This window comes from Catharus ustulatus, chromosome 11 (genome assembly GCF_009819885.2).
Source record: "Catharus ustulatus isolate bCatUst1 chromosome 11, bCatUst1.pri.v2, whole genome shotgun sequence".
NCBI lineage: Eukaryota > Metazoa > Chordata > Aves > Passeriformes > Turdidae > Catharus > Catharus ustulatus.
The window spans coordinates 20390890-20507280 of NC_046231.1; the positions used below are offsets into that span (position 1 = coordinate 20390890).

A 116391-nucleotide genomic window follows, 5' to 3' on the forward strand; every position below is an offset into this window, starting at 1 on the left:
TGCCTCCCCTGGCTCCCCAAGTGCCCTGGTGCCCAGGGAATTGTGTTCCTCAGAGTAAACTGGGCACCCTGAAGTGGCTGTTCAGGAAATGAGAGCTGGAATTGTCCTTCCAAGGGGAAGGGGAGCTGAGCTGACCAAGCCCCTCCAGCCAGAGGTTGGTGCAAAGTAAAGAAAATGCTCCCTGGAAAACAATTCCAAGCTTTTGGGGGATTATGGACAGCACAGCCTTGCTCCACTGAGAGCTGGGGCTGCAGGGAAACACTCCCAAGGGTCATGAACAGCTTCAGCCACTGCAAGAACAGCTCTCAGACAGTTTAGGAAACGTAAAAATACGTCAATATTTATTTTACCCGTGAGTCCAGTCCCTGCTGGGCCAGGGACACAATCCCTGATGTTGTCAGGCTTGTGGAAGTTTTGGCACACGAGGATTTAGCTGTGACCAAACTGAAGTGTGCTGGAGGAAGCATCTCCAACCCCCATCACCCATCACACACCTGAGGCCACTGCAACACCTCCTGTGGCCTCACCTGCACCAAACCCCCACCAGAACACCCCAGCAGGGGGAAAGCAGCAGCACAGGGACTGGGATGTGCAGGAGTGGTGCTGAACAGAAGGTGCCTGTGGTCTCCAGGGAAGGAAAACAGATTCATCCACCCCAGCACCATCCTGATTTAAGGACACAGCAGGCACTTCTCAACAAGCACAGCCCTGGTGTGAGAGCAGCTTGTTCTGTGTGTGACAGCACAGAGCATCCACCCCTCCTGAGGTCAGACACAGCAGGATTTGTCCCTTACAGAAATAATTGCTTTTTGTTCTTTGGGAATTTTTTAGCAGGTTCCTTGGAGCCCAGGGAATGCTGGTGCCCTGTCAGAGCTCTCCTGCCTCAGCAGCAATGTCATCACTTTGGTCTCCTAAAAACCACAGCTTCAGTGAAGCTGCAACTTGGTCTCCAGCCCCCCCAAAAATCAGCCTGTTCCTTCCCAAAAGGATGAACTCCAAAAGGGATCATTACACTCCACACAGTGCTTGGGAAATTTAGGACTGAAGAGAATCTGGCCATGCTCAAAACCCGTGTTTAACCCCTTCCCACCCCCTGTGACATCCAGAGTCACGGAATAAAGCCCCAGATTTGTTCCCAGTGCTCCCTCCTCCCTGCTCCTCCTCAGTCATACTGCAGCAGGGAGTGCAAAGGGATGGAACTGAGTTTTTCTGACCCTTTCAGGGATTTCAGCTCTATGACCACCAGGCACTCCAGGATTTCAGCCTTCAGCCTCTTGAGCAGCTCGCAGGCAGCACACATGGTACCTGTGGAGGGGAGCAGAAACAGCCTCACTGCAGGGGCAGCTCCCAGCCCCACAGCCACCCTGCTGCTGCCAACAGGGTCTGGATACCCCTGGATGTGCCCAAAGCCAGGCTGGATGGGGCTCAGAGCAGCCTGGGAGGTGGGGGTGGCACTGGATGGGATTTATCCCAGCCATTCCATGAACACAGGTGTACACGTGTCACACGTGCTCCCCTCACCTCCAGTTGCCAGCAAGTCATCCACAATCACCACTTTCTGTCCTGGCTCCACAGCATCGCTCTGGATTTCCAGTTCAGCCTGCAGGGAGCAAAGAGCAGCTTTGTTTTAGTGTGGCCTTGGAGAGAAACTCCTCACGAGCTGCTGGTTCATGCTGGAACACAGACAAGTCCTCAGTGACATCAGCCTAAACACTCAGCACCTAAAGTCCCCAAAATCCCAGCTCCAGCTACAGGGGAGCGCCACAGAAACACAGAGCAGGGAGGGGATTGCTGGGCCAAACCTCTGGCACGCCAAGATCCTGAACTTTGATCAGGAATTTTATCCCAGAGCAGCTCTCCAGTGAGGAACATCTCCAGTCACTCACTGGGAGCTCTGCCTAGAGCCAGACATAAACTGGCACGTGTTTGCACGTGTCACACGAGCCTGTCCCACGCTAGGCTTGGCCCAAACAATCCTCACAGCTTAGGCCTGGCTTTGGGGGGTCTGCTGCCGTTAGTTCCTAGTGGGAGTAGCACAGACTGAGGCTCAGTGCTCGGAGCAGCTCAGGGTTAGGGGGTGGGATGGTGGAAGCCATGCAGGAGGCTCTGACTTACAGCACTTACTGCCAGAGTGGGGAACACTCTCCGTGGTCATGCCCCTGAATTCAAGCCAAAGAAAGCCATTTAGCACCAAGTGTGAGCACCAAGCCCTCAGAAGAGTCGTGGCACAGCACCAAACATCACCCACGGGCACAAACTCAGGCCGTGGCTCGGTGCCACTCCCGGGGCTGTGCTGTGCCAGATTATCCAGGGCATCAGAACCCAGCCTGGGACCCCCTCCCCAAAGGATTTTAGCACCCCTGGCCCCCCAGGCCGAGCCCCTGCTCCTGCCAGGCTCACCTTGCCATATTCCAGGCTGTAGGAGATGGACTGGGTGGCACCAGGGAGTTTCCCCTTCTTGCGCACGGGCACGAAGCCGATCCCCAACCTCTGAGCCAGGGGGGGCCCGATGAGGAACCCACGGGAGTCCAGGCCTGGGGACAGAGCAGCAATCAGGGAGCTCTTGGAAACCTTGGAAAAGGCCTCCAAGACCAGCAGGTCCAACCATTCCCCAGGTGCCACATCCGTGTGTTTTTGGGAATGGTGACTGCAGTGCTGCCATGGCAGCCTGCTGTGACACCTGATCACCCTCTCAGTGAATTAATTTTCCCTCATGTCCAACCTAACCCCCCCCAGGTGTAAGCTGAGGCCTTTTCCTCTTGTCCCATCCCTCAGATCGGAGCAATTTCACTGGGGAGGGTCTTGGCACGACCCCCCTGCTTCATCCTCCCATTCAGGGGGCTCTAAAAGCAATTTGCTCTTCAGGTCACTTCTGAGGACAGAGAACACCAGCACAGATGTGCTGCTGCAGGGCCCCAAGAACCCATTTCCTCCCCCTCTGACCTTTTTCCTCAGAGATAAAGCCCAGTATCAGCCAGGCCACACCAGCAGCACCTCTGCACCCCTGGGCAGGCTCCCCTTATCACAGCACACCTGGGCCAGGTTTGCTCTGTGCTCCCTGAACCCTGGGCTGGGGCCCAGCCCAAGAACTTTGCCAGGTGAGCTCAGAGGTGTTGTGGCCACCAAGGTGTTTGTGCTGGCCTGGAAAGGCTCCCTGAGGAAAACAAGCTGGGACACTTTGTGTGCTTTTTTAACAATGAATTATGCAAATGGGACCCGAGTGTCAGAGGGACCTGCCACATCCCAAACCAGTATTTCAGGAACTCACAGGAGGAGGTGAAGGGGATGAACTGTCCTGGTGTAACCACATGACAGAAACCAACGTTCAGGTGATTTTTGTGTCCAAGGGCTACAACATTCCCAGGGGCCATCCCACACTTCCCACCTGGGACACAGCACTCTGCCCTGGCCTCGGGGATGTTCAACCAACACTCACCCACAATGAAGTCGATTTTAGGGAAAGATGCCTTCACATGATCCTCCAGAAGATCAATCAAAGTCTTGAACGCCACAGGATCCTTCAGCAAGGGGCTGATATCTCTGTAATGAAGGAGGGCAGGAGTGAGAGACCTGCAGGGGCTGCTCTGAGCTCCTGAGCCCAGGGGAGGCTCAGCTCCAGCCTGGTGCTGCCAGGGGCAGGGATGGGAAATGGCAGAGTCCCTGGTGGGGCTCCAGCCCTGCTGCCATTCCTAGTTCCATTCCCAGTTCCAGTTTCCAGCCCTGGTGCCATTCCCAGTTCCATACTCAGTTCCAGGCTCCAGCCCTGGTGCCATTCCCAGTTCCATTCCCAGTTCCATGCTCCAGCCCTGGTGCCATTCCCTGTTCCAGCCCCAGTTCCATTCCCAGTTCCATGCTCCAGCCCTGGTGCCATTCCCTGTTCCAGCCCCAGTTCCATTCCCAGTTCCATGCTCCAGCCCTGGTGCCATTCCCTGTTCCAGCCCCAGTTCCATTCCCAGTTCCAGGCTCCAGCCCTGGTGCCATCCCCAGTTCCAGTTTCCAGCCCTGGTGCCATTCCCAGTGCCATTCCCAGTTCCAGGCTCCAACCTTGGTGCCATTCCCACTTCCATTCCCAGTTCCAGGCTCCAGCCCTGGTGCCATTCCCAGTTCCAGGCTCCAGCCCTGGTGCCATTCCCAGTTCCATTCCCAGCTCCATGTTTCAGCCCTGGTGCCATTCCCAGCGCTATTCCCATTCCCATTTCCATTCCCATTCCCTGTTCTCCTTCCCACCCCATTTCCGGCTCCAGTTTCACTCCTGTTTCCCCCCCGGTTCCGGTCCATCCCGTTCCCGTTCCCGTTCCCGTTCCCAGCCCGGTGCCCTCCCGGCCGCACCGGAACAGCACGCCGGGCTCGGGGAAGTCCGGGAAGGCGCGGACGCGCTCCCGCAGCAGCCGCAGCCCCGGCTCGCTCATGGCGGCCCCACCGTGCGCAGCTCCGGCAGCTCCGGCAGCACCGAGCGGGCGGCACCGAGCGGCGGCTCCGCCCCGGGGCGGCTCCGAGCGGCGGGGCCGGGCCGGGCAGCGGCGGGGACCGGGGGGTGTGGGGGTCTGGTTCTTCGGGGCATGGAGCGGCAGTGCCCCCCGTGCATGGAGCTCCGGTACCCCGCGATTTGGAGCTCTGGGTACCCTGGAGTGTGTTCCGGTACCCCAGGATTTGGAGCTCTGGTATCCCGGTATTTGGAGCTCCGGTATCCTGGAATGTGGAGTTCCGGCACCCTGGTATTTGGAGCTCTGGGTACCCCGGTATTTGGAGCTCTGGGTACCCAGGATTTGGAGCTCCGGTATCCCGGTATTTGGAGCTCTGGGTACGCAGGATTCGGAGCTCCGGTACACTGGTATTTGGAGCTCTGGGTACCCTGGTATCTGGAGCTCCGGTATCCCAGAGCACTGAGCATCACTCCCCCCAGTGCATGGAACTCCGGTTTATCCCGGTATTTGGAGCTCTGGGTACCCCGGTATTTGGAGTTCTGGTACCCCGGTATTTGGAGCTCTGGTACCCCGGTATTTGGAGTTCCAGTACCCCAGGATTTGGAGCTCCGGTATCCTGGAGCATTGAGCATCACTCCCCCCGGTGCATGGAACTCCGCTTTATCCCGGTATTTGGAGTTCCGGTACCCCAGGATTTGGAGCTCTGGTATCCCGGTATTTGGGGCTCTGGGTACCCTGGTATTTGGAGTTCCAGTATCCCAGGATTTGGAGCTCTGGTATCCCGGTATTTGGAGTTCCAGTGCCCCAATATTTGGAGCTCTGGGTAGCCCGGTATCTGGAGCTCCGGTATCCCGGAGCATTGAGCATCACTCCCCCCAGTGAATGGAACTCTGGTTTATCCCGGTATTTGGAGCTCTGGTACCCCAATATTTGGAGCTCCGGTACCCCAGGATTTGGAGCTCTGGGTACCCTGGAGTGTGGAGTTCCTGTACCCCTGGTATTTGGAGCTCTGGTATCCCAATACTTGGGGCTCTGGTATCCCGGAGCATTGAGCATCACTCCCCCCAGTGAATGGAACTCTGGTTTATCCCGGTATTTGGAGCTCTGGTACCCCGGTATTTGGACCTCCGGTACCCCAATATTTGGAGCTCCGGTATCCCAGGATTTGGAGCTCTGGTATCCTGGAGAGTGGAGTTCCGGTACCCCGGTATTTGGAGCTCTGGGTACCCCGGTATTTGGAGCTCTGGTATCCTAGAGCACTGAGCATCACTCCCCCCAGTGCATGGAACTCTGGTTCATCCCGGTATTTGGAGCTCCAGTACTCTGGAGACTTGAGCGTCAGTGCCCCCAGAGCATGGAGCTCTGGTACCCTGGAACATTGGAGCCCCAGTTCCCCCACTATTTGGAGGTCCAGTGTGCTGGAGCATGGAGCATCAGTCCCCCAGGCACACAGAGCTGTGGTATCCCCATGCACAGAGCCCCAAATTCCCAGTGCATGGAGGTGTGACACTCCAGACATGGAGGTATCCCAGAGCAGGAAGGTCTGGTACCCCAGGACATGAGGCATCGATTCCCCCGGTGTGTGGAGCTCTGACACTTCATGCACAGAGCCCAAATTCCCCCCTGGATGGAGCTCTGATAACCTGGCACATGGAGCTCTGATAACCTGGCACATGGAGCTGCAATTCCAGGTGCATGGAGCTCTGATAACCTGGCACATGGAGCTGCAATTCCAGGTGCATGGAGCTCTGATAACCTGGCACATGGAGCTGCAATTCCAGGTGCATGGAGCCCTGGCAGAGCAAGGGATGGAGCCCCAGGCTCCCCTCTGAAGAGTTCCCAAGTGCCTGCTCCGTGTGGAGCTGGATTTCCCTGCTTGGCCCAGTCTCAGAAAGGAGCTCCCTGCCTGGGGGCTCCATTTCCACCCCCTCACCCTGCCCAGCCTTCCACACACAGCAAGCTCCTCAGGATTTTACAATTTCCTGCTTTTCCATCCCCTCATCACCTCGTGTGAACTCCTGGAGTCATTCTGTGTTTGTTAAACCTGTTGGTTGGGATGTCCCCATGAGGGACAATAACACAGCCCAGGTCCTGGACCAACACCTCCTGGTGTCACTGGGTCCTGGGCAGCTCAGGGAGCTCCCACAGCTCCCATCTCCCAGTGGTGAATGTTGTTTGGCTGTGCAAAATCCACCAGATGAGCAGAACTGTTCTTCCATTAGCAAATCCACCTTGGATCTGCTCCAGACCCGTCCGGGCAGGGCTCGCTGTGGAAAGCAGAAGCAGTTTGAGCCTGCAACGGCCCTGGCTGAGCTCAGTGTTTGCTGCTGGGAGCTGCGACCAGGAAAACTTCACCCACACCCTCTGGAGAGCCCCTGCTGTGGGCAGGGACAGCTTCCACTATTCCAGGGTGCTCCAACCTGGCCTTGGACACTTCCAGGGATCCAGGGGAGCCACAGCTGCTCTGGGCACCCTCACAGCCAGGAATTCCTTCCCAATATCCAATCTGACCCTGCCCTCTGGGGAAGCCATTCCCCCTGACCCTGGCCCTTTTCCAAATCCCTCTCCAGCTCTCTCAGAACCCCTTCAGGCACTGGGAAGAGCCCCAAGGTCCTCCTGGAGCCTCCTCTTCCCCAGGCTGAACAATCCCAACTCTCTCTAGCGCCAGAGACAGCCCCTGCTCCCTCCTCAACCATTCCCTCACAAACTAAGATTTTCCCTGAGCTCAGATTATCTCTTTGGCACCAGAAGAATCCCCTGGGCAGCTGTTCCAGGGAAGCAAACCTGGAGGAAGGAGAGTGGAAGCAGGGCTGTGCAGCACTCACCCTCCCTGGGATGAGCTGGATGGGTTTTTCTGTGACCTTACAAGCACAGCACTGGACAATGAGCTGTTCCAGCAACTCCTCTTCTTCCTGGCAGATGGAATTGCTGATGGAATTTATCTGCCTACTCGTGGAAATAAATAAGCAGGAGCTTATTTCCTGGGAAAAAAAGGATCTTTTCAGCCTGCCAGGCAGCTCTGCTTCTGCCTCTCACTAACAGAGGGGCTGGAATGGGGGGTCTGTGTCACCCCTGTCCTGTTTGTGAGCCCCCCACGATCCCACCCTCCCTGCAGGACACTCCACCACCTTTTCCTGGAGGCTGAGTGAGGTTCCCAGGCTCCTCATCCCAACCATCCCTGGCAAACCTTCACCAGGATGAGCTGCTGGGTGCCCCCCCTGCTCCACCCCACAGCCAGGGGTGGGATGTGAGATCAGTGTCCCCATCACTTCTGCCAGGAGGGGCACAAAGGTTACACCAAACTGGACTTGCAGTGACCCAGCTGCCAGAAATCGTGGTGAAAAGCCAACATTCCTGAGATTCCTGTCTGAACTCTGATTTATCCCCCATCTCCAAGGATTCCAACTGCACCCATCAGCACAGCCCAGGACTGCAACACCCCAAGGAAATCAGTTTTTCCTGTGATTGTTCCACCTTTCAAACAGCACTGCTGACTCCTACTGCAATTTCCATCTGCAAAGAACTTTCCTAGGACCCCTTTCCAAATGTGATGTCAAAGGGCTCTGGAATATCACCCTGGAGGTGACTCCACATCCGCTCGTGGCTCTCAGAGCTCCAGGGCTGATCCTTGCCTGGCAGAGGAATCAGCACCTGGAATCTGGATTTGTCTCTTTTCTGGACACTGAGGCCATCAGGGATTTAAAAGTGCTGTGAGATGCTGATAGGAGAGGTGTTACTATTATTATTATTATTATTATTATTATTATTATTATTATTATTATTGTTGTTGTTGTTGTTGTTAACCAGGGAGCACAGAAACTGGCTGAACTAACTTAAATCAGCTTAACCAGGCAATTAAAGAGCTGTGCTGAGCCTGGAAGTTTCTGTTCCGTTCAGGATTTTAACACTTCAGTGTGAAGTGGAACAAAATGCCCTGAATTTCGACATCTCCCTTCCACGAGGGAAAAGGAGCACAAAAATTTCCCTGCAAATCCACTGGAATGTTTCGTTTCAATCTCAGCTGAGGAAACTCATGCACTTTAAACCCTTTAAAAAAAAAACAACCAACAAAAATACCCCAACAAATTTGAAATATCTCATTTCAACACCAGAAGAATGCAGTTCCCCAGCCAGATCCCTGGGCTCGGGATAGGAGCCTCAGAGCTGGTTTTGTCCCCCTAAAAGAGGGAAAATTGTGGTGATGCAGCTGTGCCTCCCTCAGAGCCCAAGGCAGCACCTCCTGCCTGCTGCAGCAGGTTGGATCAGACCCCTGGAGAAGACACAAAACTCCTCTCTCTCCCCTGGCCAGCCTGGATTTTGTGTCTGATCCAGAACTAATGGATTTGGCTCACATTCCTCTCTGCTGGCTTTTATCTGCTCTCCCTTTCAGCTGGGAATTGTGCTACCAAGCTCCTGTCACCCAGAGGGTGTTAAGTGACTCCAAGAGGGACAAAGGCCCTGAGAGCTGCCAGATTGCCTCTCTCCAGAAGCTGGAAGGCAGAGGCTTTTTCTCCCTCCTAAAAGACCACAAGCTCCTGGCTATGGATCCACCTTTATTTAGGATTTATATAATCCCAACTCCACTTCGAGCAACAACAAAACTTTAAACGGTGGAAGGGGATATAAAGAAAACAGGCAAATGTGTTTAAAATAGCCATTTTGCAAAGGAAGAAAGAACCCAGAAATGGGATTTCAGTTCTTCCCTTGCAGCTGTTCTTAAAACCTGACAGTTTAATTCAAGGGGCACCACAGTGTCGCCTCCTGATAACACAGAAAAACATCCAGTGCTACCAGAAAACAAAAGGAAAAGTCGATTTCCAAGTATTCTAACTGCTAGGAGAGATGGAAAACAGGCCATTCTAACTGCAGAGCAGTTATTTGGAAGCTGAACAAGCAAAGGAACTCTTGAGAGAATAAAAGTGTGTTTAGTTTGTAAAGTTTCCCAGTGCTGAGGACAAGGGCAGGGTCCCTGGGGAGGAATTTCTGCTGGCTGTGCTCCAGAGGCTGCTGGGGACTCTGCAGCCAAAATCACCTCCCAGCACCCCAAACCTTCCTCCCCCACAAACTCCACTCAGTTCTCACCTTCCACAGGTCCTTCTTCAGCTGCTGGAATTCTTTCATGGGGTTATTTCAGTGCTGTTGTCACTGGGGAAAATCAGAGTGTCCACATTGAGAAGATCCTGAATGTGAAATCAGGAATTTTGGGGATGCTGTCTGTGCTGTTTGGGGAAGGCTGCAGGTGACAGGTATGGCAACTGCCACTTTACTGTCCCAAGTCCCACAGCCTCCTTCTTGGAGACAGCAGTTCCACTTCTTTGAGTCAAACCCCACAGAAAGAGCCCCCAGGCTTTACCTTTCCCTCATTCCAAACTTGCCCATTTTCCCTGTGACACATTCCTGAGGCTCCCCCCGGACAGGCACAGCCGAGTTTTCCTTCCCTGCTGCACTCAGGGCATTAACCTTGGCTCTAAGTGAGGGCATTGATCTGCTGCTTCCCAGTTCCAGCCTTCAGCTCCCCAAATTGCTGGTCCCCAGGGACCAATTTGCCACTGAAATAATCCATTTGTCGCTGCAGGATTTGAAATCAAGGCTCCGCTTTTGCAGGCAGAGCCTGGAAATGCAGCAGGAGTTTTTGCACCATTATTAGTTCCATCCATTTCGGAAGCTTCTCTGCACGGAGGGTGGGATGATAACAGAGCCTCAGGGACAGAGCTGGGAGGCTTGAGAGGCTCAGCTAATTGGAAATTAAAGGCAAGAAAGAAATTCTTTGGGCTCTTAGGCCAGGAAGATATTAAGCTTTTAGCGTTCAGCATAATAAACTTAAAGAAAGGAACATCACAGCCCCAAACTGCAGCGTTCCTTTGGCATTTCTGTCTCCCAGCCTGAGAGCAGAAGGCACCACCAGAGCAGTGTGGCTGCTGCAGGTCCCTGGGTGGGCAGGAAATCCCTCCAGCCCCACTCCAGCCCCAGTTCCCAAGCTGGGATGGTTTTTAAGGGCAGATGTGGGGGCTGCAGGCACCATCCCCAGCCCTGGGCTGGTTCCCCCCAGCCTCTGAACTGCACTTGTGGGCTGGGACATTGATCCATGGTAAAAATAATTCCAGGAAAACAAAACAAGTTATTTTTAACCCCAGTCAGGCCCATGATCCAGGAGGTGAATCTGGGAGAGTGCCCCAAAGCAAGGGGTTACTCCTCTGGCTCACAGGTGAAATCACAGACTGCATTGCTGATAAATTAAATTTATTTTTCCTCATTAGTTCTTCACCTCACAACTTTTAAATCTGTACATTTTTAGGAAAGGCATTCATTTTAAATTCCTCCTATAATCCAGCTGTAAAACAACTATTCCTATCTAAATTTAAAGCAGAAGCTTTGTCACATTAAACCCTGATTATTTATTATCTGCTTCATGTCCTGTTATTCTAAACAGACACTCCATGGCTTCACTTACTTGCTTTCAAGTGCAAAATTTCCCTCCAGGATGTGTCTCCTGAGATCATTCCAGGGAGGAATGAGGGTTTGCTGTGCTGGGACAGGGGGACAAACCCCGTGGCTGCTCAGAGCAAGTTCCAGGGGCAAAGCAGGATCTTCAAAGTGCAGCTGTGGGAGAGAAAAGGAGGAAGCAGCAGGCAGGGGACAGGGAGGAGGGGTCCAGAGCAAATTCTGGGGACAGAGCAGTGTGGCCAGGCCAGGGCCCAGCTCTGATCCTGGGGGAACTCTTCCTAAGCAGCACAAAATCCCACAGAATGTTGTTTCCTCCCAAGGCTGTCAGGGCTGCCAGCATTGCCAGGGATTTGCAGCCATGGACTCCCTCCTCTGGTGGGAGCTTTGTAGTGAATGCAGGGCTGGGTGACAGAGCTGTGCAATCAGAGTCACTGAGGCTGGAGGAGACCTTGGAGATCACTGAGAACAACCCTGAGCCCAGAGCAGCACCAAGCTCACCTCAGTGCCACATCCACGTGGTTTCCAGCACTTCAGGGATGGGGATTCCCCACTGCCCTGTGCCAATGCTTTTCCCATGAATAAAATTCCCTGATATTCAACCTAACCCTCCCCTGGCACAACTCTGCTCCTGTTCCCTGGGGGCAGAGCCTGTCCCCTCCTGTCAGGGAGTTGTGCAGAGCCAGAAATCCCCCCTGAGCCTCCTTTTCTCCAGCTGGACCCCCTTCCCAGCTCCCTCAGGATTCCCAGCCCCTTCCCAGCTCCCTCAGGAATTCTCCAGCCCCTTCCCAGCTCCCTCAGGATTCTCCAGCCCCTTCCCAGCTCCCTCAGGGATTCTCCAGCCCCTTCCCAGCCCCTTCCCAGCTCCCTCAGGATTCTCCAGCCCCTTCCCAGCTCCATTCCCTTCCCTGGACATGGAGAAATCCTAAAGCAGAGGTGGGGCAGCCCCAGGAAAAGGGGAGTTCTGGTTTTATCTGTTTTTTTCTGGTGTCCTGTGCTGGCAGAGCCACAACTGCTCCCAGCCCTCACCTCACCTCTGAGGAGCTGCTGGCCAGATCTCCCAAGCCTTGAGCTGTGTCTAAACAAGGAGGAATGTTCTGGAAGAGCTGGAAATGCCATGATACACTTGAATGACAATTAGGAACACCCTGAGCAGTGTGGGCTATAAACAAATGTCACTTGCAGATGTGCAGGGATCCCTGAAATGCTGGCTGGGATTTCTGAGAGGTGGAACAGCAAGAGCTGACTCAAATGCTGTTCTTGTTCCAGTTTGATGGGATTGTCCAGCTTCATGGGACACACACCAGGAATTGCCATGGAGGGGATTTCAGGTACAGAAACCATGGGGATGGGAGTGTTTGGGATTGCAGGAGGGCAGGAACAAGCAGGGAGAGAGCCCAGAGCCAGCAGAGCACAGCAGTTGGCACAGAAGCAGAGCTCTCAAGCAGCTCCAAGTTTATCTTGGGAAGGAGTTTGAGCTGTTTCCAGGTACAGAGCACCTGGATTTTCCTAAGGCAGCACAACATCACCCAGAGAGTGTACTGTGTACATGTTCTGTGGGAATGACTGCAGGGGTGGAAGGAGAGCTGTTGGTGGGACACATGGAGAATCATGGAATGGTTTGGGTGGGAAGGGATTAAAAGCTCATCCTGTTCCACCCCTGCCATGGCAGGGACACCTTCCACTAGCCCAGGGTGCTCCAAGCACCTCTGCACCCTCACAGGGAACAATTCCTTCCTTACATCCAATCCAAATTTCCCCTCTCAGTCTGAACCCAAACATGCTCAGGGCTCCCTCCAGCTGATTTTTTCAGAGGAGCTGATTTTACTCCAGACAGGTTTACTGGAGACAGGGGAGGGTGTGGAACAGGCTCCAAGGCAGAGCAGGGATCTGCCCTGTGGAATTGAGAAAGGCTCTGTGTTCCCCAGGAACTCTGGCTAAAGCAGAGCTACACCCAGCCTGGGGAAAGTTTGCACAAGAATTCCTCAGAGTGTGCTGGAAATGGGGTCAGGAGTTAAGGGCTGAGGCAAAGGGACATTTCTGAGCCTGCACTTGCTGGGCCCAGAGCACCAGATGGGAAATGTGGCTTGGATCAGCTTTAGACCCAGATTTGTGGAAATGAAGGAAAGCCCTGAAATGAGCACCCCAGCTCCCCACAAATGTCCTGCACCAGCAATTAGGCAACAGAATCCTGGAATGGTCTGAGTTGGAAAATATCTGAAAATTCACCCAGTGCAACCCCACTCCCACCAGCCCAGGGTGCTCCCAGCCCTGTCCAGCCTGGCCTGGGACACTTCCAGGATCCAGGGGCAGCCACAGCTGAGCCAGGGCCTCAGTACCCTCCCAGGGAACAATTCCTTCCCAATATCCCACCCAACCCTGCCCTCTGGCAGTGGGAGCCATTCTCTGTGTCCTGGCACTCCAGGCCCTTTTCCAAAGTGTCTCTCCAGCTCTCCTGGAGCTCCCTCAGGCACTGGCAGGGGCTGGAACCCCAATCCAACACTTACCTGAACACACTCCTCACCTTCCCTCACACCATAACCCAGGGAACATCTGCAGCTACACAAGGAAGGAATTCAGAGCATTCCAACCCCCTCAGCTGTGAACAGGAGGGATCCCTTGTTTGCACCCAGAACTCACAAATTTCAGGAGAAAGGAAAAACAAGTTGATGTCCAGAGTTCACAATGGAAATCAAATGTTAAAACAACAAGTTACAGGCAAACAGAACATGGGCAGTGTGGGCAGGGCTCTCTGGCAGCTCTGAGTTTCCTGACCTGTCCCATGGCTCCTGCTGGGAGGGAGCAAGGTGGGCTGGAAGCAGCAGGAGTGATCCTTGGCATTTTGGAGTGATGGCAGAGTCGTGGCTGTCCAGAGAGCTTTTACAGCTGAAGCAATCCTCACTGGAGTTACCATTTAGGGAAAGAACTGGGAGAAGAGAGGAGTAGAGGCTAAACCCTGAGCATGAGGAATATAAACACTGGCCCCTTTGGAAGAGCAAGTGATGATATCATGCACACATCACACCCTTCCTGTGTAAACAGGAGTGCCAACAGGAGCAGGCACTGCACACTGCATGTCCAGCTGGGTACTCTGGGGGGCTGCAGCCATCAGTGAGGCCAAGAGCACTTCTTAGGATCAGACTCTGGTGCTTTCAGGCACTTCCCAAGCTTCTCACAGCCTGGAGGGGACCAATTCTGTTAAAAACAAACAGAAAGAGACAGAGAGATGATTCACACCGAGTATCTGCTAGGCTCTCACCCCAAACAGCTCTTTATGATCCTCACAGAGACACTTTTATGTGCTGCTTGAAAAATGAAACTCCTCTTGCAGCCCAAGCCTCTGGGCTCATAAACTTCCTCACTCCAAACAGTGCTCAAATAAAAGCTGGGAAAGGCTACAAATCCTGGGCAGGAGATGATTCCCTCCTCTGGGACACCCCAGTCCTTCCTGGCCTCTCCCAGTCCAGTTTGCTGGGATGCTGGTGACCCTCCTGCCCCTCCTGCAGCAGCCAGAGCAAGCAGAGCAGGAGGTTTTGGTGCCACCCCCACTTTTCCTGGGATTCCAGGGGAGCTCCCATCCTCAGCACTGCAATATCCAGGCACTTTCCTGAGGAAGCAAAAGGCAGCAGAAGGCCAAGGGTGTGAGAGAGATAAGAATGTTGGTATTTTAACGAGCATGCTGATGATGAATCCATGGGCAGATGGAGCAGGAAGCATTCCTGAGACACCTCTTCTACTCCACACCAAAACTATTTGTTTTCCTTGTTTCCACGTTTCTTGAGCTACCTGAATGTGTAGAACAGAAAAAGGAGCCCAGCAAGGAGATCCACTGCCAACCTCAGCTTCCAGAGGGAGTAATGGAGGAAGGAATTTGGGTTAATCAACATTTGTAATTTCATTGGGGTTTTGCCATTTAAAATTTGGGGTTGTGGTCATGGGAAGGGCAGATAACAATTCCCATTCTGCCTTCAGGAATGCTCTGTGCTCATTGTCTGTCCCTGCCTCTCTCAGGTCTGTCCATCCATGGGACATTCCTGCTGTCCCCTATTAAAGGCCAGTTCAACACTGACCTCTTGCCTTTCATTTTGTTGATTTTCACCCTGCAAGTATTTCTGTTTTCTTGGAATTAAATTCCTATAGAAAAGAAATGCTCAACCCCAGGGAAATAAAACCACTGGAGCAGGTTTTTAATCCATGGAGCTGACAACAGATGGCAGTGAGACACCAGCTATTCCTGCAGAGGAGCAGACACAGAAGGAGCTGTGCTGGAGGCACCTCTGCACCGAGGGCTCAGCAGGCTTTCACAACAATTAATGCCATTTTCTAAATCTGTTCCTCTGCTTTCAAATGTGCAGCCACGGCTGGAAAATTCAGAGCTCTGCAGAAGGAACTGAGAGCCAAAGGAACACACAAAATGAAATGTCTGTTCTTTTGCAAAAGCAGAACAATAAATGGTCTGTGCTGCACTCCTGCAGCCCCAGTCCCATTGCTGCTCTGTGCTGGGAGCCCTGGGGACACCATGTGTGCAGTGAGCCAGGCCAGCCTGGGCTGCAGGAACAGCCTCTCCCACACTTCCAGAGCAGGAAAACCCAGCAGAGCCAGCTCTGGGGGAGCTCCCTGGACACTGCTGCTGGGATCCAGCACAGATGGGCTGCAAACACCTCCCCTGCCCTGCTCCCATCAACCCTGGGCTGCAGGAGCTGCACAATGATCCATCTGCTGTCCTGCAATCCTGCAATGGGCGGGTGGGAAGGGACCTTAAAGCTCCTGGGCAGGGACACCTTCCATCATCCCAGGCTGTTCCAAACCCATCCAGCCTGGCCTTGGGCACTGCCAGGGATCCAGGAGCACCTGTGCCAGCCCCTCACCACCCTCCCAGGAACAATTCCTGCCCAGTATCCCAGCCAGCCCTGCCCTCTGGCAGTGGGAGCCATTCCCTGTGTCCTGTCCCTCTGTGGCCTTGGGCACTTCCTCAAACACTTGCACACACTCTGTTTATGTGTAAGCAAAGACAATTCTTCTCCTCTCTCCCAAATACACCAAACACCCTTATCAAATAAACAGGTGTCAGGAGATAGTGGCAGTAAGTGATCTTCATGCCCCAGCATCACCCAAATACAGATTTAGGCTGGAATCCACCCCAGCCACACTCCCTAAAGATTTGCTTATCTTCATTTCTGTGCTGGATATTTTGGTGGAGTGACCATGGAGTTATCCTGTGAGGAGTGCACACAGATTGAACACTGCTCATGTTTCCTGCTGGGATTGAAACATTTCTCCTGAGATCAGCATCCCCCAGCTCACTTTCTGCCTCTGGTGGCCTTCAATTTGTGAAGCAGTTTTGGAAGAAATTCTTTAGCAGTGCAGGGCTCTGGCAGCAGCCAGGCCCTGGGGACAGTGCCTGAATCCAGAAGGTCCCAGAGGAGCAGAGAACAGTGTTCACTAAGGGAAAAGTTGAATAAGGAAAGAAAACAACACAGAAACAATGGGCCCTCAAATCTTTTTCCTATTTAGCATCCAAAAATAAAGAGATGGGACAAAGCTAAGGGAGATCTCTGCCTGGTTACTGAGGGGACACAGCTCCACGTTTTGTTCTTTGCTGGTGACAGACCAGAGGCAGCAGGTTCTGACTGATTCAGATTATTTCTGTTACTATTTTGTAACAGCCCATTTCAAGATTTTGTCTGTAAGAAGATTTTGCCTGTTACTATTTTGTCTGTCAGCCCACAGACACATTCCCTCAGAAGACACAACCTCCTGTCGAGTGACAACCTCCCCCAGATAATCCAGTTCCTTTCCCAGGTTCTCAACAAACCAAGCAGTGTTTGACAGGGAAGCCAAACTGTAACTTTCCAACAGGAGACTGGAAAGAGAAAACAGAACTGAAAATGCTCCTGAAAATCTCAATGAAGACTTTGGAAAATTCAGGCATGGAGGAGACAGAGCAAGACCAGAGATACATCACTGAAAATGAGGCACATGAAGACTCAAAGAGTGAGATGGGATATTGGGGAAAAATTCCTCCCTGTGAGGGTGGGGATGTCCTGGCACAGGTGCCCAGGGAAGCTGTGGCTGCTCCTGGATCCCTGGAAATGTCCCAGGCCAGGTTGGATGGGGCTGGGAGCAGCCTGGCATGGTGGGGGCTGTCCCTGCCCACAGCAGGGGTGGGACTGGATGAGCTCTAAGATCCCTTCCCACCCAAACCATTGCAGGATTCCATGATTTCAGGACTCTGAGGTTTGCAGAAGGGGATTAGAAAGGAAAAGAAGGATCTGCCCTGTCTCTAATCAAGGAAGCCACCAACACATGACCATGCATTTCTTCTCCCAACATCCCTTCCCAACACTGGCATTTTATGAAATGTATTTTAATCCAAAGATTCCCCAGTGCATCTGTGCTTTGGGCACTCACCATAACAGCCTGGTCACACACATTCAGCTGGGGCTGGCCTGGCACCAGGGAGGCCTTGTGCTGCTGGACCAGCCCTGAGATGTGCTCCACAGCCCGCTGGTATTCATCACTGGCAAAGCTGCAAGGGAAAAGCACAGGGGTCACTGCTGGCCTCACTCTGCTGTCCTCATCACCAGGCTGGCCCACAAGCTTTTCCCTGGGCCTCAAGGAGGAGGAGATGTGGGAACACCCTGCCAGCTGCCCATGGGTGTGCAGGGAATGAAATCCAGGCTGTGCTTAGGGCAGGGTGGCAGTGCCTTGTCCTCCCCAGGAATCATCTCCAGACCAGCTCAGCTTTCCAAACTGCTGGTCCAGGGCCCTGGATGTTCCCTGCTCATGCAGATCTCATGTAGATTCCCAAGGGAATTGTCTTAGCAAATAAAAAGGCATTTCTGAGTTGTCCTTGAGCTGTCCCTTAAATGATGATCAAGGGAGACTTCCCAGACACAGGACAAACACTGTCCCAGACAGCTTAGGACAGAAATTTCCCAAGGCAACCCTTGCAGCATGTTCCACCTGAGGTCAGCAGCTCTCCACACTCATCCCCCTCCTCCAGGAGCTCTCCTGGAACACCTGCCCCGGGTGGAGGCGTTTGTTGAAGGGAATGTCAATATTTTGTTTTACAAGAGTGCTCTCAGGAAGGCTTTCAAACACAACCCCGGGCCAGTTAAACACCACAGCCACCAAGGAAATGAACTCAAATTATGCAAACAGAGAGGAGAAGAATAGAAGGGCCTTGTCCAAGATGAGAATACCTCCCCCATTCCACAACATGCTGAGGTTCTGCCCCATCCACATTCTTCCATTACAGCTTGATTATTGCAAGCTGGGACCCATCTGCCCTGCCCCAAACGTGGTCAGAAATGTCCAGATCCTGACCCATGGATTCCTCCAGCAGGTATTTGCTGGAGTGGCTCAGGGTGCACTTCACTAATATCTCAAGTATTTCTAACAAGCAGGATTCCTAACAATGATCTCTCTTTGTCCATCACCTTAAGAGTCACTTAAAAAAAAAAACCACCAAAAACCCCCCAGAGAGCTGCAAATTCCTTCTGAAGATAAAAGAAACAATGCAGCTGGGTCCTGACCTCGGGCTCCCTCTGCTCCCAGGCCAAGCTGGCCACCAGCCCCACACTCCAGCTAATTTCCTTCTTTGCAAAACAATCACATTTGGAAGGCCAGGGATGTGCCAAGCTTTTCCAGTAAACCCTATAAATATCCCAGCTCGGCAGGCAGCCAGGGAGAGGCTGATTGTGGGGCTGGGCTGAGCTGTGCTGATAGAGAGCCGGAAGGGAACGTGGGATGAGGAGCTGGAGCTGCTGCTCTCACACCCAGCTGGATGGATCCTGCACAGAGCTGAAGGACCACCCTGAAATCCAGAGGATCCTGAGAAGCTCCTGAATTTCCTAGAATCTGACAATCCTGGAATGGTTTGTGTTGGGAGGGATTTAAAGCTCATCTCATCCCACCCCTGTCATGGGCAGGGACACCTTCCACCATCCCAGGCTGTTCCAAAATCCTTCCAGCCTGGCCTGGGACACTTCAGGGATCCAGGGGCAGCCACAGCTGTGCCAGGGCCTTCCCAATATCCCATCCAACCCTGCTCCATGGAGATTGGTTTTCTTTTCTTCACCCCATTCCATAGGGGTTGATTTTTCTGCCTTGGCTCCATGGCTCAGTTTTTCCTCAGATATTTCTGCTCAGCTCCACAACATGCCCCAAAATCCCACAAATCCATGGATTTGTGAAGTACTTACTGACTGCACAGGAGTTAAAATTGCCTCCAGCCCTAAGCAAGTGCATATTGAGACAAAATCTGCAAAAGTGCCTGGAATTTGCATGTAAGATGGGGATAATTACCTCATGGTAATCAGTGTGAGCTGTTCAGGGAGCTGGGAACCTCTCCTACCTGGAGTCCCATCCTTTCCTGGAATGCATATGCAGGCTGGGCTGCAGGGCCAGGTTTGCTGCATTCCCAGCTCCAAAAAGAGGTGGAATTATCAGCCCAGGTGTCTGGGCACCATTGTGTGTGAGGATGCTGCCTCTGGGGCCAGCTGCATTTCGTATTCCAGCTCAGCAATCCCGGCAAGGAGAGCTGGGAATAGCAGTGCAAGAATGAGAGGGTGAGCAGGTGGTGTTGTGAGGAGTTTGCTAAAAGAGATCCCCCAGCGTCCATGAAATTATTCCAGGCTCAGAAGGAGGGAGCAGAGTGGACAAAGTCCAGGGTCATTACACTAATTGACACTTTACCTCCGGGAAGTCCCTGGAGATGCAATCAGGGCTGGATTGGAGCTCGGGGTCCCAGGCACAGGTGTGGGCTGTGCTTCCTTCATTTACTGTAATTGTGCCTTGGCAATCTGCTCCCATCCTCCCCCCACAGCTCCTGGAACCTGCTCTGCTGCTTAACCCCAGCGTGCCCTCGCAGCAAATGCAGCTCTGCAGGGAGGAGGGTTTGTCTCACACACAGCCACAGCTCTGCTTTCATCCTCTGCTTTCAGCTCTGGCCATCGTTCTGTGCCACCATGAAATGCACCCTCCAATGGATCAGCACCCAAACAAATGCAGGAGCATTTTCTGCAGGATTTCAGGAGGTTTTACACCTCATCCTGCTGATTCTGTCCTGGGAGTGAAGGGGCTGTGGTGTAACTGAGAGGACTGCAACAAAATATTATTAAAAAATCCCATAAATTCACAGAAACCTGACAAAGGGCTCTAGACCAAGTTAGACAGGACTTGGAGCAGCCTGGTTTAGTGAAAGGTGATGAGCTTTAAACAGGATGAGCTTTAAAGGCCCCTTCCAATCCAAACCATTCCAGGATTCCATGATTCTAGGAACAGCAGCTCTCAGATTGATATGAAGTTATGGGAAGAGCATAAAATGTGGCTAATGATACTTTACTTCCTTCTCCCCTGGAATTATTTTAATTAAAACCATTATTTTTAATTGTGAAATACACCCAGATTCTGATAATTTGATTTTATCTGTTATCAGTGCTTTGAGGCTTTGCAGCACCATGGCATCCAAGTCTTATTACTCAGTCTTCCTCAGTTCCTCTCCTCTATTATCAAGTTTATTTGCAATTTAAGGTCTGCACAATGCAGGAGGCAGAGACAGGTTTGGGGCTCTGCTGCTGGAACCACTGGGGAGACTGTGAGGAGCCAAAGGAAAATAAAAGAGGAATCAAAGGGTGAAGGTGGCTCTCACCCCAAGTCACCTCTGGTCCAGCAGCATCCCTGGAGGCATGAGGGGCATGTGGCCACTGAGCCATGGGAAACCTTGGAATTCCAGAATCACTCAGGCTGGAAAAGGCCTCCAGGATCTGAGAGTCCAAGCTGTGATGATCAGCACACCCCTTGCAGCCAGGAGATGCCATGTGCTGCTCACCTATTTCCATGGAACTTTCCCTGCCCAGCTCCCAGTCCTGCCCTTTCTGCTGGATTTCACTGCCAGGAGCCCCAGCACTGAAATGGCAAAGGGGATGAGGTGCAGGGAGCAGCAAAGCCTTCATCTGGGTGTGCACAGGAAATAACAGCTCTCACTGATCCTCCTGCTGGCTGCTGCTCTGCTCCTCCTGAAGTTTCCTTTTCAGTGCCATCCCTAAATCACAATTTATGTACTGTGTTCTTGTGGCTGCAGCACTGCCTGCTCCTGTCTCTGAGGAAGATGATGAAGATGATGACATCCATGTCAAACTGCATTTTGCATTTTTTTCCAGCTGGTTTGTGCAGCTATTTTCTCTCAATACTCCTTCTCATGTGCATCACTCCACCCAGAACACCTGAGGGCTGAGTTCAGCTTGGTCCCAGAGGCTGGGAAAGGGCAGCCACAGACCCAGAGGTGTTTTTGTTCATTCCCAGTCTCCAGGCTGATGATTCTCATCCCCAGGTGGATTTTATTTCCTCCTCTCCCCTCTGAGCTGGCTCTGTACAGTCCCACCAGGCTCACCTGCTTCTGCACCATGGTTGGTGCTCCCTGGTTTTTATTGCCACCTCTGAGGCTCCTCAGCCCCAATTTCCACACTTTCAGTGTCACCTCTCCTGTGGCAGCTGCCAGTTCAGCCCTGCAATGCAGCTGGTGCCATTTCCCTTTTCCAAGATGAGGAGTCAGCATCTCCCCTGGGCACCATCCTTGCTCTTTGTTATCATTCACATTTCCCCCCTGTTTTGCACCTTCTCACAGCCAGGTTTGTGCCCTGAGCACTAAGGTGAGACTGGCACCTTTTCTATCAGATCCTTTCCCCTTTAGCTTCCCTTCAGGAGCTCCTTCCCTTTTTTTCTGGCTCCATAACCACTGCAATTACCTCTCTGATGATTTCCTGAATTTTCCATCTGCTCGAAATAGGCACTTGTGAGCTCTCTTCTTAATTAATGTGTTCTAAAATCATTATGTTCATCAACCAAGCCTTATCACTTCCATTTTCTTCCATAATAGTAAAATCCATTGCCCTAAGTAAAACACAGGAATTTTGATGTTCATAATTCAATAAACTCATTGCTCAGAGCAGAAGCTGCTGCAAACCTGGAGTAAGAACAAGGTGTGAGAGGCTCCACTCACCCTGTCCTCACTTGTTATTAAGCTTTGCACCTCTGGCTCAAACTGGCAGCATTTCAAAGATTTCTGTTATAAATTCTTTGGCTTCAAAATACTTTTTTTCTACTTCAGGCTGCATCAGGTGTTTTACTAACTGTATTTTTTAGCTGTGCCAGCTTTGCTTTTTAGATGTATATATAAATATATGTAAAATCTTTGTGTTCTTCTTGACTGGTAATACAGTATTTCAGTAAATGTCTGTATAAACAATAATCTCAGATAATTAAACTGACAACTGCTTGTGGAGATGGTACTATGAGATAATTTTACTGAATTTGTCACATTGGAGAAAGAAGTTCCCTCTGTGGTACTCAGCACACACACACCACAGCCCAAAGATAACAGAATCTGGCCAAGGAAAAAAACCTATCAGATCTTTTAGTTCTGCATTTGGATAAATTTGGTAACAAGGGCAGTTATTGCATCCAGGCAGGAAACAAAGCCCAGACTCAGGGAAATGCTTCTGCTTTCTGTGCTGCCCAACTCACATTCTTAGCTAAAGTTGAGAGCTATAAAAAAGGAGAGATTTTCTGTCCCTCAGCTGACAAAAAGGCACAGAGGGTTTAATTCTCAGCACCAAGGATGAGGTAACTCCTACACAAGAGTCTAAAGGGGCTCCAGGAGAGCTGGAGAGGGATTTTGGACAAGGATTAATGGGATATGGGGAAGGAATTCCTGGCACTGGTGTCCAGAGCAGCTGGGGGCAGGGATGCAGCACAGGAAGGGAACCCTGCACCCTGCCAGGACCTGCCAGGACCTGCCTGAGCAGTTCTGCACTGCATGGACAGAGCTCCTGTGGGAGCTCCCTGTGCTGGCAGTGTTTGCAGAGAGCAGGGGGAGGAAGAGGAAGGACTTGTCCTGCCTCACCAAGAGTCCCAGGGAGCTGAACATGTGCCCTGCTGGGTCTTCAGGGATCCCTTCAGCAGCCACAAAGACTGAAAAGCTTTGTTTGGTTTTTGGAAAAATAGGTTATTTCTATCCACTCATCTTCCTAATATAGAATAACAATCATGGAATGGTTTGGGTGGGAATAAACTTTTAAATTCATCTTGTTCCAGCCCCCATGTGCTGACCCAAACAGTGGTGGGCTTGGCAGGGCCAGGTGATGGTCCTAGGGGTCCAATCTAAATATTTATTATTAAATATCAAATAGTATTTATTAATAATATTAAACATTCCCTGAATCCATAAAATTGCAGCCTTGAAGAACTGTCCCTGTGTGCCCTGCAGTGTCACCACCCTGCAAATCAGGGGTGCTACTGCTGGGATTCCTGAAATCCCAAATATAGAAGCAGCAAATCCCTCTGGAGGTGCCTGTGGTGCCAGGCCCTCCTGAGCAGCAGTGACACCCACTGCTGCTGGCCCTGCACGTGACCCCACTCCAACTCATTGTAAATCAAGAGAGGTGACAGATTATTAAAATCTTTTCAAGGGAGAAGAAAAGGCTGCACTAAATAAGGAATAAATGCAATAAAAAGTGAGCAGAAGCAGGCAGGGAGAGCAGAGGCAGCACACAGGGACAGACAGATGCAGGCTGGGAGCAGGATGCTGGATTCCCTTTGGAGAAACATTAGTGTGGGGACTCCCAGCAGGCTCCCTGCCAAGGGGGATAATTAAGCTAAATAAAAATACACACCAGGAACAGCTCCACAAATGAGGATAATTTAATTACCACACTCGATAGAGGAGACCCACTTCCCATGAGTTTTCCATTGTGACCAGAGAGGAGACAATGGCAGCAGAATGTGCTGGAGAAAGGAAGAGTGGTTTGCTAAAAAGAGGGTTTCTATTAGGGGCTGCATAACAAACACCAGCACAGCTCTCCAGAATCCTGCCATAAAATTCAATCAAGGCAGCAGCTTGTGAATATCCAAAAAATCAATGCAAGCATATGAGAAATGATTGCAGTTGGAACCCTGGAATTTATTTCAGTGCTCACACCATGGTGGTGGGGAGGAACAGAGGAATCACAGGTGCTGCAAACACCTCTGAGGGGAGAGCTCCTCTGCCTCAAATCCAGAGGAATCCCAAAATCCCAGAGTATTTAGGGTTGGGAGCTCTAGAGATCACCCAGTGCAATCCCCTGGCAAGGCAGGGTGACCTGGAGCAGGTGACAAAGGTGACACACACAGCAGCTCAGTTACTGCTATTCATTTTTCTGATTTTTGGAAAAAGAGAATATTTCTATAGACTCATTTCCTAAAACAGAATCACAGAATCCTGGAATGGATGGGTTTGAAGGGACTCAAAGCCCACCCAGTGCCACCCCTGCCATGGCAGGGACACCTTCCACTGTCCCAGGGTGCTCCAAGCCCTGTCCAGCCTGGCCTGGGACACTGCCAGGGACACTGGGCACCTGTGCCAGGGCCTGCCCACATCACAGGGAGGAATTTCTCCCCAGTATCCCACCTGTCCCTGCCCTCTGGCAGTGGGAAGCCACTCCCTGTGTCCTGGCACTCCAGGCCCTTGGGATATAAAACAATTGTTCAACAGCCTGGCTCTCACCTGGAACCCCAGCCCACTCCAGTTTCAGTGAGCTGATCCCAGCCCTGGAGCTGCAGCTGTGCTTTGTTCATTAGTGCTGGAATGCAGAGGGAGCAGAGCTCCCAAAGAGCTTCACCCACTGCTGATGCACCTCCAAAGCACTCTGTTAAACGACAGAGAAGGGAAATGTTCCCCCTCCCCTCCTCTCCCCAGTGCAAACACTCAGTGGACAGCACAGGCTCAGCCCCTCTGGAAGGAATGGGCTGAGTGTGTCCACTCAATTATTCAAAGCAGTTGAGTAATTGCAGCCCTGTCAGCTCAGGAAACATCTCTGCCTCTGCAGGCTGCTGCACAAAGCCAGCTGTGGGCAGGCAGCACCAGCAGCACTCCTTCCTCCTGATTTATTCCCACACTCCCTGTCAGAGCCACTGCTGAGGGATGGGGCTGTGTCCCTGGGTTTGCTGCAGGGAAGGAGGGAGGTGGGGACACCTTGGCAGTGTTTTTTGGAGGTGACAGGGCTCTTTGTGGGCTCTGCTGGCTGCTGACTGCATAAATCCTTCAGGGAATCTCTCAGGGCATGGTGTGTGCCAGAGATAAATATTACAATAGCAGGCTTAGAGGAAAATGGATTCAGACAGGAGAGCCTGAGGAAGGAGCAGGACTGGGCACAAAGTCCTCTTGCTAAAGAGCTCAGGAGGAGCTCCCTGAGCTGGGCTAGGAGACTGAAGGTCAGCAGCCTGCCCTGCAGAGATGCCAGCACCACTCAGCACTGCCTTTTCTTCCCTGGCCCCAGCACTCCCAGCTCCAGGCACAGCTCCCCAGCAGCTCTGTTTGAAGGGGCTGCACTCAGCCCTGTCCTGTCCAGAATTGGTGTTTTCCTCCTCCCCAAGGGGCTGCAGGACACAGAACCAGGCTGTTCATGTGCACACCCATCTCACCTGGCCACCAAAACAAGGTTTGGTCCCTTCCTTCTGAGCAATAAAGCCATTATTTCCCAGCATGGCTTTCTGGGACAGTTTTTAAGAACCAGCTAAAAAGCAAATAAATTTGAACACTGACACTGCTGAGTTTTCATGAAACCCCCTGAAGTTGCTCACCTTAAAGGGTATTTCTCCCCAGGGTCCCTGCCCAGGTGGAAGAGCAGGGGCAGGTAAGTGTGCTCCTCCTGGGTGTGTGTTGTCACTCCAGCCACACTCTGGCCAGGACAGAAATCAATGCCCTGCAGGAAAAAGGAGAGAGGTCATCAAAGGTGATGCAGCAAAACTTGATTTGATGCCACTTTTTCCAGCCAAACACCTGCAAACCTCAGGATTATTTTAAATCACCACTTCAATCTCCACATTCTGAGCTGGTGGGGTAAAATAAGGTGAGTGGTGTTGCACTGACATGAGAGCTGAAGTAAGGCCGTGCATTCTTGTCTTATAAAAATATAATCCAAATAAAACATTCATTCAAATGAAATGGCAGAACAAAAAACAAAGAGGTGGAAGCATTTAATAAAAACAATTAATGTGGAAGGGATTTTCTGGCTTTGGAAGGTCCCAGGAAGATGGGATCACTTGGCACTTCTGATCAAAACCAAAACCAAAGGTGACACATCCAGACACCCTGAGAGGCAGCAGGCACCTGAAAACTCCTCTGCCAGCACCTGAAGGATCATTGTCTCTGAGAAATGAAGCAAATCTGGTTAATTTTATAAAAACTGGTGTGTTTGAATTTGATTCATGGCAGGCTGGGCATGACAGTGGGGATGGAAGCACTGCAGGAAATGGAGACATTCCCACATTGCTGCCTCTGACCAGCTTGGGGGGGCACAGGGTGGGATTTTCCCTGGATTTGATGGGCACAGCTCCTGGGAATGTCCCAGGGAGGCAGCTGGGAGCAGCAAGGGGTTAAGTGCTCACTGGGCACCAGAGCTGCCAGCTCCATCTGCCCCAGCCCTGCTGTGCCAGCTGGGAGCTCCCTAATTCCCTAATCCCTGCCCTGCAGCCTCCAGGGCCACCAGAGCCCATTTAAAGCCTGGCAAGAGCCAAAAATGCAAAGCTCATTTCCCTGGGCAGGCAATAAAGCAGGGCCCCCATTCCAGCCCAGCCCAGCCCAGCCCAGCCAGGCCTGGCCCCAGTTGGATTTTTAAAGCTGGGTTTTACAATTCCAGCTCCCACGCTGCTCCTCACAATCCCAAAGTGCCTGAGACAGGGAGAGCAGCTCAATGGGAATGTTTCAATGGAAAAGCAGCTGTAGCATTTGCTTAGAAAACAAACTGAAAAAGCTCTCTACAGATGTTGGTAGGATTTGATTGGCAAACAATTTTCTAAAAATACCCCGGGTTTTTAATGGACAGCTGGTCAGTGGAGCAGTTAATATTCTGCTTTTCAATAAAGCAAGAAGTTTAGAAGCCCATGAAATCCCATTTATCTGCACAGGGCTATAGATTCCTGAATCACTGACTGGAAAAATAAGGGAGTTGCTTGATAGGTTGGAGTGGCCCTACCAATAATGGACTTTAAATGGATACAAAACTGATTGACCTTCCCACCCTGTGATGCCACAGGCCTCTGAAACACACAGGGAAAAGAGATTTTTGTGGGCTTTTTTTCCCACAAAAGGACCAGTTAATGAAAAGGTATCAAAGCCTCCATAACATCCAAATTATAATTTGGATGCAAATCAAACAAGCAATTTAATTAAGAGCCTGCTAATTGGTACAATGCTCCTCGGCTGCAAATGCTTCAGAGTGAAAGATTTTCCTCTCTTGGGTGTTTGTTTAGACATTGCTCTGGTTCTGTTTTATCTTGTGTTTCCTAGGAAATCCTTGTAGCCCACACTCCACAACACAATCCCAAAGATTCCCAGGAAAGAAAGTGCTGGGACAATTTGCCTAAAGCCACCAGCCCAAAGCTGTCACTCTAATTTAAGCGCCCTCTTGAAAAGCAGTCTAGTGGAGGAAAGTCAAATAAGTAAATAAATAGGTAAATAAATAAAACCCCCAAGAATATATTTTTAGGATATTTCTAAGGTATTTCAACGTTATCCCTGCAAATAAAATGAAATATTGCTATTTTTATGTGCTTTGCAGAGAGAGTTTCAAGGATTTTCTATTCATCAGCAAATGAGTAAAAAAAAAATATATAAATACATATTATTTATTTTGTATAGATAGGTTTGGTGATGTCTGGAGCTGGAAAAGAGCCAAGCCTGTGCTACCCACCAGGATAACCCACTGTGCTGTTATCCCTGGAAGCTCTTTACTGTCACACTGCTCACAGCAATATGCAGGGATCAATCCTTTCCCAATTTCTGTCCCTGCTCCCTGTCCCAGGCAATGGCTGGAGCCCCCATCCCTGGGGGGGCTCAGGGAAGGACTGGATGTCTCAGCTTGCACTCCATGACCCTGCAGGGCTTTCCCAAGCTCCAGGATTCTGGGATTTGCAGGGCTCACTGATCAAACAGCACAAAGATGTTCCAGCAAACTCTTGGAGTTTTTCTGCTCCATCACAAAGCCTGAAATCCAAACCAGAAGCTCTTCCCTTCTAGGGGAGCCCATACCCAGCACCAAGAGCAGCCCAGCTCCTGCCCAGCTCTTACAGGGCTTTCACACCACAGAAACCTGTTTGCTGCAGGACAGATTCCAACAATCCTTCCTTCCAATTATTCTGATGAAACCACAACATTCCCTGCCCACCAGGTGAGCTTTCCAGCGAGCACCAGCCCTGATCTTCTCAGCAATCACACAGCCTGCCTTGTTTTTCCATCCCTGGGATGCAGCAGCTTTAATTTCCAGAGCAAATGGCCCACAGATGCTGTGTCAATATAGACATGAGACAAACACAGCCGGTTGCCAGTTTGGGCTCGTGGCCAAGAGATGGAATCACCACTTGTGTTAACGGGAGCCCTCTGGCAATTCCTCAGCCTGGCTCCAGCCCAGCAGCTCTGGCTGGCAGGAGCCACCCCAGCCCAGCTCTGCCTCCTCCCTGCTGCTCCAGCACCAGCCAGGGCACCACCAGCAGCTTCAGTCTGCAAAGAAAAAAAACCCAGGGCACCACCAGCAGCTTCAGTCTGCACAGAAAAAAACCCAGGGTACCAAAAGCAGCTTCAGTCTGCAAGGAGCAAACCCAGGGCACCAAAAGCAGCTTCAGACTGCACAGAAAAAACCCAGGGCACAAAAAGCAGGTTCACACTGCAAAGAACAAAATCCCAGGGCACCAAAAGCAGGCTCAGTCTGCACAGAAAAAAACTCAGGACACCAAAAGCAGGTTCACACTGCAAGGAGCAAACCCAGGGCACCAAAAGCAGGTTCACACTGCAAAGAAAAAAAACCCAGGGCACCACCAGCAGCTTCACACTGCGAGGAGCAAAGCAGAGCTGGTTATTAAAGCCTGCAATGTGGTTTTTGGGTTTTTTTTTGCACAGGTAATAAACGGTGTCCTTGCCCTCCTGGCCATTCTGGTGAAATCCTCCTTGGGATGAGCAGTCAGCTGCAGGTGTGGGTGCCCAGCCTCAAGCCCCCAAAATCTCCTGTAATGTGTTAAGAGGCTGGAAGAGCCCCCGGGGATGAGCAGCCCCCGGGGATGGGAGCACAGCCAGCTCAGATCGATGCCTGCTTCACACGCTCAGAGAACCACAATGAAATGTCATTATTTGTGAGGTTCTACTTGACTTCACATGCCCGGCTCAGAAAAGGCTTTATCGATCCCTTCACGTGCAGGAGAAGGGCAATCGCCCAGCCTGACTGCAGTAACCCCTCTGGCATTTGCACTGAAACAAAAGCGCTGCTGGCAGGCACAGCTGAGGAATCCCAGCGCAGCTCCCGAGGAGCTGACAGCACAAAGGTTGATGTTATCAGCCCCTCTCCCACAACCAAAGGGCGTTTTCCACCTTTTTTCTTTCATTATTTTCCCCCCTTCTAGCATCACTGCTCTTGGGAGGTGCAAGGGCTGCTCTGTGCTGGATGCTCTTGGTGGCAGGCGGAGAAAAAAGAAATTTCCTTTCTCCTCCTACCTCCCATTCGTGCCTCCTCTAAACTAAATTAGGAAATTCCTGAGGATTTGCTGCCTACTCTGGTAAATTTATAGAAAACACTTATTTTTCCCCCTTTTAGACACCTACTTTCATAAAACCCCTAACATTTTACAGGTGACTGCCAGTAAAAGTTCTGTGTGTTTTCCCTGTCCAAGAGGGATCTCCCCAGTTTATCCTCAGTTCTCCCTTTGCTCCTGCACACGTGGCTATTTTTATCACTGTTGATTTTTGCTACAAGGGGAAAAAAAAAAATAAAAAAAGGTGAACAACAATGGAAAAGCTTGATATCCACCAGTCCTGGAGCACCAGGGACTCAGCCTGGTGTGCAGGAGGGAGATTTTTCTGCCTCTATCAAACTGTTTAAAAATACAAACACATTTTTCAAGTCAGGCTTCCTTTCATCTCTCTCTGTCCCATTTATCACCTCTTGAATGTCAGAGATGTCAAATTATGTAAACATGAGCCACCTAGATAGATGGAAGGCAGGTAAGCAGCTCCAAATAAGCATCCTGTGCAATCCTCAGGGAAAATGTCCCACAAAATGCTTACTCCCACTTGATTCTGTGGAGTGAGCCTTCCCTTTATGCTTTCAAGAGACCACCCCCTCAAGAATCAAGAAACCCAGTGAATCCAGCAGAAAAGGCAGCATCAAGGTATCCTCCAGCACTGAGACAGACTACAAGACTTCCTGACAGGAGGCAGACTAGAAAAATAAAATTGCTTGGGGGTTAAAAAATAAACAAACAAAAGCTGGGAAGAACAGAAGAGCACAATTCATCTGTGTGACAGATGACAAGCTCCTAGTCCCAGGCCATAAGGCAGAGGATGCAGACCAGTAAGGGCATGTTGCTGTCATGGGACTGCAGGATGGCTGCAAACCTGCATGGGATGTTTCCAGAGCAAATATTCCGAGTGCCAGATGGAGAGGAGCCTTCAGAGCCCTGGTGTGCTTTGCTAGGCTGTGCTTTCTGCAGCCTGTGTCTCCCTGGTACATTTTTATTTGTGTGTACATCCTGTATTACTGAACCAGCTCACACCCCAGTCAAACACAGCTTTGCAGGTGAGGAGCCACATCCTCCCTCTCCATCCTGCTCACCCCAAACAGGGCCAGCACAGGCAGCACTCCCCAGAATCAGCATGAAAATGGGGTTCTGAAACTCAAATAAAAATGTGGATTAAACCCAGGGCAAGTTTTCTGTACCAGTGATTTTCCACACAGTCAATTAGCAAGGGAATTCTGAAAGTGAAAGGGGAGCTGGCTAAACCCTGTCTGTAAAAATCATGAAATATTCACCTACCCATAAAACAAACCTCTTCAAAATGTACAGGCAGCTGTTCTGCCACATCTGGCCAGCTCCAGCTCTCTTTCCAATGGATGACAGGAAAACCACAGATCCCAGGTCTGAGTGGGGACCTTCACACAGAGAGTTTCATAGCTGCAAGTCTCACTGGATTCACAATGAGGAAAGACCTCTAAAGACCATACAATTAACAAACCCTCATTAGCTGGAGTTCTACTGGGATGGCAAATCAACCTTATTGAACAAACAGGCCAACAGTCAGAATTCCAAATGCCACAGATGTGCATGGATTTATAGTTGTTTTTCAAATGAAATTAGCAAACAAAGTGGCCTTTTTGATTCCAGAGTCCAATATCAACACAGCTGGGAAGCCCAGCCACTGAAAGAGGGAACTGTGTTGTAAGGTGAGCTTAGGAGCTCCTCCAGCAGGGCTGGGAGCTGTGGAACTGCTCTGCATTCTGATTTATTTCTATTTTTAAACGTGCGAGGTTGGTAATTAATGGCTGGAGGACATGAGGAGAATTGGAACAAATCTCAGCCTCAGCTTCCTCTGCGTGTTGTTAATGGCTGCTCTGGCCACTAATGTGCTCCAATTTTCCCCACATCAAGCTCATGTGATCCAAGCTGCAGGAAAGAGAGTGGATTTGTAATCGTCTCTCTGATGTACAGGATAATTGCTGACTTTTATCAGACAGCACTTAAACAAAGACTTGGAAAGAAATAAATATTCCTTAATTGCAGCACTGCCACTGCTCTCAGTGGGAGAGGCTCTGGAAGGAGTAGCTGGTCCCCATTATCACTGTTACACACTCAGGGATGCAGGAACGAGTTGAGTTCTGGGCAGGGATTTATTTATTCCCCACTGAAGTGTGGGTTTGTGCTTTTATCACCACGGAGAGCAGAATTCCTGTGGGAAGAGCAGGAGGCCACCCCTCCACCCAAACACACAGAGCAGCTCCCAGTTCCTCCCAGCCAGGGAAAGCCCTCCATGGGTGATAAACAGGTTTTACTCACACACAAGACAAATAAATGATCTCATTTTATCTGTGTGGAATCAGCACTGAGACACAGCATAAAACACATTTCTAGAGCCAACTTTCCTTTCCTCCTTGCTCCCTGCAAAACAAGCTTTGACTCCTGAAGCACTGCAGTGTGAAAAAAAGACAAACACACACATTTACAGCCCTGAATGGAAATGACTCCCTTGGAGCTGAAGCTTCCTTCTACCCCCAGGACATCCCAATGAAAGAACCCCTGCACTTTTATATCCACAAATGTCACCAGCACTTAGTTCTGCACCTGTGATGCCTTGAGGACCTTCCATAAGTTAAAAAAAAATAATAAAAAAGCCCATAAAAAACTAAATCATGCAAAGAATCCCTCCCCAAGCCCAGGCTGCTGTCAGGACTGCTGAGAGCTCTGGGTTCCTGTCTGGAGGGATCTCAGCAAGGCACACGTGTGAAGCTGCCACTCAGCAAATGCCCCAGAGTTCAGAGCCAAGAAAGACACAAAAAGAAAAGGAAATAATAGAGCTTAACATCTGTGATCAGCCAGGAAATAAATAAAATAAATGAAATGTTACACACAGTGTGATGTGGGCTCAGGGAAGTGCTGATAACAGATTAAACACTTTTATTTTACTGTTTTCAACCACTGCTGTATTTTCCACTGTGCCTTTCCTACACCTTTCCTTTTAAACCATCACAAACCCAACAAGTTCCAGTTCAATAGTTCACAGGTGCATTGTCCCTGGAATTGTGAGGCTCATGGTCAGTATGGCACCAGGCTGAGACTTTGCCAGAATCACAGAATATCCCAAGCTGGAAGGGAACTCAAAAGGAGTCCAAGCACAGGTGAACATCTGAAAGCTCAGAATTCAGCAGGGAAGGTTTAATATTGAGGGGAATTAAGTGCTGATTAAGGGGAGCATCCCTCAGAACAATTGGAATTTGCTCATTTACCTCTCTTTGTCCCTGATTTCAGGAGAGGGGGGTTCAGGTTGGAATATCCTCCAAGATCCTCGAGTCCAACTGTCCAAGGCCACCACTGACCCATGTCCCCAAGTGCCACATCCAGGTGTCTGTCCCCAGGCTCCCAGTGACTGCAGGACAGGTCCCTGTGCCATTACCTTGTTGTGCTCCTCCCAGGAGTTGCTCCAGGTCCAGTAGTGAGCTTTGTAAAGCCCAGCTCTCACTGCCATCAGCTCGTTGCCACGATAATAGAAAATGGGCCTGGAAGGAGAGCAGAGCTGCATGAGGAACACCAAGAGCCCAGGCCAGGCTCCTGATAAGGGCCACAAACCCCTTAATGGCATCCCACTTCCCATGTGGATATCAGGCAGGAACAGGCTGCCTCCTAATAGTCTCCTCTGCAAGGTTTTCAATTAACATTTCTTAAAGTGTTCATCAAGTTGAGAGCTCACACGGTGCAAGAATGAAACATTATCCAGCTTGGCTGCCAGTGATTGTTAATCCTTGAACTCTCAGCCCCTGGGATTTCCTCTGGAGCGTGGCAGTTTCAACGTCAGACAGCTCTCAAGTGCCTGCCTGGGAGGGAAAAGTGGATTCAGGGATGCTCAGGCTCCTGCTCCCAGCTCTGCCATGGAGCTGCCAGTGTCATACAGGCAGGGTGGCCACCAGGACACCAGATGCTGGATGACATCTCTGAGAAACTCCACATGGAAAAAGCTGGCAGCCAGACCTGCTGTGTTGTTAATTCCTCTCCATTTTCCCCCCCAAACCTCACTCTGCAGCATGTAAACATGCTGCTAAAGCTGCATTTGTTCCCAGAGGTTTCCCTAATTAATAATTCAGCCAGGAAATGCATCTCACTCACTGCATCTGTTCCCTGGGCATCCCAGCAAAGTTCCTGTTGGTTTTCCCAATAAAACAATCCTGTTTTTTTTTGAGGGAACAGCACAAAATTTTATTGGAAGGGACTATCTGCAGAAGAGGGGGTTGATTTGTTGGTGCAGCTCTTTTGGGCTGCTGACAGGACACGAGGGTGGAGCTGTTTGTCACTGTCAGGGGGAACCTTTGTCTTTGCCACTCCAAAAACGACTCACTCTGGTGATGCCACCTGGAAAAATCTGCCCCTAAATGCGAGGTGAAATTTTAATATCCCTGTCTGAATGACAGGGGTGGGCTCAGAGTTCTTCCAGCCTCACAGGAACAATGAGCCTCCCTCCTTTGTCACCAGGAACAAAGGGAGAACAGCTTGGTCCCCAGCAAGAAGGGGAAGCTGCTCCCAGAAAATCCCATTCCTGAATCCTTAACACACCTGGAAGTGCAATAAAGGCAGCAAGAGGGACCTGCCAAAGTGCAGCACCTGTTCTAAACCAGTGCCATCAACAAAACCTCCCAAAAATACTCCACAGAGCACTCCAGTCTCCTCCTCCTTGCCATCAACAGCCAATATTTGACCAGTTATTATGTGCTCCCCTGACTGAAGGTTTTAGGGTTTTCCTTTTAAGAATATAAATTTTCTGTTTTGAAGGAGGATTCCAGCTTGTACTCAATATACTGATGTAAATTATTTCTTTTCCCCCCTCATTCACTTTTTCCTTTTTAAGCTTAAAAAATACAACTGCATCTCCTGGAAAAGTTCTGGGGGCTTTGTCCTGGTCATGTCTGGGGAGAAAAAATAAGGAAAAAATCCACCACATGCTTTGAGTGACTGTTACTGTAACACAAACAAGGGGCTGGTGACTGCAATGAAATTCTCTTTTAAAACAACAAAGAAACTTTCCAAACTTGCAGCAGATGGCCAGGCTGTGTCTGAGGAACCTGCAAGGCTCCTGTCAGGTAACACTCAGGTGTGCTCCTTGCTCAACAGGCACAAAAGGAATTTCACAGCACAAAAGCTCTCACCCAACAAGGAAAAGAGCTCCAAAAATATTTTCCATGCTTAAGTTCCTTTGCTAGCTCCCAAAGAATGTGGCTGTAGTCAGATTTCCCAGGCTGCCAAATCCCTCACCAAAATCCCAACCCCAGGACCTCTCCTGACCTCTGACACTTCAATAAAATCTCTGTTGGCAGGATTTGCTGTCAGATCTTGGTGCCTGTGCCCAAGAGCTGACACTACATTAAATTTTGGGTCTTTCACCCAAATGTATCCCTGCAGAAGCATTCCCTGATCCAGGACCATGGGAAGAGGATTTTCCTGGTGTTTCCAGATCCTCTGCAGCAGCAGGACAAGGCCCCAGCACACTCTGGGCAGCTTTTGCAGTGATAAATAATGGATTTTCCCCTAGCCAGGCTCCAGTTCTCAGGCTTTTATCTCCTCTCCTGCCATATGTTGTTCCAGGGATCCCTGCTAACCCTGTGACATTTTCATCTGTCCCCAGACTCCACTGTATGGCAACATGCCACATGTCAGGAATTCCCACCTCAGCTTGTTCCAGCGCAGCAGCAGCTCAGTGGGAAGCTCTGCTGCTGCATCCATTCACTTTACATTAAATACTTGTGAGCTGGTGTTTAAAAAAAAACAAAAACCAGCTCCAAATTTGGCATCCCTTCAGGCAGGAGCAGCTCTGGGATAATCACTGACCTGTCAGTGAGCTTGCCCTGCAGCATGACAGGTAAAAGGTCGATGCCATCAATCTGTCTGTCACTGGGAGGCTGCAGACCTGCCAGGGAGAGGCTGGTGCTGAACAGATCCATCACACTGCCCAGCTGATGGCTGACCTGCAACACAACAATCAACACAAACACATTTGCAAAGAGCCCTTCAGGAAAATCTATATGGAGACAGGTTCCCTCCAAAGCTCCCTGAAAACCTCTCCCTTCACACTGCTGCAGCCACCCTCTGAAAACAATGAAGCAAAGGAAACAATCCCTGTTTCTCCACTTCCAGGGAGAATTTGCATTTTGATTCTTTTTTTTTTCCCATTTTCCTCCCTCTCTCCTCACTCCTGTGTGTCCCTTTTCCAGGCGTGTGTTGTCGCAGGGCTCAACTTAATTTAGCAAATTCTCATTTGTGGATTGAAAAATCAGCACTTACACCAAGGGAAAAAAAAAGTCCTTGATTTGTTCCCTTCTCCAGGTCATCTCTGGAGTCCAGAATACCCTGAGAGAGTTCCCAGAAAGCACAGGGATAGATGGATAATAACAAAAAGAGCCTGATGACTTCATCTGCAAACCATTTCCAACAATTCAAGAACTGTAAAGTTGTGGTATTTTTAGTCCATATTTTAATAAGGGAGAAAAACATCTGGGTTTGGCTTCAATGGAGATGTGCAAGGGTTTTTTTCCCTCCTTTTTCCTTACTTGGAAGCCATACTCATCTCTATGCTGTTAATTATTTATATTTGAAAACCCTACAAAGTCTGTTCTGCCTGATTCTTTCTGAGCCTTTGCTCCCTCTCTGATTGGGAGCTGTTGCTGGGTGTTTAATTAGTGACACACTCAATTAAAGCAGACACTGCCAGCTCAGGAGCACCAGGATGCACCAGCACAAGGAAAAGAGCATTTTTAGCCACAGCACTTGTTGGGGAACAAGAAACCATTGGATACAACTCCACAGCTGTGAGTACCAAAGCACTTTCTGCCTAAAATCCAAGTCTAATCCCAACAGAATGAATTTGGGACTGTAAAAAGATTTTTTGCCTCTGATCCTTCTACTCACAAACAGACCCTCAGCCTCTAAGCTGATACAAATTATTTAAATGCAACAAATGATGACATGATAAAGGAATTTTTGTGAGATGCTGGCTCAAAAATAAAGGGAAATAAAGGATATTAAACCTTGTATTAAGAGGCTGGGCTGAACAAAGTGAACACAAAGGAAGAATTAAGAAATTTGAAAAAAAAAAAGAACTGGAGAAAGCAACATGCAGGGGCCTAATTACAAGTTTAACATTACAATATCACATTACTTGATTACAGTCATTTCAATTTTTAATGGCTTTCATTCATCAGGAGGTGTTGGCAGGAACACATCTTATTAAAGCTGCATGCAAGAATCCTGCCACAGCTCCTCGGGAGGAAACAAAGTGCAAAGCTGGAAGCACAGAGGAAAGCTGGCTGTGGAAATCCTTGGGAAAGCAGCAGGATCAGCTGAGCCAGCCCAACAGGTGCTGAGTTCAGGATTTATCCCTGGCCACTGCCTGGGAAAGGTTCAGGATTTATCCATGGCCACTGCCTGGGAAAGGTTCAGGATTTATCCCTGGCCAGTCCCTGGGAAAGGTTCAGGATTTATCCCTGGTCACTCCTTGGGAAAGGTTCAGGATTTATCCCTGGCCACTGCCTGGGAAAGGTTCAGGATTTATCCCTGGCCACTGCCTGGGAAAGGTTCAGGATTTATCCCTGGCCACTGCCTGGGAAAGGTTCAGGATTTATCCCTGGCCACTGCCTGGGAAAGGTTCAGGATTTATCCCTGGCCACTGCCTGGGAAAGGTTCAGGATTTATCCCTGGCCACTGCCTGGGAAAGGTCCTGCTCAGCCTGGCAAAGGGAGATGTGGCTGCCCCAGCTCTGCAAGTGCTCAAGGCCAGCTTGGATGGGGTTTGGAGAACATTTATTCCTTATTTCAGTGCTGCCTTTTCCTCTCCTTCAGATGATTTGAATCATCCAGTCCCACCTCCCTGCTCCAGCAGGGCCATCCCAGAGCCCAGAGCTCAGCAGGGTGTCCAGGCAGGTCTGGGATGGCTCCTGAGGGAGCTCCACACCCCCTGGGCACAGAGAAAGGGGGAAATCCCTGGGATCAGCTCCTGCCCATCCCTCCTGTGCCAGGGCTGGGGGCTGGAGCAGAGGCTGGCCCTGCTGGGTCCTGTCCCTGCAGCAGGACATGGCTGAGGTCCCTGTGAGCACAAGGACATGGCTGAGGTCCCTGTGAGCCCTGTCCCTGTGAGCCCTGTCCCTGCACAAGGACATGGCTGAGGTCCCTGTGAGCCCTGTCCCTGTGAGCCCTGTCCCTGTGAGCACAAGGACATGGCTGAGGTCCCTGTGAGCCCTGTCCCTGTACAAGGACACGCCTGAGGTCCCTGTGAGCACAAGGACATGGCTGAGGTCCCTGTGACCCCTGTCCCTACACAAGGACATGCCTGAGGTCCTTTTTGCCCCAGGCTGGGCAGCCCCAGCTCCCCAGGGCTGAAGTTCAGGCCATGAGCAGCTCCCAGCCCCTCGTGGGCTCCTCCCTGGGCTCATTCCCTCCCCAGAGCTCCAGCAGGAGCAGCTCCCACCCCTCTGCTCCCCGCACAGCCCCTGGCTGAGCCCTTTGGTAATCAGAGCTCTGACAATTCCCACATCTCATCCAAAGTCACTTTTCCTGGGGTGGCTCTGTCCCTGCGCCTCAATCTTTTGATAAGAGGCAATCACTGACCCCGGGCTCGTGCCTTTAATGTCACCTCATTTATCCAGGGCATGGGGACACTCCTGGGGGGCCACCAGGCTCCCCTTGTCCTGGCCCTTATTAACCAGCCCCAGATGTAGATGACTCTCTTTAATCATCCAATTACGTTCCTGCTCTCAGACAACATTTTTGCCGTGAAGCAGAGAAAACTTCTTAAGGAAATTAAATGCCCATGCCACAGCCACTTGGATTTATCTGTGCTCTGCAGCACCACACTGAAGAAGGAAAAAAGGAAAAAAAAAAAAAAAGGTTAATATTTCTATAAAACTTTGAAGTATTTTCAGAGAAAAAATAAAAAAATTACCATTTTTCTCCTGTCAACAGGGCTCTTTCATTCTAGTTGCCTTTCCCTTTTATTTATTTCATTTTTTTTTTTCCAAGAAAAGAAAAAGAAAAATCCAGAGAGGGCAACAGCCCAGAGAAAATAAATAATATATAAACGGAGGGAGATCAGATATTGCTGTATCAGTGAGGAACAGCCGGTATTACGCACGTAAGGACGGATTTTTTCCCCCCTCCTTCCCCCCCTTCTTTTTAATAAACTCTCAGTATCCACACAACGTCTTTAAGAAAATGAAATCCTTTTGCTGTGGGCCATGGTGCTGGAAGAAATAGTCCCCAGTGCTGTTATCAGTGCTTTCAAGCTTTAACTCTGAATCAAAGGCGACAATTAATAAAGTCGCCCCCGCCAGGAATGGAAAGGAGGAAAGCTAAATATTTGAAACTGGGTGAACAAATGTCAGGGTGTTTTTAAATAAAATCCTTTTACAGTTATCACAGCGAGCAGACCTGATATCCCTGTCTAATTCAATTTCAATTTGCGCCCCATGGGAGATAGGGAAGAAAAGGTTGCAATGCTGTCTTTGGGTTGATATGTTCTTTTCTCCTTCAGGAAGCAGGCATGAGAGAGGAAGGGGAGGAGGGTGAGGGGAGAGAGGAGGAGGATTCAAATACCAGTAGAATAGGATTTTTTTTTTTTTTTCCAGCTGGATCCTTCCAGAAGGCAGATGTGATGTGGGGAATGTTGAAACGCTGATTTGTTGTGAATTCACCTGGAAAACGGAGCTGAGGAGGGAAGTGCAGCGAGGCTGTTTGTGTGGGAATAAATATTCCTGCTGGGGGAGCAGAACTCACTGAGTGTTGATGCCAAGAGCAACACACACTCCTGAGGCATCTTTTCCCCTCCAAAAACCTGCAAACCAGCCAACTGCACCAATTATCTGAGCTCCACAGAGAGCCTGGCAGGTGCTCCCACCCTGTCCCCTCACTGCCTGTGTTTAGATGGAGGTGCTCCTTTATTCCAGCACATCAGTGTGCTCTTCAACTAAAAAAACCCCAAAACAACAGCCTTATGTATTAACAGAATTATTAACAAACTGCCAGGCAGAATCATGGAATGGTTTGGGTTGGAAGGGACCTGAAAGCTGATCTAGTTCTACCCCTGCCATGGCAGGGACACCTTTCCCTGTCCCAGGTTGTTCCAAGCCCTGTCCAGCCTGGCCTTGGACACTTCCAGGGATCCAGGGGCAGCCACAGCTTCTCTGGGCACCTTCCCCACCCCCCCAGGGAAGAATTCCTTCCCACTATCCCATCTAACCCTGGCACTGGGAGGCCATTCCCCTTGTCCTGACTCTCTGTCCATATAAAAAGTCCCTTTCCCTCCTCTTCCCAAGGCACTGGAAAGCTGCAGTGAGCTCTCCCTGGAGCATTCCCATCAGCAGAAGGAGCTTTCCACCCAATAACTGCATTTCACTGGCCAGAACACAAACTCTCCTTTCCTGGCTCCACCTGAAACAGCTCCTGGCCCATCCCTTGCTCCTCAAACTGACAGAAACAACCCTGGGAGCAAACCCAGCCCAGGGAGGACTTCACCTCCCAAACCTTTGTTTCCTCCAAGTCTTGAAAAGAGACTTTGAAGCAGCTTCCCCACATTTTACAGCTACTTGGAGAGCACAGGAGTGGGGCTGAGCACTCAAAACTCCTCCAGAGGGTGAAGCCACAGCAAGGTACAGAAAAAAAAGCCCAGAGTGTAGTGGTGGACACAAGTCTCTCACCTGTGGTCAGGGCTGCTGAGGGAGCAGTGCTGGAGCCTCGAAGGCAAGAACACAAGCAGAAAACACAGGTGAGTTTCTGTCACAGTTACTGAGCAGCAGATAAAAAGGATTTGAAGTTCAGCACGTGCTTAGGGGTGATCCTGGCAGCTGGAGGAAGAATTTGGGTGCATCCCAAAATCTGGGAGCTCCAGGCACAGCTCAGCTGCCCAGCCCACCCTGCACACACAGCAATGCCTCTTCCCAGGAATTCAAGCAGCAGCTCCCAAAAACTACCTGGGAGAGGGGTCCCAGCCAGGCAGAAAAGAAGCAGGCACAAGGATTTCTCTCTCCTCCTGTTCTTAATTATCCTCAGAGTTACTACAATGGAAAGAATTTTTAAATTTGGGCATTTTCTCGTCCCCATTTATAATGCATGTTTACTTTTAGCACATTATTTAGTTTGGACCCAGCAAACAAAACACTCAGCTGCAGTTTCATGTTCTCCTTTGCTAGCCCAGGGCTGTTGTACTTGGCTTGCAAAGGCTTTATGGAAATGTTTAAATTTAAACAAAAAGACTGTTTTCATTTCAAATTAGAAAAATAATAAACCATCCTTGGTAGGTTTGGTGAACTCTCGAAAAATAATGAAACCAAACCACCCTCCTGCCCTCAGCTGCAGATCTGAGCTGCCTCATGGTCCCTCCTAAATGTAAATGATAAATTATCATTAGCCTGCCTCAATTAAAGCACCCCAATGGAATGCAACTTCCACAAATGTTTTATTTATGACCAGTTTGCAGGCTGGAGCACGGTGCCCAGTTAATGAAGGATCACTTTCTGCAGGGCTCAGGGATGCTCACAGGGGGAGGGGGCTGTGCTGGCCCTGTGATCCTGCAGCAGGATTGATTGCATCCTTCTGTAATGAGAGCTGGGACAAGGGGGGCTGCCAGTGCCACCGGGGGGTTATTTTGAAGTGATCATATCTGCATTTGTGTACAGGCAGCACAGAGCAATAATGTGGTGTCTGAACCTCTCTGAGTGGAACTTTCATCAAGCACCAAAGTGAGAGATGAGAGGGTCAAACCACTCAGCACCTCAGGGCATGGAGCGTGTGGGGAACAAATTCCTGCTCTTTACACTCCAATTTATTCAGACACACGAGGTCCAAAAGAGTGAAAGGTTTAAAAAGAGCAGGAAGGCAAGAGCAGACCCAAGAGCTCACAAAGTTGAGCACAGCCCCTCAAAATGTAAATTTGCATTAAAATGGCACCGACTCCTGAGGCAGCAGCAGCTCCTTATTCACACAAATACCTGATTTGGGGCACAAACAGCTTGGATTTGGTCAGAGTGTGAAGCCAAGCCCGCAGGGAGCTCTGCACTCCCCGGAGTGCTCACTCACCCCTCCTGCAGGGATGTGGCCCGGCCACCAGGCGATCGCCGGCTCCCTCATGCCACCCTCGAAGGTGGTTTGTTTGCCACACAGGAAAGGCCCATTGCTTCCTCCTGGGGACAGAAAAGAATCCTTAAACCCCACGAAACAGCAGCATTTCAAAAGGACACTGTCACCCAGGCTGGTTTGAAATGAATTCTCGTTTCTGCATGGATGCTTCTTCAAACAACACGGCCAGAGTTGGGTTTTTTGTCATTGTTTCCTTGTTTGTTGTGTTATGGTTTTGTTTGGTTGGTTTGTTTTTTTTTTCAATATCTATCTGTGATGAAATTTTAGGAGCACAGGGAGAAAGTGACAGTTAAACACACCTTGCTATCAACAGCCAAATTAAAAACAAACCCCAAACAAACAGGAAATACCTCAGTGGTGTTTTCCTTCCCTCCAAGGCTGTAAACTGCTGTCTGTAACCAAAGGAAATCTGACACTTTCAGGCAGAAATAATATTTTTTATAATGATTTTCAATTTTATAGTACCAGAACAAGGTATAAGAGTGAGAAAAATAACCCTGCATTCCCTGAATGGCCACTCTCAGAAATGGCCAGGGCTTTGCAGGAATAGCTGGAGTTTGAACCCAACCCTGGAGCTCAGCTGGCCAAGGAACAACCAGGGAGGTCTCATAACTGATTCCAGGTCACACAAAGTCAAAGCCAGTGGCTGAGCTGAAATCAGAACTCAGGTTACTCCCTGCTCTGTGGTTCAATAACCACAAACCAAGCCTGGCTCCAAAGAGAAGAGAGCAGGTTCTAAAATCAATTTGCAGTGATTTATTTCAGAGAAACCGTCACTTAAACAAAAGAAAATTTGTTAGGTAATAAAAAACGTTTCTCTTCTCGATATTTTTCATGAGAGCTAAAGAATGAGGGACTCTTGAACTCAGTCTGATTGCTCAGAAGGCTGAAATATGCATTTGGCAGATGGAGAGTAAACACCCTGCTAAGCTACTGAGCCTGGTTCTCAACAAATGACAGAATATTCCCTCCCTGACAGAGCAAATACACACAGGTAACAGCAACACTGGAGCAGGAAAAATTCCATCTGGCCAAGGACACCTCCTCCAACAGTGACCAGAAGCACTGAACATAAATAATTCCAAACATAAACACTCTGTCATTTGAGGCTTCTCCTAACTCCTAACACAGACCCCACACACAGGAGTTTTTTTTTCACCTCAGACAGAGAGATTTAAGCCTTGATTTCCCAAGGTTTGTTCAGCTGAGCCTCACCTTGTTTGGGAGCTGAAATGAGAGCAGCCCCATTATCAGAGGTGAAAAACACAAAGGTGTTCTCACTGATCCCCAGCTGCTGGAGGTGCTTCAGGATTTTGCCAATGCTGTCATCGATCTCCCTCACAGCATCCCCATACCTGAGGCAAAAGGAGATGCAAAACACCCAAAGCAGCAAAAAAAAAAGGGTCAGCACAATGTGTTCAGTGGATTTAATTTGTACCTGTGCTGCAGAAATCCTTCTCATGCATCAGGTTTTCTGCTGGCACTGCAAACTTTTGTATCTGTGGCCTGCAGAGAACAGCCCCTCTGGGGTACTGAGGGTCAGGCTGAGCCACTCTTGGACAGAGAAATTCAGCCATAAAATCCCCAAAGAGAGGCAAACCCACCTTGCCACAGACTGGGAGGTAATAACATTGCTTTCCTCATGGTTAGAAACCCTCTGAAGCAACACTCCCAGTGTCTACAGGGCTCTTTGCTTTCTCCAAACTGCATTTTTAGGAGTGCTTTTCTATTTGCTGGTCTGATTTATAGGCTTTTAAAACAGGCACTAATCATACAAAAGCCTTCTAAAAAATCATCTGTGCCACAGCCAGCATTTCATTCCTCACAGGACTGGCAAAGGAGCTTAGAGCCCCCCTCCTCCCCCTGGGGTCACGTGGGCTTCAGCTCAGATTAAAGCCAAATTATAAAAGAACAATCCAAGCAAATAATGCATTTCAGCATTGAGGAGTGATCCATCCCCTTGGATCTCCCAAGCACTGCTCAGGTTGGCTGTTCCAATAGGTATGAATTAAAACAAGCCCAAAAACCATCCCAGCAGCAGAACTTACAGCCCTCTCTGACTGGTGCCCAGGAACTGCTTGGAGGCATAAACAGGAGCATGGGTAGCATCAATTGCCCAGTACAAAAAGAATGGTTGCTGGCTGGCCTGCTGCTTGCTAATAAAATCCAGAGCTTCCTGTAAACAATAAAAATGAATTTATCCTCTGCCATCGAGATTTCTCCAAAAAAAATAAAAAAACATGAAGTCACCTTGGCTTAGAAGCCAGTACTAAAATAGTACCTGCAGGTAGAGCTGAGTCAAGTTGGCTTCACCTGTCTTCAGATCAATTTTGAAATCTTCATAGTATCTTAAGATAAAAGGAATCAGAGAGGGAAAAATCAATCCTATGGAATAAACATCACAAAAAGGAGTTTTTCCCCTTTTATGGTGTAAGGAGGTGACAAGTCACAGTTAACACTCAGCAAACTCTCTTCAGATATTAAAAATAAATCACCACAATTGTTCTTATGGGAGAAAGTGGTGACACAGCTTGGTCCAAATTAATGACTTGAAGTTTTGGACAAACCTGAGGGACTGGCCTTTTGCTGGAAGGGGCAAAATGCTTAAAAATGCCATGGTGATTCATAAAGAGCTGCTTGAAATGTGAATAAAACTTCAGAACACAACTTTCAGTGAGACAGAGAAATGCTGGAAGCTGAACTTGAGCTGCTTTGGAAACATTATTTTAGAGGGATCTTCAAGGGCCTGGGGAAGTGCTCAGGGGAGCAGCAGCAGTGAAATGAGACAACAGCAGAGTGGAAAATGAATGGACAAGAAGGGCCCAGACTGCAGCCTGGGAGCAGGGAATGCAGTTATGCAAACACACACAATGTTATTCCAAACAGGAAGAGAAGGAACAAAGAGGTCTTTCAGTCCAGAATGGCAGCAGCTTCCAAGAGTGGAAGCCTTGAGGATGCCAGGGATGAGCAAACAGCTCTGGGAGGGCAGCTCCACATCCTGACACCATCCAAGGGACACTGCAGCTTGCTCATGGCCTTGGGGGTTGATTGAGCCCACAATCATGGAATCCCAGAGTGGGCTGGGTTGGAAGGAGCCTGAAGGGAGAGGCAGGAGTGGCAGGGCAGGCAGGGAGCTGGGTTACCTGCCAACCATGTCCCAGTCCCTGTACACGGGGATGTTGGGGCGCTCTCTGCTGTCGTAGGGCCCAAAGTGACAATTTGGGGACCCAAACCACTCATCAAAGCCGTGCCTCAGGGGGTGGAACTGGGGCCGGTGCCCCAAGTGCCTGGGAACAAAAGCAACAGGTCAGAGGTACAATTGTACTGCAAAGAAACCAACCCTCAGCTCATCAGAGCAGCATGCAAGAACACAGCCTCTGCCTAGGAAACCAAAACTCAAAGCACTTCAGTCACATCAATGACTCCAGAGCAATGTCCTGAGCTCTCTCACACTTGTTGCAAGCACAGCCATGCAGACTCACCCCAGTCCTCACTTATATTCCATTTTATTTACTCTCCAATCAGTTTTCCATTTTTTCCTTCCACTGGTGTCTTCTCCCATGCTGTCTGATGATCAGCACTGCTGGACTACACTGCCCCAAACCACTGCAGAGATGCACATCATGTTTTACTTAAGGATTCTGATCTATGACAAGTCCTTTTATCCCACTGAGCTGTAAAAACACAAGGCAGAGCTCATGAAATGCACCATTCCATCCTCATCCCCTTTATGGAGCACTCATGCTGCCAAAATGGTACAGAGAGACCTGAATGGAAATGAAATGAGGTTTTTGTGTGCACATGTGGACATAAAACACATTTAGCTGCTGCTGCTGACAGCTCCTCTCTGCTGTGCAGCTTGAAAATCCTCCATCCTTAACTTCCAGATGAAGCTCTTCTCTAATCTCCAGGTTGTGGACTGCAAATTTTACATTTCCTGCATTTATAGAACTTTGAAGACAGAGAATTCCTACCCTCTCTGTCTCCAAAGGGGATCCTGGTAGCTCAGTGTTTATTTAATCATTCCATCTTCCCCTCATGAGCCTGGATCTGCCCCCTGCCCACTCTGTGCCATCCCCCTCTGAACATCAAGGGCACAAAATGCATTCCCTGGAGTCAGAGGATCCTTGGAGTTACTCTGAGCTGCTCCAAAGTGAGTTGTTACAGAAATAATCCTCATTTCAGCTGTGATTACAGCCTGATGGTGGAACTGCCCCTGCAGCTCTGACCTGCAGGATTCCACCCTTTCCCCACTGCACACGTGGGAACACCAGGTTATTCCTGGCTTTTTACAACAGGGGAGATGCAAAAACATCTCACTCTAAGAAAGCTCTAAAAGAACTGACAGAGACATTCAGCAGTGACAGATCCAGATCAGTCTCTGCATCTTACAGCACAAAAAACTGAGATTTAATGAAACACAACAAATTCCATGCTGGTCATGGAAAATACTTGATTTGCAAACTTTTAATTAAACCATAAGAATTTACTGTCACAGGACACCCTGAAAAGTTTTTAGAAGGGATGATGAAACAGAAAGAAGAATTTCTGCTGGAAAACCTCTGAGAGGCCAGGATGAGACTCCAGATTTGCCATTTCTTTACCCATTTCCAGGAGCAGGTATCCCCCCAGCCCTGGCCAGCAGAAGTTTCTGGATGCACAATAACACCCTGCACATTCCCCCTTTGTCCTGTTCCTGCTGACAGCTGCAGGTCCTCCCAGATTTGCCTCTTTTCCCAAAGAACTGGCACCAATCTGCATTTGCCTTGTTTATTCCTTTTCCTGGGTGTATGAATTTCCATTTATCAGCACTGAACTGCAGCTGATTGCACCCAGCCCACTGAGCTGATCCTTCAGGGCCACTCTCCTGCTTGGATTTGTGCTGATAAATAATTCACTGTCTTTGGGTGCTCTGCTTCCTTCCCAATTCCAGCAGGTGAATCCAACCACAATTCAAACTCACCCTTCTCTAACTTATTCATGAAACTAAAATTCCTGAATTTCCACAGGAATTCAGTTTATTAATAAAAACCCAACATATAACAGAGTCAAAGATAAAACCATGTAGGCAAATTCCAACAGAATATCCTGGTGCTTTCTGATTAAGTAAGTGGTGTGAGGTGTGGATAAAAGCACAGAGTTGAGGAGTTTCTAAATACAAATACACACATAAAACCCCATCAGCTCTTTGTGTGAAGTATTTGTAATGGGAACACTCAGGAATTGATCCCAACAGGGGGAAGATCCATCACACTTTCCAAAGTTGGACATTTGAGCTTCAAAATTGTTTTTTGTCCCTGTAATTCTGTTTGTTTTTTTTATTTTTCTGCTGCTCCTTCCCAACCCACACAGAGTAAAATCTCAAAGCAAGAGATCTCCAGATAAATTTACCATTTGCCAATGATCTTATTGGTGTAGCCAGCTTTCTTCAGGAGCTCTGGAAGCAGTAATTCAGAATCTGGGATTCCTCCTACTATATCCTGTGGTGTGTATGCTGTGGAAAACAAATCAAAAACACCTCCTGACTCTTCAAAATATCACAGCAAACAGCTCATGTACTGGATCAGAAATAGGAATTAGTCTGGAGTCCCAGCAATGGCATTCCTTGGAAATCTCCCATGGGATGGAGAGAATAAATTGATCCAGGGAGACCAAAGGGAGATTTCTACCCCTGTGCATGAGGGTAGAATAATAAATAATAAATAATAAATAATAAAGGGAGCTGCCAGCCCAGGGTAGAGTTGAGAAACTTGAAAGGGAGATGTCACAGAAAATCAGGTGCTTTAGGGGAGGTCTTTATGTTGTGAATTTGTTTTGTTGTTTTCTAAAATGAAGGCAGCTTTTCCTAACCCAAATAACCAATAAAGGTGCTCAGACTGCAAGAGCTTGGACTCGATAATCCCAAAGGTGTTTTCCAACCTAATTCATTCTGTGATTCTGAAAGAAATGAGGAGTCTCTCCCAGGTGTGACTCTGCTCTGGGAATCAACCCCTGGCTGCTGATTGCTGCCCAGCCATGTCCCAGCACGTGGCATTTGTCACTGGGCCCCAAATCCACCCAGGGATCTTCCCTGGAAGCACAAGGAAAAGTGCTCTGAAGGTGGGCAGCAATCTGCCAGCTGGATAACCCTGTGAGCAGCCAGTTCTTCCCTCTGGGATGAACCTCCCCACGTGATTTTCCTCCCCCACACCCCAACTCCCCTGCCCAGAGGGAACATTTTTCAGCCAGCAGAAACAAATCCACCAAGCAGCCTGGTTTATCCTCTTAATTTGAGGAGGAAGCAACAAAATTCACACTTAGGAGCAGCACTTAACAGGGGTTGGTGGCACTTTGGAACATCCATGGGGAAGAGAAACTTCCTCCAAGGCACAGGGGGAAATCAGGGCAGGAAGGGAGATGAGGAATGAGGCTCCTAGCACAGAGGGAAATCAGGGCAGGAAGGGAGATGAGGAATGAGGCTCCTAGCACAGAGGGAAATCAGGGCAGGAAGGGAGATGAGGAATGAGGCTCCTACCGTTCCTGGCGTGTCCATTTGTGGTGTAGAAGCCGTTCCTGACCGGGAGCCTGCCCGTCAGCAGGGCTGCCCTTGCTGAAACAACACAAACATTGATTCACATCCATCCCCTGCTCAATATTCAGATTATTGCAGGAGGATGAGGCCAGCACACTGACTGCAGTGTCCTCCTCAATCACTCACACTCTGCCATGGAGAGAATCGGTTCTGAGGCATCATTTGGGTTATTGCAGCTGAAATTTGGCCCCTTTATTAAATCAGCCACACTGAAGAGTCATTCCTTTAACAGTCAGTGGAGCAAGCCTTACATCTCACTTCTACAGATATTTATTATGTGTTTAAGAGGAAATCCTAGCACAAACTGATTAGGTGCTCAAGGCTAAGCTTTCGAGCCTGACTGAACAAAAATCATGAAATACAAAGAAAGAGCTGTCCAGCTTTGACAATAAAAGTCAGTCCTGACTGCAGGGAATATTTAAACAGATGTTTAACTTCAAGCATATGCAGTGCCACCACTGGATTAGCAGGATTTCAGCAGATTTTAAATTCCTTTTCTGAGCAAGGACATCATCAACACACTGGCAAGTGCTCTCCCAAATGAGAGCCCAAATAAAAAAACTCTGCTCTTTATTTTTGCTTCAGTTCTTGGCAGCTAATCAGGTTTGAGGGGGAAAAAAAAGCAAAAAAAGCAAAAAAAAAGACACAGAAAAAACAACAAGGAGAAAAATATCTGCTTCTCCCAGACCCAAACGTTCCTTTTATCTCTTGTCCCTGTCCCAAGAGTCTTGTAAGACACCAGGGTCAAAAGCAGGACACAAACTGCTGCCTTTCCTTGCATGGAAGTCTCACCAGAGCCAAGAGAATCAGACCAAATACACCCAGCAACAGCCCAGATCCTGCTTTGTTTAACCCAGAATGGGAAAGATGAAAAAAATGCAAAGTCTGGGGCTGGGTACTGAACTGAAATGGTATAAAAATCCTTTAACTGGACTGATCACTGAACCAGTGCTTTGTACAAACTGAAAACTGTCAGATTTCCAATCCAAACACAAATAAAAAGGGAGCAAAATGCAAGATCAAAGCAGCAAATGCAATCTCTGGCCTGGGGGCAGTCACTGCTTTGGTTGTTGGTCCATGCCAGAGGCTGGCAAACACCCCAAACTCCTCAGAGGGAGATGTTTCTCATGCTAACATGGTTCAAACTGCAAAGTTACTTACAGGGAGAGCAGAGGGGGCTGGCAGTATAAAAATCCAGGAACAGCATCCCTTCTGCAGCCATCTGGTCTAGGTTAGGGGTTTCCTTGGAAGGCTCTCCGAAAACTCCCAGATCCCCCCAGCCCATCTGGAAAAGGAACACACCAGAACATGTCACAGTCCCTTCCCACAACCACACTTTTGGGCCCACATAACACTTCTTCTCTATCTCTTAATTTATCCTTTTTTACAGTGCTCATCTCCCTACTCAGCACTTCCCAAATGTGACAGGAATGATCTGTGCCAGCCCTGTGGAGCAGGGACTGTTACACCTTCCCCTGCTGGGTGGGAAATTGAGGCACATCCAGGATTAAATGATTTATGAACAGGTATTAAAGCACTCAGAAGAAGCTCAGTGGCTTCACTCTTCCTCAGAGGGCTGAGGCACACCCAGAGCAAGGAGGAAGAGGAAGTTACACGTGGTTTACTCGGGGTTGTGCAGCTGCCACGTCTGAGCCCTCAGTCCCTGCCCTGCTGTCTGTGCTGGATTTTCCCCCTCAGCCCCTGCACTGATCCCCCTGCAGCACTGGGAACACAGGGAAAAGCCCTGAACTCCAGAGCAGCCCTGCAGGAACAGCAAGGAGGTGTTTTACAGCCAGAGGGATCACAGTTCACTGTGCTCATCGGCAGGATTGTGGTTTCACCCTGTTCCTCCTGATCCCAAGGGGTCACACACCAGAACAATCCATTCCCATCAGGGTGCCTGTGCTCACTGCTGGAAACCATTCCTGGCCAAAGCACAGCTTCAGGCAGAAGGGAGCAGCTTCATGGGGCACCACAGGTGCTGGGGATTCTGCTGTGCTTTGGGAAAGGCAAGAGGCTGCTCTGCTCCAGGGGTGTGGCAGGTGAGCCAGGGGTGCATCCAGATCCTCGGGGAACCATCTGGAGCCATCAGTTTGGAAAAGGAAATAACTGCAGAGATGGTTTCTGAGTTAAATAGCAATGAAATGGTTCCTCCTGACACTGAAATGGATTCACCCCCAACTTGTTGATTTTTCTTTATCATCAAGGAAGAAAGACAAAAAGAATCTCACACTGCTTGAACTCCAGAGTCACAGAGGATCAAGGGGGAAAACCCAGGGAGATGGATTTTTAATGAACATATTAAATAAATCAATAGTTCACAGAAGCTGCAGACAGGAGCCTCGTGCTGTACCAACACTTCCAGAGTGGGAAAATCCCTGTTCCATCTCTGTTCTAGAGCTTTCCTTTGGAAAATCACAAATGCCAGCTCAGGAGGGGGAAATGTTCCTGAATGGGAAACTGAGATCACAGGATCACTGAGGCTGGGAAATACTCCAAGTCCAAGCTGTGCCCTGTCCCCACCTTGTCCCCAGCCCAGAGCACTGAGTGCCACATCCAGTCCCTCCTTGGACACCTCCAGGGATGGGGACTCCAAACCTCCCTGGGCAGCCCCTGCCAGAGGCTCAGGTGGATTGGGGACTGTCAGGCAGGATAAACTGGCAAACTGGGGAGGGTCTGCCCACCCTCGTGAGCTCCCTGAGTAGCTTCACACAGCAACAAACACATTTCCACCACAAACACAGCTGGAAGGTGACAGGAAATTATCAGCAGAGAAGCAAACTGGGTAGATGGCAGCAACCTGAATGTGTTGGAAATAAATGTAATTCCTTATCCACGTGGAAAAATTGAAAAGATTTTGAGTTAGAGATAAATCTGTGATTATTTCTGCTCTTTAATCATTCATGGTCTTTTTTTTTTTTTCTTTCCCAGTTCAGAGGGCCAAAATGAGCAGAATCACTTTTCTTCTTGCTTAGTTTTTCAGGAGGCCACCAACCCCCTCCTTGTGACCAACAATCTTTAGCATTGGAAGGGATTTCTGGGGATCATCCAGTCCAAGGCAGGGAGCCCTGGAGGAGGTGACACAGGAACACACCCAGGTGTGTCTGGGACGTTTCTAGGCAGGGAGAATCCCTGGGCAGCTGTGCCAGGCTCTGCCACCCTCCATGCACTGAGGCTCTCAGTGTTGAGAGGAACTTCTCGTGGTTTGGTTTATGGCCACTGCTCCTCTTCCTGTCGCTGGTCAGAAAACGAGCCAGTGAAACTGGCTGAAGCCATTGGACCACTGAAAAGAGTCTGGCACGGTGCTGTGACACCCCATGGAGACATTTGTATGGGATCCCCTCTCCGCATTCCCTTCTCCCATTCCCGTGCCCCTCTCCCTGAGCGGGCCAGCGCTCCGGACCCTCACAGCCCCTCCCTCCGTGTCACCCCCGGCGGGGCGACACCACCCCCGCCCCCGCGGTGCCGCACTCACATCGTCCATGAGGAGGAGGAGGATGTTGGGGGTGGCGGCAGCGGCGGGGCCCAGGGCCCAGCACAGGCACAGCGGCCCCAGCGCCGCGCTCGCCATGGCAACGGGGCCCGCCACACGTGACCGCACCACGTGACACCGGTACACCCCCCACGTGACACCGACGTACCCTCCCCACGTGACACCGGCATTCCCGCCCCACGTGACCCGGCGGGAGGGGCGGGGCCAAGATGGCGGTGTGCATCGCCGTGATCGCCAAGGAGGTGCGGGGACACGGCCGGGCCGCGGGGACACGGCCGGGCCTTGGGGACAGCCTGCGGGGGGTGAGGGGGACAGCGGCATGCGGCCTGAGTGGGGCAGTGAGGGCTGAGCAGGGAATGGAGGCCTCAGGTTGTGGGGTTGAGGGGAGCGGGATCAGTGGGGTGTGGGGTTCTGGTTTTAGGGTGTGAGCAGGGCTGGGCCTGTGGGGCCGGGTGAGGGTGTGGGTATGGGAGAGGGGAATGGGCAGGATTTCAGGTTGTGGTGGAGGGGAACAGGGGGTCAGGGGAGTCTGGGGAAGCGTGAGGGGCTCTGGTTTTAGGGTCAGAGCGGGACTGGGACTGTGGGGTAGGGGAGAGGGGAATGGAGGGAAGGGTTTTCCTTGGGAGAGACAGACACAGGCTCTGCCAGGACAGGAGAGCAGAGATACCTGAGCCTTGTGCAGAGCCTGGTTCTCCTGCCATGGGGCCAGCTGTGCTCCGGAGGTGCTGCAGTGTGGGGAGCTGTGCTGGGAACATAAATGGTTAAACAGCTCTGCCAGCAGCAGGTCCAGGCAGTGGGATTTGTTCTGCCCCCAGAATTACCCCCTGTACATCCGGAGTGTCCCCACGGAGAACGAGCTGAAGTTCCACTACACCGTGCACACCTCGCTGGACGTGGTGGATGAGAAGATCTCGGCCATGGGCAAAGCCCTGGTGGACCAGAGGGAGCTGTACCTGGGGCTCCTCTACCCCACTGAGGACTACAAGGTGTATCTTTGTCACATCTTTGTGGGTTTAGTTTAATCACAGAATATTCTGAGCTGGAAGAGATCATCCAGGCCAGCCCCAGCCCCAACAATCCCACCCTGAGCATCCCTGGCAGGGTTTTCCAAACCTTCCTGGAGCTCTGGCAGCCTCAGGGCTGTGCCCATTCCCTGGGCAGCATTCTCTGGGGGAAGAAGCTTTCCCTAAAATCCAACCTAAACCAACTCCAGCCATTCCCTGGCTCCTTTTCCTTCCATGGGGCAGTTCCCTCATGTTTGCTCTCAGTTTGTCCCTTGGGGCACACTCCAGCCTGGTTTAGTTGGCCCTGCTCTGTGAGCAGCACATCCTTAACCCCTGCCCAGCTACGGCTACGTGACCAACTCCAAGGTGAAGTTTGTCATGGTGGTGGATTCCTCCAACACAGCCCTGAGGGACAACGAGATCCGCAGTGTGAGTGCAGCAGAGCAGTGGGGCTGCTCCCCCCAGCTCCCCTGGAAGTGCTGGGAAACAAAAAAAGAATGAACTCACCTCCCCTCCCCTCCCTTTGCAGATGTTCCGAAAGCTGCACAACTCCTACACTGACATCATGTGTAACCCTTTCTACAACCCTGGGGACAGGATCCAGTCCAGGTGAGTGGATCTGTCTCTTTGACATCTTTCTGGAATTTTCAGGGCACCTCTGGTGGCCAGTTCAGGTGCCCTAATGAGAACAGTGATGTTGGTTTTGGGTCTTCCCTACTCACAAAACACTAATGGTGTCATAGAAAGTTGTACTGAGCTCTCACTCCTATCTCAGAACTGGAGTTACAAACATTAAGTCAAGAAAATGTATTTTTTGGGGAGAAAAAATGGCCTGAAACTAGTGCTAAGCAATAGTTGGACTTGATGGTCTTAGAGGTCTTTTGCAAATGTAATAATTGTGAATATTAAAATGCAGTAAAACAGCTTAAAGAGTGAACAAGTGCCCTTGTGCAGGGACAAACATTCAGCACATGGAATTCCTCATCTGTGAGGGTCAGTGTCCCCCATTCCCACTGTAACCCCACAGGGAATTTCAATAAATTGGGAGTTTCCATGGCAAGAAGAACTTTGCAGAGACAGGGCAGCAGCCAGGATAAGACCTGTGCTTACCTCAGCTTTAATTAAAGTCATGAATCCCCCAAGAGCCTGTGCTGTAAAGAGTAAAACCCCATGTCCAGCTTAGGGAAAGCCAGGCAGAGGCAGGGTGAGAAAGTGCTTTTGTTCCAAAAGCTGTGCAGAATGAGCTGCTGCCTTTAATAATAATTTATTTCCCTCTCCAGGGCTTTTGATACTATGGTGAACTCCATGATGATGCAGGTGTGCTGAACCCCTTCCCACCCCCCTGGGGAACATTCCCTGTGTGCAGGAGCATGCCTGCAGTGCTGTAAATATTCCATTCTGTGTAATAATTTAAATTTACCCTGTGTAAAATAAACCTGACACCTGCAAGGTTTGCCTGGATTTGTTCTGGAGCAAACAGCAACCACTGCTGACAGAATCCTGGCATGGTGTGGGTGGGCAGGGACATTAAAGCCATCTCATTCCATGGGCAGGGACATCTGCCACTGGCCCAGGCTGCTGCAAGGTCCCTTCCAACCCAAACCTTCCCTGCCTGGGCTCATTTCTGGGCCTCTCAGTTTTGCTGTTACCACTTTGCACCTCATCCAGACACACTCCACAGATCCCCAGCCCAGGTAGAGCAGCTGGAATAAATCCACCCAATCCACAGATGAATCCATCAGGGTTTGCACAGCTGCCTGCCTCATCCCAAATTAATCTCCATTAGCATCTCCTCCCCTGCAGCTCCCTGCTGTTCTAATTACACACTCCCAAATCAGAAGCAGGTATTTCCATGGAATAAAGCACAAACTGCACTGGAAGAGCATCCCAGCTCCAGCACTCCTGGTTCAGCAGAGGAGATGCAGGCAGGAGCAGCCACACAAACCTCTGCTCCAAGCACCTCATCAGTTAAAACCCACAGAAACCAGCTAAAAATAACAGCTCTGCCCAGCCCCAGGGGATCCCAGAGGCTGCAGAAAGCCAGAACTGCACATGAAGTTCACACAGCAGGATCATTTATTTTAAAAATAAGTAACAGTTACAGATACTTTCTCAAACAGAACTTAAGTACATTTTATCAGCAACCACCTGGAATATCATGGGAGGTTGAAGCCTCTCCCACCATCTCCACAAGGCACAGCTGTGTACTGCTCTCACAAACATTTCCATCTAAAAAACTGTTTTCACTCACAGAGATGGCACCTCAGTGTTGCCTCTTCCACAAGAGTCCAAACACCCCAAAGTAGTTTTTTTTTTATTAAAAAATAAACTTAAAAATGTATAATCCTATCAAACAGAAGCCCTAGAAAAAGCTGGTTTATAGTCTAAGCCTAAGGGTAGCTCAAATCAAGGTCAGTCCCAGCAGCTCTGAGGACAATATCAACACAACATGAAGAGTTAAGGCCCCAAGCTTTAAAAAAAATTCTAAAGATCTTAAAGAGAAAAAAAATCAGTGGGATTTTTAGCCTGGCAATGCCCCTGAGCTGTGAAAAGCTGCTTTAGGAGTCGGTTGCATCTGTTGCATCTGGGTTAGAGGAATCCTAACCAAGGATCCCAAAAGATTAGTGAGAGAATTACATAATTAAACCCATTTCCATGCAGAACTTCCCCCAGGAATGCTGGGGTTCCCAGCCTGCCTCCTCCAACACAAAGTTTTTCCTTTAAAAACACCTGGCTTCAGAGCTCATCAACACAAAATCAGCAGGAAAGGGAAGAGCCAGGAACCTTCCTCCCTGGTACCCAGCTCCAGCAGGGCTCACACCATCCCAAAGGTGACTCCAGAGCAGGAATGGTGATGGCAATAAAGAGGGAGACCAGGCCAAAGTGCACCAGTGAAGGTGATTTTGTAATGCTGCTACTGCAAGAAATAAATAAAATGAGGAGTTGCCAGCACCCTTTGACTCCCAGTGCTTGGAATAAAAGCAGGAGGGAGGGAAGAGGGGTTTGCTGACATCCAAAATAAAAAAGAGGAAGGGCTTTGTGACACCCAGGTCTTGTTTAACTACCAGAGATACAGAGGCTTCCAGAGAAACAAGGGATGTACAGAAATAGCAAGCTAAAAACCAGACCCAAACCACATGGGGATTCCCAAGAGGAAGGTCACATCCATGGGGCTGATGAAGGAAAAGCTCCCCAGCAATCAGATCTGGAGCTGCAACCCAAAACCTTCTCCATTGATTTAGGAAAGACTTTAGGCTCTTGGAAGAAGAGGAGGCAGCATGCAGCTGCTGCAGGAAGAGCTGAGGGAGGTTCATGGCCCAGCAGTGCCATGGAGGACAAACCAAACCAAACCCTGCAGCACAGCCCCTTCCCATGGGATAAAGAGACTTGGTCTGGGAGAGCTCTTGCCTTCCCTGTTCTCTGTGCAGACACCATCCCCAGGGCAGAGCTGAGGTGGGCTGAGCTCTCCTGGGATGCTGGCAGGGTGGAGCAGATCCCATCTTCCCTCCTGCAGCCCAGCACAGGGCTCACCAGTAATCCTCACGGCCAGGCAGATGGCATTTTAAAAATTAATCTGGTTTTCGGCTTGGGTAGGCATCTTTTTAAATCTCTGCAATCCAATCTCCTTGTTCCAGTCCCATTGGCATCACCAGGCAGTCCAGTCTTTTCTAGTATGGAAAATACCAAGGCTGCAGCCTCGCCCGACCCCTGCAGAGGAACAAAACCAACATCCTGAAGCACAGGGGCATCACTCCCTGTTCCCCCACCCTTCCAAGGGCTGGGATCCCCCCTCTTGCACAGCTGTACCCCCAAAACCAGGCTAACCCAAAGCCAGGCACAGCTCTGGGACTGCTCAGGCTGGGAGTGCAATGCCCACCCCACCACTCCCCAAATTCCTGCAGGGACAGGAGAACAACTCCAAATTTCCAACCATTCCTTCCTGCCAGATCCCTTCTCCATCCTCCCAGCCATGCCAGGGCAGCCTGCTCCACACCTGAGGAACCTCCCACACCCAGACACTCACCTGTAGGTCCTCCCTCTCACCCTGGGGTGCCCATAGAAGCCTCCCCAGCGGCCCAGCCCTCCCCGGGCGTGGAAGTAACCCCGGTAGCCCCCGCGGTCAGTGCTGCTGATGCCAGGCATGTTGGTCCTCTTGGGCAGCACCTGGAGGGTGGAGAGGGGCTGTTAGAGCTGGGATTTGGCACAGCCCCAAGCAGCCAGGGCTGGGAATGGGAGGAGCAGCTCCCACCTTGATGACACGGCCCCTGAACACGCTCTCGTCCAGCTCCACCGCAGCCTTCACTGAGCTCTGCTCCTCGAACTCGATGTAGGCATAGCTGTGAGGGAATGGTGTGAGCAGAGCCCCAGGGACACCCTGCACACCCCCAGCCCTTCCTGCACACAGCACTGACCCTTTGGGGTGGCCTGAGAACTTGTCACAGAGGATGGTGACGCGGTTGATCTGCCCGCAGCTGTTGAAGTGAGACTCCAGCTCTTCTGCTGTGCCCCCGTAATCCACCTGCAATGACAGCCCCAGGACTGTCCTGGTGGGTGTGGGATCCACACCTGGCCCCACTCACAGCTCCCCACACAGCCCAGCCTCTGCTGAGGGTCAGGGAACACAAACCCAAGAGACCACCTGCCCTGCTGTGAAGGAACAAACACCAGAGAACCCACAGCTTCCAGGGGGCTGCAAGGGGCACATCATGAGCCACAGCCCAGGCTGGGCTGGGAGGGGAGAAACACCTGGGATGGGAACAGGCAGGCTTTGGTGGGAGTGATGGACCCCATGGCAGGGATTTGGGACACCCAGCTGGGCAGAGCAGAGGGAGGGGCTCCCACTTACATTGCCCACATAGATGGAACGCTGGTCAGCCTCCATCTTCTCCTTGGTTGTCAGTGGGAAGAGAGCTGTGGAGAGGAGGGATTTGTCATGGCCAGAGGGATATCTGTCTGTCTGCAGCACAGCCACCCCTGAGCTGACACCCTGCAAAGCTCCTCACATCCCTGCTCACATCCAGGTGTATCCAAATCCTCCCACTGCTGCCTCCTCCTCCAGCCCTTTGCCCCTTTTACTTTTACAGTGACTCCTCTACTGGTGCTGTTGGTACTAAACTCGATTACTTGATCGAATTAAATGCAATTAAATTAATTTACTACATCTGGGCCCACACAGGTAGGGGGCAAGAGCTGACAGACCCTGCAGTAGCACCACACCAGGCCTGGGACCCCCCTCACCCACCTCATGTGTCCAGGTGCCCAAAGAGGCAGAGCCAAATACTCTGGCTCCAATTGTCACCCTGTACCCCAGAGGTGACAATGAGGAGGGACAACAACACCCAGGGACAACCCATACCTGCTTCTGGGCTCATGAACAGGTGGTTGTCAGCTTCCAGCTGCAACTCCTTCAACCTCTCATCCTCCTTCTCTATTTCCCGCAGTTTTGCTTTGATGGCCTCCAGCTCCTGAATCCCAAACCAAAAACTGCATGAGCAGCACAAGGAGCAGGGACACCCCAGGCACAAAAAGTTCCCCATTTCCTTTGGGCACCAGGGAAAACTGGTTCCCCATCCAGGCAGGGACTCACCGGGTCCTGAACATCCTGCTCCTCCTCCGTGCTGTTCCCCTCCTGGGGGCTCGGATCTGAGCCCTCATCTGCTGCCTTACACACAGCTGCCACCTCTGCCACGTCCCAGGACGCTGCGTCCGCCTGCAGGGACGGTGGGTCCTGCCACCAGATCTCTGAAGTGTCCAGGAAGAGAGAACTGGGCGGGACAAGGGGCAGAAGAGCATTGAACCAACAGCCATTTAACGTATGAGCTAAAGCACAGCCTCAGCCAGGCAAAGGCTTGCGGGGCGTTTCCAGCAGAAGGATGAAGAGGTGACGTTAATTAACCACCAGAGCTGGCTCTCTGTGCAGCAAAACCCCAGAAATGCAAAGTGCATGCAAAAAGTCTCCAGCTCATAGGGGCTGCAGAGGCCGGGAAAAAACCCCGGGGGCACACGGCCGATGGGTAGAGAAAGCGAAGAGGCGGCAGCACACGCCTACCACCGCCAGGCTGCCCTGAGCCAGCAGCCGGGAGCTCTGCCTCCCGCAGCAAAGGCAAAGCCGCACCCTCCCCACCCCCGGGGGGCTCACGGAGGGACACGCCCTCCCACCCAGCAGAACGAGCTCGCCCACCCGGCAGCGGGAAGCCGGCTCCGCTGCAGCCAGGGGATCGGCGGCAGCAGCGGGCGAGCGGTGGCCGAGCCGAGCCGTGCCCGTCCGGAGGCCCCGCGGGCCCCGAGCCCCGCACGCACCTGGCCCGGCCCCCGAACATTGCTGCGCGCGGCCCGCGCCAGCGGCGACCACGTGCGGCTCTCCCGCCACCACGAGCGCGCCTCGCGCCCGCGCGCCACTTTCACACATCAGCGGCCAATCAGGGCCGCGCGCGCGCCGGGCCCCGCCCACCCGGGGGGAGTGTGGGGGGGAGTGGCGGAGGCGGCTCCGGGGCCGCGGGTTCGAGACCCGGTAACGACGTTCAGCTGCGGCTGGTGGGTGTGGGCAGGGTCCGCTCCGCCCCTCCCGCTGCACCGGCCCCAGCAGCAGGTGGGACCCCCACCATGGACACCCCTCCTTTGCAGAGAGCGGCCCCAGGGCTGTAATGAGACCGCCAATGTAATGAACCCCCCCAATGTAACGAACCCCCCAATATAATGAACCCCCCAAGCCAGGGTTGGGGACACATTGCCAGGAGTGCGGGACACCCAGCACAAGCCCAAGCTACGGAGCCTCTGGTTGATATTAAATTGTCTTTATTACACAGATACAGAGTTAAGAACAGACATAACCTGAATCATAAAGTTTACATCTTTCACAGGTCAAACATACAGTACACTTAGAGAAAGCGGGGAACAGCAAGGGGGGACAGCATGCCGAAGGAAAGTCCTACCACGTCATCTCTCTGGGCTGGCCCCACGCCCCACGCCTGGCCCCGGCGGGGGGCTCTCTGGTTTCCAGCCCCTCAGGGCCCCCCGTGTCCCAGTGTCCCCATGCCAGGGCTGGCAGGGCAGCAGGAGCAGGGCTCAGCCCCGCGAGGAATGGGGGAAGCGATCCCCGGGAGGGAGGGGGGACACTGGCACGACCTCCCCCTCCCGGGGCCGTGGCGCTCGGTGACATCGGAGGAGCCCCCAGGGGAGACACCCCATCACAGTGCCTGGCACCTGGGGACACAGTGGCATCTTGTCCCCAGCCTCGGACACACTGGGGTGCAGAGAGGCACCCCGAGGAGAAGGGGGGGACCTCAGCAGCCACCGGAGGAGGAGGAGGAGGACGAGGAGGGGATGCTGCAGGGGGAGCTCGGGGGGCTCTGGCAGGGATGGAGCAGGAGCCAGGCAGGTGCGGGACCCCCTCCAGCCCCGCCGGGACGCGGCGCTTTGGTTTCAGCTGGGATTTTGGGCTGGGAACGTGAGGAAAGGGCTGCAGAGGGGACCACGGTGCCGCGGCTGGCACCAGAGCCACGTCCCTGCTGTCACCTCCCCAGCCCGGTGACACAGCCACACCCGGGACCCCGGGCTCTGCCTACCCACGGGCACCGCTGTCCCCGTGTCCCCAACACCGTCCCCTGCCCCAGCCGTGATGGGAGCAGGGACCCGGGAGCTGTGAGCACCCCGTGCGCTGTGCCAGCTCATCCACCGCCACCTCCAAGGTGCCACAAAGCCACCAAAGGGGCACAGCACGTGGCACGCGTGCCTTGGTCCCCCCACACCCCAAAAACACCATTCCGGAGGAAGCCCCCACAGCACAGCATCACTGCAGCCCCGCGGCCGCTCCGTCCTCCCCGCAGCACACATTTTTTTTTTGGGAATTCTCACATTTAAAGCTGTCGTTCTGGTTCGGCCACCCGTGAGGCTGTGCCGGCCGTCACCGCCGTCCCCTCCCTCCCCTCCCTCGGCTTTTGGTTTCAATGCAAGGTTCTGTAGGGTAGTTTTATTTTTATCAAAAAAAAGAAAAAAAAATTAAAAAAAAAAAAAAGGAAGAAAATCATAATAATTCCAAAAAAGCAAACCAGCAGGGAGTGGAGTGGAAAGGAGAGCAGTCCCTGTGGAAGTGCTCTCGCCCGCGGTTTCCCGGCGAGGTGGAGGTAGAGAGGCAGAGCCCCGGCAGGAGCGGGGACAGGCGGGGACAGGAGGGGACAGGAGGGGACAGGCGGGAGGGCAGGGACAGGCCGGACACCCGGGCGAGCAGGGGCAGCTGCAATACTCTTATATATTACCTCTTCTCAGGAAACGTAAGAAAAATAGACAATATTACATATGTCACACCATAAATAAAGTGAACAGTCACGGGAGGGGCACCCGGCAAAGCTCCCAGGGGTGGGGGGCACAGAAACCACCCAGGGGGGGCACCGAGGTCTTGGGGGGCACAGAAACATCCCCGGGGTTGGGTCAAGACCTTGGGGTGCACAGGAACCCCCTGGGGGGATGCACCAGGACCTTGGGGTGCACAGAACCTTCCCAGGAGGATGCACCAGGACCTTGGGGTGCACAGGAACCCCCTGGGGGGATGCACCAGGACCTTGGGGTGCACAGGAACCCCCTGGGGGGATGCACCAGGACCTTGGGGTGCACAGGAACCCCCTGGGGGGATGCACCAAGACCTTGGGGTGCACAGAACCTTCCCAGGAGGATGCACCAGGACCTTGGGGTGCACAGAACCTTCCCAGGAGGATGCACCAGGACCTTGGGGTGCACAGAACCTTCCCAGGAGGATGCAGCAAGGTCTCGGGGTGCACAGAAACCTCCTGGGGGGATGCACTGAGAGCTCAGAAAAAAGAACCCTGGGAGGATTCAGAGAGATCTTGGGGTGCACAGAAACCCCCCAGGGAGAAGCATCAAGGTCTCAGATTGCACAGAATTCACCCAGGGTGATGCACCAAGATTTTGGGGTGCACAGAATTCACCCAAGGTGATGCACCAAGATTTTGGGGTGCACAGAACCCCCGGCAGGGCAGGGTGCTGGCACAGGGCTGTGACATCACCCTCGGCGTGTCCCAAGCTCTGCTGTGGCCCAGCCCAGCCCTGTGACCACCAGCACAACCCCTCCCACAGGCCCGGAGCCCTTCCCTCCTCTTCCTCCCCTACGGAAAACACACAGGATGGGTTTTGCAGATGCAGAAAATCTCCAGCTCCTCTCGATGCCAGGCCTCGCTCCGGCCAGCGCCACAGCTCCACGCTTCCTCCTCATCCTTTATTTGGCAAACGTCTCTTATTATTATCACGAGCATTATTATTATTATTCATTTTTGGACCTCTGCAGACACTATTTACATTCACATTAGCGCACAGCACTGCTGCCTCCGCTCGGAGCTCGGACTTTCCGTATTGCACTTCCGTCCTCCGCGCCGCTCCAGCGAGGCAAGAATCCCAAATAATCCACATTGTCCTGGCCAGGAAGGAGGCAGCGTTCCTTTTCCTTTCCTTTTCCTTTTCCTCTTAAAAATCCTTGTGAAACAAATCCAGCGTGGGGTGTGGGAGCAGCCTGGCAGTGAAGGGATGGGGGGGTCCCCCGACAGCTTCGGGGAGGGACAAACCCAAAATCCGTCTTTTAATTTCCTTTTTTTTATTCTTTTTTATTATTCTCTTTTTTTTTTTTTCCAAAATCTCCTTTTGTTCTCCTTTTCCAGGGCGGTGGCGGGCAGAGGTAGAGATGTGCCAGCTCTGGCTGCAGTTCTCAGCCCCATCTCCCCCTCCCACACCTTGGGGATTGAGGTTTCAGTAAAAAAAAACCTTTTTTTTTTTTTTTTTTTTTTTGCTTTATTTTAATAGAAATTCTTTAAAGCCCCAGGGGCGTGTCCATCCATCCTTGTGGGGAGGGGAAGGAAGCGACAACAGAACGAAACGAACTTTGGCAGTGGAGAGACGTTTGGATCTTCCTTGGTTTTGGATTTCCTTTGGAGCAGAGGTGAGTCTGGTCTGTTCTTGGCTAGCTAGCAAGGTAGTTACAGGTGAGCGTCCGTCACGCGTCGTCTGGTTTTTGGATTTTTCTTTTTTATTTTTTTTCTTTTTTTTTTCCTTTTTTACAATTTCTTACTTAAAGCCAAAGAGTCCGACGTTTTCTTTTTTATTTTCTTTATTTTTTTTACAAAAAAAAAAAAAAAAGAAGGTAAAAAGAAAAAAATATAGGAAGAGAGAAGTGAAGAAAAGAAGGTTCTTTCCTCCTCCAAGTGCTGTCTGGGAATGGGATCAGGTTGGTCTCTCCCCACAGCACTGCATGGTGAAGCTGGAGCCAAATCCCTCATCCAAAGAGCAAAAAAGGAAAAAAAAAAAAAACAACCAGCCAAAAAACCCAAAAAATCCCAAACCGCAATCCCCCAACCGACAGAAAACCAACCGAAAAAAAGCCAAAACAAAGACTGAAGAAAGAACAGAGACCGGTATTTGCCTTAACTCCACTTAAAGCCCAGTTTGAGGATCCGTGAGGATTAGTTGTGAGAGCTAGCGAGGTCGTTTCGGAGGTCACACGAGTCAGGTAGCTGAGGAAACGGCACCGGGTGCAGTCCTGGCTCCGGCAGCGGGGCCGGCTCAGCGGGACGCGCTGTCCAGCGGCGCCGGCGTGGCCGGAGTGCCGGCGCGGGACGCGGCCACCGAGCCCGCCTCGCTGGGGCTGCTGGCCACGGCGGGCACCGCGTCGGGCTGGCCCGGCCCGGGGGCGGCGGGGCCCGGCAGCCCCTGCAGAGTCTGCCCGCAGACGTGGTGGTGCTTCTCCCAATCCTTGTGCTGGCAGAAGGAGCCGCAGTAGCGCGCGGTGTTGCAGCCGCTGCACGTCTCGCTCGCCTTGCGCCCGCAGTTCCAGCAGCTCTGCGGGAATGGGGAACACAACGGGCTCAGCGCTGGAGTGTGCACCCCTGGGTGGGGTGGGCACCCTCACCTGGGACTGGGCACTCCATCATCCAGACTGTGCACATCCATCCCTGACTGTGCACATCCAACCCAGACTGTGCACATCCATCCCAATCTCTGTACACCCATCCCAGATTGTACACACCCATCCCAATCTCTGCACATCCATCCCAGACTGTGCACATCCATCCCACACTGTGCACATCCATCCAAATCTCTGCACATCCATCCCAGCATATGCACATCTATCCCAATCTCTGCACATCCATCCCAGACTGTGCACATCCATCCCAATCTCTGCACATCCAACCCAGACTGTGCACATCCATCCAGACTCTGCACATCCATCCCAATCTCTGCACATCCATCCCAATCTCTGCACATCCATCCAGACTCTGCACATCCATCCCAATCTCTGCACATCCATCCCAGCCTGTGCATTTCCATATTGGACCAGGCACACCCATTCTGGACTGTGCTCCCCTATCCTGAACCAGGTCCCCCTAATCCCAGACCATACAACCCTACCCTGGAGCATGCACAGCATCCAGGACTGCATCCACATCCAGGACCGTGCACCCATCACTGCCCCCACCCCACATCCCCATCACTGCCCCCACCCCACATCCCCATCTCAGTGCAAGAATTCCTCTCCTCCCATCCCACCCTCACACACAGATGCTGCAACCTCAACTGCACGAGGAGCAGGTCCCACACACCCGTGCCCAGGGTCCCCACCTCGCTGGAGTCCTCCTGCTGGTTGATGACGGTGAGGGCATCCTCGGACGCCTGGCGCTTGGCCTCGGCCAGGGCCCGCTCCATCTTGGCGCGCTCGGTCGTGATCAGCTCGTGGGCTTTCCTCTCGGCGTCCGACACGGCCTTCTGCAGCTCGGACATGGCCTGGCGCTTCACCTCGTTCACGGCTTCTTCTGGAAGGCAGCAGCCGAGCGTGTGGGGTGTGCAGGTGCCCAGCATTCCCCTTTCCCGCAAAACCACCCCAAATCCCTCTTGTGCAGCAGTGAGCGGAGCTGGGGCAGAGCCCTGCCGGCTCAGCGCCGTGCCAGGGCTTGGTGCCCACCCCACTCACCAGCTTTCCTCCAGATCTCCTCGGGCATGTACCCGGAGAGCGGCCGCGGTGCGAAGTCCCGGTGAGCGTCTGTGAAGGAGAGAGGGGACGCCCTTAGGAGACGCCGTCCCTTGGAACGCAGCCGCCGGCAGCGCCAGACCCCCGGGAGAACGGAACAGCGCGGGCACCCCGAGAGGGGCAGTACCTAACTGGGGAGCCTCGGTGGAGGAGGAGGAGGAGGAGGAGTTGTGGGGCCGGGCAGAGGGGGGGCTGCCTTTCTTCATGTCCTCGGCGTCGCTGTAGCGCCGGATCCAGTGGTTGAGCTCCTCGCGATCGGCCTCCTGGCACCGCCGCAGCACCGTCAGCGACCGCCGCGTCTTCTCCACCATGTCCATGATGCAGTTCAGCAGCTGTGGGGGAACAGCAGCGATGGGGAGGGGGCTCTGCTGCAGGCAGCTGGGGGGTTGTGGTACCCAGTGCTGGGCAGAGGGGTTTGGGCTGTGCCAGGCTGTGCCAGCTCCAGCTGTGGAAGCTGAGGATGCTCAGGAGAAAAACTCTGTGAGGGACACGGTGGGGATGGAGTGACACACACAGGATAGGGCAGGGACACACACAGGATAGGGCAGGGACACACACAGGATAGGGCAGGGACACCACGTACATTATTGAGGTGTTTCCACTCCTCCGCCCACTCCCGGTCCGTGAGCCGGTGGTCGATCACCTCCTCCTGCCGCGTCCCGTGCACAGCTGCAAGGCAAGAGCGGAGCAGGCTCAGCCCCTGCAGGACCCCTCTCCTTTCAGGGGGTCCCAGCCCCGTTCCCCCCGTGCTCAGGGACATCCAGGGCTCACCGGCGGGGCGCTGGCGCTCGCGCAGCTCCCGGGGGTCGGGGTGCCGGTAGGTGTCCCGGTAGTGGTGTGCCATGGCCATGTCCTCCAGGCGGTAGTGCTGGGGCAGGGGGGGCCCAGCAGGGTGCCCCAGCCCGTTCGGGGGGTGGCTCAGCCCGTTGCTGGGGCTGTAGCGCTGCGCTGGGCTCATGGTGCACGGCCGCTTGCTGAGGTGCTCGGGGTGCAGGGGGTCTCGGTCCAAACCGTTCTCTTTGGTCCTGGATGGATGAGAGGAGGTTGGTCCTCCCCCAGAACAACCTCCCCTTTTCAGGGATGCATCCCTGAAAAACCCCACACACCCTTCCCTGGCTGGCACCTGTCTGGCGTCCTCCTCTTGCCACTCTCGCCCACCTCCAGGAGCAGCTCGGAGGAGTCGATGGGAGAGGAGGCGTTGGCGTCCAGCAGCAGCTGCTCGTGCTGGGCCAGGTACTGGGCCGGGGTCTGCTTGGCCATGCGGGCGCAGTGCAGCAGCTCCCGCTGCAGCAGCGGCAGGTTGGCCTGCAGGGGGTCACAGTCCAGTGCACAGCCCACCCAGAGCAGCCTGGTTGTGCCCCCAGCTTGCCTGGCTGTGCCTTCCCTTTGGGGTCCTGCTCCCTTTGCCCAGGGGATGCCAGCAGCATGCCCAGGGGCCAGGTAGGCTTTTGGGCAATGTGTGGCACCCCACAGGGTTCAGACACAACTTCAACAGAGCCCTCCTGCATCCTGGCAGAGCTGCAGAGCATCATCCCCTGGGCCAGGTCAGCCACCTCGGCCACCCTGTCCCCATGACTGCACCTGTGGCACCCACAGCCCGTGTGGCACCCACAGCTGCAAGGATCAGCTGTAACTCCCACCCACCGTGTCCCCCATGGCGCTGCAGCCCCAGGAGCAGCAGGAATTAAGCAGCAGAACCCCCTTTTGCCCGGCACTCTGGCTGCCAGCCCTGCATTTTGCCTTAGGCAGCCGAGCCGTGGCCAAATCCCATCTGTGGGACACGTTAGCGCCCGAGCCGGCGCTGCAGTTGCGGTGAGCAGGGCCGGACCCTCCCTCCCCTTCCCTTCCCTGGCTGGGGGGAGCAATCCCACAAAAACAGCGAGTCCCCAGTCTGGGAAGCACGCCGAGCCCGGCTGGTTGCAGTTAGGATAATGAGAAACATCTGGAGCGGGCGGTGGGAACAGCTGGGAGCGGGGTGCCAGGGCGGCCGGCGCGGCCGCTGCGCTCTTGGCACCGGGACAGCGGGGATGGATCCCAGCCTGCCTGGAGCCACGGGGCCACAGTGCCTGCCGGGGCCTGGCCTTCACCTTTCCCTGCTCCATGCATCCCAAAAATGCTGCAAACGGGACGGGAGGGGAGGGGGCTCTGCTGTGAGCAAACCACTCCAGCAGATTGCTGTGATGAGTGTGGACCTCCACTCATGGATCCCTGCTCTGAGGGGTGGGATGCAGAGGTGGAAAAGGGGCAGTTTTTGCCCTTTTTAATTATTCCTTTGCTAACAAGGGATAGAGGACACTAGGCTCAAACATCTGCTGGCAGTGCCAGCGTTGCCAGCACCGGGCAAATCCCTCTGGAGTGGGGTGACTGCAGAGTCAGCATGAAATTAAAAGGCAAATTTTAAAAAAAAAGAGGGAATTTTTAATGAATTTCAAATGGCAACCAGCTGGGCCGACCCCTTGTTTTATTGCAACCAGCCCTGGCCCTGTGTGACTCCACATGTGTGGGGGGACACGTGTGCCTGGGGGAACATGGGCAGACCCACATGCAGCTGCCAGCCCCAAAGCCACCCCCAAATCCCCTGAAATGCTGCCATGGATCCCACCGTGCCCAGGCTGGAGACCCACCTTGAGGAAGGGGATGACGAAGGGTCGCAGCGGGAAGTTGGTGGCCTCTTGGAGCTTGGCGTGGAACTCCTCGATGGTGAGGGTGGAGTTCTGTGGGGACAGCCTGGGCTCAGCACCCCTGGCACAGCCCCCTGCACCCCTGGGGGACACTTGGCTGTTCCTCCCCCTTTCCTGCTGCTCTGCCAGGCTCACAGGAAAACCACACCCAAGGGAAAACCATGCTCAAGGCTTCACTGGTGATGCCAGCAGACAGAACCAACCCTGCCCTGGCTGTGCAGGAGATGGGAAAACAACCCCCTTGTCTCCAGGATTTAGCTCAACCATGGCCCCTCTTTCCCTTTCAGCAGCATCTCCATCCCCAAATGAAAACACAGGACCCTCAGGGGTCCCCATGGCTGACCCCACGGACGTACCACGAGCCCCAGGACGAGGGTGCGCACCCGCTCCCCGATCTCGGGGGAGATGTCGTTCCCAAACTGCTGCAGGGTGGTGAGGAAGCGCTTGAGCTTGGAGAGCTGGCGGGCACCACAGGCTGGAGGGAGCTGGTGGGTGGACAGGGAGGCGCTGGAGGAGGTGGCCGGGCCGTTGCTGAAGCCGTTGGGGGTGGACGGAGCCCCGTTGATGGCGGTGGGTGAGTGGCTGCTCCCGTTCATCACTGGGGGGACAGGAACGGGAGGTCAGAGCGGGGTGGCTGTGCCCAGGCACCATGGGGATGGTAGGACTGCAGTGTCCTGCTGGGTAATGCGGGGCTGGCACCCCCTGGAAGGCTTCAGGATGCTGGTGAATCCCTGGGGCTGCATCCTGGGCTGGTGCCAGTCCTGTGGGGGCTGTGGGGAAGGAGGGGATGCAGAGAATCCCCCAGCACAGCGAGGGCCTGACCCAGCTCCTCAACAGCCAAGGGAAGGGACTCCATCCTGCCCATCCTGCCCATCTGGGAGCTGCTCAGCCCTCCCAGAGAGAACCCAGGAGCCATTTGGCATGGAGCCCAGCCTGGATTGCAGAGCACTGCCACCTCTGTCCCCACTGCTGGTCAGGAAGGACAGGAGCTGCCTGAACACCGCACACCAGGAGATCCAGGGGGGAAATTTTGGGGTACCAACCATCAGTGACAGACCCCTCTCTCCTGCACCAGCCCATGAGCACAGGGACCTTTTACTGACCAGCATGAGTGACAATACGCATCACCTATGTCCCAACAGCACGGGTGACAACACACATCGCTCATGTACTAACCATGCAGGTGACAGCATGCATCACCCATGTCCTGACCATGATGAGGGTGACAACACAGATCACCATGTCCCAACAGCACAGGTGACAACACACATTGTCCATGTCCTGACCATGATGAGGATGACAATACATATCACCATGTCCCAACACACGTCACCATGTCCAAGCACACATCACCATGTCCCCACAGCACAGGTGACAACACACATCACCATGTCCCAATACACATCACCATGTCCCAGCACGTCACCATGTCCCAATGATGAGGGTGACAACAGACATCACCCATGTCCCAACAGCACAGGTGACAACACACATTACCCATGTCCTGATCATGACGAGGGTGACAACACACATCACCCATGTCCCAGCACATGTCACCATGTCCCAACACGTCACCACATCCCCACGGCGCATCGCCCTGCGGTCCCTGTCACCCTGCTCTGTCCCTGTCACACCCGCTCTGTCCCTGTCACCCCGCTCTGTCCCCGCTGGGCTCACCCTGCCCTGGGGGTGCTGTGCTGCCCTGCCAGCCCTGCCTGCTCTGGGGCTCCCGCTCGCTCTCCAGCCAGACTCGCTGAGGAGGTGCCGAAAATAACCCGGAAAATAACCCGGCAGCCACAACTGCTTCTATTGCCGTGACAGGTGCGTGCCCAAGTTGGACAGCACACGTGTCCCTGGCCGGGATGGGGCTGGGGCTCACATCCCCGGGGCAGGGATGGGGCTGGCCCTGGGGAGCACCCGGGGGCTGCGGCTGCGCTCGGCTCTCTCATGAGAGCGGGTGTTTCATTTTACTTACAAAGACAGACCATCGACCATTTCAAGCAACCATGAAAACGGCCGCGAGGCAGAAACGTCGGAGGGCCAGCGTCTCGATCTGCAAGCAAAATAAAACACGCTATGATGAGAGAGCAGAGGGGGCAGCTCTCAGCCCAGGGCCCTGCATGAGATCTCCTCAGCACTTTTGTCATGGGCGAAGCTGCCAGACCCACCAGGGACCCGGGTCCCTGCGTCCCACGGCAGCCACAGGGAGGGCTCAGGGGATGGATGCTCGGCTGCCTGATAAAGTCCTGACATTTCAGGGACCAAGTGAGGTCCCCCAAGGCCGAGAACAACTGAAACGCCGCGGTGTCCGTGCCAAGCCGCTCTGTGCCCCCAGCCTTGTGTCCCAAACCTCTCTCTGTGCTCAGTGTGGTGCAGAGGCGCCTGCACCCCTGGTCCTTCTTCCCAGACCCAGCCACACCCGGGCTGCCACATCAGCCCCAGGGCTGGGACTGACACCCAAACCCCCTCCAAGCACAGCTGATTGCTGGAGTCTGTCCAGAAGTGCTGCTGGGGGACTGCAGGTGTCAGGGCATGGATCTCAGGGGATGTTTTGGGGATTTTTCTTCCCCACTGGGGTTTTTCCAAGCAAGAAACAGCCACAAGCAAAACCTTTGCACATGCACGAGCCCAGGAAAAATCTCAGCAGAACTGGAGCAGCCACTGGCAGTGGCCAACCACTCCTGCCAGGGGCCAGCCTTTGTCCCCTGCCTGTCTGGACCCTGCACTGCATGTGCCTTGTCCATCAGCGCACCAGGCCAGTGACACTGGCACAGTGACAGATCCCTGGTGCAGATCCTGCGGGTGTGCCATGAGCCCACGTGCCTCTGGTGCAGCCACCACATCGGGTGGCTGTCCCCAGTCCAATCCAGAGACTGAAACTCCCGCCTGGAGTCCCCTGATGCCACCACACCATAGCCTGGGCAGGCCAAGGAGGTGCCAGCCACTGTGGCTGGCCATGACACTGCCCTGCCACCACTGGGTGCCACATGCAGAGGGACAGATGTGTCCCCACATGCATGGCACCCATCACAGGGCCACCTCCGACGCACAGGGACTCCTCCAACCACGCACCTACATTTGGTGACATAAGAGCAGGATGTCCCTGTCCCCAGGGACCTCACAGGGCACTGCTGGCCATGGAAGGAAGAACATGCTCAGAATGTGCACCCATGGAGAGCCTCCAGCCTGAGCACAGGTAATGTCACCCTGTGTCCCAGCCACATAATGTCACCCTGTATCCCAGCCAGCTAATGTCACCCCATGTCCCAGCCAGGCAATGTCACCCCGTGTCCCAGCCAGGTAATGTCACCCTGTATCCCAGCCACATAATGTCACCCTGTATCCCAGCCAGGCAATGTCACCCCATGTCCCAGCCAGGTAACGTCACCCTGTGTCCAGCCAGGTAATGTCACCCCATGTCCCAGCCACGTAATGTCACCCTGTGTCCCAGCCACATAATGTCACCGCGTGTCCCAGCCAGGCAATGTCACCCCATGTCCCAGCCAGGCAATGTCACCCCGTGTCCCAACCAGGTAATGTCACCCCATGTCCCAGCCAGGCAATGTCACCCCGTGTCCCAACCAGGCAATGTCACCCTGTGTCCCAGCCAGGCAATGTCACCCCGTGTCCCAACCAGGTAACGTCACCCCGTGTCCCAGCCATGTAATGTCACCCCGTGTCCCAGCCAGCGCCGTGCCAGGCTCTGAGGACACCGCTGTCCCCGGGCGCTGTGTGAGGCGCTGAGGGGAGCTGGCAGCCCCTGCTGTACTCACTGGTGCTGGGGGTGAAGGAGGGGTGGCGCGTGGCTCCCTGGGTGACAGCGGGCGGTGGCGGGGGCATGCTGGGCGGCGTGGAGCGAGCCTGCGTCTTCACATCGGCCGGAGAGTCGGGCATGGCGGCAGCCGCGGTCTCCGCGTTATCTGTGGGAAGAGGGCACGGTGTGCTGAGCAGGGTGTGCCAGGCAGGGCCACCATTCACCGGCAAACAGGGGGCAGAGGGGACACTTGGGGACCTCGGGCATCTCCGTCCCCGCTGTAGAACTCGGGTAACAGGGACAGTGGCTGGTGTCCCGTGTGCCACAGGAGCTGCTCGTCATCTGCACAGCGCTGGGGACAGTGCCCTGTGCCACCCCTGCCCCAGCCTGTGTCACATCACTGCTGTCACAGCACAGCACCCTCCTGGCACATGGGGAATGCCCGCTGAGCCCTCAGCATGCCCAGCAGCACCACCCAGGGCTGGCAGAGATGGTGGCACCAATACACCAGTGTTTAGTGGCAGTGACAATAGCAGCATCCACACATCCACCAGTGACTGTCCCCCACGGATTCGAGCGGCCCTGCAGAGCCAGATCTGCAATCCAGGGATCGTGGAGCTCCCGGCCATCACCACCAGCCCAGCGGGCATTGCCGCCTCCCTCCCACCCCCAAATATCGCCTGGCAGGGCACTCCAGGGTGCCAGCACCACCCCTCCAGCCACACACAGCCCCAGAGCAGGGCCTGGGCCCCGTGGCTGCCACACCAGGGGTGATGGGTGGCCACAAGTGGTAGCAGCTGTGGGGATCTGTCACCGTGCCCGCGCTGCCGCCGGCTCCGGCCAAAGATGGAAGTGACCACCAGGGCCACCCCGGCCATGGGGGCTCCCCTGTGCCCCAGCACGGCTGATAATCCAATATTCATCCTTAATCCAGGGCAACTGTGGGGGGATTAATTGAACCCGGGCACATTGACTGGGTTAAGTAAAGCAGGGCCTCATCCCCACGGAGATGCTGCCGGGGCTGTGCCGCAGCCGGCCGTGCATGGAGCACCAGACATGGTGGTAGGAGCCAAAATCTCTGCTGGTCACCCACAGCATCGTTCTGGATGGCTGCAGCACCGTGGATATCCCTCTCTGGATATCTCAGGATATCCCTCTCTGACCACAGCACACTGGAATGCTGCACACACCTGGAGGTGCACGCTCCAGTTCCCCGCTCCTCGCTCCCTTCTCCCTCCCCAGCCACAGGAGAAATCTGCACAGCTTCCCTCCCCCCAAAACCTCAGTTTCCTCACAGGGCCTGCCAGAATAAACGGTTTGTTTCAAAGAGCACCTTTTATTTTCTTTTTACATGGAAATGTCCATCTCTGGGCAGAGCTTTGCCAGCCTTCCAGGCTTCCCCCATCACTCAGCAGAGCAGGACCCAGCTCTGACAGCAGGGGAAGAGCCCTGAGTGTGCAGGGTGTGACCTGTGAGGGGTCACAGCTGCACCTCGATCCCACCCAATCCTTGCCTGCATCCTGCAATGGTCCCTGCCTGCATCCCCATCCCAGCTCCTTGCTCCATGCACATTCCCACCCCAAAGGGAAAACACGGATACATTCATCCTGGCACTGACACGGCTTTTCCACAGCTTCCCATCAGCAGGAAAGTTTCCATGAAGCTGAGCAAGCACTCAGGGAAATGGGGCCTGGTTCTGGTTTTTCTTGTGTTTTCTTTTTTTTTTTCCTTTAAGTTTTAAATTTTTCCCCGAGGTGTTTGCAACCCAAACACAGCCAGGCAGGCACAGGAATGGTCCCAAATCCAATGGGATAAAGAGCTTGGAATGCCCAGAGGACCCAGCCCAAGTCCTTTGGAGGAGGGGATGAGCTCCAGGAGGGGAAAGGAGATTTTGGGGAGCAAAGTGCAGCCTCCCCTCAGCACCTTCAAACAGCGATTCCCCAGCACAACTCCAACTCCACCGGAATTATTTTCCCTCTGTTTTTTTCCCTCTTTGGGGTAATTTGTCCCAGCCGCTCGGGGCCGTGTCTGTTTTCCTCCATCTGGTTTCCATTAGGCCTGTGCAGCCCAGATGAATAAGTAATAATATAAAAATAAAAGGATTAGTATTTTCTCCTGGGCTGGCAGGAACGGCTGCTCCCCACCCTGCCCCCCACGGGCCAGCGGATGCCGGACCCCCACACCCCCTGTGTGACCCTGAACCCCCCATTTGTCACACGGCAGGGTCTAAGCAGGGTCCCTGCTGGGGTGACACTGTCACACAGCCAAGATTCCAGTGGGCACACGGCATGCTGGAGCCGCAGGGACAGCGGCAGTGCCACAGGGATGGGGCTGGCAGCCATCCCAGCCTGGCCTTTGTGTTTCCCACAGCCCCAGGGAGCCCATCCAGCCACCACAGGCCCGGGGCTCTGCCTCCTCCCTGGGCAACAAGTGGGATGTGCCAGGGGATGAGTGTGGAGCTCCCTGGCCGGCTGCTCTGCTCTCCATCCCCCAGGGATGCGGGTGGAGCAGGCACCGAGCTGCCCTGGATGTGGCACTGGAAAGCTCCTGCTCCCTGCAGGCAAAGCTTCCCGGGCAAGGAAGGGGTTAAAGAGAATTCAGCGCCCAGCATCTTTCATGCTCTCCAAATGGCCACAAATGAAATCCAGATGCTGGAGGCGATGTCTCCCCAAGCCAGGCTGCCTGCGAAACAAAGGCAGGGAAGCATTCCTGCTCCTCAGCTGCCGCAGCCAGCAGGGCCAACAACAACTCCCCGATGAGATGGCAGGGCCGGAGCTGTCCCAGCTGGAGCAGCTTTGGGAGCGTGCAGTGCCTGGGGCCGGGCAGCAGCGCCAGCCACGTGCACCAGCCCTGCAGAGCTGGTGGGACCTCAGGGCACCATCAGCTCCCTCCTGCCCTGCACCCATCCTGATCCCCCCTCTGGGATCAGCTCCCTCCTGCCCTGCACCCATCCTGATCCCTGCTTTGGGATCAGCTCCCTCCTGTTCTGAACCCATCCTGATCCTTCTTTGGGATCAGCTCCCTCCTGCCCTGAACCCATCCTGATCCATCTTTGGGATCAGCTCCCTCCTGCCCTGAACCCATCCTGATCCCCCCTCTGGGATCAGCTACCTCCTGTTCTGAACCCATCCTGATCCATCTTTGGGATCAGCTCCCTCCTGCCCTGCTCCCATCCTGATCCATCTTTGGGATCAGCTCCCTCCTGCCCTGCTCCCATCCTGATCCATCTTTGGGATCAGCTCCCTCCTGCCCTGCTCCCATCCTGATCCCCACTTTGGGATCAGCTCCCTCCTGCCCTGCTCCCATCCTGATCCATCTTTGGGATCAGCTCCCTCCTGCCCTGCTCCCATCCTGATCCTGCTTTGGGATCAGCTCCCTCCTGCCCTGCTCCCATCCTGGTCCCCCCTTTGGGGACAAAGGTGACAAGAGGCAGCTTGGAGTTCATCCCCAGTTGCACTTGAAGCAGGAGAAAGCAGAGTGCAGGGTTTAGATGGGATATTGGGCAGGAATTGTTCCCTGTGAGGGTGGGCAGGCCCTGGCACAGGTGCCCAGAGAAGCTGTGGATCCCTGGCAGTGTCCAAGGCCAGGCTGGACAGAGCCTGGAGCACCCTGGGCAGGTGGAAGGTGTCCCTGCCAGGTGATCTTCAAGGCCCCTCTCAATCCAAACCATTCCACAGCTCCATGATGATGCTGGAGGGGCGCTGCCCAACCATCACAGGGTGTCCCAGATGCTCATTTTGAGGAGCCAGCCTAGCAGGGAGTGATCCACACCCAGCACTCACCAGCACAAACAGAGCCCTTTTAAAGTAAATCCAATCAATCAAACTCTGCACAATTTGTAAAGTAGCCCAGACTCCAGGCCTGGAGAGACCCTGCAGGTCATCCCCACCTTTCCCACCCCAGACTGGTCCTGTGCCACTGGCCCAGCTGGGACAGCTCCCACCAGCACAATTCCAGGCTAAGGCAGATTTCCCCATGCCCAGGAACATCCCAATTGCCTTTTCTTTCTGAGCATCCCCATCCTGAATGCCAGAGCCCCACGGGCAGTGCCCTCCCTCCCTCAGCAAGTCCCAAACCCCAGTCCCCTTCAGCCTCCCGTGGTGTGGCAGGGACAGCAGAGACAGCAGGGACAGCAGGGACAGCAGGGACAGCAGGGACAGCAGGGACAGCAGCCAGGCTCTCCACACATCCCAAGCCCCCAGTCCCAGTTTCCAAACCCAAACCCTTCACCCAGGGACCCAAAGCAGCTGGCTCGGTGCCACCAAGGCAGTGCCAGCAGCTCCCGCTCGCCCCAAGCTGGTGTGGCCGGAGGTGGGGGGATGGGGATGGGTTTGATTTTTCCTCGAAACAACAACAAAAAAGCCAAAAAAAAAAAAAAAAAAAAAAAAAGGCGCCCTTTCTGTTTTACAAGCCTTCATTTGCTATTGTTTATGTAAACAGGTAAATTGTTTCGTATCTCAATTAAAAACATCTGCCACATAAATGAATACCAATTAACTCATCCTGTTTTTAATTACTCTGTTAATTACACACAGGCAGCAAAAAGGATGGCAGGGGAATAGGGAAAGCATGCTTACACCCCCCCTTCCCACCTTGCTCTTGGCAAGGATCCGAAATGTGCCCAGATAATGATGGATTAAGGTGAAAACCGTGGCTCCCGGCCAGCTCCGGCGTGGTGCCTCCCTCCTGGGGTGTCTCTCAGAGGGATTTCCCAGGACCCTCTGGAGAGGTTTTGGGAACCCCAAGTCCCACGGGATGCCCTAAAGTCACCTCATTCCTCGCGCCGGGCGGCACAGCCCTGCTGGTGCCACTCGTGCTCCTCCAAACGGAGACAGCGAAACTTTGGGATGGTCAAAGGAGCGAGGAGGAAACATCCTCATGGACTGAGAGCATCCCCGCATCCCTCCCGGCCCCGAGGGCTCGCCCCCCGTGCGGGGTCGGTGCCATCCCCATCCCTGGCGAGGGACCCCGGGCGCCGCCGCCCCCCCGGCTGCGGGAAGCTTTCCAAGCGAGCAGATGGGGCAGGGAGCGGCGGCAGGAGGAGGAGGAGGAGAGCAGAAAAGGCTATTTTCTCACGCTACATATTTTACAAGTCGAACATTTTGTGCATTTCAGCCCTGCCTGTAAAAGCATCTCGGCCTCAGCCCCGGGACTCGACGGCGGAGCCTGTGAGTCAACAGCGGCTGGCGACGACGTGGCTGCTGGCGGGGGGACGGGCTGGGAGGAGGGTCCCCCACGAACGGGGACAGTTTGGGGGGTCCCCCTGACCTACTGGCCAGGGCAGAATATCAGCTGCAGTGTCGTGCCCGCCGCCACCGTCGGATTCATCCCACCGGGGTGGTACAGGTAGGTGGGCACACACACACACCCTGCTGCTCCCCAGCTGCCTTACACTCCTGGAAATTAAATATCCTGGCCAAACACCAGGAGTAAACAGTGCCGCGGGCAGCCCGGAACACCTGGAGAGGAGCAGGGCTGGGGCTGACCCAGACGGAGCTTCCCCCCAGCCAGGAAACACCCACGGCTGGGCTGCACCCCAAAACCAGCCCGAAACGCTGCACCCCAAAACCAGCCCGAGGTGCTGCACCCCAAAACCAGCCCGAGGTGCTACCCCCAAAACCAGCCCGAAGCGCTGCACCCCAAAACCAGCCCGAAGCGCTGCACCCCAAAACCAGCCCGAGGTGCTACCCCCAAAACCAGCCCGAGGTGCTGCCCCCAAACCAGCCCGAGGTGCTGTCCCCAAACCAGCCCGAGGTGCTGCCAAAGGGACACCCCAAAACCAGCCCGAGGTGCTGTCCCCAAACCAGCCCGAGGTGCTGCCAAAGGGACACCCCAAAACCAGCCCGAGGTGCTGCACCTCAAAACCAGCCCGAGGTGCTGCCAAAGGGACACCCCAAAACCAGCCCGAGGTGCTGTCCCCAAACCAGCCCGAGGCGCTGTCCCCAAACCAGTCCGAGGTGCTGTCCCCAAAACCAGCCCGAGGCGCTGTCCCCAAACCAGTCCGAGGTGCTGTCCCCAAAACCAGCCCGAGGCGCTGTCCCCAAACCAGCCCGAGGTGCTGTCCCCAAAACCAGCCCGAGGTGCTGCACCCCAAACCAGCCCGAGGCACTGTCCCCAAACCAGCCCGAGGCGCTGTCCCCAAACCAGCCCGAGGTGCTGTCCCCAAACCAGCCCCAAGCGCTGTCCCCAAACCAGCCCCAAGCGCTGTCCCCAAACCAGCCCCGAGCGCTGTCCCCAAACCAGCCCCGCGCCCCGAGCGGGGATTTCCGAGCCCTGCGCACGGGGATGCTCCGCACAAAGGTGGCCCTGATGGCCGGAGCGGGAGGTTCGGGGCATCCTGGAGGCAGAGAGTGGCCGGAGAAGGGAAAGCTCCCCCTGCACAGCCCAGCTCCGGCGGGGAGCTCCCGGAGATGTCCCCGCAGCGTGGGAACGCCGAGGCGCCGGCGGCTCCCCAGGGACCCCGCAGACCCTGCCCCACGGGCGCCGGGCTGGTACCGGCTCCGAGGGGGTGCCGGATCCGGCCGTGCTCTCCCACAGCCTCCAGGCTGCTGCCTCACCGGCTCTTTGTCTATTTTTGAACCACGGGCTCCATTTCGAGGCGATTTTGCCCATGTGAAATTGAATCAAAGAACACAGAGGGGAAAAAAAAATATTAATGGGAATTTTGCAAAATAAACAGGAAATCCCTGGGATGTTTTCTGGTCAGCATCTTCCGAAGGAAAGCTGGGGGTTTGTCAAGGTGGGGTTCCCCCTGGGGAGCCTGAGCACAGTGGGAGGGACAGCAGAAAACAGCTTCAGGAAATCTAAAAATAAGCCCGAAGCAGGCAGTGGCACTAAGGCCAGGGCAGCCGGGCAGGGGGTGTCCTCTGTGCCACCAGCCTGTTCTTGCTGACAAGGACTGATCCCAGCCTGGGGACTCCTGGGCAGCAAAATCCATCTCCCACATGAGATCCAGCCTGCACAGCACAGGTCAGGCTGCAGCATCCCACCTGCAGCACCGACAGCATCCCCCGGCCCCAGCAGCAGCGATTAAGCCCAGCTTAACGCTTGGGCTGTCCCTGGTCCCTCCCAGCCCCGTTCACAGCACCCGGCCCTGATCTGCCCCAGACCTTGACCGTGCTGCTCTGCCTGGGGGCTGGAGAGGGTCAGTGCTGCTGTGGGGGGATTTGTGTGTCCCTGCAGCTCCTGCCCCACTGCCAGCACTCCCTGGCAGCCCTGCACTTCCTGCTTGACTGGCTGCCAGTCCACTGACTCCTGCTGAGAGGTATAATAACAAATATTTATGGGGTGCCTCTCCTCCCCGAGGGTCCCACAGCACTCAGACACCTCCCGAGGTGGCTGCAGGACCCTGCAGAGCCCGAGTGCCCCCAGACTCCAGCAGGGATTTACAGTGGCTGCTGTCAGGAGCAGAGCCCAGACCCCATTTCCACAGCACAGCCAGACACCCCCAGGATCCACAACGCCTGGACCCTGCCGGGGCTTTTCCACACGTGCAAACATCCATGGCTCAGAAACAGAATTCCAGGAGCGTTGGCAGAGACCTGCCAGCCCCAGTCCCCCTTGGGACCTGCCAGAGCCCCCTCCTGCCTGCAGCAGCTCAGCCCTGAAGTGGGGCTGAGCACCAGAATATTTTTCCATCCTGCAGCCTGGAAGTTCCCGATGTAGGAGGCAAATCCCGCACCCACACGAGGCCTCCCCACTGCCCAAAGCTGGCAGCCACCCCAGCCAGCACCCAGAGGCACGGGAGAACAGCCTCTGAAAAAGAACAGCCTCAAAAGCCACTCTCTGGCTTTTCCCCGCTACAAACCAACATCTGCACTCACATTTTCCGAACAAAACACAGCCAACATCTGTCTGCTCGCGGGTAAAACCTTACCTGCCAGCACAGGAGGCAGTCAGCACAGAAAACCCCCTTGGCACAGCCAAGCTCGCCTCCCCAACCACGGAATTTCTCCCTGCGTGGAAACTCTCAGCACAGGGACCTGCCTCACAAACCTCCGAGGATCCGAGAGCCCACCCCAGGCGGGAGCTCAGCTCCGTGGGGCTCCTCACCCGAGCACCGTGGCTGTCAGCATCCTCCCCGGCTGCTGCTCCGTGTTTGCCGTGGCATTTCGGGATGGTTCCCCCATTTCTCCATGCCCTGTACCACAGCAGAGCTCACCCCACGGCGGTGCCGAGCGGACGGATGTTTGCAGAGTGTCTTCAAGTCGCTCGACAAAGGAGCAGGGAATTAATATTCCTTTTAATTAAAGGCAGAAAAATCTCTTTGTTCCTGAACAGAGAGAAAACAACAGAGGGAAGAGCTCAGAAGCTCTTCCTAAGCTGGAGACGAGACCATCGCTTGGAATCAAAGACACTGTCAACGCACACGTGACCTCGAATTAAAAAAACAAAATGAAACGCAGCAGCGGCAGTGGCTCCTCTCCGACAGCGAAGGAAAGTTGCAAAGTTTTTCTTGGCTAATAGAGGAAAAAAAAAAAAAAGAATTCCAAGAAAAGGTGTGTTTAGCTAGAGAAACGCTCTGCGGTATCCGAAGGCACCATCCAGCGGCGAGGGAATGACGGGATGAGCCGGTTGTGCTCCGGTGTCGCGGAGGAGGCACCGAGGAGCGCGGGGCCAGCCTCGCTCCATCGCTCCGCCGGCAGCATTCCCTCGGCAGAGCCGGGCTGCCCAGCTCAGCGTAATTCCAGAGGGAAAGCGAGAGCAGGCGGTGATGAACGGCAGCGCTGCAGACTCCCGAGCCAGCCTTCCTTCCCAAATCCACATCCAAACAAACGTCCAGAGAACGACTCTGCGAGCGTTCCCACCACAGCCCCGCGTCCCCACCACGGCCCCGCGTCCGCGCACACAATCACAGAACGAAGGGAGCTGGAACTTCCCAGAGCAGCCCTGGGATTCCTCCCGCAAACTCTCCCAAGTGGGTCAGCTCCTGCTGGCCACCAAACACGGCTCCGGCTCCAGCTCCAAGCCCGCGGCAGCCGGAGCGGGGTGCGGAGCCGGCGGCACAGAGGAGGGATGCAGGGATGACAAAGAGTTGGAATGCTGGGCAGGAGTCGGGAGCCACAACCGGGGGTGGTCTGCTGGGGGGTGGGCACAAACTCTCCCGGCTTCCCGGGGACGCTTGGGAAACGGTGCTGGGGAAATGGAGGGGAGAGCAGGAAGCGCAGGGAAGAGGGGTCCGCACCCCGCGGTGCGTGCGAGCGGGGCCCAGGGGCGCGGCGATCCCGATCCCGATCCCGATCCCGATCCCGCTCTGCCTCCGCCGCGGAGCCGCTCCGGGCGCTGCCCCCGCTCGCCCCGGCTGTGCCTCCGCTCGCCCCGGCTGTGCCTCCGCTCGCCCCGGCTGTGCCCCCGCTCGCCCCGGCTGTGCCCCCGCTCGCCCTGGCTGTGCCCCCTCTCGCCCTGCCCCGCTCTGCCGCCGTGCCGGGGACTGCACTGGCTCGGGCACACGGAGCATCCCCGTCCCCTGCGCACCGGCACTGCCCCGACACCGGGAGCATCCTCCGGGAACCGGGAGCCTCCGACTCCCCTGCGCACCGGGAGCGTTCCCCGGGCACCGGAGCTTTCCCGACACCGGGTACCGAGAGCATCTCGGACTCCTCACAACAGGAGCGTCCCCGGGCACCGGGAGCGTCCCCGGCTCCGCGCCGGGAGCATCCCCCGAGCATCAGGAGCATTCCCAGCCCCTTTTCCGCGGGAGCCTCCCCGGGCACCGGGAGCCTCCGATTCCCCTGTGCACCGAGAGCATCCCCCGAACACCGGGAGAATTCCCAGCGCCGCTTTCACGGGAGCCTCTGCAGGCACCCGCAGCCTCCCCGTCCCCGTCCCCGCTGGCGGACGGCACTTACCGTCCTGAGGTGTGGCGGAGGCGTGAGGTAAGTGCCAAGGCAGGGGCCGGCGGGGCCGGCAGGAGCGGGCAGAGCCGGCAGCGGCCCCCGGCGGCGGCGGCCCCGGCCCGCTCAAGGCCGGCGCTGGCGGAGCGCGGCCCCGCGGCGGCGGCTGCCCCCGGCACCTGCCCGCCGCCGCTCGCCGCGCCCGGGGCCGCCGCTCGCCGCCAGCTCCGGGGGTCGGGGCGCTTCCCCTCCCCCCGGAGGGGGGGCACCGGAGAAGCGGGGGAGGGCGGAGAAGCCGCGGTAAATCCGCGGGGCCGCTTCACCCCCTGCGCTCCGCCCGGCGGCGCATCCTCCCGGAGCCGCGCCGCGGCCGTGGGGCCCCCGCGGCAGCGCTCCGTGCCCGGCCGGGCCCCCGCAGCGCCGCCGCTGCCGCCGCTGCCGCCCGCCCGGCCCGGAGTGAGCGGGGCCCGCCCGCGCCGCTGCCTTAGACCCGGGAGCACCGGGGCCGCCAGGGGGCGCCCTGCCGCCGCCGCCGCCGCCGCCAGAGCGGGACCCCCGGGATGGGAACGGGATGATGGGATGGGATGGGATAACGGGATGGGATGGAATGGGATAACGGGATGGGATAACGGGATGGGATAACGGGATGGGATGGGATGGGATAACGGGATGGGATGGGATGGGATAACGGGATGGGATGGGATAACGGGATGGGATAACGGGATGGGATAACGGGATGGGATAACGGGATGGGATGGGATGGGATAACGGGATGGGATGGGATGGGATAACGGGATGGGATGGGATAACGGGATGGGATGGGATGGGATGGGATGGGATGGGATGGGATGGGATGGGATGGGATGGGATGGGATGGGATGGGGTGGGATGGGATAACGGGATGGGATAACGGGATGGGATAACGGGATGGGATAACGGGATGGGATAATGGGATGGGATAACGGGATGGGATACGGGGCTGTGTGGCACCAGGGAGTCTGCACAGAACCGGGACACGGAGTGGGACACGGGGCTGTGTGACACCGGCACTCTGCACGAGGACATGGCGCTGCCCAGGGCTTTAGGGGGTGCACTGTGGGGACCTGGTGACACTGTGGGGACTGGAAGGCCGTGCATGACAGTGTTCAGGGCTTGGGGGCTGCAGGGATTTGGGTTTGCAAAATGGTCTGAGTTGAGGGTGCTAAAAATCGAGGTTGCAAAGCTGAGAGTGGGGGGCTGCATGGGGGCAGGGTAACGAGCTTTGGGGAGCTGCAATGAATAGAAGTTGTTTTGGGGAATGTGGAAGGACTGCAAGGGAACGGGCCAGGACTTGTCTGGGGCCATGGGAAGAGTCCAGGGGTTGGAGCAGGGTGGGGGTGTCTGCAGGGGACTGTGGGGGGATGGAGCTGTGCTTGCTCAGCTTCCCTCTCCCAAGGGCTGGGGTTGCACTGGAGCAGCCACAAGACCACAGGCACAGCCCTCAGAGTCCCCCGTGCCCATCCCAGCCTGGCCTTGGAGTGTCCCCTCCACCCTGCTGGGCCTCGGTGGGGCTCCAGGGGCAGCTGTGTGCGGGGCAGCAGTGCACATCTGGCTGCCTGGCACACCCGTGCCAGCTGGGGGACAGCGTTCAAATATTCCCTCCCCAAGTCCTACTACAGCGCTGCTGCCTGCCCGTGCACCGGCAGCACAATCCCCGTGAATCTCCCTGCGAGCCCCAGCCCTGCTCTGGGTGTAATTACTGTGCCTGGCAGCTGCTTCCCTCTGCCACTGCCCGGGTGTGTTCCTCTGTTCCTCATCCCCGCCGCTTCCCAGGGACTGGGGGAGCTGCGGCTCTGCCAGGCAGAGTCACCCGGCACGACCGGGCTTGGGTAGCACAGAGAGCTGCGTGGCCACTGGGCAGCCAGAGAGTGGCCCTGGAGTGGCTGAGGCACGGACACCGTGTGGGCACTGCGAGGGCACTGCACAGCCCTGGCACGGCCACTGCACGAGTGCTGCATGGCCTCTGTGTGACCACTGCATGGCCAACAAATGGCTATTGCATGGCCCCTGTGTGGCCACTGCATGGCCAGTAAATGGACATTCTGTGGCCAATACCTGACTTTTGCATGGCCTCTGTGTGACCACTGCATGGCCATCAAATGGCTATTGCATGGCCTCTGTGTCACCACTGCATGGCCAGTAAATGGCTATTGCATGGCCTCTGTGTGGCCACTGCATGGCCAGTAAATGGCTATTGCATGGCCTCTGTGTCACCACTGCATGGCCAGTAAATGGTCATCACATGGCTATTGTATGACCATTGCATGGCCAGTAAATGGACATCACATGGCTATTGTATGACCATGGCATGGCCAGTAAATGGACATTCTGTGGCCAGTACCTGACTTTTGCATGGCCTCTGTGTGACCACTGCATGGGCAGTAAATGCCAATCATGTTGGCCACTGAGTGACCTTTCCATAGGTACGAGATGATCATCACAAGGACACTAAGTGACCACTCCATGGCCACTAAATGGCCACCACATGGTCCCCAAGTGACCACAGCATGGTCACTGCACAGCCCAGCTCCCCCTGCTGATGGGGTCACTGCAGGTGGTGCTGCAGAATCCTGACCCAGCCCTTGCACCTCAGCTCCAGTTTTCCATCCCTTGCTCCCAGAGGGTTCCCAGAGGGCTCCCAGAGGGTCTGTGGTTCTCCAGGCTCATTCCCATGGGGACCTTGTCCCAGGAGCCTCGTGCAGGTGCTCCCCACAGCAGCCCTGAGGAAAATCCACCGCACACAGCTGCACTCCCAGCTCTCCTCACCCTGGCTTTGCATGGGTGGCACCGGCTGGCACATGCAAATGCCAGCACCACGTGTGCTTGGGGACACACATGGATGTGCACTTGGACTCGTGGTTCCCAGCTCAAGGTGGACCCCCAGCATCAGCGAGGCAGCCCGAGAGTGTTCCCAGAGTTCTGGGCTCCTTTGGGGTCAGGCCACTCACTGGGAGCTGCCCATGGGGGTGGCCCCGCTCAGCCCAGCCACCCACCCAAGTGCAAACCCCACACACGTGACAAAACCCTCCTGTGAATGCCCAGCAGTGACCAAACCCATCCCCTGTGACCTGCCAGCCCCCTGCCATGAGCATGTCACAGCGACCTGCCAGGACCTGTCACCACCTCTCCTTAATTTGGGGTGCAGCTCAAGGACACCAAACACCCCCTGCCCTGGCACCTCGTGCCCCAGGAGCCTCTCAAGCCCTGTCAGGATGGGCAGGTGGCACTGTCACCCTGCACGACAGGGTGGGGACAGAGCCACCGCGTCCCTCCCGGCAGCGTTTGGGTGGCAGGGGCTGCTGCGTTCCCATTCCACGCACGCAGCCTGTAATTTTGGTCTATTGAAGTCATAATTCACTACTGTGAAAATAAACATTTGTGTTAGCTGGCTTTATTCGGCAGGGTTCGGCTGAATGTTAATAATTCCCCGCCGGCGGCTTTGCACGTGGCCCGGGATGCTGGGACAAAGCCCGGGCACCCGCGGCTGTGGCCATGGCCACTCCTGGCAGGCTTTGGGCGAGTTCTCACCCTCCTTTGTGCCCTGGGATCCCCCGGATCCCGAAGGAGATGGGCAAAGAAGAGCCACTTTGTACTAATCCAGGGATAATGAAGATAAATGTAATTTTTAGACAATGTTTGGAGTCCAGCACCGACTCAGACTCCTCCCTACCCATCCTTGTCGCTGGGTTTGTATCTTTGGTGGGTGCTCCACATGAGGGACACCCCATCATCCACCCCGTGCCATCACCATGCAGGAGCACGCCTGGGCCCCCCCAGCCCCGGCTGTCCCCAGGGCTGTCCCCAGAGCTGTCCCCAGAGCTGTCCCTGCTGGGTGCAGGGGCTGGTGCTTCCCCTCGGCATTTGCATCTTCCCAGCCTTTATCTTTCTCCCGGTCTCTGTATTGCTGCAATTACAGACACTTTAAAACACAATGATCTGGCTGTTAGCGTGATGGATGACAGAACCTTTCTGTCTGGTTTAAATCATTGCTGAGAGTGAGCAAACTTCCCCGGGTTAACCCTTTCCTGCCCCAAACCCGCTCCCAGCCCGGCGCTGCTGTGCGCTCCACGGCCACCCATCCACCCACCGCACTGCCGGGTACATGGATGGGATAAAGGAGGGTCTGCAATTCCTACGGAAAACATTCCCCCATCCCTCATGTCCCTGGGGTCGGGGCTGTTGGGGCTCCCCGGGTTCGTGGGGCAGCGATGGGAGCAGCCCCGCCCCGGCAGAGCCGGTGGCCCCGCTGGGCTGCGGTGGGAAATTAACGGCTGGAGCGGAGATAAGCGCCTGCCAGAGCCCGATAGCCGGCTGGATCCATCCCAGCCCCGGGCTGGCAATCCTTCCCCCGGCAAATCTGGAACCGGGGCAGGATGGGGCCCCAGCGCCTTCCCACCCGTGGGAGAGGCTGGAAACTCCTGTCCTGCCTCGGTGTCGGTCACGCTGGCGGGTGATTGATGGCGTGGTGAGCCCGGGGCGGGGATGAACCACACACATCGTGCTGATCTGAGCTCCCTTTGTTGTGGGGAGGGGGCATCTCCCACTGCCGTGCATCCTGCCCAGTGCCCGTCCGTGCCTGCCCACCCCACAGGTGTGCCACGGGAGGGTGTCACCCTCAGCCATCACTTGTGCCTGGTTCATGTCCTGCATCCCTGCTGGGTGTGCACACGCAGAGGCTGCATGCAGTGGTTTGGAGGGTGCCAAGGACCTGCCCCAGGGGAAGGGACACCCCAAGGCACAGCCTGGGGGAGAAGGGGAGCACTGAGGCCTTGGCATGGTGCATGCCAGGAGATAAGAGGGGATCTGAGGGCAGATGAAGGCAACTGGTACCAAAACCTCAGAGGAAATGGTCCCCAGCACGTGGGGCCATGCAGGCCCCGTATCTGCCCCTGCACATGACCCCGTCCCTGTATCGGGGCCGTGCACGTGGGCGGGACAGAGCGGTGGGTGCTGGACTCACAGGCACCCTTAGATGCCCCCTCTTGCCTCTGAGCCACCGTGGTGTTGGGGACGCTTTTCACACCGTGTGGGTGCCCAGCCATCAGTGGTGACCCGCTGCTGTCCCCGTGCTCCCGCTGCTGATGCTCTGTCTCCTCCTCCGGAGCCTCAGCTCAGCCCCGCGCTCCCCAGCGTGCCGGGATGAGCTGATTGCTATTCCAGCTGCATCCCTTCTCCACAAGCCTCAGGCTTTTTGAAGAAGCCCACAGCGCTGTTTTGTCACACCTTGCCCCTCGCCAGGCTGGTGGCTCAGCCCTGTCCCTGCCGTGCCGGGTCCTGTCTCCGCCCGCTCCCCCGGGACGGTGTCTGCAGGGAGGGCACCGAGCCGTGCCAGCGCTCAGCCCGGCGTGCCACAGGCTTCCTGTGTCTGTCCGTCTGGCTTTCTCAATCTCCACCCGCTCCCTCTCGGGGAGCAGAGCATCCCTGGGTGCCTCTCTGAGTCCTGGAGGGATGTGGCACTGCCCTACAAGCAGAGCTTGGTGACAACGAGTGACAGAGCTCATGACCTGCAGTGATGCAAAGCCCTGCATGGCTCTGGGCTCTCCAGTCCCCGTTTGCTTGGAGCATCCCTGCAAGGACAGGGAGCTGCTGGGCTGGGAAGGGTCGGTGTGACCACGGATGGTCCCTGGCTGTGAGCACAGATGTGGTGGCACAAATCTCTGCCTAAATCCATCCCGGTGCAAGCACCGAGCGCCAGGAGACCCCGGCGCTCTTCCCTTGGCGCTTCACTTGCAGCAGGAGCCCTGGCGCTGGATTTTCCTGCACGTTAATCCATCGGGGAATGCAGCAGGGAGATAAGGGGCTGGTGGGGAGCCAGCGGCCGGGGAAGACGCTCGCCTGCCCGCTGGCTATCGCCCGCCGCAGCTGCATCCGCCCGGGGACATCTGCTGGGCAGGAAGCGCCGTGCGCCAGCCTTTCCCAGGAAAGGGGCTTCGGTTGTGCCTGGCTTCCCTCCCTGACCATTCCTTGGGGTCCCCGGACTCGGGCTGACCCGCCCTGCAGCCACCAGGCTGGAAGGAGCAGCCCCTCGGGCTGTGGAAGCACATCCAGTGGCTTCGTGGCTTTCCCGCAACTTCCACGTAGAAAAGGAAAGAAGTGCATCTCCCATTTAAAGAAAAAAAATAAATAAAACCAAAACCAAAATCCTGTTTTCCCTGCTGACAGATTCGTTCCTGCTTCGTGGCATTCAAAGGAAAACCACCCCCTACTGCTTATCATCCCTCTCACCCTGCACTGCCAGCTCTGGAAAATCACCGACTTGCCTGAAAAATGGGAGACTTTGGGATACAGCACCGTTCCTCTGGGTGCCTCATGGTTTTAGGGCTGCCAAAGGCCAAGTTTCCAGCTTTTCTTTGCCATGGAGAGCCTGGGAGGTGTTTTAATTGCAAAGCAAAGATGTCCACGTGCTGCCTTGACTCCAGGAGTTGTTTTGGGGTGCAAGGAGATGCTGCTGGCACCTCCATGTGAGCAGCACCCAGTGGCAAAGTCCTGCCAGCCTCATCCTTGGCCAGCAGGAATTCACTGGGAGATGCTGAACCTTGGGTTCACAACAGGTTCACATTCTCCTTCTCCCCCCTAACCTTGGGGGACCAGCTCCTTCCTGGCCTCCCCATCCCACAGGCTGCACTGCCTGCATGCTCCCAATAACGACGGCAATTTAATTAGCAGGCACTGCACTTGCAACACCTCACATCCCTGCAAAAATCAATGGGAGCTAGCAGGAGCTGCTGGGAGCCTGCCTTCACTCCAGCAGGCAGCTTGGATGGAGATCCAAGCTCTGGAGCTGCTTCAGAACCTTCCCAGGGCCAAAATGCTCCATCCTGGGGCTCTGGCTGTGTGGAGGGTGGTGCTGATCTGTGCCATGCCAGGCCATGCCCGGGGAGCCTCGGCCTCGTGCTGGGTGAGGTCTGGGGTTTGGAACGAGGTGCAGATGCTCCACGGCAGCAGAGGACGTTGTGGCTGTCTCTGGCCACCTGCATCGTTTCCAAGTTCCCAGGCTAAAAGCAGGGCTTGTTATCAAGAGCAAAAAATGTGCCACCTCTGTTGTATTTCATTTCCCTTTCTCCACCTCTTCCCTGCCCGCTGTGCATCAGAGATAACAACTCTCGGTGCCGGAGCTGGAGAGCGGGGCCGGCAACGGCCTCGCCAGCCCTATCGCTGCCGAGCCGGCCGCAAGGAAATCAGGAAGTTTGCAGAGATATTTGGCCAACAAAATAAACATTTCTCCTGCCAAAAGCCTAACGGGCAGCCCGGCCAGCCCGCAGCAATCTGCACGGCTCCCTGGCTGCAGCCTTCCGGAGCGCGGTGCCCGCCGAGCCCCGCGGCCGTGCCGCCTTATCGGAGCCTGCCCGTGCCCGGCATGTGCCAGCTCTGGGCACAGGGACCCCAGCACGGCTCCCCCACCCCCGGTGAGCCAGCATGACAGGTGCAGCACCCCCAGTGCACCAAACCCTGCCCCTGTGCCGTGCCAGCCGTGTCCCTGAGCCTGGGCAGTGCCAGCGGTGGGCAGGGGGCTGCGGGCGGAGCGCGGTGCCGGGGGAGCGGGGTGGGGAGTGAGGGGAAGCGAGGCACGGGGCCAGCATTGTTCACACCGGTGACTCAGCCGGCTCCACTTTCCTGCCTGCCCCGGGCACAGCCCCAGCAGAGCCCCCGAGCCCCCCGGAGCTGCCACAGCCCCTCAGTGCCCGGGGATGCTCCGGCACTGGGGTTTGGGATGCTCCATCCCCGCGGAGCCTCTGTACTGCAAACCACCAGCCTGGGGTCGGATGTGAGCTGCTGATCCCAGAATGAGCACAAACACCCAGCAAACCCAGGGGTGAAGTGCTGGAAATAAAACATCCTCGGGGCTGGTAATTCATTAGGGAAAGGTTTAATTGCAGAGCGGGCTCAAGTGGGTCCCCATGACAGCGAGCCCACGGAGCCCCATGGTGCCTTTGCCACGGGCTTGGCCATGTCCCAGCTCCCCATTCCCGCTGGCTGCTCCCCAAAGGATGCCCTGACTGGTGCCAGCCACGCGCCACCCTCGGGGAGCACCTGCCTGCCCGAGGCTGCGTTTGGCACCGGGCTGAGTCACCCGTGCCACGGCACATGGCACTGCCACAGCCGCCACCTCCTTCCTCCCGCCGCTGCCTCACCTTGGCTGCTCCTGCGTGCTGCCCTGGCCCGAGACGGGTCCCCGTCCGCTCTGAGGGGTCCCGAGGGGATGGTGGCAGCGCCCCAAGTCTGCGAGCCCCGCCGAGTGTGGTGGCACCAGCCTTGTCCCCTGCGTGGGCAGGAGCTGCGCCGGGGCCGGGGATGCTGAGCTCCGGAGGGGCGCGGGGTGTCCTGCCCACTCGGCTCCTGCCCACTCGGCGCCTGCCCGGCCGCCAGGGCCACTCATGTGACGGCCGGGGCCGCGGTGGCAGCGGAGCCGTGTCCCATGGCGAGGGGAAGGTGAACAGCTGCCGGGCAGTGATAATGCGGCGGGTGGGGGTGGCCGGGCAGCTGCGCCCGTGTCCTTCCCCAACAGGAACCATCTGTGACCAAGCCCAGCTCTGCCTTCCCTATCAGCCATTCCGGTCTGACTTTCCAACAACTTCCCCTTCGCGCCGGCCTCACTTCCTCACGGCGCGGGGCTGGCGCGGTGCAGCGTGGCACGGCAGGGCTGGCACGGCACGGCACGGCACGGCACAGCCTGGCTGTCCTGGTGCACCTTGGCATGGCACAACCAGCACGGCAAGGTGTGCTGTGGCTGTGCATTTACAGCCTGGCACAAACACGGGGCTCGCCCCCCTCGCTGCACCCCAGGATCATCCACGGGATGAGGTTTTCTCGTGGCTGCTGCTGATCTGCAGCTGCAGCATCACCCCAACTCCCTCAGCACTTGGGGTGACCCCTCTGTGCACCCCATCCCTGCACCCCCAGCCAGGCCCCTCTCAGTGTGGCGTTTGGGCTCCCCAAGAGCCGTCAGCGAGAGAGAAACAACTTGTTAGAAACCCGAAAGGCGGCTCTGGGCTGCAGGTGGGAGGGAGGAAACGTGTCCTAAAAATACAGCAGCGCCTGCACGGTCCCCGAAGGTGGCTGAGCAGATGGCGTGTCTCGGCGGCCACCTGGGCTCCTGCAGATGGCACCCGGGGCTCCCCGCTCCGTGCCCCAGCCCGGGGCTCGGGGGGGCCAGCAAGGGCCGGCTGTAGGTGGGGAGGAAGGTACCTGAGTGTGGGGGTGTGGGGTGCTGTGCTCTGGGGGCAAAGTGGGGTGTCACAGCAAGGTCTCTGCCCTCTGTGTGCAGCCCCGAGCCCCAGGGGACATCGAGCACGCTCTGGGTGCTGCAGGGAGATGAGGGGAAGCCCCAGCACGGGGCTGATGTGCTGGGGAAAGGGCCACGAGCTACAAACCACAGACGGACCCTCCCAGGTCTGTGTGTTTGGGGGAAGGTGGCACAGCTGTCCCCAGCACAGTTCCACCCCAGCCCCACATCCTGCATCCCAGCAATGCTGGGACACCCCAGCTCCACTCTGCCCACCCTGGAGACGCCCCAGCAGCACAGGCACAGCAGCCTGAGCGTGGACTGAAGGCTGGCAGAGCTTTGGCAGGGTTTCCAGCTGTGTGTCAGGCTCTGGCTTCATCCCCTTTTCTTTCTGGCCGGCCCAGGTGTGCTCTGTGTCATCACTCGGGGTTTTGCCAAGCTGCCCCTTGGTCAGGGCCAGGCTCACCACGGGACACAGAGAGGGGACACTTCTGGGGAGTGTCCCAGGGCAGCGAGTCAAAACAAGAGGGTTTCAGAGCCGGCCAGGAAAATCCCACCCAGCTGCGGCCCCGTGTCCCCGTGTCACCCCCGGGAGGGTTTTCTCAGCCAGGAAACACAGAGCACCTGCCCGGGCAGCTGCAGGGGCTGGGCTGCCAGGGAATGCCCCGGTGTGGGGGAGACCCCTGAGCTCTGCCCCAGAGCGCAAGGAGCCCCTGGGGACCCGGGGTCTGTCTCGGCCCAGGGGGAACCCCTGGGATCAGAGCTCTGACTCACTGAGGAAGGGGAACCCCCGGGATCCCGGGGTCTGGCTCGGTGAGGGGAAACATCTGAGGTCTCCTAACACGGAGAGGAACTGCTGGGGGTGGGGGGCCCACCCTGGCATGGGGGAACCCCTGGTTGTGGGGTCTGCCCCGTCACAGGTGACCCGTCCCGCCCACGCTCCGGGAGCCGCCGGTGCTCCCGGCCGGTTTCTGTCTGAGTCAGAGCTGCCCTTGCTGCCGAGCAGAACTTCCTCTGATAAAAGAGAAGCAGGACGGGCTCCCACCGCCCCCACAATCACAGCGAGGTGGGGGAAGCAGGGCAGAAAGCCCTGAGGGGCGGTCGGGGTCTTGCCACCTTCACACGGACCGGGCTGTGCTTGGCGGGACACACCATGGCACGGGATGGCACAGCATGGCATGGCACGGTATGGCACGCTTCCCCAGCGCTGGAAATGCCCCGTGCTCATGTGCCACACTGCCTGCAGTGCCCCACTGCCTTCCCCTTTCCATCTGAAGGCGATGGGTGGGGGAACAAGGGGGAAAAGGAAGCGGCAGCAGCAACCGGTGAGCAAAACATCCCCGGCAGCTGCTGGAACCAAACCGAGAGTGTCACCTCCCAAAGGGGCTGGGATGGGGGCACCGCCCCAGCCTGGGGTGGGAATGGGGGTTTTGTACATCGGTGCCTAAATCTGCCTCTTCCAGCCCGGAAAAATGGGGATGCAGGAGCAAAGGCAGGAGTTGGGAATGGGAAGGAGAGCGATGGCCAAGCCAGGGAGATGGGAGTTCACAGGGAACACAAAGACAAATTCTTTAAGGAAAAAAAAAAAAAGGAAAAGGAAAAAAAAAAAGAAATCAAAGGGATGTGGAGAGGGAGATAAGAGGGAAGACAGAGCAGGGAGACGGAGGGAGAGGAGAGGACGCGGGCAGAGGGAGGCAGGCGGCGCGGGGAGGCGAAGCGGGAGCCGGGGGAGCTGTCTGGCGCATCCCTATCGCCTCTCTCCATCACGGGAGCCCAACCTCAAGTAGTTTTTCACTGAGATTGGAGTGATCAGGTAGGGCTGCCCTCGGCGGCAGCTGCGGGGCTGTGAATAAGCACCTGCTTATCTCTGCCCAGCGGCTGTGCGCCGCTGCAGATTGCGGGGGGACGGGAGCTGCCTGTCGGCTGCGATTTCCATATCAGCGCCCTGCAGCCGCCTGCGCCAAATAAACACAACAGCCCCACGGACAAAAGGTTAATTATCAATTTTCAGAAAGGGAGAGAGAGGGGAGGGGGAGAGGGGAGAGCAGCGGCCGCCGGCAGCCGCGGGGATGCGCGGCCGGGCCCTGACGGGAGCTGGGCTCTGAACCCCGGGCACCGCGACCCTGAGCATCCCCGGGGCTCTGCGGGCACCCCGGGGCTCTGCGGGCATCCCCGGGGCTCTGCGGGCACCCCGGGACTCTGCGGACACCCTGGGGCTCTGCGGATACCCCGGGGCTCTGCGGGCATCCCGGGGCTCTGCGGATACCCCGGGGTTTGGGGAGGGGCGGGGATGGGATGGGGATGGGGATGGAGATGGGACAGAGATAAGAATGAGGACAGATATGGGGATGGAGGCAGTGGCAGGGATAGAGATGGAGATGGGGACAGGGATAAGGATGGAGGTATGGATGGGGACAGAGGCCTGACTTGTAGAAGGCGCATCCTCCTCCTCCCCAGGGCATGCAGGGCTGGGCTGGCTCCACTCACGCAGCCACATTTCTGTATTCAACAGCTTTCTCCTTTTATCGAGGAGATTGTGAGCTCCCAGCTCGGCTGGAACTCGGGGAGGGAGGGAGGGGAGAGGTGCCCTGATGGCCCCAGCCCCGGGGGAAGGAAGGGCTTGGTGGTGCCATCACCCTGCCAAGTGAAGCCATCAGGATCCTCACAGGATCACCGTGCCTGGGGTCAGGGCTTGTCCCTCTATCCTGGCGCTGAGGAGCTGTTAAATATCGCAGAGGGTGCTGATGTTTCCCTGGTATCCCCCACCCTGTCCCCCACATTCACTCGGGGTTACAAAACCGCGCTGCTGCTGCAGCCATCCCTGCTCTGGGATGGATTTCCCACCGTTCACACCCCACTCTCAGCACACCCTGGCCAGGGAGCACCACCCCGAGGGTGCCCGTGATGCTCCCAGCTCCTACAAGGACACACAGAACCCAGAAGAGCCTCGCAGGGCAGCAGCCACACGGCCAGGAAGCCTCAAGCCCGCATGGCACCAGATTTAGCCACAGACTAAAAATAACCGGGAGCTGGGAGGCTGCAGAGCTGCATCTGCTGCCACGGGGAGCAGGCTCGGAGCTCCAGCCCTCATCCCCTGGGGCTGGGATGGGTGGAGCTGGAATGGAGGGATGGAGGGATGGATGGATGGATGGATGATGGATGATGGATGGATGATGGATGGATGGATGGATGGATGGATGGATGGATGGATGGATGGATGGATGGATGGAGGGATGGATGGATGATGGATGGATGGATGGATGATGGATGATGGATGGATGATGGATGGATGGATGATGGATGGATGGATGGATGGATGGAGGGATGGATGGATGGATGATGGATGATGGATGGATGGATGGATGATGGATGGATGGAGGGAGGGAGGGATGGATGGATGGATGGATGGATGGATGGATGGAGGGAGGGATGATGGATGGATGGATGGATGGATGGATGATGGATGGATGGATGATGGATGGATGGATGATGGAGGGATGGATGGATGATTGATGGATGGATGGATGGATGGATGGATGGATGGATGGATGGATGGATGGAAGCAGATGGGATGAACAGAACTGGGGTGCACAGGACTGGCCCCAGCACCATTTGTCTCGAGGAGAGTTTGGAGCCATCAGCCTGGAGGGATCCAGCCATCCTGTGCCATCCCTGATGCCAGGGCCAGGAGGACACTGGGGTGGAGATGAGATGCTCTTGGTGCTGGGATGTCCCTAATCCACCAGGGAATTAGATGTGCAGCTGTGGATAAGAATAATGAGAGCTGATAACATTTAGCACCTCTAATGCAGTCAGGGCTCTGCAGCTCCCACCTGATGGGTGCAAGGAGAGGCTGTCCCTGGGGGATTTTGGAGACAGAGCCAGAACTCAAAGCTGTGGTGCCTGGCTGTGAGCTCTGGTGTGGCCCCAACCTGCCCCTCATCCCAACAGGAGCCTGACCTCCAGCTGATAAAACAGGCTAAAAATACCAGGATAAATATGAGGGAATGCAGGCGGGGTGTGAGCATCCCGGGCTGGAGCAGCCAGCCCCCCCTCCAGCCTTGCCCAACCCCCCCAGATAACCCCAGCCCAAAATACCAACCCGGGCCCCATCTGGTGTCCAACTGATGAGCACAGATGTGTTTGGGATTTCCGAGCCGGCTGGCAGCCGTTCAGACCTGTCGCAAGCTGCACCTGCTGCGGGATATTTTCCCTTCTGGATTTAATCCCCATCCCCCCAGCAGCCCCAGGAACGCCCCAGGGCAGGGTGGGCAGGAGGAGACCCCCCCCAAGTGATGACTTCCTGACCCATGCCCATCCCTGCCATAAATATGGATGTGGGAGCAGGGAAGGGGGAGTTAAATATCCAAGAGGGGTCGTGTGGTGCCCAAATCTCAACCCCCCGCCAAGGAAATGCCTGGGGGAGGGGTTGGTGTCACAGCCACCCTCTCCCAGGATGGATGTCACCACCTCTGGGTGTTTTGGGGAGGTCGAAGGATTTGTGGGAGCATCCCCAGCCGCAGAGATCCAAGCCCATCATTGCAGGCACTGAGCCCAAGGGATGCTCTGGGGTTTGGAAACCATCCAGTGCATTTCCCAGCCCCCCAGCCATTGCCCCCCAATTAACACACCACTCTCGTGTTTTAACGAGCCTCTCCCAGCTCGGATGTTGACCCCTGTGATGATCGTGGAGCCTGCGGAGGGAATAAACAGCAAATCCCCTTTTAAATGAAGGGCTCGCCGAGGGATTAGGAGTGAAGGGGTGGCCTGTCCCCCCTCTGTCCCCCCCGGGGCTGCCTGTGCAGATATTCCGGGCAGGAGAGGCCTCGCCCGTCCGTCTGGCCCGTCTGAAGTGGTCCTGGGCGATAGGGAGTGATTAGGATTAGACACATCCAGGATGAGAGTTTTTTCACCAGCTAGGGATGATAATGGGACCCATGGGGAGGATTACGGTGCCGTCTCTCCAAGGGAGCGGCCATCTGTGTGTCTGTGTGTCCTTCTCCTGCCGGCTCCGCTGCCCCAGCCTGTCCAGCCGGGCTCTCCCTCGCCCGTGCTGGCTCCTGGATGGCAGCACTGACCCTCTGCAGCACCGGGGCTGCACCTCCCACCCCATCCGGGCAGGATCGGGTGGCAACAAGGGCTCGTGGCCAAAAGTGAGGTCCTGCAATGGGCACAGGGCCCTGCATCCCTGGGAACCCAGCATCCCTACATCCCTGTGGTACCCAGCATCCAATGGAACCCAGCATCCCTGCATCCCTGTGGTACCCAGCATCTCCTCATCCCTGTGGTACCCAGCATCCCTGGGAACCCAGCATCTCCTCATCCCTGTGGTACCCTGCATCCCTGGGAACCCAGCATCCCTGTGGTACCCAGCATCCATGGGAACACAGCATCCATGGGAACCCAGCATCCCTGGGAGCCCAGCGTCCCTGGGTACCCAGCATCTCCTCATCCCTGTGGTACCCAGCATCCAATGGAACCCAGCATCCCTGCATCCCGGTGGTACCCAGCATCTCCTCATCCCTGTGGTACCCAGCATCCCTGCACATCCCTGGGAACCCAGCATCCATGGGAACCCAGCATCCATGGGAACCTAGCATTTCCTCATCCCTGTGGTACCCGGCATCCATGGGTACCCAGCATCCCTGCACATCCCTGGGTATCCAGCATCCAATGGAACCCAGCATCTCCTCATCCCTGTGGTACCCAGTATCCCTGTGGTACCCAGCATCCCTGCATCCCTGTGGTACCCAGCATCCATGGGAACCCAGCATCTCCTCATCCCTGTGGTACTCAGCATCCCTGCACATCCCTGTGGTAATCAGAATCCCTGGGTACCCAGCATCCCTGCACATCCCCGGGGCACCCAGCATTCCTGCATCCCTGGGGAATTCAGGCATCCCCCTGAAGTGTCCTTGGCCACCTCCACCCACGCGCGGTGCTGCCGCGGGGACAGGATGTCACAGCCCTGCGAGCACAGCTCCAGGTTCTGCCATCCCTTGACCTCCCCATCCCTGGAGCGAGCCCCGGGCTCCGCAGGGAGGGCAGTGGTGAGAACCGGCCCGTTCCCACCGCCCCCCAGCCCACTCCCTCCCGGCTGCATTCCTCGCTGCTGAAGTCAGAGGCACCCGACAGAACCCCCGGCTCCTGCCGAGCACAAACATTTCCTATTTGGGATGTTCACACCGCAGCCTCGGCCGGGACACTGTCCCGGAGTGTGCGTGGGCAGAGGATCCCAGGGAGGGCTGCAGGATCCCAGGGAAGGTTGCAGGATCCCAGGGAACACTGCAGGATCCCAGGGAGGGCTGCAGGATCTCAGGAAGGGCTGGAGGATCCCAGGGAACACTGCAGGATCCCAGGGAGGGCTGGAGAATCCCAGGGAGGGCTGGAGGATCCCAGGGAAAGCTGGAGGATCCCAGGGAACACTGCAGGATCCCAGGGAACACTGCAGGATCCCAGGGAACACTGCAGGATCCCAGGGAGGGCTGCAGGATCCCAGGGAGGGCTGCAGGATCCCAGGGAAGGTTGCAGGATCCCAGGGAACACTGCAGGATCCCAGGGAGGGCTGCAGGATCTCAGGAAGGGCTGGAGGATCCCAGGGAACACTGCAGGATCCCAGGGAGGGCTGGAGAATCCCAGGGAGGGCTGGAGGATCCCAGGGAAAGCTGGAGGATCCCAGGGAACACTGCAGGATCCCAGGGAACACTGCAGGATCCCAGGGAACACTGCAGGATCCCAGGGAGGGCTGCAGGATCCCAGGGAGGGCTGCAGGATCCCAGGGAAGGTTGCAGGATCCCAGGGAACACTGCAGGATCCCAGGGAGGGCTGCAGGATCTCAGGAAGGGCTGGAGGATCCCAGGGAACACTGCAGGATCCCAGGGAGGGCTGGAGAATCCCAGGGAGGGCTGGAGGATCCCAGGGAAAGCTGGAGGATCCCAGGGAACACTGCAGGATCCCAGGGAACACTGCAGGATCCCAGGGAGGGCTGGAGGATCCCAGGGAAGGTTGCAGGATCCCAGGGAGGGCTGCAGGATCCCAGGAAGGGCTGCAGGATCCCAGGGAACACTGCAGGATCCCAGGGAGGGCTACAGGATCCCAGGGAACACTGCAGGATCTCAGGGAAGGTTGCAGGATCCCAGGGAACATTGGAGGATCCCAGGGAGAGCTGCAGGATCTCAGGGAACACTGCAGGATCCCAGGGAACACTGCAGGATCCCAGGGAGGGCTGCAGGATCCCAGGGAATGCTGAAGGATCCCAGGGAAAGCTGGAGCTGCTGTGCCCACTGTAATTATGGTGGGGGAGAGAGAGAGAGAGAGTGGCATTTTGAAGTTTGGATTAAACCTTAATTGAAGTCTTGGCTGGTGTTAATTATATTAAAGGCAGAGTGAGCGATGGGCTTTTTATTAGTTAATGAGGATTTTCATTTTCCGGCAGAGGAGCCCTTTGATGTTTCCAGGACTAATGGCTGTTAAATTCAACTTATTCGCTTTGCCAGTGCTGGAGGGTGATGGGGAGCAGGGGCTGCTCCAGCCACGGTGCCCTGGGAGCCACTGTGGAGAGAGGACAGGGATTCTCTCAGCACATCCCTGAACAAGGGTTTGTGGCCATCCGGGGTGGGATGAGCACAGCCCCCAGCGTTCCTGTGAGCTCCTGTGGTGTTCCTGCATCCCTTGGATACTCAGCATCCTTGGACACCCCTGGTGCCCCCAGCACCCCCAGGCTATCCCGGTCCATCCAGCCTGTCCTGCTCTCCACACGGATTTTTCCAGCCTTTCTCCAAACCCCACGCCAGCCTGCCTCCCTCCTCCCACAATTAGCATTTATTCCGATTATTTTGCATTCATTACCCACAGAGCCAGCGTTGCCCCATCTGAAATCATGTGCAAATTCCCTGTGCATCGCTTTTCCCGGCCTGCCAGGGAAGGGCTGCACAGTTTGCCGTGCACGCTCCGGGCCTGGGGAGCGCCATCGGTGCCGGCCCCGCGCCCCAGCCACGTGGGCACACGGCTGCTCCCCAGCTGGATGATTTGTAGCATTAATCAAGACCCAGAGTACTTTGCATTTCAAATGCTGGCAGGGAAGAGGCAGGCAGGAATCTGCGCTTTGGGGAATATTCAGGAAGAAATTGGGTTTGTCCTCAGCCTTGCCTCGGCCCACAGCGGGTTCTGGGTGGGAATTCAGTGGGTTCTGCCCACATGGCAGAGATCAGAGAACCCAGCAGCTATTGAAGGGGTTTCCAGAGAACCCAGCAGCTATTGAAGGGGTTTCCAGAGAACCCAGCAGCTATTGAAGGGGTTTCCAGAGAACCCAGCAGCTCTGTGGAGGGGTTTTTGGGGTGCCCAGTGGGGCAGGATGGTGGCAGTGGGCACAGGAGCCTCTGCAGCAGCACTGAGAGGCGTTGGAGGGGCTGGGGAGCAGGGGGGTCCCCAAGGCTGGGTGAGGAGTGGTTGTTCCCCCCAGACCCCCCCCAAATGGCAGCTCAGCCCCTCCTGGGGAGCCTCTCTGTGTGTGGCTGCCGTGGGGCAGGAGGGGAGGGCGGGGAGGGCTCTTTCCTGGTAATTACCCCTCGTCCTTCCCAGCCAGGCTCATGGAGGGAGCCGGGGGGGACACATCTTAAGCTATCAATGGTCCTGCCTTGATGGGAATAAAATATGCACTGAAAGACATGAAAATGGAGTAAATAAAAGAGATAAAAATGGAACGATCAAGCCAGCAACTTCTCCTCCTCTGATTAAAAAGAGGGAGTGGGGGGGGGAGAGGGGATGCGCTGAGCCCTTGAAGAGGCAGCTGCTGCCGCAGCCGCAGCCCTGATAAAGGGGCTGAGCAGCCTGTTTGGGAGAGATAAAGTGAAGTCCCAGCGTTTCCTGTCCTCAATCCAAGCCTTACCATCAATATTAATACAGCCTGACAAACTGGCGTTTAAGATAGAATAAATATAGACTGGTGCTGCTATTACCTAGACCTTATTAATCTGCTTGGAGGCATTTAAATGCCGTTAAAAATATGGAGTTTACTCGCTGGCACTTCAATAGCTTTACAATCCATCAGCGTTTTGTTTTCCATCCTCCTCCTCCCCGAGGTGCTGGCTCTGGGTGCCCACTGACCTGTGCTGGGAGAGAGGAGCCACGGGGGGAGCTGAGGTGGGAGCTTGGCTGGATGATGATGATGGTGATGGTGATGATGGTGATGGTGATGGTGATGGTGATGGTGATGGTGATGGTGATGGTGATGGTGATGGGTGGGAGATCAGCCCGGGGCATGGCGGCTCAAACCCTTTGGAGATGGTGAGTGGAGCATCCCAGGACAGGAGGTGATGGAAAATTCACCTGTGTGCTCCTCACCAGGAGAAATTCAGGGCTCCCAGAGAGCCCCCAGGCAGGGAAGCAGCCCCCTCACACCCCAGTGGGCCTGTGGCATGGACAGGTTTGGGATGCTGACCCCATCCTGACTCCTCTGCTCCTGGCAGCACGGATCTGTTGTGCCACCCACACGTTCCTTCCCTGGCAGCCCCGGGCAGACACCCTGCTTGGTCCCAGCACTGCCCCCGGGCATCCTCCTGCCTCAGCATGCACAGGGTGGTGGGAGCAGCTCTGGGGTCAGGAGTGCCAGCTGCACGGCAGGGTGTGGGGATGGATCTGTGTGTGCCAGGGGGACCCTGGTGTGGGGCAGCACCCAGGAGTGCCAGGTACGTGGCAGAGACATCCCTGGATGCGACAGGGCTTGTGGGTGCCAGCTGGATGGCAGTGAAACTCCGGTGTGGGAATGGATCTGTGACTGCCAGGCACAGAGCAGGGTGTGGGGCAGGATTGATGGGTGCCGGGTAGGATTGATGGGTGCTGGGCAGGATTGATGGGTGCTGGACAGGATTGATGGGTGCCAGGCACACAGTAGGGTGCTGGGCAGGGTTGATGGGTGCCAGGCACACCGCAGGGTGCTGGGCAGGATTGATGGGTGCTGGACAGGACTGATGGGTGCTGGGCACACCGCAGGGTGTGGGGCAGGGTTGATGGGTGCCAGGCACACCGCAGGGTGTGGGGCAGCACCCCTGGGTACCAGGGCCAGCACCCCCGAGCTGGCGGGCGCAGATGGGGCGTGCGGGGCAGCGGCGGCGCGGGCGGCGTTGGGAGCGGCGCTCATTAGACGTGTATTATTCATCGGCAGCTTCTGTCGCCTGCCATCTGCTCCGGCTGCGCGGCGGGCGGGCGGCAGCAGCCGAACGGGGCTGAGCGGCCCCGCTCCTGCTGTCACACCTGGGCTGCCACGGGAGCCGGCCCCGCTCGGGGTGGCACCCCCGGGTACCCCTGAGCACCCCCGGGCACCCCTGAGCACCCCCGGGTACCCCCGGGTACCCCTGAGCATCCCCGGGCACCCCTGAGCACCCCCGGGCACCCCCGGGTACCCCTGAGCACCCCTGAGCACCCCCGGGCACCCCCGGGTACCCCTGAGCACCCCCGGGTACCCCTGAGCATCCCGGGTACCCCCGGGTACCCCTGAGCACCCCCGGGCACCCCTGAGCATCCCGGGCACCCCTGAGCACCCCCGGGCACCCCCGGGTACCCCTGAGCACCCCCGGGCACCCCTGAGCACCCCGGGTACCCCTGAGCACCCCCGGGCACCCCTGAGCACCCCGGGCACCCCTGAGCACCCCCGGGTACCCCTGAGCACCTCGGGCACCCCCGGGCACCCCTGAGCACCCCCGGGCACCCCCGGGTACCCCCGGGTACCCCGGGTACGGTGCGGGGCGGCCCCGCTGCCCCCCCGGGGATGCTGCACGGGGTGGGCGCCTCGAGCAGGAAAAGGGAAAAGGGATTTCATGCCCTGGGTGGTCCGTGGGCACATCCAGAGCTCAGCCCCGAATAGGATCGAGCCCTTCCCGATCCAGAGGCAGCTCCCAGCTGCTGCTGCCCGCGTTTGGGGTATCTGTGCATCCACGCCCAGAGCAGGATGCTCCTCCTCGGAGCACGGCATGCAAGCTCATCCTGTATCCAAGCAACACCTCCATCCCCTCACCTTTTAATTAAAACACTTGATGAACTTTCTAATGAGAGCGTGGCAGCCCCGTGGGCTCTCCGGAGGTGCTGCCGGTGCAGGAGGTCGGGTCCCAGCACGGGGGATGTGCTGGGACTGTCCCACTGCCCCATTTCTGCCCCCCCGAGGCTCACGTGGCATCCCCGGAGCTCCTGCCAAGCCAGGAGCTCGCTGCTCTACATTGATAATTGCCAGGTTTAATTACTTGGCAGCCAAATGACCTTTTTGCATTTTCCAGTGAGGCCGTGAAACATCTCCCTGAGAGGGAGCAGCCATGCAGTGGGAACATGAGAGGGTTGGCACGTCACCAGCTTCACCCCAGCTGGGTTGGGGGGTGACAAGAGGACCGAGGTGTCCCTGGGGAGAGCTGGGAACTGCTCTCCATGGCTGGGATGGAGCATCCCTGGGGCAGAGCTGGGAACTGCTCTCCATGGCTGGGATGGAGCATCCCTGGGGCAGAGCTGGGATGGAGCATCCCTGGGGCAGAGCTGGGAACTGCTCTCCATGGCTGGGATGGAGCATCCCTGGGGCAGAGCTGGGAACTGCTCTCCACGGCTGGGATGGAGCATCCCTGGGGCAGAGCTGGGATGGAGCATCCCTGGGGCAGAGCTGGGATGGAGCATCCCTGGGGCAGAGCTGGGATGGAGCATCCCTGGGGCAGAGCTGGGATGGAGCATCCCTGGGGCAGAGCTGGGAACTGCTCTCCACGGCTGGGATGGAGCATCCCTGGGGCAGAGCTGTCCTGGGAGCCCCATCCCAGCACAGGGTGCAGCTCCCTGGGCATGGAGGGTCCCTGCTGCCCCTTTGCCCTCCCAAGCTGCTCTGGAGCAGCCTCATCCCTTCTCCTTCCCTTTTATCCTGGAAATAATGCCCCACAGGCTGGGCACAGCTCCTGCCTGCACTTCACTCTGCCTGTGCCAGCCTTGGCCTCTCCCTCCTGCAGAAAGGAGCCCTTCTCCTGGTGATAATTACGGAAAAGTTCAGTGCTGGGAGAGGCGGGGGGAGGGATGTATTAAAATGCATGCGCACAGCTTGGGCCTCGCAGCAGATGTTGGCATAATTAGAGAGGAAAAAATTATGAAATTAATTTGTTGTTCAATGTAAATTTTGGCGTTGGGGGGAAAGCTGGCGCGTGCTCCCTGGCTGCCACCGGGGGTCTGGGGGAATGGGAAATGCCTGTCCTCACAGGGGAGGGGGTTTGGCACTGCTGCATCCCAGCCCTGCCACGGTGGAGAGGGGGGAACAGCCTGGGGAGGTGGTGACCAGCCCAGGGAGAGGGAACACCAGCCCAGGGAGAGGGAACACCAGCCCAGGGAGAGGGAACACCAGCCCAGGGAGAGGGAACACCAGCCCAGGGAGAGGGGAACACCAGCCCAGGGAGAGGGGAACACCAGCCCAGGGAGAGGGAACACCAGCCCAGGGAGAGGGGAACACCAGCCCAGGGAGAGGGAACACCAGCCCAGGGAGAGGGAACACCAGCCCAGGGAGAGGAGAACACCAGCCCAGGGAGAGGGAACATCAGCCCAGGGAGAGGGGAACACCAGCCCAGGGAGAGGGGAACACCAGCCCAGGGAGAGGGAACACCAGCCCAGGGAGAGGGGAACACCAGCCCAGGGAGAGGAGAACACCAGCCCAGGGAGAGGGGAACACCAGCCCAGGGAGAGGGAAACACCAGGGAGAGGGGAACACCAGCCCAGGGAGAGGGAACACCAGCCTGGGAAGCTGGACCACCACAATGAGGAGATGAGTATGGAACAAATCCCTCATACTGCCTCCAAATGAGTATGGAACAGAGGGATGGGGAGGGGAAATGAAAAGCAGGGTTCAGCAATAGCCATGGTTTGGAGTTTCTGTTGACCCCCACAAATGTGGGTTTGTTGATGCACTCAGTGTCACAGCCTGGGGGCCCTTCCCTTTTGGGGGGACACAGTTGGGATTGTCCTTTGGGGGGACACACCTTGAGGTGTGCAAGGACCATCCTGGTGCACAGTGTGACATTCCCAGAGCACGCTGGAGCCACACAAAGCTTTGCTTTCTCTACTCGGCTTTTTCCATCCCTTTTCCTTCAGGAGACGAAGAGGAATTAATATCTGTCACCTCCCCCTGGCCCCCCAGCCCCCCAGCCCCCAGGGAGGAGGTGCAGGCTCAGGTTTTGGCACCCATTGATCATCACATCCACCAACCAGGCCTGGCTTCTGTGCCAGGGCTTTGCCATGAATGTCCTGTGCCAGGTGGGCACAACCTGCCACCCCCACCTGGGAAATCGGGGTCACCACCAGGGTCCACGATGGTGTTTGGCCAGGCAGAGCAGGGATAGAGGGGCTTTGTGCTGCACCTTGCACCCCCCACCTCTAGCAGGTGATATTTATTCAGGGGGATCCTGGATTTGTGCTGCTGAAGGAGAGGAGGAGCTGCAAAAAGCAAGTAGGGATGGCTCAAACCTGAGGTCAAGGAAGATGTGCCCAGCTCAGAACCTCCAAAACTCACTGTGCCCCCAAAACACACCCCCAAACCATGGGAGAACCCTCAGCATGGCCCTGAACACCCCTGGAATTCTGGGGCTTGCAGGCCCCTGCTCTTCCCAGCTCCTGGTGCCAGTTCCCCTGGGCAGCCCAAAGCACCAGAGCAGCCCCCATGGGTGCCAGGCCCTCCCCTCATCCTCCACAGCAGCTTTTCCATCCTGCAGCCATTCCCACATCCCAGCTCATCTGTGGGATCAGGGGAGATCCATCCCCAGGGATTTAGGGGTGCTGGATAAGAGGAGAGAGGGTCTCCATGCCCCTCTCACCAGCAGCTCTGGGCAGCATTGGGACGCTCTGGGCATCACTTACTGGGAGAAATGGAGTGGGGAGAGCCCAGCAGAGACCCCCTGCCCCCCTCACCCTCCTCCCGCGGCGCTGGGCAGGGCGGGGGCGCCAGCCAGGCACGGGCACGGCGGGCACGGGCTCGTCCTGGTGCCCGTGTGCTCCCGGTGTGATTCCATCTGGCCCCATCTGCTCGGGGCCGGGCTCGGGACCGAATGTGGGTCGTGGCGAGCGCGGGTGACACAGCGCGGAGCGGCCGGGCAGCGGCAGCTGATCCCCCCGGGCTGTGCGGGATTACCCAGCTGCTGCCGAGCTGGCACGGGCACCGTCTCCTCCGAAAGGTTCCCTTCCAGGGGATTACGGATAATGCATCTGGAGCAGCACTCGCTCATCCAGGTTTGTGATTTATCTGAAAATCAAATTCCAGTAATCTCGCCTGCCATCTGGCCCCCGCGGACCCGCTCGGGCGGGGGCTCCGTGACCCTCCCCGAGCATCCCCCGAGGGGAGGAAGGACAGACGGAGCGGGCCGAGGCTCCCGGGGGTGCTGCGAGGCCACCTGGGAAGGAGATGCCCCAGGAAGCATTTTTGGGAGGTGCGGAATGGCAGGACCTGCAGAACTCCGCTCCCTGCAGGGACATCCCTGTCCCCACACATCCTGCAGGGACATCCCTGTCCCCACACATCCCGGGATGGGAGCAGGGCCCGGAGAGCTCAGACCCGCTCAGGGATGGATATTCCTGTGTCCCCACACATCCCAGATGAGGACAGGGCCCGGAGAGCTCAGACCCGTGCAGGGATGGATATTCCTGTGTCCCCACACATCCCAGATGAGGGCAGGGCTCAGAGAGCTCAGACCCGCTCAGGGATGGATATTCCTGTGTCCCCACACATCCCAGATGAGGGCAGGGCTCAGAGAGCTCAGACCCGCTCAGGGATGGATATTCCTGTATCCCCACACATCCTGGGATGGGAACAGGGCCTGGAGAACTCAAACCCGTGCAGGGATGGATATTCCTGTGTCCCCACACATCCCAGATGAGGGCAGGGCCCGGAGAGCTCAGACCCGTGCAGGGATGGATATTCCTGTGTCCCCACACATCCCGGGATGAGGGCAGGGCCCGGAGAGCTCAAACCCGCTCAGGGATGGATATTCCTGTGTCCCCACACATCCCGGGGTGGGAGCAGGGCCCGGAGAGCTCAGACCCGTGCAGGGATGGATATTCCTGTGTCCCCACACATCCCGGGATGGGAGCAGGGCCTGGAGAGCTCAGACCCGTGCAGGGATGGATATTCCTGTGTCCCCACACATCCCGGGATGGGAGCAGGGCCTGGAGAGCTCAGACCCGTGCAGGGATGGATATTCCTGTATCCCCACACATCCTGGGATGAGGGCAGCGCTCCGAGAGCTCCATTCCTGGTAGGAGGAGGGGATGGGGATGGGGAGGAGGTGACGACCCCTGCCCTGCCCAGGGGACATCCTGGCAGCAGGGATGTCCCGTGGCCCAGCAGGGAAGGCAGAAGAGAGCAGGATCCATCCTTTCCCCCGGCAGGAGTGGCCCAGAGGGGAGCCGGAGCCCCCAGCATTCCCCTCCCTGCCCCTCATTCCCAGCTCATTAAGGCTCTCCCATTATTCTGACATTTTGTGCGCGTCACGTAGCGGGAAGAAGTAATTTACTTAGAAGAAATTAAAAGTTCATTTTAATTGAGCGCACACTGCAGTATGCAAATGCGGTCGCATTATGTACACTGATGCGGAGACAAAGGCTGTAATCAACTGTTAACCCTTCCCGAGCCAGCCCGCGCTCCTCCGCAGCGCCGGCACCGCTCCGGCCACTCCGGAGACCCCAGAGGCACATTTGGGATGTGTCCCTTCCCCGCAGCTCCGGACCAGGGGCAGGATAAACCCCCGGGCATCGCTCCGTGCGCCTGGGATGTGGGAGTCGCACAGGGATGCCGAGGATGGAGGTGTCCCCAAATCGCTGTGACGCGCTGGGATGGCTCCGAGCCAGCCAGACAGGGTGGATGATGGGGCAGGCGGTCTCCAGGGGTGAGGAAAGCATTTTGGGGAGCTGGGATGGAGGTGCAAAGGGGATATCCCTGGGGATACACGTCCTAAGGCCGAAATAGGTTGTGACCACCCTCACATCCAGCAATACCTGGACAGCAATAGCCGGGTGTGAGGGTGGTCCAGCAGCCACGAGCCCGTGATATTCCCAACATCCTGTTGCTATTTTTTCAATGTTTTTTTTTTACTACCTGTCAGACCTGAGAATTTTTTAATGGCAGTGCAAATGGAACTGGCTCACAGATGCGAGATGACAGCCCGCTGCAGGAGACAGACAAATTACCTCCAACCTCGGCTCAAGACGCCCACAGACTCCCAAACAAAGGGAGATGGTGTTTGGGGGGCTGTCAGGAGTTCTCAGTGCTCAGCTCTGCCCACCCAGCTCCTCGGGTGCTCTTTGTGTGCAGCATCTGTGGATCAGCGTGCCCTGATCCCGCTGCAGAGGGATCCTGGGGAAGGCACACGCTCATCCAACATCATTTATGGGTGGATGATGTTAAAAATCAGAGAGACCTGAGGCCAAATGTCTCCCTTTGAAGGGGATGACAGAGTGGACCCAAACACTCCTCATAGAAGGGATGACACTGTTGGGAATCCCTCCTCTGGCTTTGCCAAGGACGGCAGGGACAGCTCCGGGATGGCACCCTGTCACCCTGAGGGTGACACAGGGAGGAGGGCAGGGGGCACCTTGGAGCTGCCACCTCCACCTCAGCCTCTCTTTGTGTGCCCTGCGCTCTCAGGAGCCGCAGCCCCAGCGCTCGCAGTGAGCTCCGAGGGCAGCCCGGGTGGTCGGGAGGATTTAATTGCTGTGTGTAACCTTTGCAGCCCGTCCCACGTGCCGGCTGGGCGCCGGCTCCGCAGCTCCAGATGGCACCCGGGAAAGAGTTAAGTCCGCTGTGATCAACAGCAAGAAGCAAGTGGTAAACAGTTTTTCTCTCCCTCTGCTAAATTAATATGCAAATTCCCCCCCTTCTCTCCCCCCCCTTGCTTCGAAATTAGCGAGGTAGAATGCTTGGGCTAATTATGCATTCAAACGAGCAGGCTTCGTTAATGTGGCACTAAGAGGAGCCTGAAAATGATTGTGAGACGATGAAATTGAAATTGGAGCACGGCACTTCTAATGCATCTGGAGTCACTCTTGCGTGCCCCGGCAGATGTAACCTGGCAGTGACCGGCAGCTCCCGCCTGCCCCCGGGCACCCGCAGCACCCAGCACCCCAGAACCTCCTCAGCTCCCCTGGCCCCTCCAAAAGCAGCCCCCCGACAGCATTTCCCAGCCCAGTTCCTCGGGGATGGAAGGGTGGGATGGCACCCACAGCTCCTGGTGTGGGGTGGGGATGGGGCACACCACACAGAGCGTCCCAGGACAAGGAGAAGGGTTGGGATCAGGGCTGATGGGGCTCCAGGTGAGCAGAGCAGGGCCTGGCACAGCCCTCAGAGTGTCCAGGCAGGTCCCCTGGGTGGTGCTGGCATCAGGCCCTGTGCTCCTGTGGTCTGGAGCAGGGCTGGCACCACGTTCCTCCTTCCCAGGCAGAATCCGGGCCCCAAGGCTGCCACAGGCCCTGGGCATGTTTGGTAAAACTCCAATTGTGCTTTCATGGATAAACCTCTGCATGGATAAACCTCTGCATGGATAAACCTCTGCATGGATAAAGCTTCTTCACTCCCAGGGATGCTGGATCCTGGTGGCTGCAGGAGGGTCACAGGGGAAATCCCATTCCCGTTGCCACATCCCTGCAGGTTTGGTGCTCAGCAGTTGTTGGCACATCCCAGCAAGGTCCAGACTGGTGGCACATCCACATCCATCACATCACGTGAGCCACAGCCCCAGGATTGTCCCACAACAGGAGGGGTGGCACAGCGACATCCAGGGCCAGGCTGGGGCAGCTCCTGAGACCTGCAGAGGAAAAACGGGAGAAAAAGTTGAGGGTGACAATAGGGAGATGTTTTATTTTTGGGGATGTGTTAGGCTGAGGATGAGCAGCAGTGGGCACAGGGGATGATGAGGGATTCAGGGGAATAGTGGCTCAGGATGTCACCAGTGCCAGTCTCTGCTGGGATAACTGCCCCTGCCATCTGCACAGCCTTGGGTGCAGCCACCCAAGGGCCAAACCCAACTTCCCACGAGACACAGCAGCACTGCGGGACCTGCAGAGATGGATATCGGTGTTAAATATCCATCAGAGGTGTGGAATTTACTGGAAGCGCCCATTAGGAGGTAATGCCCCATCCACAGCGCGATCCTGCAGCCGGAGGGCGGAGGGGGAGGGAGGCAGATGCTCGGAGGAGGCTGCAGAGCCCAAACCAGATGCACTGCTGGGAATCAGTGAGGAGATACAGACTTTAGGCACTCAACCACGGGGATGAAGAGAAGGAATAAACACACGAGGAGATGAATAACACCCCGGAAAGGAGGGGAAGGAATGGGGGAGCAGCAGGGATGCAGATCCTGCAGGAGATGATCCCTGGGAGCAGGGTGGGATGGAATGGGTGGTTTGGTCAGGAGTGATGGTTTGGTCAGGAGGGATGGTTTGGTCAGGAGTGATGGTTTGGTCAGGAGGGATGCAGATCCTGCAGGAGATGATCCCTGGGAGCAGGGTGGGATGGAATGGGTGGTTTGGTCAGGAGTGATGGTTTGGTCAGGAGGGATGCAGATCCTGCAGGAGATGATCCCTGGGAGTGGAGTGGGATGGAATGGATGGTTTGTCAGGAGGGATGCAGATCCTGCAGGAGATGATCCCTGGGAGCAGGGTGGGATGGAATGGATGGTTTGGGCAGGAGGGATGCAGAGCAGTCCTGAGGACACACCCCTTGGCAGGGGAGGCTGCTGGGCTCAGAGTGAACTGTGCTGTGCCCACAGGGCCAGGGCATCCCAGGGACACACCAGGGGCACACCAGGGACACACCAGGGGCACACCAGGGACACACAGGGACATCCCAGGGGCTCCAGGACCCGCCGCACCGGCCGTGCTCGGCAGCGTGCCCCGGGGTCGGGGCTGGCACACGGAGGGGGTTGTTTTCCTCATCTCTCCGGTAATTTTTCCCTCTGACTATGATGCATAGCGGTGCTAATTCGGCACGTTGCCATTAATTCCAGCACAGCTGCCGCTCTCTCCCTCAAGGCATTTCGCTAATACTCGGCTTCAGAGCCTCTCAGCAAATTAACATCATTTGTTCTGCAGAACATGTTTTATTTCTACACTACATGCATAGCTTATTACTCCTCCAGAAACTCGGGGTGTGCAGGAGGCAGCACCGTGGGCACAGCCCTCCAGAGCCAGTCCTGCTCCCCAGTTCCCTGTGCCATCCCTGCACGGGCACAGGGACACAGCACAGTCCCTTGTGCCACCTCACACTGACCCGAGCTGGAGCTGCAGGGATTTTCTGCCGGTGCTGGGGATGCTGTGGTGCTGCTGGAGCACCCAGAGCTGGTGATGTGAGGGTGGCAGTGTGCTGGATCAGTCACTGGGTGCACAAGGCCACCTCTCAGTGCTCCTACATTTGGGGACAGAGGTGACAAGATGTCCCAGGATGTCCTGGCCAGGGTGGGGCTTGCTGGGTGTGACACTGGAAGGAAGCGGGAGCCCCCAGCAGCAGAGGAACAGCTCAGAGCCTCTGCGATGGAGCTTGGTGCTGAGTGCCGGGGCTGTCGGCAGAGGTGCGAGCTGGGCAGTGTCACCAGGCGGTGTCACCAGCCCGGCACAGGGTCCTGCCACCCCCCACCAACCTGCAGCCCCCGCCAGCGACAGTTTCAGGTCTTTCACTTTGATTAAGGTTATTTAAGCTTTTTACCAAAACATAAAACCTGATTGTTTGCATAAACAACCTAATTGGATTACAGTGCACAGCATCGCTAATGCCGCGGGCTGGCTGGGAGCCGGCGGGAGCGCCGGGAGCACCGGGAGCACCGGGATGGGCAGGGCATCGGTGAGACCCCTCCGTGCCCCGGGGTCTGCCCCCTCCTCCCAGCCACGGAGGGACCCTCCTCGGGGTGGGCAAACGCCTGGGGACAGCGGTGTCCCCACACGTGGCTCTGGCTCTGCCCTTGCTGCTGCCTCACCTGCAAGGCGAGAGGGACAAAGCCGCGCTCCGGCAGCTCTGGTGGGAGGAGGAAGAGGAAGGTGGAGGTGCCGAGCGGGAAGCAGGGGGCCGGGAGCTTTGCAGGAATGCTGCCTGCGCAGCGTTTCCATGGCTGGGAGCTGCAGAAGGCTTTCATGGCAAGAGGCGGAGAGGCTCCATGAATATTTCATTAGGAAAGCAATGTGGTGTGCTGCAGAGAACATCTGGCTGGAGTCCCTGGAGACCCCTGCCTTGTGCAGGAAGCAGGAACTGTGAAATACGGAGGAAAACGAGGGAGAGGGGGAGATGGGGGGATCATCCCGTGACACGGGGAGCGTTCCTGCCCTCCTGGCCCTGCACTGAGCAGCGTGGGGCAGCCACAGGGCTCAGGGCTTCGTCCTCTGGGGAGTGACGGGAGCTGGAAATGCTGTGGTGGTGCCATCCAGGTGCAGGATCCTTCCTTGGACATTTTGGGGATCATGCTGTAGCGGGCTGCTGTGTTTAATTCCAATATCCAATGCAGGAATGGGCAGAGCAGCTCCTGCAGCTCAAAGCCAAGTGATCAGTCCAGTCAGTGCTGGAGGGTGGAGGATGGGATGGGATGGGATGGGATGGGATGGGATGGGATGGGATGGGATGGGATGGGATGGGATGGGATGGGATGGGATGGGATGGGATGGGATGGGATGGGATGGGATGGGATGGGATGGGAAGGGATGGGATGGGATGGGATGGGATGGGATGGGATGGGATGGGATGGGACAGGACATCTTTTGCCTCACTCCACATCACTCCCAGCTCCTGCAGGTGATGGGCACTGAGGGAGGTTTGTCCTGGTGCAGAGTGGGCATCCCTGGGCACAGGAGTGCTGGTGGGCACAGCTGGGATCCTTCAGGCGTGCAGAGCAGCAGCAATTGGGGTGCTGTGAGATTTGGGGTTGCCAGAATCCCCATTTCCCTTTAGTGTCAGCTCCTTCCCCCAGCACAGGCCAGGTTTGGTGGCCCTTGGGGACCCTTTTGCAGCCACTTCCCACGGTGCCAGTGGAGCAGTGTTCCCACACTGTTCCTGGCTTGGGAATGGCTCCAACATTGCTCCTGCACTCTGGGCTGGCAGGAGGGCACACAGCAGCAGCAGGTCTCTGCCCTGCCTCCTCAAGGCTCCCACTGCCCCCATACCCCCAACCCCACACAAACACCCACTCACACCCCATGCCCTTCACCCAGCACCCCATGGCCACAACCCCAGCATTGTGTGAGTCATTGGGACCACGAGCTCCCTGCTGTCCTGCAATCCTGCCCTTCCCTCTCCTCCTCCCAGCACGGTGATGGATGCGGGGCTCTCTGCCCACCCTCCCTTTCTCCTTCTCCCCCAGCCACCAGGCTGTGCTCCGGGGCAGCCCCAGGCTGGGAGCAGGGCGCATTTCCCACGTGCCAGCGCTGCTGGCAGCAGGACTTGGGCTCACACCTCCCTTCCTGCAGCCCCGACAGCCCCGGCCCCTCCGCCGGCAGCAGACAAAGCCCAACCAAACAAAGCCACGACCTCGCTCGCGGCCCCGCGTGCGGCGAAGCCTCAGTGCAGCCCCAAGGGGAGCCCGGCCGGCACCATGCCAGGCAGGGAAGGACTGTGGGACAGGCAGGGAAGGACCGTGGGACAGGCAGGGAAGCACTGTGGGACAGGCAGGGAAGGACTGTGGGGCAGGCAGGGAAGGACTGTGGGACAGGCAGGGAAGCACTGTGGGACAGGCCAGGCAGGAATGGCGGGACAGGCCAGGCAGGAGATGGAGGGACGGGCAGGGAGGCCGTGGCAGCCTGCACCGGCGGGGATGCAGAGCCTGGCACAGACACATGCACGCACACGCACGCCCTGCGAAACGAAGGCAAATACCTCTGTCCTGTGCGGCTCCTCCGCTGCCGCCCGTCCTGCCTCAGCCACGCCGTGCCTCCTCCACGCTGCCCGTCCTCCATGTGCCCACACCGGGACGCGCTGCCAGACCCTCCTCTCCGCCGCCGGTGGGTTTTGGCCCCCGCTGCCTGCTGGCGTTTTGGCAGCCTCACCGCTCCAGCGATGGCATGTGTCCATTATTTTTTTTTTTTTTTTTCTCCTCTCTCCCTTTCACAATCCGTCCTCCCCAGCCTTCTCTGCCGGTGCCTCCGGAGCCGCCTGCGGTGCCAGCTCGCAGGGAAATTGGCAGCGAGCGCGGCACAGGGATCCTCCCGCAGCTGACGGAGCCCTGCCAGGCGCAGGCAGCCCTTCTGCCAGCCACCAGCCTTGGCACGGGGGGCCGGGGGGCCGCGGGGGGCTGCCGAGGCTTGGCAGCCCTTCCCCGGCACTGCGCGCCCCAGCCGCCGCCACGGCTCCGCTGCCAAATGCCAAATGGGGGGAGGAAAAGGGGAGAAGGCAGAGAAAGGAGTTGGCATCGCCGTGCCCGGTGGCGGGGACCCACCAGGGACCCCTTCCCTTCGCCAAGGCCAGCTGGGCGACGTCCTCGTCCCTCGGCGGGGGCTCCGCAGCCTGCCCGTGGTGCCGGTGTCACATGGAGAGGCTGAGCCCCGTCTGCCCCAAGTTGTGCCCCCAGCCCAGTGGGGAGAGCCCGTGGCAGGGATGGCGAGCGCCGCCGCAGACCGGCGATGCTGCGTGGCGAGCACGGCTCCCACAGACACACCTCTTACCCAGCATCCATCTGCTGCTTAGGGGGGCCCGGGAAATTGGGAAGGGGAGAGCGGAGGAGGGACTTGTGGTGATGGGTGGGGGTTCTGGGGTGCCCTCTGGCCGTGTGTCGCCTGGCACGGCCGTCTCAGCCTTGTGCAACAGAGCGTCCCCAACTTGTGCCAGAATCCTGGCCCCAGCGGTTCAGTCGTGCCATGACTTCATCCTGGCCAGCCATTGGTGTAGCAGCCAACCCCATTTTCCAGCTTTTCTACCCAAAACTCCTGGTTTGGGTGTCTTTTTGAAGGTAGAAGTGGGTTTGTGGCTTGTGCCTCCACTGAAGTGTGGATACTCCTGGAGGCAATGCCTTTAGAGGGCCCTAAGGCCAAGGGATGCAGATGGGAATCACCAGGCAGGAGACAGGGAACAACCCAGCCCTGCTCAGTTTCTCCCAAAATCCATCATTTACTGGCAGCCACATTCACAGGGGTGCTGGGGCAGGCACCAGGAGCACACAGAGAGCAGTGGCCATCGCTGGTTAACAGCTTCACCCCTATCCAGGGATGTCTTTAATGGAGTTGGCAGGAGGAACCCTCCATGGGGCAGGATGGGGTGTGAGTGGGTCCCACTGGCCCATCCCATTCTCCTGCCACGCTTCACCCGGTGTCCCAGGGCGGTGGCAGCTCCTGGCACGGCAGTGACTGTGCCATAAGAATATTCCAGGAGCCATCCCCGTGTGCTCCGTGCCCCCGTGCCCCGGTGGCTGTCCCTGGCCTGCCCGTGTCACACGTGCGCTGCCATTTCCTCGAATAAGCAGCTAATCTCCATCAATCATAATTCCGGGCAATTATCATAATAGGGCCATTTTGCACTTATCCTCGCCACGTGATGCAGGAGCCACTTACGGCTCCACTTCACGCCGAGCAGCTCCGAGCTGCTCCTGTCCCCAGGGAGTCCCCATGGCAATCGTGTCCCCTGCAGCCCCTGGGGACAGCCCAGTGATGCTCATTCTGGGAGGGATGCAGGCACGGAGGGACCTGTGAAACACGGAGGAAAACGAGAGAAAGAGGGAGACCTTGCCCCTGCCTCGTGCCATCCCACAGCAGCACAGGGTTAAACCCCAAAATGGGGACGCTCAATCTGCTTTCTGCCACCATACAGCCCTGGCAGCCTCGAGGTGGTGCCAGGGGCACAGGGCCAGCAGGTCCTGCTGACCTTCTGCTGCCTGGTGGGGAGCAGCTTAGGGAGGCTGGGAGGTGGTGAGGCACGAGGGCCTCGGGTGGGGGATTAGGGGCCAGCAGATGGATGGAGATCAAACATTTCACTGCCTCTTGTTTACAACATCCTGCTGAACAGCCACCGGGGACCCCGGCACTGCCCTGGCTCTGTCCCTGCTTGGGCTGGGGCAGGATGGGGATAGGGACACACTTGCTGTGGTTTTGGGGTGTCCCCGTGGGGATGGACAGGCTCCCACCTTGCTGTGCTGCATCCTCACTCCCAGCAGCGCCACAGTGGAAGCTGCCAGTGCCCCATCCCATCCCATCCCATCCCATCCCATCCCATCCCATCCCATCCCATCCCATCGCATCCCATCCCATCCCATCCCATCCCATCCCATCCCATCCCATCCCATCCCATCCCATTCCATCCCATCCCATCCCATCCCATCCCATCCCATCCCATCCCATCCCATCCCACCACGCAGCCCTGGGATGAACTCACCATCACCCTGAGCATTGCCACAGCCCAGCAGTGTTTGTGGTGTTTACACCACCCCAGTAATTACTTTCCTTTTTTTTTTTTCTTTAATAAATACGGATGTACCACAAGTAAACTCCAGTGCAATAAAAGCTTTCTGCTGGATGCATAATTAATCACCGAGCTGAGCAAGGGGGGGAGGGTGAGCAGAAAACACTCCTGCCAGCGCGGGCTGTGGGGCTCACACCCACCCGGGAGGGACCTGAGAACACGTGGTGACAGCCTGGGGACATCCCCGTGCCCTGGGGACAATGGCAGCAGCCGAGGCAGGGGTCTGTGGGTGCACCCAGGTCTCAGTTTCCACTCCCAGCTGTGAGGGCACATCTGGACTGACCCCTCCCTGCAGTGGGGGAGCAGCTCCTTCCCTCCCTCTCTCCCTCCCGGCCCGGGGAGCAGCGTGTGGCCCCACAGTCCCGGGGTGGCCGGCGGTGGCCCCGGCTGAGCATCGTCCCCGGGGATGTGGCCGGCTCCAGATGGCTGCTGGGCACCAGGTGCCGGGGGCCGGAGGGACAGAGGGTGGCTGGGGTGACATCTGCTGTGCACGCGGCCAGCTGGCCCTGCCGCCTGCCACCATCGGGGGGGACAGCCCTGTCACCCCCACGGGGTCACCCCCACGGGGTCACCCCCACGGGGCAGGGTCCCTGCATGCACTGGAGGGGCAGCTCTGGCACATCCTTGGGTGTCCCGGCTCTGTCCTCACGCTGTCCCTGCCAGTCCCTGCACCATCACGGGGGTGTTGGCACCTTGCTGGCACCACAGACTGATGCCTAGAGGAGCTGGAACAGAGGTTAGGCAGAGTTAAGAGGAATAAAATGGATATTTATTGAGGGGCCTTCAAAGTACCGGTGACCCCTGCCTGAATAGCTCCAAGATGGAAACAAAAGAGGGCTTGGTCATGAGATCTCACATTTTTATGTGAGAGTCAGCTGTCCAAATAATAGCCTCAAATCGTGAAGTTTCATCCTCCTTGCTTGTTTGCCTGCCCTCCTCTTTTCACTTGTTTATGCTTAGGGCCTGAAGATTGAAGAAATTGTCCTTGAGTCCCGTGAGCTGGAATAGGATGTTTTGTCTTCACCACCCAAGCACAACAGAAAAGCACACCCAAGCAGAACTGAAAAACTTAAAACTTAAGGCATCAAGACCCCCCCATGGGCACACACCCCGTGTGGGGACTGGGGGAGGATGGTGGCAGATGGGGAGTGTGGAAAATGACACTGGGGATGGCAGGGCCAGGCTGGGTGCTGCAGGGAGGTGGCACCTGCTGGCGCTGAGGCCAACCTGGAACTGCAGGGAGTGTGGGGAGCCTCCTGCAGCAGCTCTGCACAGGGCAGGAGGGTGATGGGGAGTGAGTGGGGTGTAAAATGGGAAGGGTGTGAGAGCTGCAGGGTGAGGACAGAGCCGAGGGATGGGGGGAACTGGGGGAGGAGCTGTGTGATGGGGAGGAACTGGAGCTGTGTGATGGGGAGGAACTGGAGCTGTGTGATGGGGAGGAACTGGAGCTGTGTGATGGGGAGGAACTGGAGCTGTGTGATGGAGAGGAACTGGAGTTGTGTGATGGGGAGGAACTGGAGCTGTGTGATGGGGAGGAACTGGAGCTGTGTGATGGGGAGGAACTGGAGCTGTGTGATGGAGAGGAACTGGAGCTGTGTGATGGGGAGTAACTGGGGAAGGGGCTGTGTGATGGGGAAGTGTGCAGTGGGGAGAAAATGGGGACAGAGCCACGCCATGGGGACGGAGCTCTGCCATAGCTGAGAGACACGGAGGGATATGTGCCGTGGGGACATGAGAGATGAATGAGGAGCCATGAAATGAGGAGGCAACCAAGTGACCGAGAGGAAACCCTGAAAAATAGCGAG

General features: G+C 55.7%; 5 protein-coding genes and 1 long non-coding RNA gene across 11 annotated transcripts; 1 reads left to right on the forward strand and 5 right to left on the reverse strand.

Moving 5' to 3' along the window:
* Window positions 1-313: 313 nt before the first annotated feature.
* Window positions 314-4430, reverse strand: APRT (adenine phosphoribosyltransferase). The gene is made up of 5 exons (XM_033070132.1): window positions 4330-4430; window positions 3437-3540; window positions 2401-2534; window positions 1522-1600; window positions 314-1305 (listed from the first exon to the last, which is right to left on the reverse strand). The coding sequence occupies exons 1-5, from the start codon at window positions 4407-4409 to the stop codon at window positions 1163-1165; spliced, it is 540 nt and encodes a 179-aa protein (XP_032926023.1). The 5' UTR covers window positions 4410-4430; the 3' UTR covers window positions 314-1162.
* A 9107-nt stretch (window positions 4431-13537) lies between these two features.
* Window positions 13538-51838, reverse strand: GALNS (galactosamine (N-acetyl)-6-sulfatase). Its single transcript, XM_033069981.2, is given in 15 exon segments — window positions 13538-14060; window positions 17277-17394; window positions 25488-25609; window positions 32839-32941; window positions 35259-35395; window positions 41492-41595; window positions 42767-42906; window positions 43600-43727; window positions 43833-43899; window positions 44695-44838; window positions 46943-47045; window positions 48066-48140; window positions 49284-49407; window positions 51598-51709; window positions 51711-51838. Coding segments are annotated over 15 exon segments (1692 nt in total). The 3' UTR covers window positions 13538-13973.
* TRAPPC2L (trafficking protein particle complex subunit 2L) lies at window positions 51786-54068 on the forward strand. Its single transcript, XM_033070134.2, has 5 exons — window positions 51786-51857; window positions 52431-52603; window positions 52961-53048; window positions 53149-53228; window positions 53900-54068. The coding sequence occupies exons 1-5, from the start codon at window positions 51825-51827 to the stop codon at window positions 53943-53945; spliced, it is 420 nt and encodes a 139-aa protein (XP_032926025.1). The 5' UTR covers window positions 51786-51824; the 3' UTR covers window positions 53946-54068.
* A 2141-nt stretch (window positions 54069-56209) lies between these two features.
* PABPN1L (PABPN1 like, cytoplasmic) lies at window positions 56210-58939 on the reverse strand. Its single transcript, XM_033070124.1, has 8 exons — window positions 58920-58939; window positions 58207-58384; window positions 57976-58084; window positions 57466-57530; window positions 57032-57138; window positions 56869-56956; window positions 56644-56783; window positions 56210-56327 (listed from the first exon to the last, which is right to left on the reverse strand). Exons 1-8 carry the CDS (start codon window positions 58937-58939, stop codon window positions 56288-56290), a joined length of 747 nt encoding a protein of 248 aa, XP_032926015.1. The 3' UTR covers window positions 56210-56287.
* A 458-nt stretch (window positions 58940-59397) lies between these two features.
* CBFA2T3 (CBFA2/RUNX1 partner transcriptional co-repressor 3) lies at window positions 59398-80977 on the reverse strand. Of its 6 annotated transcripts, none has more exons than XR_004419087.2 (13): window positions 79132-80278; window positions 71099-71245; window positions 69301-69378; window positions 67682-67923; window positions 67269-67358; window positions 65768-65949; window positions 65416-65669; window positions 65228-65313; window positions 64772-64976; window positions 64588-64656; window positions 64239-64429; window positions 61300-63458; window positions 59398-61217 (listed from the first exon to the last, which is right to left on the reverse strand). XR_004419087.2 is itself a non-coding variant. In XM_033070084.2 (13 exons), exons 3-13 carry the CDS (start codon window positions 71217-71219, stop codon window positions 63183-63185), a joined length of 1794 nt encoding a protein of 597 aa, XP_032925975.1. In that variant the 5' UTR covers window positions 71220-71245; window positions 79132-79351; window positions 80928-80942; the 3' UTR covers window positions 62441-63182. The 6 variants fall into 6 exon arrangements, 5 of the variants coding, with proteins under 5 accessions (XP_032925975.1, XP_032925976.1, XP_032925977.1 ...); XM_033070084.2 differs by lacking the exon at window positions 59398-61217 and adding an exon at window positions 80928-80942 and having other exon boundaries at window positions 62441-63458; window positions 79132-79351; XM_033070085.2 differs by lacking the exons at window positions 59398-61217; window positions 79132-80278 and adding an exon at window positions 80928-80977 and having other exon boundaries at window positions 62441-63458.
* Window positions 80978-105690: 24713 nt separating this feature from the next.
* Window positions 105691-112102, reverse strand: LOC117001674. The gene is made up of 2 exons (XR_004419092.1): window positions 112016-112102; window positions 105691-107969 (listed from the first exon to the last, which is right to left on the reverse strand). It is a non-coding gene; the product is annotated as an uncharacterized LOC117001674 (long non-coding RNA).
* Between the last annotated feature and the right edge of the window lie 4289 nt (window positions 112103-116391).

Excerpts from the sequence above, each read along its gene's own strand:
- PABPN1L (XM_033070124.1), bottom strand. The coding sequence starts at position 58,939 with ATGTTCGGGGGCCGGGCCAG. Across the intron at positions 58,385-58,919 it reads ATGTTCGGGGGCCGGGCCAG|TTCTCTCTTCCTGGACACTT; the intron begins GTGCGTGCGGGG and ends TGTCCCGCCCAG. Across the intron at positions 57,139-57,465 it reads GTTCCATCTATGTGGGCAAT|GTGGATTACGGGGGCACAGC; the intron begins GTAAGTGGGAGC and ends CTGTCATTGCAG.
- APRT (XM_033070132.1), bottom strand. The coding sequence starts at position 4,409 with ATGAGCGAGCCGGGGCTGCGGCTGCTGCGGGAGCGCGTCCGCGCCTTC. Across the intron at positions 3,541-4,329 it reads GAGCCCGGCGTGCTGTTCCG|AGATATCAGCCCCTTGCTGA; the intron begins GTGCGGCCGGGA and ends CCTTCATTACAG. Across the intron at positions 1,601-2,400 it reads ACAGCCTGGAATATGGCAAG|GCTGAACTGGAAATCCAGAG; the intron begins GTGAGCCTGGCA and ends TGCTCCCTGCAG.
- TRAPPC2L (XM_033070134.2), top strand. The coding sequence starts at position 51,825 with ATGGCGGTGTGCATCGCCGTGATCGCCAAGGAG. Across the intron at positions 51,858-52,430 it reads TCGCCGTGATCGCCAAGGAG|AATTACCCCCTGTACATCCG; the intron begins GTGCGGGGACAC and ends TTCTGCCCCCAG. Across the intron at positions 53,229-53,899 it reads GGGGACAGGATCCAGTCCAG|GGCTTTTGATACTATGGTGA; the intron begins GTGAGTGGATCT and ends TTCCCTCTCCAG.
- CBFA2T3 (XM_033070085.2), bottom strand. The coding sequence starts at position 71,219 with ATGCCCGACTCTCCGGCCGATGTGAAGACGCAGGCTCGCTCCACGCCG. Across the intron at positions 64,977-65,227 it reads AGTGGAAACACCTCAATAAT|CTGCTGAACTGCATCATGGA; the intron begins GTACGTGGTGTC and ends GTTCCCCCACAG. Across the intron at positions 64,430-64,587 it reads GGAGATCTGGAGGAAAGCTG|AAGAAGCCGTGAACGAGGTG; the intron begins GTGAGTGGGGTG and ends GCTGCCTTCCAG.